Source organism: Doryrhamphus excisus, linkage group LG14 (assembly GCF_037039965.1).
Source record: "Doryrhamphus excisus strain RoL-2023G ecotype Guam linkage group LG14, RoL_Dexc_Guam_v1.1, whole genome shotgun sequence".
NCBI lineage: Eukaryota > Metazoa > Chordata > Actinopteri > Syngnathiformes > Syngnathidae > Doryrhamphus > Doryrhamphus excisus.
Window position 1 is genome coordinate 12,943,666 of NC_136370.1, and position 136,538 is coordinate 13,080,203.

Sequence of the window (136,538 nt, forward strand, 5' to 3'; positions counted from 1 at the left end):
CAATACATATGTGATTCTGCCTTCGATTGCTGATCACGATTATAATAATGTCAGGACAAATATTTTAGGAAAATAACTAAGAATATTTTCATCAAATACATACAATTATATGTAACAATCTAACAACTTCAAAAAATACTAAAAATATTCTGCTATAGTATGTCACAATGCTAAAAGCAAAACATTATTTAGCTCTCATTCCTGTCCCCATGTGTCCAATAAAAAAAACTTACAACTTACCTCATACGTTTCAAAATAATATACAAATACGTATAACAATATTAACACCGTAACAATATGAACAACAAAACAAAAACAAGGATATTTGCATAAATAAACTGATAGTTAGCTAGATACTAGCTAGTGCGCTTCTACTATTTGCATCCATTCTCCTCATTTATGCTAAGCTACAGAGCATGCGCGACAATCCTTCCAGTGGCAGCCCAGGCTCTTGTGTTGTTTAAGAGACTCACTGTCAACCAGTGGTGAGTCTTGCCATACACGGTGTATGTCTCTACAATCGATTAATCTAAGGATATATGGTCGACTGTTATCGATCCAGGAGGCTGCTACCATTGAAGGCACATCTCTCACTTGTGCAATCGGATCAGTTTAACGTTCACCGCCCTAATACAGTATATATGCAAAGCATTGTGTTATTATTAGTTATTGTTATCAACATTCCAGCCTTTTGCCTTAACATTGTGCCTTTTGTTTGAATTTTATTTCAATAAAAGCCAATAAAGCATGAAGTGCAAGCCACAAACGGTGACATCTACGGAAACAAACCATTACATTATTACAATTATTTTTGAGGGATTGTGTGGTAAGCCAATAACCTGGCATGACGTCTTAACACAGAAGATGCAGAATTTTATCACAAACGTTTTTTACGCGTTTACGTCAGTTATTTATTAACTCATGGATGCTTAAAAAGATCAACTGAACTCTATGAGTAAAAAAAATCCAAATTGCTACCTATCGAATTCAAGGGCAGATTATTCAGCATTGCCTTTTTTGCATCCCTGCAGCGTCTGTAATCAATACTTAAACAAACCATGGGATGGCGCTGTAAGACAGCAAAATTAACTTTTTTTTTTACTGCCACACTGTGACCTTGAGCTAAGCCGCCCTTTCCCTCCCACACATGCTTTACTGTTTAACAGCCATGTAATATTTAACATCATCAGTTTGTTTATGCACTCAGTATCACTTCCACAAACATTTTCAGTTGGAGGTCTTTCTGTATTTGTTTTAATCTGATCGGAAACAATGATTAATTGCTAAGAAATAAACAAGGACACCCAAATAAAATATAATAACAAAATTACTAAAAAAAATCCTTCTGTTCCTTGAGTAATTCCCATGACCTGTGAAAATTGTATTTGTGCAATTTAATGGACCAATCTGAAACAGGGGTGTGCGCTTCTCATTTATTTTTTTCATCATAAGCAATTCACTAACAAATATTGTAACAACACAAAAAAATGTTATTTTCCAAACTTTGGCCACATGTTCTGAACATGTTACAACCTCATAATAAAAATGATCATATTGTTGTTTTCTTCATTTGAATAATTACAAAAGCATTGCACTCTTTTACAGGCATTTCCCTTGAAATAAATTGCTGGAGTTACTTTTTTTTTGTTATTTGCAAATGCAAAACATGTCAACAATAAATAATATCATACAAAAAGATTGACAGTCCACCACAAGGTAAAACGTTGACAGGTCGGATATCGGGGAACAGAGACCGCATGAGGGTTGAGAGCAAAAGTGTGAATTCATACAAGGTACAGAAAAAGCTGATCATACATTGACACGAGGAAGAGAACAAAGTATTTCATTTTGTACAAAGAAGGGAGCGTGAGCATCATTGTCGTAACTGTACAGGTTATACAAGCAAGAGATAAGGCAACTTCTCTGTTGTTTTTGATGAAACTTGATTTCTAGCATCTTTAAGGGTTGGTTGTCATTGCAATACATATGGTGCTCCCAACTTGCAGGTGATCATCATAAAAGAACCCCGGAGATGTGTCTTTGTCTGTGGTACATCACAAATAATGATTCCTTGATGCAGGATTGCCGCTAACGATGATGCTTTTATGTCTTCAGCGTGTCATTTGTTTACAATACAGAAGATTAGCACCATGGCTAACTATAAATCACGTTTTGGAATGTGTTCAAGTGGAGAAACAACAGAATGTGTGACTTCAATGAGACATTCCATCACCAATAATGTGACTGTGAAATGAAATGACAATGGATGGTGGTGGTCCAAAAATATGTTGAGAAAGATTTGTTGTAAATGTGGAAATGTCATTAGACATTTTAATAACCTCATTTGCCTTAGAAGGAATTGAGCTGCCACTGCTTAGATCAGCATAAAGATTGCAGACTGTGCAATTTTTCAACATTTGGACACAGTCCTATTTTCCCATATTTTTAAGATCCAATATGCTACAGTAGAACCTCCAACATCACATGTCAATTTGGTTAAAAAATTATTTCAATGGTTGCATAATGACCTAGAACCTATGTTGTATGTCTGTGTGGAACAAGCAGGTCACACAACATCAGGTTTATTTTATCTTTTTACACTTGTATGACAAAGTTAAGTGTTCAAAAAGTGTTCAAATGCATGAAATTGTGGTATCTTTCCATTTCATTCTCTCCATACAGTACACGTTCATGACTCAACACCAAGGGTGATATTATTACAACTTCTTTACACAGCTATAGCTAATTTAATTTCCATGAGTTCCTTGAAACAGACTTTTACTATAAATTATAACGGAATAGAAGACTTGACCCATCAGTGCCTCTGCTGGTTGTAGCCATGTAGTGCACTCCATTTTGCCTAATTTTCATCATGACACAACCAACAGTCATTCATTCATTCATTTTCTACCGCTTATCCTCACAAGGGTCGCGGGGGTTACCTGGAGCCTATCCCAGCCGTCTTCGGGCGAGAGGCGGGGTACACCCTTGACTGGTGGCCAGCCAATCACAGGGCACATATAGACAAACAACCATTCACACTCACATTCATACCTATGGACAATTTGGAGTCGCCAATTAACCTAGCATGTTTTTGGAATGTGGGAGGAAACCGGAGTACCCGGTTTGTGTATCTTTAAAACACAAAGAAAAGAGAAAAACATGTGTATTCAATCTCACGTTTTGTAAAAGAATTGCAGTTTTCGTTTAATTTTCAGTGCCACACAGAGTGTCCATCCCTATTCCAGCCTATGCAGGGTGTTTTTGATGTTATCCATGTTTTTTAATCTTGTATATAGAGGTGACACTGACCTGAGTGTGTCTTTATTGCAAAGGTACAATTTGTGATTAAAGTAAATATCATTGCTTATCCCAACATTATCCTGGCAGGAACAATAATGATTGATGAACATACCTTGTAAGAAAACCTTTACTGTTTGTCTGTCAGCTATATCTTTTAGCTCAATACTGTATATACAGAATGTATACTTCAAACCTGCCAACGGAACTGATGATTTCCCTTGCTTGAACTGCAAGGTTTTAATGTTCTGAGTAGAGAAACAATGTAAAACAGGGTATTGTAATCTAATATGACTCTGCAAGTAGACATGTGTTTTTACTTTTAAGAAGGACAGTGGATATGATGGCATCCACTCAGGACACCATGTCTTTTTAAGAGGGGTATGCTGGAGCCTATCCCAGATGGCTTTGGGCGAGAGGTGGAGTACACCCTGGACTGATTGCCAGCCAATCACAGGGTACATTAGTATAAACAAACAACCATTCACGCTGACTTTCATACCTATGGACAATTTGGAAACACAAATTAACCTAACATGAATGTTTTTGGGGTGTGGGAGGAAACCGGAGTACCCGGAGAAAACCCACACACGCATACACCGTGCATTGTATAGCACATAGCACAGTTTAGAAAATGATTGTTTTCACTGTGATTGACACTGATTGGTATGTAGCCCCCTGGGGGACATGGGAGAAAATAATTTTGAGCTAACGTAATACTTTTGCAACTTATTATGACCCCAAATTTGTCCATGGACAGGAATTCATGCTCTAAGTTTCTACACTAATGACATCATTATCAGAGTCAGTGGCCATTATCAGCCGATAAACCTCAATGTTGACACAACCCTTTAACGCCTATTGTTACATACGTATATGTGACATACTGTTTGGCAAGCACTTCCACTGCTCAATGTGAAACATATATATTATTATTGCATTATCGGATAAACATTGGTGCAAAGATTCTTCAAAATAATTTCCCCCTATGTCCCCTAGGGGCACCGTAGATGGAGAGAAGTGAAATAGGGAATGAAAATGCTTTAAGTGTCAGCAAAACAAAGCGTCAGCAAGCAGGTAGGTGAGGCTTAAAGCATGACTAACAGGCAACAGACGAAGTTGAACTCTGCAATCTCCACTTATGCTTGCATCTACTGTAACTCGCCCACACATCCCACACACAAAAATACATTTAGTGCATTTTACTGGATGAAGACGAATACGACTGATGAGTGAATCTTGGGAGAGGTACGACTAAATGCTGAACAATGTTCGCCCTTGAACAACGTGTCACAAAACAATGACTTAACGATGTCACACACCATGGGCATTTATTTTAAATAAGTGCTTATTAGTTTGGCAACATAATTCTTATTTTTAACACTGGCATATGTTATATACGCATTCCCAGAGGAACAATGAACTTCAACAAAATGCCGCCAAGGTGACTGGTTTAAGTGCAACAAAATGCGATCAAAAAGGATCCATAGGAATTTATGTCACAGTCAAAAACATCTTGAAACCGAATCAAGGATGATGCTGGCTAGTGAGTTCGATTTAATTACTGGCAAATAAAGAAACAGCTTGGCAAGACCGGTGGCAACCATTTCCAAATCAATTTATCTTCAATGTGTTTATGTTTGGAGTGTGTGTTGTTTTAACAATTTCCCTTGTAGGCCCCCTGGGGATTATTTATAAAAGATGGCTTCTCTCAGCCCTGTCAGTCTCAAAGTGCCCTGTGACAGGAACATCACTGCTAATGTATTATAGAAAAAGTACTAGCCTGCAGTGGCATATTGCCATTATAAGCTGCCATGCCTTCACAGTTCTCAAACAGCAGGGGTCTGTATTACGTCTCCATATCCCACAAAGACAAAACAAATGAGAGCCACTGGCAGGGTGCACGATTCCATGGTGTATTATAGTTTGTTATCATCATAATATATTGATGATTATTCAATAGGTTAGTTATCAGAACTTCATGTGAGGTTTCCAAGTGCACTTTTTTCTGACTGAAGCGAGGGCAACATTTCTATGTTTGTGATTGGGTGAAGCGACAGTCACACCGCAGCATAGATGTCATAAGTGTTGGGCCGCAACTTCCAAACTTTGTACTATAGTGCATTCATTATACAAGAGACAATGGAGAGAGTATCTGCTTCAAATAGGAGTTACTGTACATGGGGGCAGTGTGTAGTGGGAAAAAATGGGGTTCCTGTTGTATGGGTTGACGATGAACTGGTTCATCAAATCCATCTTTCCATGAGGAAGAATGGACAGCTGGACATCTTTTCTATGATATTAATATAATTCAAAGGCGATTTGTGATGCTGGTAGATTGGACGATGGTGTGCGTGTATGCGGTGTGGGTTGTGGTGTGGATGGCACAGCGGTCCTTGGAGCATCCATCTGTGGAAGAGAGGAGAATGAGAACCAGTCAGTGGGCAACTGAAGAAAACCATCATTGCATTTTTTAAGGTTAGTCAATGATGAGATTCTGTATATGCTGTAGAACCCACTAAAAGTTGATTCCAGTCTTCTCATAGGTGGGCATTCATGACCTTGCATATTTGTGATTTAGTTTCTCTGCTTTAAAATATTAATTTCAATAGAGAGTGGCTTGACTGTGTACGCTATGCTTGTAATTGTTTCTCAAAGTGTAAAACTGAATGTAACAGTTTTTCCATTGAGGGCTTCATGCTGAAAATCAAAAGATGCCGGGGCCCACTGTGTTATTTTAAAATGTAACAAATAAAACGGCTAAAAAAAGTTTAGTGTCTAGTTTTAGACAAAGCTTTGTGTTATTATTAGTTATTTGTATCAACCTTCAGCTTCTTCTCTGTAGATTTTGCCATTTTTATTTTTTTTGGGGGGGGGTTCATTTTATTTCAACAATGTGCTGTGAACCAATAAAAAATAAACTGAGGGCCACAAATGGCACCCACGGCGCACTTTGGACATCCCTAGTATTTCTTATTATAGTATCAAAAATAGGTATTTTTAAGGGTTTTTTTCGACCCTTGCAAGGTGTCTTGGAATAACGTATGTATTTGTTACTTGTTACTTGTTACTTGTTACTTGTTACTTGTTACTTGTTACTTGTTACTTGTTACTTGTTACTTGTTACTTGTTACTTTTTACTTGTTACTTGTTACTGCGGAACCTGAAAAGGTCGCACAAAAGCTTGGATTCGGTTGCATATGATATTATGTGCGATATCAGCACATTTCAGGTGACTTGACCTTGAGCAGCTGCATGGTTCATTCATTTCTTGATGGGTAACATGTATCCAAAAATGTCTGAAATTATTGCAAAGTAGCATTAGAAAAGCTGAATAAAGGATGTGTTCAGTGCGCAGAACTCTAGTTGCGGTATATAGCACATGAAATACATTTAAGTAAACCCGCGCAATGAAATGAGTTCAAAGACTATAAAACACTCACGCAAAATATGAACACTGTCAGAGAGATAATAATTTCACAATATTGTTATTGTTGTAGTTTGAAAACAATTTTGTGGCTATTTAGCTACATGAAATTGAAACAGTACGATGCCATGTAGTCCACAATATGAACTAGTGGTGCGTGTGAAAATGAAAAATGAAGCTGCAAAGTTGCTGAAGCACAAAATTCAGGTCACTCATAAAAGTTTCGTCAATGTCTGTAGATGTAATGTCATTATGATCTGCCACCTTGTGCTGTTTTGTAGCATTAAAATAGCTGATATTAAGTAGCCCATAACAAGAGGTACAAAATGTCATAGAATAAATCTGTATGAATTAACATACACACAAATGGGTAAACACAGCTGTTTGTGGGACGAGACTGGTAAACCTACCTCATTTGTTCTGATTGCGAATTCGCAGACACCTTCTCTTCGGTGGAGGCCCAAGCTCAGGGCTGCCAGTGGCTGATAATGGTGTACTAATGGAACAGGACAGGATGGCTGTCTTCTCAGTGCCAGGCTTTGGCACAGGCTGGATAACCACGCAACCCCCTGTAGACAGTAGTGGCATGGTGTAGGGATGTTCACCCTCCTCTACATTGGAGTCAGGGTCTGGCTTACCCTCTGTTGCCTCTTCCATGTGGTCTTGCGTTGAGCCCCGCTTCACAGGTTCCCATTCTCTCACAGAACAATTGTTCTCTTTTAGAGCTTCCCGCTCCAGTTCTCCATTTGCGGGTTGCTCCTCTGGCTTTCCTTCTGTTGCGACCACATCTCTTGTTTTCTCAGAGTCAAAAGTATGAAGCGCATGCCAGCCTGTACCATTAACAATGACATTACACGGGGCAGCAGGGCTGGGTTGGATCCTTGGTGTTCTGGGACCAAGCTGCAGGGTGACGTCCTTTTCAAGACCATTCGCATTCAAAGAACAGCTTTTTTTGCAGGAAGTTGAGTCAGATATCTCCAGTGTGTCTGACTGTCTGGTTCCAAACATCTCAGTATGACTGAGAGGTCGCTGTAGTGCGGGACCTTCTCCTACATCGTGACAGCCGTTAACTTCCCTTTCCGGCCCAGCAAATGGTGATCTTGTCTCAACCTCTGCCTCTACTTTGACCTGAGCCTGAGGTGCCATCCTCTGAATGACATGCTGTTGGCATGGTTTCTGGTTCACAGTTAAATCAATGACGCCTTCCAGCAGTCCATTGTCATTGTTTGGACACATGTTTTTCATACTGTCCTCCACCTTCACAGTCATGTTCATCACCTCTAACCTGTTTCTGTCTGAGAATCCAGGAGAGAGGCACTCTACACCTCCAGGAGCTTGTCGCTGTTTGTCACGCTCTCCTACAGTAGGATTTGGAAACTGAGATGGCAGAGATGCTGAAACATCTGAAGACACAGGAACACTGTTTTCTGGTTGGTCTCGGGAAGATTTGGGTTTGAAGGGGATGGGAATCGGAATGGGAACTGGGACCGGAAGAGGTACGATGACAGGGTAAGGGACTAATAGGGTTGGTGGCGGTACTAATGGGGCTAAGGATGGAAGGCCATAATTAATCATTGGTGGCAGGGGGATGGGCCCATTGGGCATCATGTTGATAGGCGGAAAAGGGGGAAGTCCTGGCATGTGGAGACCAGGATGGGGCGGGATCATACCAGAATTTGGATTGGACGAGGGGTGCACATGAGGGGACATCATGGGTCTATGCATGGCGCCAGAAGTAGGACCAAGAGTTCGAGGTGGAGGTGGGGGACCAATCCCAGGGATGATAGGGTTTGACAGGGGACTGTTGGGTCCGCCTGGGTGGACAGACGGACGTAAAAATGGTGGGCGGATTTGCTGCATCATCTGATGTTCCATAAACAGAGGCAAAGGCATTGGTCCCCGGGGGGTCATCACCATTGGAGGGCTGCCAGGAGAAACCCCAACAGCTGGATGCAAAGAAGATATCGGAGGCGGTGGGAGTGTTGGGCTCTCATGGGATCGAGGTGTGGAGATCTTGGACGGTGAGCAAACAGCATCCGAGGACATGGTCTCAGAAGAAGTACAAGGAGCTGAGGAGTTGATGGGTCCTCCAGGTGAAGGAGCTTTATGCCGAAGGTCCGTTAAAGGCGTTCCCCAGGATTCAGGAGTGAGTAGCTGTACACCTCCACTGCATTCTGCCTTACCTTCCCCTTCAGGTCCGAGTCCTGGATTACAAAGCCCCACAGGCAGCGCTGCTTGGGTCTCCTTATAAAAGATGTCCATCTTATATTGGTTCAAGCATTTGGCACTGCAGAACTGCAGCCGTCGTTCACCAGCCCCAAAGTCCAGGTACTCCTTTGTGTGGCGGATATGCTTACACCAGTCACATACCTATATCAGAGCAAACATAGCACACAGTGGCTCAGTCGGTCTGCTTATAAAATTGGAAACAGAACACATTCTCCTTTGAGGTACCCTGAACCATCTGGAGATACACATTAAATAAAGTGTTGCTCCATTTTCATAGACAACAATTAACTTTGACTGAATGATACTCAAACCTACATATATTCATTGTGCGTATGTGTGTATTTACTACAATGTGACATGCACCGGGGTTGTACTCTTAACAATGCAAATTTACACTGTAAAACACCCAATTAAGATGATGACTGGAGAAATGTCCTCAACAAGGATAAAAACATGAGGCCCATTAGCAAGGCTTTTCACACTTTGCATCTAAGTGTGTGCTTAACTAAGTGACAATTGTCCATTGAAGCCATCCGTTTTCTTTGTCATGTGTCCTGTTCACAGACACAGTAGGAGTCTGAACCCCTCCCAGTTGACTACACTTTGGTCTACTCACTAGTCAGTCGCGGCAATGGGAATTCCCACAGTTTGAATCACTCAACTCAGCATTTAGTCTTATTCTAGTTGCCAGATGAATTGTTTCACATCCAATCGGAATCTTTTATAAATGCCAAAACTGGCCGGAAATTCAGAATGAACCAAATGTTCGCCTGACTCCACACAAGAGCTAAATTAAAAGTTATCTTTCTTGTACATAACCCCTAAAGAACCTGCTGCAGAGTGTCATCTCTGTAATACACCTTTGCGCAAACAAAACAGTGCACATTTTTCTTGTGGAAGAGAATGAATGTGACCCTGGTAGAGCAGATAGCAGTGGGCGAGCCCCAAACACAGTTTTACTTGTCAGGCCACACACAGCTCACTCTGTCAGCTCAGGGAGGAGTGGCGGGTCCTTGCTGGAGATAATTAAGGCATTAATCAGTTGTCAGACCCTTCAACGACATCCATCCATCACACACATCCTAAAGATCCCTGGGTACTGAATGTTAATAAGACGAAGGACTGGACTGGAAAAACTATTTTTTAAGCGATATATGTATAGCGACATTGTTTTAATTGGCACTATCGTCTTTGGCAGAAGCTGAAAGTGGACCTGCGTCTACTGAATAGCTTCAGTTGGTCACAATTTACAAGGCATTAAGAAGCAACTGCTTCAAAAAGGGATGCAAGTAAGGGCATAACTCTGATATATTAAGTGGTATTTTACTTAAATTTTTTTTAAGAAGCACAGACAGAGCTGGTGCCACTCAAATTCACTCTTTGCGATTTTACATTGGCTATTCAGAACTGCTTAATGCACTGATCATTACTAATTTAAAGTCAAAATAGCACCCTGATCAGTTGAATTTGATGGTAAGCCTTGGATATTTTGAATAATAAATGCGCTGAAATTTCTCTTCACTCAGAAAGACAGATGGAGAGCACTTAACAACTTTGTGCACTGTGAGTGAAATTCCACTGCAACATTACGTTAATGGAGCTGTGCTCTTCACATCCTGCACACAGATGTTTGCAGTTGAATTTAATTATGGTCATTTATTTCCACTGTGGCCGACATACAGACATCGGTGGTGCGGTTTAACCATTTGCAGTGCAGCAATTATCATGCTTTCCGCCAGTCTGTCATCACACACCAAGTCTTCATCTGTCCGCCATGTGACCTGATGTGCAGACCTACTGTAATGGAAGGCCTGTCACTTGATTTGATGATACCGACTTCAATAGATTGGATAAGAGGATTTATTTGACAACTGAAGGAGATTTCACTTGACAAATAGAACCAGAACCAACAGGTGATGAAGAGGATATTTGCACTATTTTGGGAATTTTGCCCATCATCGCAATCCTTATGTGAGACATTAACACATATGTCTTTCTCTTTTCTGTGCATTCTAAAGATATATAAGCAGCTAAAAAGATGCAGCCCAGAATGCACTTAATGAGAAACATTTCATCCAACAAGAGCCAGCAACATTCAATTATATATGTGACATTTATATTATTTATATATATTATTTATATATTAATATATATTATTTATATTTATTAATTGTTACGCTGCTTAAACTATGTTACTGGCTATTTTTTTGTTTTTGAGCTTGGAAAAGTGAGTGCTAGGTGTAGGTATTCGTTTCTATGTTGCTATGTAAAATCAATGCGCCAGAGGAAGGACGTTCGGTAATGCTTAAAAGGACAAAATACAGCAAAATACTGTATGTTATCATGGATGTACCTATTACTACACAGTTACAGCATGTATATAAAACCATAAAACCCTTTTGGAGGTTTTTGGAGGTGTTTTAATAGCGTTTTTGTGGGTGGCATAGACTACATTACTTCTTCATTTTCAATTTCATATTGTATTTAAATATTGTGTTGGACCACATTGAGTGAATTTGTGCTTGGAAAATTAAGTACAACTTTAAGCCTTTCAAGTTTATCTATCGAAGAAGATAATCAGTACATATATTCAGTATATGGAAGATACATTTATTTTCATATCTATCTGCAGACTAAATGTCATTTAAATTGAATTGGTATTCTAGTAGGGCTGCACGGCGGTCGAGTGGTTAGCGCGCAGACCTCACAGTTAGGAGACTAGGGTTCAATCCCACCCTCGGCCATCTCGGCCATCATGTTCTCCCCGTGCTTTTCTCCGGGTTCTCCGGTTTCCTCCCAAACATGCTAGGTTAATTGGCGACTCCAAATTGTCCATAGGTATGAATGTGAGTGTGAATGGTTGTTTGTCTATATGTGCCCTGTGATTGGCTGGCCACCAGTCCAGGGTGTACCCCGCCTCTCGCTCAAAGACAGCTGGGATAAGCTCCAGCAGGAAAAGCGGTAGAAAATGAATGAATGAATGAATGGTATTGTAGTACTTCTGGGCAAAAAAAACCCACAAAAATGGCCAATTCCTATTTATTTTATATATTTTTTATTTTATTTTATTTTATTTGTAGATAGATATTGATAGATATTGAAGTCAATGAATCTTCCATCTACTTCAATAGCTTCAGTCCATGAATTTGAATGGCTTTAAGTTGTACTTAATATTCCAAGCATGAACTATAATGGAGGCGGGACAGCGTCTGTTTCAAAGGGAAAATTGGAAAGACAAGACTGGTGTGTGCAGTTTATCACCCTTGCAGGGCCTTTGTGTCAGAGGTTATTCTTATTCTGATTATAGCTGTTGGTGTTGGTGTTAAGAGAGAGAAGAGTTTGCAGTTGAAAAGCCTGAAGAAACTGAGAAACTGAAAAAGCTATGCAGAGGTGATCCACACACATTCGTGATCCAGCATTCATGCACTCAAAATTTGATGCTTTTTTCGTCCAAAAAATTCTGAAAAATCACATAATTAATGTTAAGTTGGTAAAAAAAATGCATACATGTTATTCATTCATTCATTTTCTACCGCTTTTTCCTCATGAGGGTCGCGGGGGTGCTGGAGCCTATCCCAGCTGTCTTTGGGCGAGAGGCGGGGTACACCCTGGACTGGTCGCCAGCCAATCACAGGGCACATATAGACAAACAACCATTCACACTCACATTGATACCTATGGACAATTTGGAGTCATCAATTAACCTAGCATGTTTTTGGAATGTGGGAGGAAAACCCACGCATGCACGGGGAGAACATGCAAACTCCACACAGAGATGGCCGAGGGTGGAATTGAACCCTGGTCTCCTAGCTGTGAGGTCTGCGTGCTAACCACTGGACCGCCGTGCCGCCTGCATACATGTTAATGCAGGTAAAATGTGCATACATACATACTGCACATTTACCGCTGTTACGAATGTCACAATTTTTACACATTTATGTCTTCATTTATGCTTCACTGAGTGCCATCGAATAAAAAAAACAACTGTTCTTGTCACCAGAAGGATGCAAGGCAATGACTTTTCTGATATTGGCATCATCATGGAAGATGTTGTGGTACTTGAAAATTTGGATAATGTGGCCATTCTGACTTTTTTTTACACCTTGAACATCACGTCTTAAACTCCGCTTCACATTCAAGGGGATACAAAGGTTTGTAATGGAGTTGGATGCAACACAACTCTCAGGAAACAGCACAGAGTTTGAAGACAAGACTGATCCAATAAAGAGGGCTCCCTGCTGCTATGCACACAAGGCCCCAAAATAAATCATAGCCTTTAAGTTCATCAGGGAAAAACACTTGTCAGTAAATTTATGAATCTGTTTCAACAATTGTTCACTTAACATGTCATGTTGACAGGGCCAGTTTTTGTGTTCCCCTGCTCTAAATTTAAGTGAAAAACATTGAGCACTTTTAAGAATACTATTTGAAACAAGATGTCCCAATAAGGTCAGTTTTGGTATTGATTACACTATTGTATTGTTCATATCCCTCAATAAAGGTTTGGATGAAACTGTTCACTTTTATAATTGATTGGGCTAAAAACTGTTAGTGAATTGTTTCGTGATTAAGAGAGTTCATAGAAGCGTATAACACATTACAATTGCCGCTGGAATGGAATGCCAAAAAAAAAATTCTATAGTTGAATTGTTTAAAATTACATTAACTTTAATATTGAAAGAGGCATTGAACGTTTGTATTCTCGTAAGATGGTAGCTATGGAACAAGCGTGCCAAGGTTGTTGAAACCAATGCAAAGTATGAACCCTCTTCACATGGCAATGCATTAAGGCGGGGAAAAATTTCATTGACAGTATTGTGCAATTAACTAATGGATTTATTGTTGTCCTTGGACGAGGCATTTTTTTTCTGAATGAGAAATCGTGTCCCATTTTAATCATGCGGGATCTTGCGACACCCCCAGTAATAAGCGGTTCCTTGCCATTTTTCACAATGCCGGTTTACATGCTGTTTTGATCCATCGTTATTTCCTCTTAAATGTCAATATGGGATACAAATTGTACAGTTATGTGCATTTGTTTACATAATGCCACATCTTTTTAGGGACACAGGCGTTCGAAGAATGCACTGTTTTTTTTTTTACATGTCAATGCAGCAAAAACATGATGCCTAAATCACATTTAGATTTTGATGATTCATCAGTATCTCTTCCTTGGACACTTCCAAGAAACATGAGCACTGAGTAATGTTATCGATTCCGCACTTTTGCTCATGCTCGCAGTGAGAAAAATGTAAATGAATAACAATTTTAGCCTTGGAAAAAAAACAAAAAAACTTCTCAATTCACCTCGCCTCACACTGAATATGTTGCAGATGCAACAAAACAAAGTCACTTATAGTAATGAAAAATGAGAAAATGTGTGATTTACATATGAAAATCCATAAACTTGAATATGTAAATATTATGTAAACAACCATTTGGCTATAAATGTCTCTTGTGGCTCGAGTGGTTTGTGTTGAAATATTCTGTCCATGAAGATATATGGCTTCATCCTTTAAATGTAAAACATGTTGGCTTGCTTATAATTTAATATTTTGCAATATGTGCCTAAATTGCAGCGTTGCAAAATAAACCTGACTTGAGCTGACAGTATAAGTAATATCCCGAATATGACGGTGCCAGTCTTTGTTGAAGACCTGACAGAAAAGAAGAACATGAAAACATATTTGGGCAGTAAGCCGTCAAGCTTAAGCACTATCCTGGTGTTAAATGGTTTAGGGTCCTTACAAGCACATCGCTGTTTGTCTTGAAGACAAGCCTGGGCGTGTCCTGAGTAAAGCTGTGCTGGAGTAATTTCCCACCGAGGCCATCGTCGTCTCTTGCCTGGAGGGGGGGAAGAAATAATGGCTTCTTTTTATGGATGGACAAAATGAACAAGTGAACAGACGCAACAAGTAAACTCAAGAATGAAAAACAAAAGTGAGGAACAGAAATGGTGACTTTAACATGGCTAAACATTTATTGGTTTTGAAGGGAAACCAATAAAATAGCTTCTTTAAACTGCGGGAGTGAGTGTTCTTGATGTTTTTTAGCTGTCAAGTCTTCAATCCCATGCCAAATAAATAAAAATATAATGATAACAAAATGTAAATGATACCAACAAATGAAATATGAAACTCTCCTAATTTTAAATAATTTTTCATTTCATCCAGACTTCTGAGAGCAGTACACAAAGCAGAAGCTACCAGTTAAACGGACAAATTTCCATTCATATTTATTTCATTTTCACCAGAAATCCAATTCACAGTTGAGGCTAATACTTTATATCATACAGTGGTGTGAAAATGTGTTTGCTCCTTTCCTTATTTCTTATTTTTTTGCATGCATCACACTTAAATGTTTCAGATTAGCAAAAAAAAAATAAGCATTGGCAAACAACTGGAAAAAATCCTGATGATTCCCAGGAACTAAAAAAACAAAATACTCTGTGATCTGAACATCAGACCAACAGTAAAATACGGTGGTGGTAGTGTGATGGTCTGGAATTGTTTTGTTGTGATAAATGGAACCAAGAATTCTGCTGTCTACCAAAAATCCTGAAGGAGAATGTTCAGCTATCTGTTGGTGACCTCAAGCTAAAACCAACTTGGGTTCTGCAGCAGGACAATGATCCAAAACACACCAGCAAGTCCACACCTGAATCCTATTGAGATGTGGCATGACCTTAAAAAGGCGTTTCACGCTTGAAAACCCTCCAATGTGGCTGCATTACAACAATTCTGCAAAGATGAGTGGGCCAAAATTCCTCCACAGGGCTGCAAGAGACTCATTGCAATCAAAAATGCTTGATTGCAGTTGTTGCTGCTAAGGTTGTCCCAACCTTAGGGAGCAATCACTTTTTCACACAGAGCTATGTAGGTTTGGATTTTTAATAATAACAAGTTTTGTACAAAAACTCAGTTTTGTGTTGTCAGTGACTAATATTTAAATTTGTTTGATGATCTCAAACATTTAAGTGTGACAAACATGCAAAAAATAAGGAAAACACCTTTTCACACCAACGTACACATGTGGGTCCACTTGTGTAGTACTTGTGCTGAAAAATTAAAAATTCCATAATAGTTCAGAGGAAGACATGATCAGAAGTATCACAAGCCAATCCATAAAGTGTGATAACCTCATTATTTTCACATTTGACCACGCAAGAACATATTAACATGCATTACACAGAATATCATTAGTGCCGACATACCATGGCATGAAGTTGGTAATTTAAAGTTACATTTAATCTATCCATCCATGCACTTTCTGCAGTGTGTGTCCTCCTGAGGGTCACGGGTGAGCTGGAACACTGAATTTGCATTATCATTAGTGTATCATCATTTATCACTATTGTTGTACGTCGGAGGGACACTTCTGTGGGTTTTAATAAGATATAGTCCATCATCCAAGATATTGGGCTAGTCGAGAAGGTCAAATGTCACAAAGGTTTTTTTAAACCAATATTTTTCTGGAATTGGAAAGAAATATGTGTTCATGTTTCACAGTATTATTTCAAGGTATTGTGGATGATGGGCAAAATTCCCCCAAAAAGTGCAGTATTCCTGGAGTGTTTCATAGTGCTTACATGGGCAGATGCGAAGCAGGATGGAACACATACACAACAGTGGACGCCATGACAGGAGATAAAGTAACGCCGAATGATTTGTGACATCTGATTTTTTTGGCAGAGGCATTTTTATTATGCAAATATATTAACTCTTTTGAACAAATATTGTTTTGAGAAACCAAACTCTTTACTTAAGTGGCCCCACCAACTAACCGGAACTATGTTCCTCATCACCAAAATCCTCGGCTCAGGGATGAAGTGGAAGGTAAGTCACTGCTGATGCGCTACACTGCTTTTTGGGATGTCATAAACCTTATTATTCTTTCTCTTTGGGCTTTTCCCTTCAGGGGTCGCCACAGCAAATCAATCTCCTCCATCCAACCCTGTCTTCTGCATCTGTCTCTCTCACACCAACTACCCTCATGTCCTCCTTCACTACATCCATAAACCTCCTCTTTGGTCTTCCTACCTGGCAGCTCTAAATGCAGCATCCTTATACCAATATATTCACTATCTCTCCTCTGGACATGTCCGAACCATCTCAGTCTGGCCTCTCTGACTTTATCTCCAAGGTATCTCACATGTAATGTCACTCTGATGTACTCATTCCTGATCCTATCCATCCTGGTCACTCCCAATGAGAACCTCAGCATCCTCATCTCTGCTACCGCCAGTTCTGCCTCCAGTCTTTTCCTCAGTGGTACTGTCTCTAGGCCAAACAACATGGCTGGTCTCACAACAGTTTTGTATACCTTTCATTTCATTTTAGCTGGGATGTCATAAACCCTGGGAAAAAATCTAAAAAAAAAAAAAACTGTAAAAAATACGTTAATATTTTCTTTTTTATGAGCAATATTTTTGTAATAATTTTGTCATTCACAAATGTTGGGTTCCATGCATAATTCATATTTTGATCGTGTCTTTGCTTTAATTTTTTTCCACACCCAGCAATATAACCGATGCAAAATATTTACATTTGTAACATTTTCACCTTGAATGCATTCTACCTTTTGCATTCATGATGTCCCATGATACAGGTGTGACAAAGGAACAAAAATATTACATGTTATTATTGAGAGGACTTAGCCGTTTTGAGGCAAGATCATTAAGACAAATGTCCTTGTGTGTATCCTATTGTATATTGCCGCACTGCCGTAATGATACAAGCATCCTTTAATCTGTCAATCAAGCTTCATAAACAGATATTTTGCAATGTGTTAGTCAGACATAATGTGAAAAGTAATGTGGCTGGAACCATCGGCCAGGTGGGAGCTATTTTGTTACAGAGACATTACTCAAGAAGATTTTCCCAGGCATCCTTCCACATTAAATGAAAGGCATCTTCCGTGGGATAAAACAATGGTAAAAACAATTTTACAGTTGTTGGTCATTACATCTTTCAGCTGTGAGTATATTCACAGCTCATTCCTACAGCCACACCACGGTCTTTGTAGCCAAAAGGTTGACAATGCAATCACTGACATGCTTGTTTTGTTTTTATACTTTACAGTGTTCAGCTCTTTTTACAATATAACGAACGATTTGAGCTGAAGACAATAGATTTCAAGCAAAATCTGATAGTGTGGATAAAGTGAACGATGTTTCTCTGGTACACTCAGTCTTCACACACACACACATACACACACATACGCTCGTCTTATTACAAATGTTCACACAAATCTGGGCTGATTTTGGTTGTACTTGACAAGACACTCACACCATTATTCTGTCTCCAGTTTGTGCTCTGACCCTCTGGCCATGTGCCAGTTCATTTGCATATTGTACTAATGAGGTGCTGGCACTGTGAACGAGGTGTGAGGCATCCACTGGAAGCCACGCAGATATATAGTGAGATAGATAGATAGATAGACTCCACTGTCCTAAGGGGACACCACACCAGCTGTCAGTGTGCTATCTCCATCTGGGCCTGTATACATGTCCAGTGGTATGTGGCCGTCACCTGCCAACAAGCTGCATTGTCCGCTAAAAATGCTTATGGAAATCCAAAGACAAACACAGTCAAGGAAATTACTTCTTTTGTGGTCAGAAGTTTACGTACAACAAGGCTCTCACAGGGCTCATGTGTACCGTGCTGGACTTTAAGGCTACAGCAGGGGTCTCAAACATGCGGCCCGCGGGGCAAATGTGGCCCGCAGGACATTAGTTTGAGGCCGCCCCCGCCTATGAAAGTTTAATGTTAGTACGGCCCACGCAAGTTTGATATGGATGCTGTATGGTATCATGTACCCAGAAAAAATTATTACATTTGATTAATGTTCATGTTAAAGGTTAAATAACTGTTAATAGTTATCCTCCCTATCCGTGTGGAAGTGGTAAGTTTTGGGCTTTTTTAAGTTTAACGGAAATAACTTGGAGGCTACCGTTTAGGTCGCTAGCTCTCTAGTTTGCAAGTTAGCATGTGTCTCAAGACCCAGCAGTTGCGCAATATGTTGTCAATAAAAAGAGTATAAATGTGACTATAGTCGTGTTTTGTCATGTCTACAGGGCTCTAATAATGCTTTGTTCATTTTAATCTGAAAAAAATAATTTGTCTACCCACCAACTATATGTGGTTTCTTAATTTTTAATTATTTGCCGTTTTATTATTATTATATTTATTAATTACTGATTGATTGATTTTCTTTATTCTTGATTTGTTTATTTATTTTTCATCTTTGTGCAGAAAAAAAAATGAAGATATTTGAGAACAGTGAGATGTTTTATCAGAGCTTTTATTGTAGAAAATCTAAACCAAAGCAAAGTTTATTCATTTTACTGTTTTTAATAAATGCGTTTTTTGTTTTTCGCCCAGACCCTAGCTCCAGTGGCCCCCAAGTAAATTGAGTTTGAGACCCCTGGTCTACAGGTGTGTTTGTCCCATCGTGTTGACATTTCTACTTTTGTCCAGAAAGCCTTTGGCAAGTTCATGTGGGGAGTGTCAAATTTCAGTTATATAATATCAGGAATATAGTTATTCTCCTAGGCATTTTCTCAGTCCAGGGTGATATAAACCTGACTTCACTCAGCTTGTTTATATGCCAACTACAAAGTTGGTGTACCGGTGTGCACATTGTCACAACAGGTTATAGTTTTATAGATGACATTCTTTGCCTAGAAAACTTTTTGGCCCGTTGATGAGACTCCAGGTCTCAAGGAAAGAAGGATTCTGTCGTGATATATGATATCATATTACATACATCATTCATTCACACACCTTTGTTCCGTACATAACTTGTTAACATTGACAGGTAAGCTACTAAAACTGACTTTTAGGAGTTTGAGGGGAGTTACATCCTGCACTGAGCACCAGTCAGTCAGGACACTGACCAGGAATTGAGCCACAGCAAGAAAGTCAACACATGGAAGCCTATTCCACACGGCTGCCACCAAAAGACAGACGACAAACGTTCATGCACGAGCATAACGCGTAAGTGAAGATCTGACCATTTATTGAGTATATCAGTCTGCCAGTCTGTGATGTTAGCCACACAGGAGATCAGGAAGACTTGGGTTTCAATCTCCGTTTGAGCATCTCTGTGTGGACTTTGCATGTTCTCCCTGTACGTGAGTTTTCTCTGGGTACTCCGGTTTCCTCCCACATTCCAAAACCATGCTAGGTTAATTGGTGACGCCGAATTGTCCATAGGTATGAATGTGAGTGTGAATGGTTGTTTGTCTATATGTGCCCTGTGATTGGCTGGCGACCAGTCCAGTCCGAGACAACTGGGATAGGCTCCAGCATAGATTGCTAGATTGTTAGATTTCTCTAGGTAAGGATGTTATACTTCAGTAATGAGAAATCTAAGGTACATTTGCAGTACGGAAATAAACTTTTCCAATTCATTGCTCTAAAAGGAAACCGGTAGAATTCAAATGCCTAGTTAGTGAGGCTCATTTCTGTCTTCATTTGAAGAGAATAGCTGGCAGCTACAATATAATCACCTTCTTCTCTATATCCTGAAGCTGTGTAAGGCAGGCCTCAAGGTTTTCTCACCACCGCTGAGACACAACACACACACACACACACCTTGCTCATTCAGTTTGCATGCGTGCCAACCACAGGAAGCAGACGTGCGTGTTTGAGGTGATGTGACATTTCTGAGATGACATGAGGCAGCACTCTGCCCCCTGGCGCCTGGAGGAAGCTCATGGGGTATAATGTTGATGAGGGTCTGAGGTCTCCGGGGGACAAATTTTATGGTAAGAACAAAAAATGTGGTGCTGTGGCAGTAATAACTGAGAAACACAAAAAGTATTCTCCTTACTGTCGCCATACAGTCCAACTGTGAATGGTGCCAGAGAAATTACCCTTGTGCAGTACATGTATGGTCACCGTTTCTAATACTTTGGCTTTGTTGTGTTACTTATAGTAGGATTCAATGTAGTTCTACAACTACAATAGCAAATACTGTGGTATCTCTTTGTTTGGATGAAAACTGATATATATAACCGATATGTATAAAAAAACAGAGGCAATTTTGTTCTTCCTGCCAAGATCCAGGCAGTGGTCGATTGGCAACATCAAGGAATCACTTGCAGAGGTTCTTGAGGTGCGCTATTTTTTTTTTTTTTACAGTCATTTCGTTCACAATTATAGCAGCAAAGCAGAACCCCTGACAAGTCTTATATCTTACATCGAATTACCTTTAAAACGGACATCTGAGCCTGAGGCAGCTTTCATTCTACTGAAGAAATTATTTACTAGTACTTTTCAATTACTTTCCACCTATGAGCATTCTGCTTGAGTCGCCTCACTTCATCTGAGCAAAATGATGATGTCGGTGAGCACTATTGAGCACTATTTTGTTGCTTGATCTTTTTTGTTTCGTTTTTTTGCAGGAGGCAGCTGATTGGCCTCACCCTTTTTGGAGACTATAAATGGGTGCAGGTGTGCTCTGTCTCTGCCTCTCCCCGCCCTCCACCTTCCACTCTGCGGTCGTCTGCGGCAGACTCGATTCCACCTCGGCACGCTCCAGGGCCACTCAGGTGCTTCATCTTTGCTGCTGGCTTAACGCTGAGCAGCAGGCTGAGTTTTGGGTTTTTCTAGTTTTTCTAGTTAGTTCTTATTTGTCCTGGTGTGACCGGCTGTCTTGTTTTCCGTTTTGTTTAAGGGTGTTCACGGTTCACGGCGAGTTGGCAGGACAACAGCGCTGTGTAAGGTTGACCTGTTCACCTCACCATCCTTTTGTTAGTTTTCTCATTTCTATTCTTACATTTTTTATGGTGGTCTCTTTTGCAATGTCATTTTTTTTGTTGAATCCTCTATCTCAGTTCGCCTTTTGTTCAATAAACCTTATATTTATTTCTGTGTCTCCGCTTTGGGCTCCTACTTTCAGTGTAACTGCCTTGTAACAACAACATGTGGCGTCTGTGTCATGCTCTATCCGGTGGCTGATGGAGGACTCGGTCCGTATTGCCTCTGTCATCGCCTCTTTAGCTCCTGTTCCTCTGAATCAGTGGATTCACTTATCCCAGTGCCGACCACTTCCCCACCTTTAGTGCATGTTAGTTCGCCTCGTCCGAATTAGGCAAATCTGCTCCCAAAGGGAAGGCTGAATCTTCATGTACACAAACAAACAGTGGGAGGCTGAGGTGCTGCTCATTTACTTCCCAATATCGGGACTGTATTGGTGTTCCTAATTGAGTGGCTCATTAATTGTACACAGCCAATGAGTCTTCTCATCCACATTATTTTTAGCCAAGTAACAATGGATATTTCTGTTCACTTTGTACAGAGATTTTTTTGATACAGCTCATATATTGGCTCCTTGGTCCATGCTGTTTATTTTTGTGATTTAGTTAGCATTTCAACCACAACATACCAGTGTGCAACTCAATTCAAAATTCGATTGATGGAGCAACTGCAACAACCACAAGTGACATTTCATCTCCACTAACGTTGCAGCAATGCATTTATTGCATGCATCCTTCAATCCCACCCAGAGGCAGAGGGGAAGGCGCTCCCTTTGAAGTTGACTAATGCAACCAAAGGCGATGTGTCCTCTAACACTTTGTGCCTCCACTGGTGTCACTCTCGGCTAGTAATCCATCACTGTTAATTGCCTAAAGAAGTTGCTGCGCCCTATGAAAGTACTAGTGGCAGTGAAGAGGATAGAAACCGGCTTCTGAAGTGTTCTAAAAATTATGTTCAACAACTAAAATTAACGCTAACATTAACGCTTGTAGTCCTGCCAAGTGATTCATCAGGCAAGAACAAAGTTATGTATATTTATTGCTGCCCATCTATTCCAATTTTACCAGTGGAAGGAATGTGTATAGAAAATACAAAAGACTATTTTTTTCCCTCATGTGTCAGTATGTAAGACAGGAACACACATTTCTTTCTCTTTTCTGTGTATTTTAAATATTTAAAAACAAATAAAAGACAACTCATTACTGCTTGTAATGGGACATGAAGCCACAAATAGGTACAATGACCCGGTTAAAACACATCCAAAAACCAACAAAAAAGTTTTATGGTTTTATATAGATGCTGTATCCATGTGGTAACAGGTACATTCTTGATAACAAGTAATTTGGTCTTTTTAAGCACTATGCATTCATTTCAAATAGCGAGCGCCCACACCTAGCATGACCGTTTCCAAACTCAAAAACACAGCAGCAATGGCGGCCGCTCCACTCAGTAATATTGCCTTTTTGGTAGTTTTCTAAGGCATTGAGAGAGCAAGTGTGTAATGAAGCTAGTCACTAGCTGGTGTGGGAAGGTACCAATGCACCAATAACACAGTTATAATGTGAATAATAATAATAATGTTGCTGTAACTTGTTTAATGTGCATGTCACGTCATATGTAAATAAATGTGTTCATGTCTCACATAAAGAATATGGATGATGGGCACAATTCTTTTTAAATGTGCAGTTTACGATATGATTACGATACAATTGCTTTGTGTTGAGCTGCTTAAAAGAGGAGGAAAGAAGGAAGACGACGCTTCATAGTCCTGTTTTGGCTTTTTTTTTTTTGTCCGAATGTGATCAGAATGCTGTTGAAATACCGCTAAAAATATTTTGACTGTCAGAGTGCAGTTGGAATACCATAATCTTTGCACTTCGAATTCACCTCTAAAGTGTGCTGACAACATTCGGGCCGGCCCAAATATTTACAATGCACTTTGAATATCAAGGAATAAACCAGGAATTTTCACTCCAGCAGCATTCTGGCTGATTCCACCTATTTCCACGTTTGATTCCATGTTTGTACTTCGTTTTGTTTTCTGAGGTCATTGCACCTCAATAAATGGACAAAGATAAGTACCGTATTTTCTGGGCTATAAGTCGCTCTGGAGTATAAGTCGCACTTGGTCAAAAATGCATATTAGGTCGAAAAAAAATACATAAGTCGCACTGGAGTATAAGTCACATTTTTTGCGGGTAATTTATTTTACAAACTTGACCAAAACAGACATTACGTCCTCTTGGAAGGCAAGTTCTAACAATAAAAGAATAGAGAACAGATTGAATAGGTCTAAGATATACTAATAAAATGGGTTATTCATCTACACAAAAAATAAACATGAACATGAAAAGGTGTCCAGTGTTCATGTAACATACAACATACAACAGTTTTGTCATTTATAAGTCGCAGGAACAGCCAACCTATGAAAAAAAGTGCTACTTATAGTCCGGAAAATACGGTATATAAGTTGAAAGTAGCGTCTCGGGACAGATAAGAGCGGTTTTGCATGCTGCAACAATTAACGCTACACAACGGCCACTGTAATACAGTAATTAATCTAACATGATTAGATATTACACACATTTGTTTTGTCCATCTTTAATGTAAAAATCAATGTGGACTCCACATCAATTTTCGGCTACATGAATCTATGATTATTTGATTGTATTCCCTGCCAGTAGATTACAAAAGCGGCCCAGCTCCAAAACCGAGGGATGGACTATGCCATGGATTACCCGTAACACCCGTAACATTGCACCCAATTTTTTCCATTGCATCTAAATATTTTTTGTGTCCTGGTGGTTAGGAACAACTGATCTAGAGTAATCTTGTGTGAAATCAGGGGTGAAAAACCAACACAATAGCGCCACTGATAAATGCTGTCATACACTAAACAGCTTGTCCTCGCTGGGTTTTGTGGATGCATGCATTATGCACTTTTAGTATTCAAGACAAACCAGAAACATTTTAGAGTGTCAACATGTTAGATGCTAAAGTGTATGCTGCTGGTTGATGGACAATGGAAAAGGCTCCCTATTCATGTCTTTATAATAAAAAGCCAACAATATTAAAAAGCTGCATATTGGAAATAGTAAACTGTGTGAGATGCAAGAATGTTTCTGGAATTTAATGTATTAAAAATTACTCTAATGAAATAGAGTTATAAATATACTAAAATAAATAAGATTTCTTTTTAAATGTTTCACTTTGGAAGATGGCATATTTTATATTTTGTGTGCCTGAGCTGTATGCAAAGCTCTCCCTGCTTCATGTCTTTACTTCCAGATATTTTTTTCATAAATATAGAACACGTTCATCTAAATTCTGACCATTGAAATGAATGTCAGTGAATGATTACTAAAACAATGGTACCATACTCATCTCAAGGTCTTTTCACATTCCATTCATGACCAGTCACTAATTTGCCTTTGATTTTAAATTCATACATTTACAAATGTATCATTGGTAAACACTTACACATATTAAAGCCAACTAATCCGGTAGGTCTAATTTCATAATCAGATCTCCAAGATGACTATCACGCTTGTTGGAAACAGTTATTGTTATAATTTGTTGCAGAAAAAGAATTCTTTACCTTGTTTCTCTTGAAATAAGCTCTGCGGCAAGCAGCAAAGCACTTCTCGCTGCAGAAACTCTTCAGCTCACTTCCCATGCTCAGAGAGTAGCGTTTGACGCCGATCTTCTGGCACCAGGCACACACAATCTGAATATTGGTTGCGTCTTCATCTGTTGAAGAACAAGACAGAGGACAAATTCATGAAACAAAGCAAACTCTTTGTGTAGACACCATAGCAGATTCCATAGCACTATTCTTACTAAAAAAAAGCGACACAAGGTTGAGTGAAGGCTATGCACTTGTAGAGGCTGCTTCTCTACAGCTCCTTTTCGGGCGTGCCCACACTCCAATCGAACCGTGCCTGAGTCCCCACTTCACACTTTAAGTACAGTACATTTGGCTAATGTGAACGCACTGATCCGCACCCAGGTACGGCCCACTTTCCCTCCTTTAACGTTCTTTTAATGTTTTTTACAGCTTCCACTGTGCTGCTTGGCTAAATCTGACTTTTTAACAGATATACTGGACTCGAGTAATGGTGCATTCATTCTGGCCATTCTTCGTACATCTCAAACCCAACTTAGCTGTGCTACACCTCACTGCATCGTCTACTCCTTAATTGTATCCTCTTGTTGCAGAGACAGCGTAGGTGGAGCCTAAACCAGCTGACTTTGGCCACCTTGGATTGGTCCCCTATCTCCAACTAGTCTAACATATGTACATGGCATGAAACTGCAGTACCCAAACAGAACCGACCCATGCACAGGGAGAACCCCACGCAGAGAGGTCCGACCTGAGATTTGGATACGGATAAGCTCCAGCTCACCAGTGACTATGAGGACAAGCTGCATATAAAATGAATTAACGAATAATGAAATTCAACATTCAAATATATGTAATGGCAGTTTGCACAGCAAATAAAATCATACAGAAATGCTACTTGTACATGTTAATGAGCCGCAGGCTTTTAATGGTGTTGTGATAAGTAAAGAGATCCTATGAGAGTTCTTCCGCATCTACCGTTTTTTTTACATTATGATTGTGCAGGTGTGAAAAAAAGCCAAGCCATTAGTCGCTCAGCCCTGCTCACCTCCTCATCATATGCCGGCCAGGCTTTTCACCTCTTGTTGGGATTAATGCGTCTACAGGGACATCATTTTTGAAGTTAAAAGACTAACTCACAATTAATGGAATCACTCCTTGAGGCTCTTTTGACAGAACAATGAAGACCAAAATCAAAATTGAAATTCCCTTTCTCTTCTACATCTCAATCTTTGAGGCTTTGTTTGTCTTTTATAACTGTTTTATTTCTGGACTCATGCCCACTGCTCATGATGATAAAAAAAAACAAGATGAAAAATCAGACAGGAAAATAAATTGCTTGGAATAAAAGAATGTCCTACAGTGTAATGAACATGAGCAAAATCTTATGTGCATTCACAATATCTCTTCATTTTCATGAAAAGCCACATCTTGAGGAGAAATTGTTATTCACCTTTTTTTTACGGCTGCCTAGCACCTAATAACAAGTATGTAACTGTACTTCCAAAGGTAAGATTTTGCAGGGTACATGAATAATTCAGTGAGTGTGTGGTTGGAAGGGAGAGCACCTCGAAAGGGGGTGTTGGCCAGGTACTGGGCTTTAAGTGGCACTGCACCATCTGTTACCACCTGCCAAGAAAGGGCCAGTAGGGACTCCTCTTGGGCAATGCCAAGGCGGCTTGTCCCAACCTCCTGTGCGACAGCAGACGCAAGAGATAATGAAGCCTGTCTGGTCAGAGCGCAGCTATTTCCTTGGAGAGTTGATGGGTTAATATTGACACTTGAGCAGGTGGAGAAAAACAAAGTCTACAGCAGGTAAACTAGTTTATTGGGCACCTTGCAAATAAGTTTTTTTGTTGTATGTGCCTTTAGTGCATGTTATGTAGCGGAGGACCTGCAAACACTATAGGGCAAACTTTTTCAATCGCGGGACACATTGAGGTAAAAAAAAGGGGACAGAAGGGTCGTCCATGTATAAGTGGTCATCAAACAGAATGACATACTTCCTCACGGTGCAACAAAACAAAAACAAAACACATCCACAGCAAGTTAACATACAGAATCGCATAAAACTACTATTACTACTACTACTACATGTGTGATAAACCACAACTAAGCGCTAAACACATACAGTAACTTAAAACTGTTATTCCCAAATGCTCGCAACACATGCTAGGAAGTCCAGTGGCAATAAAACAGTAGATATCAGGATTATGTAAACTCCTCCTTGTTTACGTCTCTGACGTCCTCCTCAACATATTCTGCAATTAAGTAAAAATGCGACAAACCCTGCAAAATGTTGGGAGAAAGCTGCCCAGTATACATTGCGATGGGAATATAAGGGTTGTTTTTTTTTTTGCATGGGTATTATGATATTTTTTTGTTTGCCAACATAGTGCAGTTGCTAGGTTACTTTGTGTGTGTTGCTGTTTTATTATTGTACCTGTTGTGAGATCATTTAAATCTGCAATCAAAAACGGTTGTTCAAGTTGGGTGCTTTGGTGGTGGTCTCACCGAATAATTACTAACACCTGCTCTTTTTGTATTTTTTAGTTAATTTAGCAATTTTTATGCTTGAAATGCAAATGTTTGTAAAAATATAGTTTGCTTCAATATGCATATTTTCTGACGAATACTATATTCGGTATTACAGACACAGTGTCAGAGCATGAGCTGTATTGTGAACTATTTGTGCCTCCTGGTCCACTCGTCTAGCGTTGTGTCCTTTTCACCCTTTCATGCCCCCTGTTTGCCAATGCAGAAATGACCCAGACAACTCAAAGCCGGTGTCTAAGAGAAACTACAGCATTGCTTTGTGACCTGTAAACCCCAACACTCAAAGCAGCGGACAACAATTTTAACTCGCTCATTCATCATTTTCACTCCATTAGGTGTAGTAGAACCAACACAGTAGCACAGCAAGTAGGCTCATGTTTGAGTGTTCTCCTTCTTGCATGGAGTCTCGAAAATTATATGTACATTCTGTTAGGCTCCAACATTATTCATACCCTAGCCAGAAAAATAAATATAAACATCTGACACTGTATTGCCACTTTCAGTTAAAAGAAACCCACTCACAAAATTGAAAAAAAATATCTTTTATCTCTAAATTTGTGTATGATATGAGGATACTTTCGATATTGTCATACTGTGCATATGTGCACAACAAAAGGGTCTGAAAAGGTGCCAGTACCTGCAGAGGCCTTGATCAGTGGCAGAGATGCCACAGGGACAGTGATGGACTGGTTGCCATGTTCCTTTGTGCCGGTTGTGGAGGTGAATGGCATGGTGGAAGGCTCTGTGACTCCATTCCTGGTGTTTGGCAGAGACTGGGAGCTGTTGGCTCGATCCGGAGAAGCCTCGCTGCTCTCTCTTGGAGCTGGAATTTTTGGCAAGTTTTCTGTGTCAGAGCGATAGAAAGAGAACTGATGAGATGCGGTTTGCCAGTCATTGTAAGTGCATTCATCACAACGTGAGCCAAGATACCTAAAATGCAAATTATTGGGCTACTTCCTTCTTGGTGCATGTCAGAGTTCATAAATAAATCACATCTTTTTTTTTTAGAGTGAGCTTCGACCTTGAATACCATTCATTCTAATCACTATGGCAACACTAATGTACTAATGTACTGTATGACAGACAGAGAGGTGGAGCACGGTCCGACAGGTGATCTACCGACTAAAGTTACTATTTTTAAATTAGGGTTTATTATTATAGGGGTGTCTTAGACTATAGTCGACTATTCAACGATTTGATTCGGAAGACATCAAAACTGTCAAATGATCAAGATTGTACCATTCTGACAATATAAGGGTAAAGCTGTTTGGCCAACAAGTTATTGTTTTTCAAGCCATGTTCTTCCTGTTTTATGTGTACTTATTATTATTTACGTGTGCCGTCAGCTACCGTGTTCTGTGTTGTTTCTTTGTTGCTTTCAATGTTGCAATATATGATTATACTATTGTTGTACAACTACCATGTTTTTATTTGTTTATCTGAGTGACTTCAGCCTGTTTCTTTGATGTGGAAATAGTCAAAAAGTCGACCCTAGTGAGAACAAGCAGTATAGAAAACAGATGGATGGACGAAATATCGACTATGGACAAAATCTTACAAAGCAGATTTGAGTATGAAAAAGTGTAGTCAAAAACAGACCTCAATAATAGTATATATCAACAAAGCAATATTTGCTATATATTTACTATGGGCCAAGAGACCAGACTGTATTGATAAATGCCAACATTGTGCAGGATTTTGCCTTCTTTCAGCTCTTACTTTTCATTGTGCAGTACAGCTTGTATGTAACTACAAACACGCCTTTCCAACATGACAGTCCTACCCATTGGCAAAGCAGTGAATGTCTCAAAAGCTTTTGTGAAATGGCTTAGGAATGTCTACGTTTCATAAAAGGACAGAGAAAAAAGTGCAGGTATATTTTTGGAAATTATTTCTGTGTGTTTTGGCCTTAAAGTTCTCCAATTTGAAAAGTTTCTTTGTGGTTCAAAGTGCAAAGTGTGGACTGATACATTCATCCATCCATCATCCGCTGAAGCCTATCCCAGCTGTCTTCGGACGAGAGGCGGTGTACACCCTGGATCAGACGCCAGCCAATCACAGGGCACATATAGACAAACAACCATTCACACTCACATTCATACCAATGGACAATTTGGAGTCGCCAATTAACCTAGCATGTTTTGGGTGAATTTATAAACTGAGCTCATGTACGTCATGCATGAACAAAACATATTACAAGTATCAAAGAAACAAGCTGCAAATTGCATAGTTACAATACAAAGGCAAAACTTGAAAATGAAATTGAGCGGGACCTCAAATTGGGATACAGATGATCCAAAAGGTATTTTGAAAGACTAAATAGAAAGAAGTTGATGAAAAGGGATTCTTTAAAAATCAAGCAGAGATTTTACTTTTGATAATGTTACCTGCAATTCCAACCTGGTAATAACTGCACTGACCCATCTTTGTGAGTGTACAGTACGTGTTATGTTCATGGATGTGACTGTCGCACCTGTAAGGACAGAGATGTGCTGCCGTGGATCGCTTAACTCCAGATTGTCGGAATCTCTGAGCTGCACTTTGTCGTAGCCATACCAACCCAGCAGCTCGTTCATGGTGTTCTCTGCAAAATTCTGCAATACAACAAAAAGAATGAGAGATGACAGATTAATTTAAGACATTACAAACAAACATTGATATACTTTGGTGTCCCTCCCATGTCTATAAAATTAACTTCAGGCTGGAGCCAGCATATCATATAGGATACAAGTGTATCGAAATGAACAATCAAAGATAAAAAATCATTCATTTATTCTGTTCTTTTTCTTATTTTCCACGCCTTATCCTGTTCAGGGTCACGCATTAACTTGAGCGTAATCCACCTGACTTTGGGTAAAAGGCCGCCTTTGACGGTGACGTCAAAGCTGTAATTTGTCTGCTTTTAGTTCATCATTTCCTGTATCTATACGACGCGTTCAAAAGGCATACAGCTCACCTTTGTGAACACTTTCTCCTCTGATTTCAGAACAACATTTGCAATAAAAGTGACGGTTGTAACACAATGCTTAGTTCCAGCCCAGATAATTTTTCCACTATCAACTATTCCTTTGGAATTACAAAATTACAAGTGGCCACACTTGTAATCATTCATTTACATGAAAACTGAACTGGAAAAATATTTTTTTTTACAAGAATTGAGAAAGAATACTAAAAAATTTGTTTATTCGATGTAGTTACAAATTTAAGCTTCTGATAAAAACTACACAACACAGAATATACAGTAGGTAATTCATGACTAATCTTACACTTGGTGCTGAGCAGGCATTGTTAATGACCACTGACAGGACCTATTGATCTGTATTGATATGAAATACCGCTGTGGTGGTGAGGACAATGGGCGGACGCCACAGAGGTAAGCCACGCTGCAAATCAAGGAAGGATGAAATTCTTTAGAGGCACACTTGAGCCTACTTTAGTATAATGAGATAAATACTTAAGAAAATCATCTCGAACATTGCAACCTCTTTATTTGTACAATGTCTAAGCAGTCCTTCAAGCATGTTCTTTGTAAAAAATGGCCATGTAAAAAATGGCAAGCAGCAGTTTGACTGAGGGTTTGTTGCTTGAGCCCTCATGGGCTGTAACATAAACAACTGTTATGGCCCATAAAAAGACACCTATCAGGTGTTTTGACTGCAGAGTGACTCAACAGAGTTTGAAATGAACTTGTAATATATGTGTTCTTTTACAACAATGCAAAAGGGTGCATTCAGGGTTGTGCATGTTTGGGCTACAACTTGCATGTATTGTGCATTCAGGCCTGCAGCCCTAACTGTGGACAAAGTATCACTTAGATCAACTTTAATCGTGCCAAAGGAGGGGAAGTGTTATGAACTTGAGCATGGCTCAGAAGATGTGACGTTAGGTGTGGAGTTGGCCCAAGCATTTATTTTTACCGCTTATCCTCACTGGGGTCGCGGAGGTGTGCTGGAGCCTATCCCAGCTGATTTTGGGCGAGAGGCGGGGTATGTTATGTTATGATTCTATGCCTCATGGCCTCATTTATTAAGTCTTTCTGCCTGTGTCATCTTAAAGATGGGGACCTTGTGGGAACTGTAGGATGTAAATCCATTACAGCAACAACCATTAAGTGTGTTTTTCTGTGGTTGCAACTCCCTTGAGCTCATTAACAAGCTCTTTCGTCCATTTCTGAATTATTGTGCCGCTAGTTGTATTTTTCAAAAAGCTTCTTGCTGAAGGGACAGGACTGGTTTATGAGCTTTATGCAAACATAACTGAGGGTTAGACTTCTTGCTGGTTGCTTAGATCAAATACTTGTTTTATCAAATACAAAGTAAAAGGATCGTTTTCAGCTGTTACGCGGCTGCTCAGAGGGTGCTAACTGTCAAACATTACACACACATGCACATTAACTTCCAAGTGTGGAAAAACATACTTTTTTTTTGTTTAATTTGTTCTTTTAACCACTGTTTGTAACATGTGTTAGCCCATGTTAATGTTCTCATATCTTATTTTATGATGCTCTCATATGTCCTCTGTGTTTAATTTAAAATACATATTCGAAAAACAGGAAACAGTCACCACTCACCAGTATTTAACCCAAAGTATTGTGTGAGCGTCAAGAGCACCCGGCCAAATCCATAGAACCCAGAATTCCCCCCTGAGCAAAACAAGTTCCAGACAAAACTGAATGTCCTCTCAGAAAAACAAAAGCATCTCTCTCGCTCTCTGCCTCACTTTCCTTCCTAGCACCCTGTCCCCTGTGTCACCCCACTACTTGGAGAAAGTGGGAGGATTATTAAGAGTGGAATCTAATCCTGGTTGGCGGATCATCAGAGCAGCAGCATAAACTTTGGCTTTGGGCAAGCTGGGGAGGAAGCGACAGCAATGCACCGATCAGCCACTGATGGGTTTTATACTGTATAATGTGTTTTAGGCAATGGGAATAGAAATGTTTTTTAGATACACATGAACGATTCTTCATTGATTTATAAATACCAGTAATTAATTATTGAGTGACGTACTTATGACGGGAAACATAATTAAATTCAGTGACGTAGTGGCAAAACGACGGCACAATGTAAGATCAGTCATCCATGATAATACCATTACTACTTCAACACGACGGAGTCCAGGTTTTTTTAAAATCAAATCTATGAGGGTTTAGTCCACATTCACTTTCTGCCTGCATGGCTGAGTTCCAAGACAAAAACACTGCCCAACAATTAAACCCATTCAGTCATCCATCGCTACATCGTTATTCGAACGCTGCTCCCTTACGCTCATGGTTTCTCAAAAATGAATAAATAAATTACTGCTGTTCCGTGCTTGACCAAGGTATATTATTAATCAAAAAATATCAACAGACCAGTTATGTGTAGTATTCTGGTGGCTAGGCATCAGTAATGTGTCCTTCTTCCCTTACTTCCACTTAAGTTTAAAACCCGTAAATCGGAGAGGCTAACTAGTTAATCAGTATCTTGTTAGTGGCGGTTGTCTCTTATGGGCCCGAAGTGATTCCGTAGCCTGCACATTATGGTGTAAACAAAGAATATTCAGACTGTCAAGGTGACTATAGGGGTGTTATTTCATGTCTACAGGGCTCTAATAATGTTCAAAACTCTATTTAGAAAGTTTTTCTATGCTGTAACTACAAAAATATTAAATTTATGAATATTGAAATGGGGCGGCATGGCGGTCTAGTGGCTAGCACGCAGACCTCACAGCTAGGAGACCAGGGTTCAATTCCCACCCTCGGCCATCTCTGTGTGGAGTTTGCATGTTCTCCCCATGCACGCGTGGGTTTTCTCCGGGTACTCCGGTTTCCTCCCACATTCCAAAAACATGCTAGGTTAATTGGTGACTCCAAATTGTCCATAGGTATGAATGTGAGTGTGAATGGTTGTTTGTCTATATGTGTCCTGGACTGGCTGGCGACCAGTCCAGGGTGTCCAGGGTGTACCCCGCTTCTCGCCCGAAGACAGCTGGGATAGACTCCAGCACCCCCCGCGACCCTCGTGAGGAAAAAGCGGTAGAAAATTAATGAATGAATGAATATTGAAATGTACTTCATGAAAATTCACTTATTGCAGTTGGGTCTGGAACCGCTTAACAGCAATAAATGAGGGATGGCTGTATTCTACTTCCAAAACGTGCAGTTACGCAACATCACGACTTGTCAAAGCATCTTCATTCATTTTCTACTGCTTATCCTCACAAGGGCTGCGGGGGTGCTGGAGCCTATCCCAGCTGTCTTCAGGCAAGAGGCAGGGTACACCCTGGACTGGTCGCCAGCCAATCACAGGGCACATATAGACAAACAACCATTCACACTCACATTCATTCCTATGGACAATTTGGAGTCGCCAACTGGTTCTGTCCTCTTTGCTATTGTGCAATGCAAATTTCTCCACTGAGGGACGAATAAAGTCATATCTTATCTTATCTTATCTTACTCAATAACACTGCTGCACCTGTCAATCATGTCGTATTTTGGCCCACTCCTCATGAGCAAAGTGCTCCAGCTGTTTCAGGTTTCCCACAGAGGTGTGACGGGATTTACATCAGCGCTCCTAGAAGGCCACTTCACAATAGTAGAGTGCTTTGTTCTTAGCCAATTTTGTGTGTTTTGGGTCATTATCCTGTTGGGAGTGATCTAAGAGATCCAGCTGGTCAAGGTGAGAAAACTCTGCTCCAGAATACCTTGATAGTCTTGAAATGTCATTGTACCCTGGACAATGTCAAGAAACCCTGTACCAGATGCGGCAAAGCAGCCTCCTCCGTGTTTCATAGTGGCTACAGTGTTCTTTTATGAGTATGTTTCTTTTTTGCATGTGTAAACATTTAGCTGTTACCTCCAGTTTGTCTGTCACACAAATATTTCCTGCAGTGTGAGTTATAGTGACCATTGACATGTTTTCTTTCTAAGGGCACCAATAATTGGATCCAAGTCTGACTATACAGAATAGTGTCAATTCACGTCAGGCATGCTCTGAATGAAGCAAATCCATGACTATATTCTGACACAGGTACATGTACATGTTTCAGTTGTAAGACAAATACATTTTGAACATGATGCACCTTGCATGCTGGCCTTTTTAAAAGTTGTTGAGAAAAAATATATTTAAATCCTCTGGGTTTCTTAACTGTTTCCAAAAACAAAAGTAACCAATGTGCCTTGCAGTTACCATAATAGTGATAACTGGATACTTTGTGGGTAGAAACCAGAGCAGGTCACACAACACCATGATACAATTCCCAAATCCATACGCCAACATTCCCTTTTACAGATGTCCCCTCCTCTTTTCCCTTCTCTCCTTTTTCCACTCCCCTACTCCTTCCCTCTGCTTCTGCCTCTCTGCTTTCATTTCCCTGTCCTTTCCTTGATATCGGATCCAATGGAGACTCTCAGGTTACAGTTTTTACAGCTTAGCCTGCCCCATGTATGCTCCATACATTCCTTTCTCCCCTCCATGCCCACTCCTCTTCTTGCTCCTGATTACTCACCAGGGCTTACTTTGCCATGGCACACATTAATCTGCAGCCAGATGAAGCAAACGCTGTCAGACTGTTATGATTTCCTGTGGAGTAAGAACCCTCACAAGGGAACATTGTGTAGCTGTGTGTGCGTGTGTATTTTTTTCCTCTTGCTTTGGGGTAAAATATTGAAGATGAAACAACATCAAAATATAGACAGGTCTTTTTTGTAATTTCGAGTGGAACAGTGTTTTCAGAAAAGCAACACAACCTCAATGCATGCATTCATACTATCACTTACTGTACATAAATTAATAAGTTACATATCTGCAGGTAAAATAAGACTTTTCCATGAAGGTGTTTGTGTGAGCTTTGATTTGAATATTGAGCTACCATTACCAACATGTCTTTTATTTGAGAAGTGTTTTGACACCTTAACCGCATCTATTCTATCCATTGACCGTATACTTCTTCTCATATTGACGGAAATTCTACAGTGTGTTCCTTTCCCGACACATCACCGGTGCAACACTGTATCTGGGGTTAGCTATTCATGGAAATTTAAATTTAAATGTAATTATTTCCCAAATAATTGATTATCTGGTCATTTACATAATGAAGCACAGCAATTCATCATTTGAGGGTAAGGATTTAGTAAGGACTAGTGCAGTTACAGTACTACTGTACACATTCTCAAATGGGGGTCCTAGTCCGCATTTGTGGATACTTGAAGGCACTCCTTGGGTACTTGAGAAAATTTAAAAAATGTAAACCACAGTTCAAATTTCACAGCTTCGCTCTCATGGCTTGCATACATATTGAAGCAAATGTTACATATTTTTAATATAAATTAAGCACAAGAGTGAGTAAATGAAGTAAAACTAAAGGCATTCAGAAGCGCATTCAAACACAATATGAATGATGTTGTGTATTCCACACAAAAGAACAGGTTTTTATTGTTTTTATTAGTTTGAATAATCTCATATCAGACCCGATAATCCCTAATAAAAACACAGGCTACTGTTGCCGCAGTAACCCACGCCAAGCTAAAACTCAACCCTGAACTCCCCGCGTCAGTTCCTGTCTGCCCGCCACTCAGTTTGGGGATACTTTTACAGCAATACACAAGTACAAGTCTATGAGTACAGATTCATGTGTTAAATGACCTATTTACTTTTACTATAATGATTGCCCACTCTGTGTGGAGTTTGCATGTTCTCCCTGTGCATGTGTGGGTTTTCTCCGGGTACTCCGGTTTCCTCCCACATTCCAAAAACATGCTAGATTAACTGGCGACTCCAAATTGACTATAGGTATGAATGTGAGTGTGAATGGTTGTTTGTCTATATGTTGTCTGTAGCCCTGTAGACAGCTGGGATAAGCTCCAGTGTACCCGCGACCCTCGTGAGGATAAGCGATACAGAAAATGGATGGATGGGTGGATTTCCTGCTGATTTTGTAAGTTCAGCTGAACAATGAACAAGTTAATCTTAATAAATATGACATTACACAACACAACAAACACGATGTTGGGCAGATGTGACATACGGTAATGCACTTTGTATAGTGAATGACTTCAGGTGCACCTGCACTGTGTGATAAGACCAAACACAGGTTTGTCTTGGGAAAATTCTCATGCCGTTTCAAAACAAAATTAACTGATTTTTTTTTTTTTTACACTGTAGGCATCAAAAATGTATTTGAAAACATTATTGGTATGGTGTGGTTTATTTGTTCAGGACTTGTTTTAAAAGTTACATTGAGGAACATCACATTTACACTTGCACTATTCAACACACACAAAAAGGGAGTACAAAACAGATCTTATTTAATCCCAGTCTTCGCTGTACCTATGACTGATAATTCCTTCACACTATACATTTAACAATGACATGTGTGTTTAGATTTTTACCTTGAAAAGTTTGTTCTGCTCCAATGTCACTCAGCATTTTCTAATTGAATGGATATTGTTTATATGTGTTGTCTAATGAAAATGAGAAGGAAATAGTAATAATAATGTAACATTCCCTACATTGCATTTGAATTGCACCGGGAAATACAGTTTGAGGCTATGAGACGACTGCATTTTGGAAAACTCCAAACATCAAAAGGCTAGCAACACTGTGCTTATCATCCCAATTAAAAATCTCATTTCCACAATTATCCCTATAGTGCGATCCCTGTACATCCACACTCAGGAGTGTTTTGCATGTGACTGGCCAAAATGTGTACAAACAATACCCAGATGGAGACAAAGCAGACCGCTCCTCTCTCTCTCACACGCACACAAAATACCAGCATCACTTTCTTTCTCCTCAATTAACCACACGAGGCTCAAATATCATAATATGCACCGATTAAAAGCCTCTAATAGAAACAACGTGTATAGAGGGGACCGAATCTTAAAGGCCCAACACAGGCGACAATGTGCGTCCACAGCAGACGCACATCTGGATCACACGCATCTGGTCAGGGGGGCAGACATGCACCCCAATGCACCTTACTCAGGCAACATATGGACACGTAAACGCATCACGAGCAGTGTTCCCCTATTGATTTGTCCTAATTGTGCGCGTGTAGCGTTGATCGTTATAATAGTAGTAGAGGTGCCTTCATGGTGCACGGGATTTTCTACTAACCATGTGTATTATACGTCACAAAGCGATAGATTCAAACTTATTGTTGAAAACAAAAGAACTTGGATAATAAAGAACCAAAACACATTTTAAGTTTCATGCCAGATATTACATTTAAGTGTATGATTTACAATAAGGGCGGTAGGTGCTTTGACACATGCTCCTCACAAAAGCGTAATAGCATGCAGACTTCGTTACCTTCATTTCTTCATTTATCTCCCTTTTCACGGGGTGAGCTGGTTTTCGGCTTCTTTTATTTTCCGGAGGTCTGCCCTCTTTCTCCGTTTCTGCCATATTTTCTCGTTGATACTTCTGTCAATATTTGCGGTGAGGTGGAAAGGAAAGGGGGGGTTACGACAAGCAGCTCTTTACAGTCGCCAGACGGCGGATGTTTTGTGGCTTTTCAGCGGCCCGTTTGACGCTTTTGATGCCGCCGAGGGCTCGCCGTGCCCGGCTAAAAAGTCAGCCATCTTCCACCCGTCCCCTCCGTGGTCCCAGCAGCAGTAGGTGAGACGCCTCTCTGTCCAAGAGTCCAAGCGGAGGTTGAGTGAGGGGGGCGATGGAGACAGGGGGAGGAGCCTGTGCTGAAACATTATATGACGTGTTGATGATCACAGGAAAGCTGTGTCTTCTCGCTTTCCCATTGAGTACAATCAGTGTAGTCACATCTAGGGGTGGGGAGATGGTGCAAAGTTGGTAGCCATCCATCCCAAGTAAATCCAGTGCCAGTATTGTAAATATGCAAATACAGAAGGATGGAAAATGATAAAAAGAATCATGTTATATTTAAAATGATGTGGAAAATTGATGATCTGGAACAGAATACACTCATGAACAATGTGATTATGAATTCCATGGAGGCCTTATGCCACCGACAAAGGGCAACCGAGGCGGCCGCTAACACACACTGTGAACAGACTTAACATTTTAATCCAATGATGTGACCTCAAAACAACACATAAATGCATTCTGATAGAAAGTTGAGTGGGTTGGGGTGTCCATGCAGAACACCCCGAGCGTGTTTGATAGCAATGGTCAGAGCAGAGAAGCTCGCTTTCTATGACAAAGTTCTACAGTAAAGTTATATTTTATGGTTTTTATCTTTTTACAGAGAGTCCAAAAAGGTTGCCCATCCCTAAGGAAACAGTTTACATTACATTGTTTGTATTAATTGACAATTAACAAGTAAAACATCACATTGAATTGCATGCAAGTGTGGATAAATCTTAATACCAACCTGAAACCAACCAACCTGTCAAAAGGCAAAAAATAGCACTAGTTTGATATTGTGTTACTATCTCTTCATGTATGCACGCCAAAAGGGCTGCAAATGGTTAGCGTACAGGGCTCACAGCTAGGAGACCTGAGTTCAATTCCACCCTCAGCCATCTCTGTGTAGAGTTTGCATGTTCTCCCCATGCATGCGTGGGTTTTCTCCGGGTATTCCAGTTTCCTCCCACATTCCAAAAACATGCTAGGTTAATTAGTGACTCCAAATTGTCCATAGGTATGAATGTGAGTGTGAATGGTTGTTTGTCTATATGTGCCCTCTGATTGGCTGGCGACTAGTCCATGGTGTACCCTGCCTCTCGCCCGAAGACAGCTGGGATAGGCTGCAGCACCCCTGTGACCCTTGCCAAGCGGTAGAAAATGAATGAATGAATGAATGAATGCGGTTCAAGCACACAAAAAGATGTTAGGAGTGATCATCCTACTCTCGGGAAGATCTTTGTCTTTTCTTGTACTCAGCTTGGAGGGTCTTTTGGGGTCTTCTGTGAATGTGGATTGCATCCTCCATCTAACCCCTCATCTCCATCTTCCATCAGCCATCCAGGCTTCAGCTAAACTTCGCCAGTCATCACCTGGACTCATTCTACTGGACATTCCTTGTGAAAAATGCTGGTGGGACTTTTTATGATTGCACTAATTTTGTCACTTTTTTGTGGCCTTGTTTTCCAAGTTTGCATGGTTTAAATGAGGGTTATATCCAAAGTTCTTGGATTAAGTGAGATCCACTGACACCAACAATTGTTTTCTTCACATCTTCAAAGTTATCTGCCATCAGGTGCCATGTTAAACTTCAAGTTATGTCACTTATCCTCATTAGGATCCAGGGGGGTGTGCTGGAGCCTATTACAGCTGACTTCAGCAGAGAGGCAGGGTACACTCTGGACTGGTCGCCAACCAATTGCAGAGTATGAGAGAGTGTGAGAGCGATTGTACCAAATTGAACAGGCTTATTCGCCCATTCACACCTGAAAAGTGGCTAATTGGGCATAATTAGGAGTTGAACAGGGACCAAGGGTTTATACATTTATTGTCGAGTGTTGAGTTATTTTGAGGGGACAGCAAATTTACACTGTTCTTCAAGCTGCCCACAGACTACTTTAGTACTAAGTGTTGTCGCTTCATTGTTATCCCATGAAAAGATATAAGAAAATATTAGCAAAAATGTGAGGAGGCACATTATGAATTAATCAGCATGGTTCGAATGACATGTTTTAAAGCTAACTTAAATGTGTATATTACAGAAATGTACAAAAAAATGAGAACGGAAGTGAGTGTTTCTATGATGTACCTCCTCAATGTGTACTTGACTGGTAATTCACAGTCCAAACCTCATTATCTGTAATAATAAAAAAATATGTCCAAATGTCTCCTTAATGTCATTTTCCCCTCAAAATATTAGCTTCACTGTAACATTTTGCACGCAGTAATGACATTGCATTGCAAGGATTACAAATTGTAATTAGTTAAATAAGAATTTCCACATTGTTTTCTTACTATTGGCCTCTCTACTCTTGTAACTTAAAATATACAACTAAAAAAATAATGTTTACAGTCATGTTCTTATCAAACTATCTGGCTAAAGCAACAAAAATACGTTCTGACTTGCCCAATGCCCAGTAGGTTGGGAGTTCCGGAAGTGACGTATTCGATTCGTAGAATTATGTCACGTTCGACGTCAGTAAAGATGGCTGCGCCCTGTGACAGGTCGTGAGTTGAAAAGCGGCTAGTTAGGAGACAGTAAGTTGTGTCTGTCACATATTAACCCATGAAAAACAATTTAACAGCGTGTCGCGATGAAAGGACTAAGTCGTAAAATGTCGTTAAATACTTGCCCGCCAGTTTAGACGGTTGTCAAGAAATGGTGGTATAGTTGGAACTACAGGGATTAGAATGATTGCGCCTACATGGATGCGACTGCCCTGTCTTGTCTGGTCCATACCAGCACAGCGGACATTGAGCCTCTTCTCCAGCTCAGGGCCATCAAACTGGACTAAAGTGGTGTCTGACGCCGAGAAGATTGTGGGTTATCCAACGTCTTTTATGAGCCTGCGCTGTCTGCTCAGCGATGAGCTCAGTAACGTAGCCATGCATGTCAGGAAGCTGGTCGGAACTCAACACCCTCTACTCAACACAGCAAGGTAACACCAACGTTTCCTCTTACCTTTTATAATTCACCTAAAAATGTCAATCGGAATATTGAGACCCGATCAAACTTCTGATTGAGACAAGTGGGTTGTACTGATCGTTCTTCGGATCATTCAGTATGCATGTAAATGTTATTTCCGGGTGGAAATTAGAACGGGGGCCTTGTCTTCGGGTGGAGGAAATAAATGTAATAAGTTATCTGAAAGAATGTAACAATTCTGTAAAGAAATTCTGTGAAGTTGACTATCAATACTTCTAACTACACTTTAATGTTGCCATAAAAGCATTGCAAAATGCTCTTCAACTAAATAAGGTTTGGCAACAGTTCTTGGTTTCACCTATAATTACAAAAATGGGAACGTCCAGGAACTCAGCAAAGATGTAAGAATGATAATAGAAAATGTATACAGGTTAGGAAAGTCATTTGGGTCAATTCCTAAGTAACTGCAGATGTCAAGATCATTGGTTCAAATTATAGTTTTGAACATACAAATTATTTGGATGTGTCACCAGGTAGAAAATCCATACTGTCACCCTCATTTGAAAGGAAATCAGTAAGGATGCACAGATACAACCCAGGAACTACCAGGGCTCAAGCCTACCATGAAGTGGAAACTCCCAAAATACCAGTGTCATTTAATAATTGCCTATTTGGATCTTGGAATTGTTCAATTCAGTTCAAAAATTATTAGACCATCCGTATTTCTTTGATTTCTTGTTAATTAAATGGCACGTTGCTGTTCAAGCTCTGCTTACACAAGAAACAAGCATACGTTTTGATTAGACAGTTGACGCACGTGTTTGATCCTTTCCACATGGACAAATTAAATTTAGCGAAAATTATCATGATTACCCATAATGTGCAGGGAAGTTGTAAGCATTGGACAAAGTTGCAAGACTGTGCATCATTTTCAGGTATTTGTTAAATTTATGTATATTGACGTGATCGCAGCATTGCAAATTCTAAAAGAAGTCATCACAATTTATCAATTTTATTCACTGTAAACATGGGAGCAAAAAGCAGTCTTTGTGAGCAATTGATAGTGATAAAGACCTTCAGATGTCAGCGTAGTTTGACTGATATTCTGCAGGTATTGACTTGGAGAACATACCTGTGTCTTTTGAAATAGAACCTCAAGGGTGTAATAACCTATATGCCTAAATCTGATATCACAATCCTTGTGAGTGTTGTAAAACGATTGTGTGTGTGTGTGTGTGTGTGTGTGTGTGTGTGTGTGTGTGTGTGTGTGTATGTCAGGGGTTCAGACCGCTTCATAGTCTGACTCCTGTCATCATTGTAAGGCTGGTTCATGTTTCCCACTATGTCTCTGACTTAGACACGCAGCAGATAAAAATATCTTTAATAGCAGACAGATAGGTCCCCTTGGTGTGGGATTTCAGTTTTTCATTTCATTCTGTAGAATTGAGGCCAAGTTAACTGCCTTCTGAAGTTTGTGGATGTGTGCCGTGTGTTTGTACATCTAGGGAACAGTGAAGTTTTGAAGTTCCCGAAATCTGTATTATCTGTAATTCTTTACTTAGCAAGCAGAGTAACAACAGAGCTTACAAGAAACTCAACAGCTTAATTAAAGTTGCGTGCAGGCTAATATTCCACTTACTGTTGTTACTCACTGTGTTTTAAAGAAAGTGCTAAAACATCACACAGCAATGTAGTAGACAAATTATACAACACTTTATTAGATAACCTGAATGATAAGTTGAAGTTGAATGGCAAAAGGTTTGCTCAGGAAGTGATCAACTACGCCAAAACTGATTGCCACAAGCTGAAGCCATTGAGGTTTTACAAACTAGCGTAGTTTTGTGTTTGTTCTTTAATAATAATCTTGAATGGACAGTTATCAGTACTTGGGTGAATATTGACAGATTTCATTTCCTGCATGATAGCGCCTCTTAACATTTTAATGTCGACGCTTGTGAATGGTGAATGTGAGTGGCCGGTCAGTCGTCTCGACTTAACATCCTGAGTTTGGGATTTGGTTTAAAGGAGCAAATCAACTATACAAAACCAAAGACTGTGGAAGATTCTTCTAGATGTATTTTGAAATAAGGAGTTTCTTTAAAAAAAAAAATCCCACAGGATTACAATCTATTTGTGGCAATGGGTTTTGGCGGGGAGGCGAGATGATATGTCTGGCATTGGTTGGTGACCAGAGCAGTGTGTGCCCAGCCTCTCACCCAAAATCAGTTCTGATAGGCATAGAAAATTGATCGATGGCTAGATGACGTCATGCTCAAATTTGCATGTGTGTGTCATTTTCGTGGATGCTGTGGAAGACAAAAAGTGAGAAAAAAACAGGAAATGCTAAATTGTTCAGAATATAGCTTAATTTTTGTATTTTATATCATAAGCTAGATAAAGCCACCTGGATAGCAGCATCAGCTTCTCGTTCACAAAAGTGATACATGATTTAATGTCTCCAAAAGTATCCAATAAGAAAAAGTCTCTAGATTTCTCAGTAGTCGAAAAACAGAACCTAGAGGGGTTGGAATACTTTCTAAATATTTCATATATATTGTTGCTAAGTTGGTGGTCTCTCCTGCTATGTCTTCTTATTCTCTGTCAGACCAGGTGCATATTTGACGTGTTTCGAAGCGAAAATACGATGCCATCTACTGTACGGTTTTGGAAAAGCAAGCAATATTCAGTCCCATTATGATGTGTTTAGGGCGAACAGGTAGTGCCATATCTATTTGGGACCGGCTGCTACAAATAAATGAATACATTGTATGGGAACCACATCCCTATATAAAGAGGTGTACATTGTGTATTGCTAAAACGACATGTTTTTCCTTTCCACTTGCACAATACTGTAACTGTGTCACAACCTATGGACGAAAAATATGCAAACTAGACTGGTTGCTGAAAAGAGGGTGAGTAATGACTAAGAATATTGCAGAAGGAAGGGACTGAATCACCAAAAAGAGAGTTAGCGTAGCTTTGCACTCTGACACTTTTAATATATGAGCATAATACAGTCTTGTTCCTTGTGCATCTGTAAGTACCGTATATATGCCTTGTGAAAATGCACCAAATGTATATATTTTTTCTCTGATGGACAGGATTTTTGCAGGTGTTAATTCCTGTTCCTCATAGGCTGGTGAAAGTTCTTGTGTCACACTTTGAAGAAGAATACACGGTGACCTGCTGACAACCTTTTAAAGATGACAGCAGCCCATTTCTTTCTCCTCCATCTATGCCACTATCTCGCTCACTTTCTCATACCATCCATGTCACATTCCCTTCAAAAGACCAGTTTTGATTGATTGATGTATGCTGTTGTGGATAGTGACATAAATATTAATCATCTCCAACCCTTAGGTCACTGGCCCATACAGACTCTCAGAGGAGGACAGCTTCATATTATTCTCTCTCCAAATCTTTTCAGTTTTGCACGCAGCATGTTCCTTGTTTCATTGTTCTACAGGGTAAAAACATTAGAGTGACCATAATTTCACCCTTTTAGTAGGGTGGAGAATTGGTGCTCCACAAAGTCATCTCTGTTTTTGGAAAAAGCTTTAGGGAAAGGTGCATAACTTGCACCTTTTGCCTGTATATGTTGTGTGTTTTTCCATTACCACAACACTGAATCACTCATGTATTCATTCTGTCTTTTTTTTTTTGCATTCTCATTTCTGGCCAAGCTCTTTTCCCACTATGGCTCTCTGCGTTCCCTCCCTCTTTTCATGCTCCATCTCCCACATCCACTCTGTCCTCCACCTCCCCCTGTGGTGCAGGGGTGGGTCTTAGAGCAGTGGGGTGCTGGGTTGACGGCGGTGGGTGGGAGTTGTGAGCTTGATGTCTGGGAAATGTGGGCATTGAGCAGTGGGGGTGTGGCCGCTTGTCTGCCTCGGAGCCCCTAACGAGAGCTTGATTCATTGCACAAGGGGCTCCCATAGGGACAGGATTAGAGGTGCTCTCTCTAAGCGCTCCCCCGAGACATTAAAAGGATATTTAATCTAGCCACCGCACAGGCTGCATCCATTGCGCTGTGTGCGTGCCCGTCTTTGTTTATGTGCATGAATTTCTGTGTCCATAAAAAAAATACAGTTTAGAACCAAAATCTATTCTCTTCCAGTATGATCTGTCTTGTCATCATTTTAATTGCCATACAATATACTATGTGTATGTATCACTGTCAAAAATGCTGCATTTTTTTTGTCTGGTGAATAAATGTTTATGTAGAAAAGGACATTTGTATTGTTCACCTCACTAATGGAAATCCTTGAGGGATAAAAAAAAATGTTAAAGTAGGGCTGCAACCAAAAGAAATAAGCGCCACACAGAGCTGGTGTGAGCCTACTACAGACATTTCAATCTTACGGAATGCTTCCGGCGGCCGCGACCAAGCCGCGATGGATCTAGTGTGAGCCCATCGATTTATAGTTGCAGCTTTAAAATAAAGTTTTGAGAAAAAAACTAACCTGCTTAATAGTCAGGCTTGGTTTTGTTCATAAATAACCACATCACATTCAAACTCTTTAAATTATTAAGTATTCTGTACACAGCTGCCAGAGGCCAGTGTTCAATCCAATGGAAAATCTGTTGGATGACTGGACATGCTGTACACAGTCTCACAGCCTGACAGACATGGCGCACTTTTACAGGGAAGATCAGAGTGAGAATCGCTAGGCTTCTCTTGATTTCATTATGGCTCTGAGGGCTGCAATTCGATCAGATTACAGATTATCATTGCAGATCCATAACTTTGTAATTAAAGTAAGATATTTCCAAAAATGCCAATAGCACAAGCAATTCTAAATGTTTCACATTTTGGAAATGTGATATGTTGAAAGTTGAGTAAGTAATTTAATAGCAGTAAGTCAACCTAAGCACTGCACGTTGTTGTAGTAGTAGTAGTAGTAGTAGTAGTGGTTTGTTCAAGTGGTGGTGACTTTGACAGCAGATCAACATAGCGCACTTGTGTCCATCTCACATTTATTATTAAACCAACAGTATTGGTGTGTAGTCTTTATTAATCCTGTCTGAGTGTTGTTTTTCTTATTTTCATAAAAAGTAAAAGAAGTGATCGTGGTCTACTGCTACACTGTTGAGTTTTGTTTTATTTTTGGAGTACAGTACTCCACAGCATGATTATGAAACAAGTATGAAATTTAGTATTTTGTCCTTGATCTGTTACACTGCATGCTCACACGCTGCTCTTTCTCCAGTAACCAGTCATCTAAAAAAAAAAAAAAAAAAAAAAAATTTTTATTATTTTTTGTATGAAAGAGAAACTATGCTAATGGGAGGGTGACAGGAAAGAAGGGTGGAATTTTCCTGGGTAAAACGGGAGGTTCCAGGCAGGTATGTGCCTGTCGCTATACATGGTATTTTTGTATTATGTCACAAATTCTAGCAGTATTATCATGCGCAGCCCCAATTTATTTAGGTAGTGAACTTACATTGAGCTGGATATGACATTTTCTCACTAAGTGCTTGACCTGCAAGGACTGAATAAATGACTTAATGCTACAGTAGAATTCAAAATTTTTATTTTTTTAATTAATGATTTTCTGCTCTCGTGGGTATGTGGACATATACATTTATCAAAACGTACACATTCCATTGTAGTAGAATAAGACATTTGTTGATTGTCCAAATATATTTGTTTTCTTTTTCTCGCAGAGGTTTTGTCTATGACAGCAGGAACAACCTTCAAATGAGAGGACTGGTCGTCCTGCTTCTTTCAAAAGCTGCTGGACCGAGCCACACAGCTTCAGATCTCTTAGCCCAGGACATGGTCAGTGGCATCTATCCCAGGTAAATCCACTCATGTGACTAACACTGATTAAAGATACGTGTGGAAGTATTAAGTAAAAGTAAGTTAGTAACAAACTGGTCATGAATTCATTTGTAGGTAAGGATGATTGTTTTATTTATAAAATATTATATATATAAAGACATTTACTTTACTGTAAGGTCAAATGAGGGTCAAAGGTGGGTAGATTCAATCATGCCGCTTTTGCTCGTTGTCTCCATGCTAATGAGCCATAACCACTTGTGCAGGGAGAAGATGGTTGTTTTAGTTTTTTTGTTATGAACTCAGTAATTTTGTCATCCTCCATATATTGCCTTGGGCATGCACGCCTGTTTTCCTCATCTCCAACTCCAACGGAGTGAGACATCTCGTCAGTTATACAGGCACTTTGTCTCTATGAGGGAAGGTGGGGCCGATAACATCCTTGCAGCAAAAGAGGGAGCGTTGTGAGGAGCAATGCAAAGTAACTTAGTAAACATTTGCAAGTATTTTTTTTCTTTTTTGTGGGAATATGAATAATGATTAAGGTGAGCCCATCAGCATGAAAGTGGTAGTAACATAAAAAAAGAACAAAACTAACTTGTCCAGCTCCACAGAACCTTCAACACAAACTAAATACAAACAGAACAGCGCAAAATTTTTTACGTTAGTCATATTTTTTTATTGTACTTTTCTTAAAATGTATCTTGAAACCTTGTCTCGAGAGTAACTGCTGTCTTTTCACGCTGCTTAGCGTAACAAAAGGAAGTTGACTAAAGTACAACATACTGTATGTCAGCATAAATGGGTAGATTTTTCATACAAATTTTTACCCCCTTGAGTGCCCAATTTTATGTCGACAAAAGCAGTCAACATGGTTGTCGATGTTGTTGACTAAAACAGGCGCTTTTTAATAAGAACAATGTGGACCCTGACTTCAGGAGTTAGGCAACATGAGGGCTTATGCGCGTTCCAGTAACTTTTGATCATAGTAATAGGTAGTATGTGATGTAAAATCGCTTCCAATATCCAATTAGTTGTCCTTATGGTCATAATTTATTTATTCAATGAGTAAAATTTTCATGTTATAGAAGTCAAGTGTTAGTTTACATTTCCGGCTGTCAAAAGGCCTCCACTTTTGGGCTCAGGTTCTTTCTGCCTTTCTGACACACATCATCGGGTAGCAGAATGCGGCTCTGAACAGGCATGTGGGTGTGTGCCAAGTGGTTTTTCCAGAAGTGACTGCTGCTGAGGTTGGCTTGACGTGTAATATGGATGCCTGAAAAGGTTCTTTTCTTACTGCTGGCTGGCACAACGCTTGTATGTTTGTACTGGAGCAGTGTCTGTGTGCAAAGGTCCTAATATTAGAATTCATTCCCATAAACTACATACAGAACAGGTGCTCTATCTACCCTGGTCAACTCATTTTGGTAGCTTGATGTTCCACTCTCGCCTTGGTGCTGGCGTCACCTTGTCACACCGGATCACTGACTTATAACATGCATTCACTCACTGTAGTGTGATGGACAGCCTGACCCCACACGTAGACGTGCATGTAGGATGACTTGATCGCCTCATTTGTGCTTCCTGGCGCTCTTCCTCTAACCTCTCTCGGGCTCATTAGCACACCTCTGCTGATGGCGAGATGGAAGGTGGGGGATGATTGAAACCTCTGGGGGATGGTGTCCTCCCTCCTGACAGGCAGCATTTGTAAAAGATTCCCCACTCTGCTGCCTGACACTGATGATTCACCAAAATATAGCGATGATTGATAGATGGACGGCGAGGATGGATGGATATGTTGATAGGTATGGTAGATCGGACATACAGATGGAAACATAGAGATAAGATATAGCATGAGGGAGAGAGACAGTCGCATGAATAAATGACTGTATATTCATATGCATGCCACTGAACACATCACACTGTCCTGTCTGATGGACAGTCCTCCTTTTTTGAAGTCACACTCACATCTTCAAGGCTGTGGTGGTAAGGCAGACATTCGAGGGAGGAAATGGCTTAGAACACTCAGGACGAGAGGCGTGGCGAGGGGCGTTCCAACTCAGCAAGATGGCATCAGTTGCTATGCAACTGGGTACCAAAGCTATTTATACACAGGCCCCCTTGTCCCCCTTTTTCCTCCCAAAGCCCCAAGCCACAGATCTGGACTGAGAGATAAGGTGTGGGATGTAGTGGATGCAGAAAGAGTTGAGCTGCCATCCTGGAGGCTAAACTTTGTACTTTACTTCAAAATCAGTATATGTTTTATCAAATAATTTTTTTTCTGCTTTATCTTTTAATAATCATTATGAGACACTACAAGCGTTTACTGAAGATAAAATGTCAATTAAAATGTATGAACATTTCATGAACTCCATACGAGCTATCATTTTAATACCTTGAGTTTGATGAGGTTATTGTGGGCACTCTTGAAATTTAATATACCTATATTATGATGCTTGAAGCAATTTATTCATGAACTTGTTACTCAATAAGAGCTTAGACATAGCAGAGTAAAGAGATCTGTTTTACAAATCTGGCTTAAAAATGCCCCATATTGGAATTACCAGTAAATTAAGATGAACAACTAACGCATCGTGAATTCTTTGTTACAGGTTCAGACTTGTTATATAAGCAATGTTTTAATTTACATTTCAAAAAAACATTTTTAAAGCATTGCAACACACCCTTTTCCAAATTTGGTTAGGCATGCATGCTCATAAATTATGTTTGTTGGCAGCTAATGGTAGCGATTTGACAAAGTTTAGCTACTAATAATAATAATACAGCAACTATTGAATGGATAGCCTAACAAAATGTTTAATTGTAATTTTGTAATTGTAAAAATATGCATTTTTTTTTTTTACTGTTGGTAACATATGCTAGCCAGTGATGGTGTTCATATATTTTTGGATTATTTGTTCGCAAGCTTCTGCAGGCTAGCATGAAAATGCTAATGCAATAGTTTGAATTACGATTATGCAAAAAAATGTGAATAACTATTTTCTGTCTTTAGATTTACATGTTTTAAAGATATTGCACCTATTTTATAATTAGTATTATCAGTATTATTACATTATTAGGCTCCTCTTTTATCAGACTCTCAACTGTAAAGAGTAATTTTACAAAAAAAGTAACTTCCATTGTTCTTTGTCGTTGTCCATAGGAGGTCCCAGAAGGAAAGGACTTTCTTAATGGAAATTAATAGAAAGATAAATTGTAATGGTAATGGTTTAATTTCATTTGAACATGCATCAGATTAAAATTGAGTGCATCACATAATCAGTTCACAGTTCCACATGTCCAAAAGGAGTAGGAAGAAGCAAAGCTTATTAAATCCTACCCCTCCATCTGGTACTTTTACAATCAGTAACTGTTACATTTGTTCACTTCCTGCTTTCCATAATACAGTTTAAGGTTTTGTTTTTTTTCTTTTCTTTTTTTAAAGTAATCTCTCAAGTCAAAAATATGACCTGCTCGCTCACTGGACAGAACATTCATGCATGTATTAAAGACAAGTCAAAAGAAAAGTCAATGAATGAATGCAATTAATAGTCCTAGAAGCCAATGAATGATAGTTCTTTTGTTACATTGGTTATGGGATGCAGCTCCTCAAGTGAAATGTAGAATTTATCATCATTTAGAAGTTACATTACATTGCAAGAGCTCCAGTGTATTAGTGCAACAGTTTGCATCATGTTAATGCAAGATAACTGCTCCAGTTTGACTATTCAGTCCTCGTGGCTGTTTTATCTTTGGTTATGTTCTAGCTGTCTATTGAACTTGGCTACATTTTACAATGATATTTTAATGAGCCACAACTGTTTTCTCTCCTTAACAATGGTTGAAAGCTGTTACGATTTTGCCCCTTATGGCACCTTGATAACAAGCAACTGTCAAAACATCTTTTCCACACATTTGAAGCTTGAACATATTAACTTTCCTCAAGGGAGAGTATTGTGTTAAGTTGTAACACTCAGCATAGAAACCAGACAGACAATGTGTGTGATTGAGAAAAGCAAAAATAGATCACATTATTGCATGTTAATCCACATCTTTTTTTAAAAAAAAAAAAACATGGAAGACATGGAACACGGCAATTACCTGGCTACATCCAAGATTTGTGTGCGTGCGTTTGTGCATCTCTTTGTGTGTGGCTCATCAGTTTCTCACTGTGGCAGAAAAAGGTAAGTGGCTATCAGGGCACCCGACCCTGTCTGGATGAATCCCTTCTGTCGCAACACCGTGAGCACCTTCCATATGGAGAGGAGCCTAATTATCCCCCACCAATGACTGAATCAACATTTGATTATATCCTCCCCAAGGCTCCTCTGAAAGGCTCTATTCAGAGATGTGCACAATCAGAAATGGCTATTTTATGCTAATGATAAATGTATTTTAATTTTGGACACTGCTCACCAGAAAAGCAAATGTATTGTCTTTAATTTTAGTACAAGACGAAGCACTGTTCTAAAAGGGCATTGCTATTATAAATAGTGTGATAACTGATTCAAGGTAGATATTGAATATTATGTTTGGTGATCATACTTGCTGCATATTTTCCCGGTAGGACAACAATCAAGCTTTCATTGCAAAAGCTTTCTAAATGTCAGATCTCTGGAACGCTTCTCCTTAAATCTGTTTGACTTTTTGAATTTTTATTTTTTGTCTTTCCTAGCCAGCGAAATTTGGCAGAAATCACAGAGTTGATCCACACGGCTTTCCTGGTGCATCGTGGGATTGTCAATTTGAAAGAATTGACTGCTTGTGATGGCCCATTGAAGGACATGGAGTTTGGGAATAAAATGGCTGTCCTGAGCGGCGACTTCCTGCTTGCAAATGCTTGTACTGGACTAGCCCAGTTGAACAACACTAAGGTAATGTGTGTGTCATCAAAAACATTTAACTGTACCTGTGAGTAAAAAGTGCGGTAATACAGTACAGTGCCATTTACTCTTACTTTGAGTCTACGTTTTAGCATATTTCCACAGCATTTCAGTCTAGCTTCAGCTTTTGAATGGCCCCTGTGTTCATTCTAAATGTACATTTTTGTAACTTTTCAAAGCTTTTCAGTTTTGCTTCAGCTTTTCTGCATTCACGCTCTTAGCAATGTCTGCTAAGATCGCATCATCTAGTTAGAAAAGTTCCTTATAAATTCCTGTGGTGGCAGGATAATCCATTGTGAAAATATGTACAGTATGTAGTGTAATGAGGTATCTATATAGCTATCAATATATTTGATTTCAATGTTTCAAGTAAAGATATATTAAAAAGAAATTCACCCAGCTGGTGAAATGTTATAAATAATAGTTATGTGACATTTAAGTGATTCAGGTGTTCTGGGAAAAAAAAATGTAGCCGTGAGAGGACATTGAATAAAAGGGTTAATTGAAAGCTGTAAACTATCATCAGTGTACATTCTCTTGTTGATCAGTTGACCCCAACCTTTTCTTGCCTTCGTCACACATCTTCATCATCTTGCAAGCCTCTTCATCAGCTACACTTTCCATACAATAGGCTATTAAGCCGTGCTATTTAAGGGATGAACGTTATAATATGGATTCTGTCATGTGGATTATTAGTCTTATAAGTTCTAAGTCTTGCATATTTTGTTTGTGTTAAGTTTTATCTCATGTACGTTGAGTCATTTTGCCCTTCTTTTATATGTACATAATAATAATAATAACACATTTTATTTGTGTAGTGCTTTTCAAAATACTCAAAGACACTTTACAGAAGAATGGAGTTGAACAATACATTAAAATACAACATTCATTCGTTAATACACAGTTAAAACATGAGAAAAAGCGGGGCGGGGCACTTGTGGTTTTAATTGAAATAGCCGTGGATCACGTTATTGACATAATTTTCAAGAAGTGGCTTTACACGACTAATTTACTATGTTACTATGATCTGGAAACCTACAGGAAAACACAACTAAAATGACATTTTTTGTAGTCCGACCAGTAACATCTGTTCAACACAAAAACCTGCAAATTGGTTATCAGAGAGCATTTGAAGGCTTTGAGATAGCGTAAGGCTGTGATGGAGACCGGGTGTCATGGCCTTGAGAAGTAACCTATGCCGTTACTTGTGTAAACTGTAAAGTAATCTCGCCCGGCAGCTCTGGTTTCTTCCCTTTTGCAGGCCCTGTCGGCAAAACACGATCCGGCTGGATTTGGGAATGGAATAAGGCTGAGGCCGAGCGAGAGCTTATCTGATACTTTCCAAAAAAAGCCCACCTCACCGGGCCCCCACTTCCCAAGACAGGCAGAGACACCAGAGTAACACTGTAGGCACATTGTCCTTTCTGCTCAGTGGGTGAAGCTCGGGTTTCCTCAATATTTTCCCCCGATGGATTCTGTTACCCTAAGGGCACCGCAAGCATTAGCATCACCAGACTTTTCTGATCAACTAAGGATGTCTGGATTGAGCTCAATGACCGGTAAATGTGTCTTCAATTATTCCTATAGTTTCTGTTGTGAAAATTCAAATCAGCCTCTCATGTGACAAGCAAACAAAGAGCAGTGATTCTGGAAGCTAAAATGTAGTCATGCATGCCCCCTGTAAGAGGAAATTGGCAACTGCAGTCTCGAACAAAACAAAATAGGAAACCTTGAGAGTTGCAGTGAGGACTGTGATGCCTCTGCAAATAAATGCATGTCGAAATATTTTTTTTTTCAATAAAACATACATCCAAACATAGCCAATATGCAGGGATAATTGTGTATTACAGTGAAATGAATGTCTGCTTGTTCCATCTCATTATACTCCTTAAAGCTTCACTCCATCCTGTTATAAACTAAATGTGATCTGCCTCTGATGGAACAAAATACATGATGGAACACCACCATCGCCATCGTCATTATTAAACTTGCCTCTGATTAATTCCACAAACCTGTTGATTAAATTAGAGCACCGTATGCCTCTTAGTCAGACGAGGCAAATTGCATTATATCTTGGATTCACTGACTAACTTGTCAAAGTTGAAGAACCTTATTTACCTCCATGTTTCAGGTGTGATCAGCACTAATGTCTTGAATGGCACTTATCGATTCAGCGCACACTTCAAGCAGGATGTGATGATCATTGTGTAGGTCCTGTTTGCAATCTTAGTGATTAAAGATATGTTGTCACCTTGTCAGTTCCTCCACCTGTTGCCATGTCGTTTATGTTCTTGACCTTTGTTTTCTGTCGCTGAGGGGGTTGGACAGGGGGCATTTGAACCCAAATTGCTGCTTTGCTTTATGTTTTTGTTTTGTTCCACAGGTTGTCGAACTGATCTCCAGTGCCATTGGTGATTTAGTTCAAGGAATCTACTCTGAGAATTCCAACAACAATGAGGTAAATAGCTGTCTTTATTCTTAGTTAATGGAAGGAATGCAGTGATAACAGAAAATGATCTTTTTTGCAAGGTGAAATAGAACACTCACAATGATAATCTAACAATCTAACACGATACAGTGGAACCTACTTAAGTCAGTCCCACTTAGGTCGCCAACTTGTCTATGTTGAACAACTCATTAATTCCTCATCAGAGCCACGGTGTATATACATTGCATTGCAAGTCAAATCACTCTTGTACAGGGTACTTAGTCTTCATTCCATGTGACTACTTGAGGTATTGAGGTGGTACTCATACCACCCAGCGCACAGACTGTTTGCCCTCCTACCCTCAGGGAGGCGCTATAGGAGTTTACGGACAAGAACCACCAGGTTCAGGAACAGCTTTTTCCCAACAGCTGTCTCCTTGTTGAACTCTGCCCCCCTCATCACTTCATTGCACTACTTCATTGCACTATTGTACATATTGCACTATTGTACATGTTACTGTAATATCTTGTTGCATTCATAGATCATACTGTTTATAATTTATATAATCTGCAATAACCATACTCTAGTCACTTCATTGCAATACTGTACATATTACTGTTATTATATATTGTCACATCCATACTGTTTATAATCTGTATAATCTACAATAGCCATATTATAGTCATTTATATCCCTGTACATATCCTCACTGTATTATAGTCATAGCCTGTTATAGTTTTTTACATAGATCTGTCCATTTTTTTCTACATTTACTTGTTGCCCTGTACCAGTGACATGAGCAATAACAATAAATCTAATGGATCTAATCAATTAATCTAATCTATTATGTTGTCTGTACTGTTTCCCCTGTTCATTGAATGTTGTATATTATCAAATGGTTATGGCCTCAAATCCCCATCATTTGTGTGTCATGACTCTCAAAGTAACTGCACTGTCGCTGGTACTCCTTTGAGGAAATTCACCCATTTGCGTTTGCTTGCTTGCTACTCCACACAACGCTCATTTGCAGCACTCTTAGTGTACACTCACTAGTGCCTCGCCTCCCCCCACTGGGACAAAGACACTGAACGACTGGCAGGAGGGTTCGCTCATTCCATTCATTCCGCTTTCGAACCAATGCTCTTAGGTTTTGAGGCAGATGCACAGTGTGTCTTGTCATCTAGCCTGTTTCATAGAGCGAGCAGGAACACGACTACGTATGCACATGTCAATATATCGAGGCCGGCAAAAGTATCAAGTTTGTTTTTATTTATTGTCTGGTTAATTGATTTATTGATTATTGTGACATAACTAATAACAACATAATTCTAAGCCCAGTTCACATCAACTTTTCATCAATGCAGGAGGTCTATAAGTACAGTAGTTACTTGAAAACTAACATTTATAGTCATAGATTTTGGATGTTCTATGTTTAAATTGATGTCATTAGCATTTTGACAGGATGATTCATGTTTTTGTATAACAACTGATATATTTGCATGTCAGCTTTACATAGTAGTAGAATGACTTGTTCTAGGGTGTCACAGCCATGTTGCTGGCCAGTGAGAACTCGACATCCATGCCATCACATCCATGTTTTTTGCAGGAGAATAATCTCACCGATGGTGTGGACACAGCAGCATGGGAGGAGCAGACATTCCTGTCTCACGGGGCGCTGTTGGCTAAGAGCTGCCAAGCCGCCATGGAACTGGCGCAACACGACAAAAAGTCCCAAAGATTGGCCTACAAGTATGGAAAACACTTGTCCCTAGGTCACAAGGTTAGTTCAACATTTTACATCTGCTCTTGCTGTAGCCTGCTGCAGGCCTGTGTAACTACATAGGATTCCAGCATGGGTTGATATCGAAAATGAGCGTTTTTAAGAACCATGTTCATCTCGCTAGCTGTGTAGGGCCATCCGCCATGCTGCTCTTTAACAAGGCCACCTGGAGTATAACTTAGCATCATTCAAAATGTCATCACTGGGCTTGTTAAACTGCCTCGCTTTTCTCCCCCCCAGCTAAACTCTGACCTGCAGCCATTTGTGAAGAGCAACATGGGAGAGCAGATGGCCTTCAGCTTTAGCGCCGCCCCTGTGGTTTTTCACCGTCACATTGTTGGCCAGGAGCGATGGCAGCAGCAACTACATCAGGTACTATGAGGTTGGCCCGTGACACCAAATGCAGTAACTTGATAGAGTTTCAGATTGTTTGCTGCGACTACTATTACTATTATATAACTTTTTCTTTCCTTTTTCATCAGGCAAAAACAAGAAACCAACTTGATTACTCAAAAGTAAGGATCATTGTTTCCTTTTTCTCAAAATAAGACAACATATGCAAATCCCCAAAAGAGTTACTGGACAATTTTACTGTCATTATTGTGCACTTTCAATGTCAGTGCAATAGAAGAGGGGAACCATGGGTGGCAAGAAGAGTGGGATGTTCCAGAGGAGGGGTCCGATGGTGTTTGGGAGGGTTATCTAGTCCTGTCTGAAACCAGAGCAGGATAGATTAGTTACCAAAGCCTATTTGTGGAGGAGACACTGAGGCTCGAAGACGCATTGTGGGGCAATCTCCTTGAGCTGGAAAGGGCACATGGGCCAAAGTTTTCATGGAAGGAGAAATGATGCGACGGGGTTGATGACCTTGAACCTGTTATTTTGAATTTACCTTCTAAATCAGAAGTGCAACCCCTTGTTTGTTACTGGCTTGCACGTAGTAGATATCAAATTAAACAACAATAAAAATACACAGTGAAAATGAAGTTAGATAGTCACAATATCAAGACAAACAGCTTAAGTGGTCATACTAATAAGTCATAACGCAAGGCTTTGACTTTAAATGTAAATAATAAAAGACACCCCGTTAGCGTGTTTTGAAATTTACGCCATACTTTTTGCCCTGGTTTGCGTTCATGTTTTGGTTACAATACGCTGTGTGTCTTGTTGTGTTGTTAATACAGTTTGTGAGTCCAACCGTGTGTTTACAAAGTGCCTCTGGTAGCATCCTTTGCTAGCTAACATGGCCGAAATCGGTTGCCATTTTTGTGGTGGAAGCGGTTAATTAATTTGAAAATCCTGATTATTCATTCATTCAATTTCTACCGCTTTTTCCTCACGAGGGTCGCGGGGGGTGCTGGAGCCTATCCCAGCTGTCTTTGGGCGAGAGGCGGGGTACACCCTGCACATATAGACAAACAACCATTCACACTCACATTCATACCTATGGACAATTTGGAGTCGCCAATTAACCTAGCATGTTTTTGGAATGTGGGAGGAAACCGGAGTACCCGGAGAAAACCCACGCATGCACAGGAGAACATGCAAACTCCACACAGAGATGGCCGAGGGTGGAATTGAACCCTGGTCTCCTAGCTGTGAGGTTTGCACGCTAACCACACGACCACCGTGCCGCCCAAAATCCTGATTAATTTGATTAATTTAATGTTTAATCATTTGACAGCCCTAATTATTGTATATTCTGTCTCCTTATTGTATGCACTAAAAAAAAGCACTTTGGTCAACCCATGTGCTTGAGTACACTTGGATTGGATTGGAAAGGATATGAAAAGTTCTCCATTCATCCATTTTCTTATTCTTATCCGAGTGCGGTTTGTGAGGGCAGCAGTCTCGGTAGGAAAGTCTATACTTCCTGTTTCCTGATCACCTCTTTGGAAGAGGTGGACACAGAGGCGTTCCCAGGTCAGCTGCGAGACATAATCCCTCCAGCATATCCTAGGTTTGCCTCCTCCTGGTTGGGAATACCCCGAACACCTCACTAGGGTGGCATCCGGACTAGATGCCCGAGTCACCTCTACTAGCTTCTCTCACACACAGTGAAGGAAGAATGGGTGAAATGTACTTATTTTGCTAAGCAGCTGGTGTGAAGTGAGAGCACAAAGAGATCTTCTAAATGAAATATAGAGTCAGGGTGAAGCTGAGCTGAAAATCTGCTCTTTTTTCAGGAAAAAATGCCCACAGAGCTTACCATTTCTGGAATTTACATGCGAAAAGAAATGCAGCAACACAAGCAGCAGGCACAGAAAGACATCAAAATCACTATGTGAATTAAAGTGCTTAGTCGGGGCTGATTAAATGTATTTTTAGTATTTCTCATACTCTGGCTTTGCCCTTTTTTGTGTATGTAAATATTCATGTTGCCTCATTGAAATAGGAAACACGAAAACAGAACTGTACTGGAACAAGGTAAAGACAAATATAATTGTAAAAAGTATGTTTTGTGTCAGGTTCTTCTTTTCGAACATATCATTTTGACACTATAACGCCCACGATTGTTGTTTTTGTCGAGTGGTTCACAGTTACTATGCTACTGTAAGTTTTGTTCCTGTACTGTGCTGGTTTGTTTTCAAGATGCATAGCAAAACGAGCGACACAAACATGACAAGTTAATATGTGTTTTGATCTCTTAACAGCTTGTGGCAACGGTGAAATCGGAGAAAGGCGTGAGCTTGGCGGTCAACTTATGCTGTTACCATGGCAACAAGGCTGTGGAGGCCATCCAGGCTTTCCCCTCCTCCGAGGCTCGAGCCGCCTTGGAAAACATCGCCTCGGCTGTCACCAAATTCTGACCTGGATTCACTCAAATGCACACACACACACAAACACACACACACACAGACTCGTGACTGGTGCTACTCCAGTGCCAGCAAATGAGAGCCACAGAGGAGATGACATGAAGAAAACAAAATGTAATTTTAAAAGGAATTAATTAAGCCAGGTGCTCTCAGTTGGACTGGATAAACATCATGTGCTGCAACAGCATTTATTTTTTAAATTCCTGGAATAAAAATGAAACAGTGTCAAGCTGTGAGTTACCTCCCATCTTGGCCTGCATTTTAAACCAGTTTATTTTTGCCAAGCTTATGAGTGTAGAGCTTGGATATGGGAATACCCAAGAACAGTGGTTCTCAACCTGATGGTCGGGACCCAAAAGTGGATCACAGAGCTATTTTGAGTGGGTCGCGGTCTTTGCTTGGGGAAAAAAATTATGTAATGACCCAATGCCTGTGAATGCACCTCACATTCTTATCTGAACTGTTTGATTGCTACACCGCCATGAGGTGCATGCCATGCTTCTGGGCGACGATGGCAAGCTTGAGAACATAAGAGGAGACTGTCTGCCCAACACACAGCTGCAGATAACTGCTGGAGAATAGCATACCATAAGAGCATCTCAGCGTTGCATTTTGCTTGGTGCTCAAAACAGTTACTTAAGAGAAGTTAGCTAGCTAGCCCAAGAGCCTCTAAAGTTGAACGCCTTTTTAGCAATGTTACCGGTTGTACAATTACACCGCCTCTCAGCTCATCCGTGACCCTGAACAGTTTAAGTGTTGACGTCATTGCTGAATAATTTTGCAAAGTTGTTGTTTAGTTTATAAAATATAACTTCATTAATTGTAGGAAAGGTCTTAAATTATTTATTCTCAGGGAAATTAATCAATCCCAACTGAACTGTTCGGGTTGTTTTAGAAGACTTTTTACCTCTCATCTGAGCAGGCTTCTTCATGCTCATTCATGCTCAAAGACTAGATAGGACAGCTCGAGTTTGAGCGGATGGTGTAGGACCCAAATATTACTTCTCTAAGGTAGAAAGAGGCACGGCCCAACCAAGAATGTTAACAGTCTGTAAGATTCAGCCTCTGCACCACCTCTACTTTATCCCCTCAAGCTAGAGCTGTCCTATCTACAGTAGTCGTTGAGCATGAACTGATGAACCCTGCTCAGATTAGAGGTGAAATGTCTTCTAAGAACAGTCCCGGTGCGACCCATTCAATACCCAGAGAATACAATGACCTGGATGAATAAAATGTATAAAGAAATGATGCTTTCAGCGGCACACTTGTTGTGACATTGACAAAGGCAGAAAGTCAGGTAATGTTAGAAATGCGTTCCTCTATTTACAAACAAGTGTAAAATGTTTAGGTTTTCAAATGCAGTTTGGCATGATAGTCCATCCCTCGAGAAGGAAGGGCACACGTTACAGTATCAGGAGTAATGCCATCCACGCCGCCTTATTACGTCTGCCCCTGTGCCTGTGTATGTGATCCCAGTCAACTTAGGGGCAGGGAAAGGTCACACAGCCTCCTCTCTTGGCCCAGCCAGCCAGAACATTTAAGCTCCGCCAAGCAGTAATTATTAATGAAGAGACCTGAACAAATGGACAGGAAATGCAGAGCTATTGATTGGGCTTGACTGCCTTGCTCTGAGCCGTGCAAGCTGGCGCCAGCCTGGTGGCCTGTGGTTTCCTATGGCCGCTGTCTGCAGCGAAGGGCCAGCCAAGGTGTGAAACCAATGCAGGCCGCTGCTGGCAACTGTCAGTGACAGCCAGGCCGTACCTGAAGGAGAAAGATCAGGAATACACGTTAAATTTTAAAGTGTAAAAGGTGTAGGAACGCAAGACTAATGAATTATAAAGATAAACTATTTGAGTCACAGTCTAGCCTTTAGCCCTGTTGTCAGTCTACACTTCCATCCACTGTAGCACTGCATCCATCCTCTGAAGCAGTCAGCACTGGTACGCTGCTTAAAAGTAAAAGTGTGGTTGTAGATAATTATTTACCGAAACATCACCAGGTTTCAGATTATAACATTATCTCAAAAGTCCTCATTATTAAGGTGCAATTTATGACAATCCAGAATGTCAGGTAGTTTTTTTGCATCTTGCAATGCATTGATGTACCTTAGGAGGCAGTCATGTGTTACCAGCTCAATTCCAAGCTTCCTGTGAAACTGTTTGTTGTTTACATCCACCTGTTACTGTTTACATCCACTATGTGTTTTTCCCAACCTACTGGTAACTCACTGAAACCTTAATGTAGAGTACTAGTCTAGAGTATGCTTTCATTTGCTCACATTAAAACCAAAGCCCTTCAAGACAGGTGGATAAAGTACAAGATGAATTGGACTATTGCCGTAAAAGGTGTCTCTGATTAGGTTGTTCTGCATCTACATCCTCTCCTGTTTGGATTTCCTCTTCCATCATGTCTTCTTGGCTACAGCATGTGCCAGGGAAGGCCTCAGGCAATGCATGAAATATTTATTCTCGCCGGGAGGAGACATGAGGAAAGTTACCTGAAAAGTTAAAGGAACTAAAGAAGGAAGGTAGCTGGGGTACAGCTAGAATGGTAAATACTTACAAAACAAAACTTTTTTCCCCAAACAACTGGCCTGGACTTAGTTTCACTGCCACTCTGTGCTCATAGAGCCTGAGAGCCTTTGCGTGGTGCTGAAGCACCCTTAAATTTAATCTCAGCACATTTAAAAACTGATAGCATTACATTAATTACAATGCATGTGTTTGATCCTCAAGCAAAATGTAACTTGAGAAACAGCCAGCAGCGGTCATGTTTTGGAATTGGAATTCTCCACCCCTCCGAACTAGTAGATAATACCTCCTTTGTTTCTAACATCATTAGCACTCTGTAGACATGAAATAGCATGCCTTTCTTCAAAACTTAAGAAGCCAAAAACTTACCACTTCCACACTAGATGGGAGAGCCAGCATTCTATTATGTCATTCTACCATGCAAATATTCAATATTTGCATATTTACAAATAGTCTGTAGAAATATGGTAAATACAAGTAAATGTACACTTTATACAAAAGACCCCAGACAGTGCAATAATTTGGTGAATTATCTTTTTTACAGACAGTTGAGGTATTGCAGAGCTGCATGTGGCATGTGGAATGACTGAAGTCATGAAGCATTTACTGTGTGAATGGAACTACAGGAGTCTGTTAGAGAATGAGCTCCGCTTTGTTTGTTTGTCCAGTATCCAGTATTGATGTCACTTCCTGTCCGGAATACGTTTATTGCAACACACACAAGCATGAGTTTTATTTTGTTTAAATTGGCTTATATTCTCGAGTGTGTCTACTACAGTATGTTAATACAAGTGTAAAGGTGACTATAGGGGTGTTATTTCATGTCTCTAGGGCTGTAATGGTTGGTGCGTCGGCGTGAACACAAAGGAAAATCTAAATATTAAGGACAAGTCAGTATGTGTAATGAGCAGTTAAATATTCATGACATTCTCCATGGGTGCACTTGTGAATGCCCCACCAGTAAACACCCCTACAGAAATATGACCATGTATTTGACAGTGATGGATCGGAGTCGTCCTCATGTGATGGCAGCACAATGGCTGTGCGCCCAGCTTGGCCCAGACGAGCATATTGACTAAAAATTGACACTCTAACGAGCTCTTTCCTGAGTTAAGTGCCGCACGCCATCGCCTGGCTGACCCCGGGCCGCGCTTCCTCACGCACAGGCCGCACTCACACGGATGGCTGACACATCAGACTGCCATGGAGACAGCTCATTAGTTCACTAATGAGAAGCACATCAGCTACACGTTGTCTTGTTAGATCATCGCTCTATCGACATATTTGTAGTCGAGACAGAACATTGCCTGCTAGAGTGTGCATGAAATAGACAATGATGATTCTGTGTGGTTTTATACTCATGTCACTGAACACTTTGGTCATCAGAGGAAACCAGTTTTAATAATGGCTGCAGCCATTTCCTACAGTCTGGAGTATGGTTTCCTTTCTTCAACCTATTGTTCCTCCTGTTAAGAGTTTCTCCTGTCATTTCAAATATCCATCCATTTTCACATATAGACAAACCATTCACACTCACATTCATACCTATGGAAACCAATTAACCTAACATGCATGTTTTTGGAATGTGGGAAGAAACCTGAGTACCTGGAGAAAACCCACGCATGCACGGGGAGAACATGCAAAATCCACACAGAGATCCCCATGAAGCGGAGGTCATCTCAAATAGATATTGCTAAAATGGGCTTATTTTTCATGAGATTACATGTTTTCACATTGTTTATTACTCTGAACATTAAAAGTTAATATCTCCCTCCAAATAATAGACCTCACATGCATAGTTAGTACATGCTTTTGCCACTTGAGGGCGCTTTTTCCCATACACGATGCAAAACAGCTTTTTTGTTCAAGAACTATATAATCCACATAATTTAACACGTAAAATGGCATGAATCACAAATATACTTATCATTCGCAATGCATAACATTTGAAACAAGGCTCATGTCAGTCAGTGTGACGACCCAGAGAAACATTTGTGGACACAGGAGGCGGGAAAAGCAAGTCACCAAGGTTTATTGATGTACATTGGTATGAAAAATACTGGCACTGCATTTACTTGTTCTATATAACGGATACAAAAAAATGCCCGTATTTTTCTTCCCGCAGACATCCGGAAGTGACACATCGGGCGCGCTCACTGTGACGTCACGCGAGAACACACAGGAATCGCGCAAGAGAGTGAGTGGGGAAAAATTGTCAACAACGGTAGCAACCGTTATCTTCAAATAAAGCTTGGTGACATTCGGTAGACATGTCCAATACAATGCTAACAACCCGAATGGATGGCACGCACTCATGAAGGTGAGCTTTACCTAGCTGGCTCGTCGTCAAAACTAGCAACCGCTGTACAGTTAGGTGGGTTTGTTCAACTAAAATTCGTCGCCAATATGCCAGTTTAAAAAAAACAATAAATGCGTCACGTGGTTATGAAATACCCTTCCATCCGCGCTGCTGCTGCTTTAGCTAATGTTTTGGTTCAAGGGGTTACCAAGGCGAAAGAATGCGGAAGTGGTGTGGCTAATGAGCGGCGGCTAGCGCAGCTGACACTGATTGACGTATTTGCGTCATATCATCTGGGCTACAGTGACACGTGACGTGATGACACGCTACGTGCTGTGTCATGACGGTAGCGTTGTAACAACACGGACCAGTTTATGGCTATCTGATGACATGACTCTACCACGTTGTCATCGCTGTCAGTGTGAGCTAAATAATATACAGTACAGGTATAAGCAAACACCTCGTTCTTTCCCATTTCTTCCATCACCAACAGAATCTGAAATTGCTATAAAGACGACGACAGTTCATGAGAGATGTAGATTAGTTTAAAAATCACATCTGGAAACATTTTACAGGTGAGCCTAAACAGTGCTTGTCAGTCAAGAGTTAAAACTAAGTGATGCAATGAATACATTTTATTGACATCATACAATAGTATTTTTTCTGTTTAGGCTATGAATCCCTCTGAGTATGGGGAAGCTTCAGATGAAACAATGCTTGAAAAAGGTAAGTTGAACGTCTGTTCAAATTTATTTTTAATGTAAAAATAATTTATGACAGAAGTTCCTTAAGGGTGTCATATAGGACTGAGCATTTTTTCTGTTTAATATGAATTTATTAATTTATTTTATTGCTCAAAGTCAGGGTGTGTTCACACTTGTCATTTTTGTGATTAAAATGGAGTTGAGTACATTAACTCTGCTAGTACGGTTAACATGGTTAAATGTGAACGCAGTTCAGACCAGACATGTGGACTGAGCCCAACTAAGAGATGGGTCTTGGTTCTGCAAGCGGATTCTAGTCCTGAGTGAGGCAAGTGTGAACGCTGATGGCACCAACACTGCAAAGCACCGGATATGATGTCACCAAATGCGATCGTAACCATGCGATGCATAGCAACACCCAACCGAAACCTGAGTGATAATCATCATAACAAAATAAGAGTTAAATGTAAGTCAGGAAGCGTAAATATATAAGGTCTTAAAATGTCCCAATATAAACGCATATTGTTTTGATAAAGTTATGCAAAGTAAAGTAAGGTAGAACACTTTACTGTAGTGACCCCACCAACTAGACGGAACTGCTTTTTTTAACACCAAAAACTGACAACTCGAAGTGGGGGGACTTTTGATGCGGTACACTGCTGATGGGGATGTCATACAACTTCATGTAAAAACAAATCCAAGCTATCGCTTTCACGATTCACTTTTTTCCCCCAATATGACAGAACAAAGCATAAATGATTATGTGCTTTTTGGCAGAACACAAGCATGTTAAAAAATGTAAGGAGGAGACTGAGGACTTTGTCGTATGTGAGGCACCGGGAAAGTGTGGCGGCGGATCTCCTGGGGCCAATGAAGCCAGTAAACGGACCTCTGCAGAAATGGAGCATGACACTGAGCAATACTCATGCAGCAAGCGAGTCAGAATCGCAGGAGAGGTGAGCTTTTCATTCAACTGCTCAACTCAAAGTTGGTGAGGCCTATTATTTCAAAAAAGTAGGCTAATACGCCAATCTAATCTCTGCTAAAAACTAAAGAATTTGACTAACCATTACCCAGATTATTTTCCTGTTTCGAAAATATAAGCAAGCATGACTGCGCAGAAAAAAGGCAAGCTCTCAAGCTCTGAAGTTTACACTTTTTATTTGGTTTATTGTAATTTACTATCTAGATGAGGCGGCACTTGGCAGATGACAGCAGTAGACATGAGCCTCTATGTCTCAGCACGAATGGAGAGAAGAGGGACAACATCCATGGGAAATCCAGAGTTTCTTATAGAAAGCCTCTCTTCAGTATCTCCCACAGAATATCAGAGAAGAAGAACACACCAAGTTTAGATCATCGGGCTGGCTTCTTCTCATCCTCGCTCCTAAGTTCAGAAGGAAATGGCTTATTGGAGGCTTTGCCGAGCCTTGACTGTTCAGGCCAAGCGTGGTCAAAAGACTCTAACCTTTACCCTCTGATTGAGAAAATGTTTTTCATTCTCAATAGCCTCAGTTCCAGCATGACTCAGTTGCATAGCAAAGTGGACCTGTTAAGTCTGGAAGTCTTGAGGATAAAGAAGCAGATCAAACCAGTGGAGATGGTGGCAGACTTCCAGCCTCCTCCAGAGTATCTGCTAACAAGCGAGGAGTTGACTTCTTTAACCGAAAACATATCCAGCGCTGGGGAGCTTGGGTGTCGTTTACTGGTTCATCTATTCCCCGAGCTGTTCAAAGCCAGGGAGTGTTCCCATGACTGTGTGACAAGCAAGAGATCACTGGAGTCTCTACATCTGCAGCTGATCCGTAACTACGTGGAGGCATGCTATCCATCGGTCAGGAACCTCGATGTTTGGCAGGGAGAGTGTCTCCCTCAGATCAATGACTTTTTTAATCGTTTCTGGGCTCAGAGGGACATGGAGAGTGCTCGGCTCTTAAGGAAGCAAACAATGGTTGCAGAAGATATAATAGCAGAGCATCCTCAAACCTATCGTTTCATAAACGAACAAGGCCGTGAGGAGCACATCTCTCAAGTGAACCAGCAGAGCACCTTGGTTGGGCCTTTAAATGACCAAACAGAGGAGCTGGATGAGCTCGCATCTCCTGAAGACTTGGTCATTTTCCTTATGCATCGACTCTTCCCTGAGCTTTTTGAAGAGGGTACTAAAGTGCCAGAAGGCTCGAATTGTTTAAACAGTGTAGGCCAGCTGATTCTAGACTCAGACAGGATGGAAATCATTAAAAAGTATATGGAAACTAATTTTCCTGATGTGCCTGAGGAGAGCTGGCTTCAGGTGTGCATTCAGCATATGGAGGATGCACTCGATGGCCCTCACAGCAATGGCAATGGAAGTGAGCCCGACAACAACATTGACGAGAGCTATGACCTGGCCAGCATTCCTGAAGAAGGTTCTGTCTTGAAAGTTCGTGAGATGTGTGACAATGAAAGGACCTCACGAAAGGCCAAAAAGTCGCTGCTATCGCCTATTGATTTTGACAATATGGAGATTCCTTTACCAAACTTTACTGTTCCACAGGAGTTCCTCTTGTCCAAAGAGCAGCTGAAGTACAACTATGAATGTAGCTTGTCCATCGGGAACTTCGCCTCCCGCCTGCTGGTTCTCATGTTCCCTGAGCTCTTCACCCACGAGAACACTCGGAAGCAGTACAACTGCAGCGGTTCTCTTGGGAAAAAGCAGCTTGATCCTCTTCGCGTGAATTTGGTCCGTCACTATGTGCAGCTTGTCTACCCACGAGCAAGGAATGATCGAGTGTGGATGTTAGAGTTTGTAGGAAAACTTGATGAGAGGTGTCGTAGACGAGACACTGAACAAAGAAGATCCTACCTGCAGCATCGCAAAGTGTATGGTCAAGATGCGGAACAGGATTTTCTCCTGAACCAGCTCCAGGAGGATCCAGAAATTCCCTCATTGCCACCTGAGAAAAGCAGTAAAGACTTTTGCAAAATTCCTCTGGATGAACTGACTGTATCCAAACCCGACTTCCCAGTTCCGTCAGCTTACCTGCTCTCAGATGCAGAGGTTCGGGAAATAGTCCAGCAGAGTCTTTCTGTTGGAAACTTTGCTGCAAGACTGTTGGTGCGCCTCTTCCCAGAGCTCTTCACACAGGAGAACCTGCGGCTGCAGTACAACCATTCAGGGGCCTGCAACAAGAAGCAGCTGGACCCAATGCGCCTCAGACTCATCCGTCACTACGTGGAAACAGTTTATCCAGTGGAGAAGATGGAGGAGGTGTGGCACTACGAATGTGTGCCAAGCATCGATGAGCGCTGCCGGCGCCCCAATCGGAAAAAGTGTGACATTCTGAAGAAGGCCAAGAGGTCAAACACTGTGTTGTAGGCACAGCACTCCCCACCACCAGACAAATACTTTAGCATTGCACAGCAAATAAGCTCAAATTTTACAAAACTGTCCTTTTTAGGATGAAGCCAACCTGTCATGTGTTTCTTCAATTCTTATTCCCACTATGGCTACAGATGTATGACTTGTACTATTATTGTTGGATAAAGAGTTTCAAAAGCTATTTAAAAAGCCAAAAGTGTTGTAGATTGTCTAACATAATTGTTGTCGCCTTCAGCAATTAACAATATATATCAGTTCATGCCATAGTTTTCTATATGAACAGAAATTAATTGCAAATATGTGATGTAGTATTAACATTACAGTTGCTGATGCATTGTGTCACCTCTGTTTTAATAGCAATTTGCTTATATTAAGCCTTCTCATGGATGTTTATATTATAGAAAATTTAACATAGTAGATGAGCACTTATTCTAATAAAATGACATTTATGGGTTGTTACATGTTAATTGCTGCATACCATTTGGAAATCTTATTTGTTTTTTACATTGGGCGGCAGTACCAACTATTTCATTAAAACATGTCAGTTTTAATAGTTTAGCATTTCCATCAACAATTGCAAAAACACAAATCAGGTTCCTTAATCGAAGTAATGCAAAGTTCCAGAATATCCAAACACCTCTATTGGATAGCAGGGAAATGATATCTCTCACCTCCATTTTTCATGAGTAAAACACTTTGATGATACCATACCATGTCATTGTATTGTTGTGGTCACTGGTTGACAGTATTACAATCCAAATATTCCTTCTGTACTTCAAGGCGTAAAGGCCTTATCCTGAGGTAACTCTATAAACTTCCAGCGCCTTAAGGAAACTTTAATTTTTTCCGCATTGTTGGATTCACCCAGAACCTTTTTGAGGATGACTCTTTTTAAAGTAACAGTCTTGGCATCTTGGTTCTCAGACATCACCAGGTCCAAAGTGTCCCCGACTCTCACCTGAGAGTATATAACAACAGTCAGGGCAAAGAGAAAACATACATGAAGGGTATCAAATAACAGGTTGACTCATTATTTGGAATCGCACTCACTGTTTTACTTTTCTTGATGAGCTTTTGTCCGTTTAGTCTGAGATTGTTGCTGTAGAAGCTGTCTTCAATTTTGCTGTTGTAAAAAGGCACATATATATATATGAGACAATACATTTTGACACATGCAGCTAAATAAGGTACAAACACCTCACAGTATAATGTAGTGCAGTGCTACAACCCCAATTATAAACAACATCTGGCAGTGGGAATAAAAACTGAAATGTGAAATGGGTGCCACCATTGTAAAGGTGTATCTAGTGTTGTGGTCAGACATAGTTTGACTTACTTGCGTGCTATGTCCAGGCCAGCTCGCAAAATGACATCATAGCGGAAGGACTGTACATATTTCTCAATGTCTTTATAGTCTTTTGGTACATTTGGATCCTCATCCATTTCATCGTCATAATCACTACTCTCGGGGTCCCTCTCCTCCTCCTCCTCTTCTTCTTCTTCGTGTATTGGCTTAGCAGCGCTTTTCTTTTTGTTGCTTTTGAACCTCAGCTGATGGATAGACCACCTTCTGACAGCATCCCTGTTACAGAGAGTCGGCCTTGTGCAGCCCAATGTGGAATACGTGGAGCAGCCCCACAGTTGCCGAGTATGAATGGTTCTAGGACACCATTCAGTCTGTGCAGGTCCATAACCGGCAGCCAGAAGGTGGCGTGGGTTCAGCCTTCCTAGCTGTCTCATGGCGAGGACCTGGACCACCAAATTGTGCATGCTGGAACTCCGCACAGTGACTGCAACACAAAGTGGGGGGAAGCATGATCAACTGACTGTGACTGTCTCAGTTTGTGTACTTCCATATTTGACACAACATAATCACACTGAAACATACAGCAAAATGCAGTGCACCGTCAGTAGCTGGATGTTGCACTCAGCAAGCCTCAAATATTAAGTTTAGCAGAAGGACAAACTCAAGTGGTTGCAATTCACAACAAAAAGAGAGAAGAATGTGAAGTGGATAAATATTGCGATAGTCGTTTTGTCATGAATTTTAAGACAGCAATACACTGTCAGGAACCTATTACAGTGTATTTAGTATACATCAGGCCTATCAAAAAGTTTTCCCACTGAGGGCCGCATACTGAAAAATACACAGATGGATTTTTCAATGTCAGAAAAATATTAAAAACAACTGTGTTTAAAGACGATGCTTTGTTATTATTAGTATCAAATCCCTGCCTTTTCTCTTTACATTGTTTTTACTGGTTTGTTAGTCCCGCCTCTTCCGCTACGTAGCCAAGATGGCGTACTGCATTTTGCCATATTATTTCTCTCACTGAAGTATACCAACTGAGATGCAGCTAACGGCTGTGGCAGTAATGAATTGTTTTGTTGCTTTACAGTAGCCCTTTTAAATGCTCGCACGTTTAACGTAGACATTTTGTTGCCGTCACTACAGTAGTGTCGTATTAGAAAACAATTCAAAATTCAAACAAAAATCTACCACGAACATACGTATATGCGATGCGTACGGAGCGCATAGTATGCATTTATGTGTATATGTTTGGTAGTTGGTAGTTAATTTGGCTCTCAGCTAACTGTTAACGCGCAACTATTTTTACAGACTGGTCCTCCTTAACGCATCATTAAAAAAAACACCCTCACGCCATAAATATTTCTTTAATGGCGGTAAAATGAAATCTACGGTAAGACTCACCAATGACACAACTTCTCATATCCTGCTGCAGTCTTTCGTCGCCTCTTACTGTTACTTGTGTTTTAACAGCAGCTGCCCCCTATCGGTTAGGAGGCGAAATTTCCACATAACTACTAAATGCAATTATTTATATTTTTAAAGGGCTTTCTCTATAAAACTTGCAACTGGCATATCAAATTGTATTAGGATGAATGATATTAAATAATACTGTTACAATTTTCTAATTTATAGTAAGAGTAAATAAAGTAATATAAAGTAAATATAGTCCAAGTCCAATACCACAGAAGAACAGGTCTTGAGCCAGCTCCTGTTACACATTTAATTAAGATAAAGGACACATAGCCTTGCTCCCACATTTATTGCAGATATTATTTACCAGCATATGATTAAAATGGTTACATTTTTGGAGGGGATAATCATATTTTATTCAGTCAGTTCAATAATATGACAACAATCATTTTGTAACCTTGTAAAATAAGATTACATTTGTACTGTTTTATGGTTATTAGTTACATGTTGTACCATATATCAGCTTGAATAATGCATAACCTTCAATGAATTTACGTCAACATTCATCTTCAGTCCAATTCATAAAATCCAATGTAAATTCAAGTGCATGATACTGGTTTCACTACATTGTGGAAACTATACATGTATTATATTCTAGAATACACACAATTTTCACCTGTTAGATGTTGTAAAAAGGAACCAATATTACAAAATTTATATGGTGTATAAGTGTGTAAACATAGGTGGATTTTTGCATCAACTGTACTTGAAAGGGCTACCATATTACTGCATACGCTACATATTTGATATACTACATGATGACGCTGGTGGTGGTTCATATTCAGGTTTTATGCTTCTTAACACACAAATGTTCAGACAATCATGCAATCGTGAGCATTGGTCATTTTTTGCAGCTCAATGCACACTTGAGTTTGGTTTTTTGATGGTGATCACAGTTGTGACCTTTTCATGGTATGGTAAATTTAAATGTAAACATGTCCTTGTCTTGTCTGGCCTCAACATTCATGTAGGTGATCATATTACAGTTTTTAATCATGGCCCCCAATAACATTACTCTTCTTGTGTGTAAACCTTGTTCAAATTCAATGATTGTAATCAAATGAGACACATTCACGTGATTCCTAAATCTACTATAAGCAATTATGTGAGTGACAAAAATTACACAATTTCCTAAAACAGCAACTAAACCTATGTAAATCGAATCAGACACTATACATTGAGTAAGGGTGTCATGAGATCTTGTGGCGTGTGTTTTTTTTTGATATCCAAGGGGAAGCTGTAGTAATTCTACAGTTGATCAAATTTACTTAAAGATTTGCCAGATCAACCCTGATAGATCTTCGGACTTCTCTGCACCCTTAATAACCGAGCAATTCAAATGTCACTCATTGCATTTGGCTAAGCACCCACTTTGAAGTATTGGCGATCAGTGGTTCCGTTTAATAACACACCTCATACATAGAATAGGAAGAAGAAGGTAGAGCTTTGCTCGAGTCACCCCACTGCATCACACCAACGTTGTCCAAAGTGTAGCGCAAGGGCCATTTGTGGATTGTGGCTTAAATAAAATAAACAAAAAACCCAGCAAAAGTGGAAATTAGAGCAAAAAGGCACACTGTAACTAGGAAAAGCTAAAATGTTAATACTAATAAATAATAAAAATAAAGTCAAGATTTGTCGATCAATGTATGTATAATGTATGTATATGTATACAGCCCTGACATGAATACACAAAAACAGTGCGCTGTATTATTATTATTATTATGCAGTATATTATCATAACAGTGGTTATTTGGTCTCAAACATTTTTACAATAATATTTAGAACATTTGTGGGACAATAAACAATTCAGAACGCACCTGTATTGTTTTTAATAATAATAATAATAATAATAATAATAATAATAATAATAATAATAATAATAATAATAATAATAATAATAATAATAATAATAATAATAATAATAATAATTACCCCGCCTGCTTCCCACTGGGACTTGAACACAGAACGTTCCTGAAATGACACATTTTAAACTGACATAACAGACTATTTCATGTTTATTGTTTGGCATAAATAGTATTATATGATATGCATTCGTGTAACTAGCTGACTTGACATATTTGGTGTGATTATTGCTGTGGTTGAAATTCCTAACTTGACTCTTCCGATGTTTTTGTCACCGATATTTTTTAATGACAGATATTTAAATCTGTTCATCGCTTCAGTCCAGCTCCTGCCAGGCAACTGCACTGCCACTTTTACATGTAATCTCTCTAGAGTATTTTAAAAGCTATGGCAATGATATGCAGCGTTAACAGTCTCCGCCCACTAGCAGGTTTCACATGTCACTAAGTCACGCTTATTGCTTTGGTCATTCACACATTCATTTGCATTTGTTTGAGAAATGACAACACATAAATTAGTGTATCATGCTACAGATAAAGTTCCTGTCAGATGTTTACATGTGCTCATCATGGACATGAATGTCATATCAATTTTATTATTTTTTTGTTTTTGAATTGTTCTTTTTCCAAGGTGGTTAAATTATACAACATTCAACTTCAATTATTTTTGAAGACAAATGTGGATTAATTTCAGTCCAATTTACATAGGGTCGGAATTACATATGTATATAGTCATCAAAGTCTATATAAATTTTGACCCTGTGTAAATTTGTGAAAATTCAAAATACATTCAAACTTGGTTTTGTTTTTAAAAATGTTGTAGATTCATGTTGTATAATCATTCCACTAACAGCTCATAAAGATAATTAAGCTCCCAAAATGAATTTGACACGGTGTCCCATGATGAGATTGAGTAAATGTCTGACTAGAGCTGTACGCTCATGTGTTCTTTCAGTGCAGTCAAAGTGAAGTTTCCACACAGGAGCCGTTTCGGTGGAAAGACCTGTGATTGTGGCAATTCTCGCTGCAATGGACGATAAGCACCGGGTAGCACAATGCATCGTCATAGTCCGGGGGCTCTTCATCATCTGTGGTGAGGCGCTCCGACAGACATCGTGTGTTTTCACTGGGGCTCTCCTGGTCGTCCAAGCTACCGCTTCTCCAAAAGCAGCTTCGTTGTGATCCATACCGTCGGGCCAGGGAGAACCTGCTGCCGCTGAAGGGGATTCGGGAGCTGGCTCCTGTACAGATGCTGAGGGCGCTTCTGGAGAACACTGAAGAGCAACTGATGGCTCTGTGGCAGCGCTCACAATTCTGACGGATTCCGCTAAAGTTGGAGGGGCACTGGGCTAAGTCCATGAGGCCTGCCTCGGAGTAACTGGGCACCAACTGCTGGTTGGAGCGAATGTGCCACTCCAACTCTGTGCTATCGATGGTGTTTACACGAGGGATACGTCTCCAATATGGGCGATCATCACACGGCGTCACTGGGATGTAATCATGTCCAAAAAGTTTCTCAACACGATAGTGGACATATGCGGTGCGGTACTCCGTGAAGACTCGTAGAGGCCATGAGAAGGTGAGGAATGAAGCAAACCAGAAGACGTAATGAGACAGATACCAGGGGTGGTGCTCCGGGTCGGAGAGAGCCATGATGTATTCCTTGAGCTCAATGTTTTTCAGGTGCATGCCCTCCCGGGCTTCCATGTAGTCATCAAGTCCCTCGTTGTCAGTGAAAAACCTGGCGCGTTGAGTAAGGTAGGAATTCTCAGACTCAACGTTGGCAAAGCTAAAACACTTAGTGAAGCGCATCTTTGTGAGGGCGGACTTCTCCAAATTGAGGAGCTGTTTGGAGACGTCTTTGACTCCACAGTGACTGTAGTCGAATTCAGCTTCGGCGACATGAGTGTTGACTCGTTCGTGGTAAACCTGGGTGCTGGTGTACGCATCACCATTGCGATAGCGCGTGACCTGGCGGGTGCGACGCACATAGTGGTAGCTGATGGCCTTCCACCAGATGCACGGCTTGGCTTGCTGCATTCTCTGGATTCGCTCATAAATGCCCTCCACGTCTACTTTGTGCTGCAGCTCATTCTTAGCGTGGCAGTGCCAGCACTCCACCAGGTAGACCAAGTAGAGCATGCCCAGTAAGGCAAGAGGGATGTATATGTAGCCATCGGAGCAGGGACTGTCATGGTACATCATGGATTTCCCTTTGAATGCGCTGTCAAATGTGAGGCGGGTCACCTCTGTGACATGACACCAAACCATCGCCCCCATGCAGCCGTACATGAGAACGGACAGCAGAAGACATTTCCAGAAACTCTCCCGACACAACGACTTGCTCAGCGATTGCTTGAGAGGTCTTTGCTGAAGGACGAAAAATAGAGAAAGCGATCATTAAATACATCCTTGTTCCCACTCAATGATGTGGCTGTCTGGCGTAGTTTTACTCTGTGTTTTACTACTTTTATTTGACATTGTTTAACTTGTTTTTCTACTTCTATTACACTTCATGATGTTAAAATGTTACTTAAAACATTGTTTGTACAGAAACAAATGACTTCCTATGACAACTTTTGTGTTTGACTTTGGAGGTTTCACCGTGCAGGCAGTCATCTTTCTGTTTTGTGTTACGGCATTTTGTGTCACAATGTTGGGGACCACAAATGGACACTAAGCAGTTATAACACTACAATCTGCCACATTTACATCTGTATTATTAGCAGATGTTCATTAATATGCATTGTCCCTAATTAATAAATAAATGGCTGCACGGGAGACGTGGGTTCGATTCCCAGTTCGGGCGTCTGTGTGTGGAGTTTGCATGTTCTCCCTAAGCCATTTAAGACATAAATAAGATTTACGCTAGGCTGCATGGTGATCGAGTGTTAGCAGGAAGGCCTCACAGTTAGGAGACCTGAGTTCAATTCCACCCTCGGCCATCTCTGTGTAGAGTTTGCATGTTCTCCCCATGTATGCGTGGGTTTTCTCCGGGTACTCCGGTTTCCTCCCACATTCCAAAAACATGCTAGGTTAATTGGAGACTGTCCATAGGCCATAGGAGACTGTCCAATTGTCCATAGGTATAAATGTGAGTGTGAATGGTTGTTTGTCTATATGTGCTCTGTGATTGGCTGGCGACCAGTCCAGGGTGTACCCCGCCTCTCGCCCCAAAGACAGCTGGGATAGGCTCCAGCATGCCTGCAACCCTAGTGAGGATGGATAGATGGATAATAAATAAATACATGTTTTGTGTTAGGAGGTTTGCTGTTACGATGTTTCAAGTCTCAAAAATATTAACGTAAAACGTGTTTTTCTAGTTTGACGTACATAAAACAACCATCAAATGATGAATGAATGGAATAAATAAACATTTAAGGTTACTTTTACCTTCATTGAAAAAGTGATTGTCGACAAAGACACAATGTGGCAGTGAGATCAAGCGCTTTGAGAACCTTGGAGGTGGAAAAAGAACACCACCTCCAGGCTAGCAAATGTGACCGATAGTAGTTTCATATATTGGATATTTTTCTCAATTAGGAGTTAAACAGAATTGGCCCTAAAAGGGGGAAATGGCCGTGCACATGCATATGCTCATAATGTGCACGCACATACACACAATTAGCTGCTATGGCTGAGCAGGAAGAATGCTAGCACCCCCATTGCGGTGCCTAACCATTACAGACAGTATATTTTATTGTGGTATTATCTGGGTACAAGTAAACCTGTAGGACCTTCTGTATGTATGTATTTGGATTGGGAGTGGGAGTACCCACTCAAACATGGAGGGACATACGAACTCAACACAGAAATTTGTTTTTTTTTTAATAAAAATGTTGCTCTTTTTGTCTTGTTACTGTGTGCCATGAAATGTATTGCTTTTGTAACCCTAACATTTGACTTTCATAGCTTGGAAACCTGCAGCCTTCTGAGCTGCTACATTAAAGGAAATAGAAATAAGACTCCTAGTGTATGTATGGTATCTATGATATTATGTGCTTGGGTGAGGTGTTAAGTCGTCATACCTGTAGACGTTTTATTGTTCTGACAAAAAAAAACATTCCTATATGAGTACAGTATCTCATGCTGTGCACCAATGCACTGCAGCATGCATGTTTGGAAATGATACCTCCTCTCTGGTGTCCTCTTCAAACACAGTCGTGGTGCTGCTTTCACTGGCAGCCGACGCCGGAGGGGACATGATGCTGATTAGCTATTGACGATAATGACAGGGCGTGGAAATGCCTCGCTAAAGACCACCTAGACGCTTCAAGGAGGTGAAGAAAAAATCCAAAAACGTGTGGAAAAAACGCATTCTGGACACAAATAACAGGATGCGGTGTCTTGAAGATGGATACGCGAGTCTAGGAAAGCCCGCATCCCACCTCCCTCCCCGTTTCCGGTGTGCAGCAGTAAGACTGGATCAGAGAATATTTACACATACTTGTTATTCCAAAGACAGCATACACGTGACCTTGGTTCTGTTTGCAGAAACATGAGGCGTCGTGTGGGGTTTATGGAGACTTGTCACGGCGGCTGTCCGTGGCATTTGGAGGGGGTGCAGGAAGCAGGTACACGGTAAGGGTGAGCGAGTCCATCCTAATGTCGATAGTGTCGATACCAAAAGTCGAGACAGTAGCAACTGATACTACAGTGATGTGATTGTTGTTTTTCAGTTCTCTTCTGTACTTATTTTCACAAATATCATTGTTTTCAGTAATTGCTGTGACACAAGGTAGGATTAAATAATTAAAGGATTAAATGTGCGCAAACTAAACCATTATTGTCACTATTGTATTGTCTTATAGGTATAAAAAAATTTGTTAAATTGTTCATAATTAAGTGTGTGAATTTTCTTTTCTGATTCCCTCTGCATTGTATTGCCATGATAATAAATTGGACGCAAAATAGCAAAATCATTCAATGAGCTTGAAGGATTGGTATCTGTATCGTCATACCTGCCTTTTCATGCGCTTGGTATCGGATTGATACCAAACTTTTTAGTATCACCCAGCCATAGTACACAGAAGAGACTGTTGCTTAAATCACTTAAAGGGAAAGTCCACCCCAAAATAGTACCCCTAATTGAGGAGTATGTTATATTTGCGATAGTAAATGTGTTTTTAAAATGTGTATTGTTGTGAGCACCAATGCAGAGAACAATAGTAGATGCATGCATTTATTTTGTTAAGAATCATCTTAATTAGAAGCTGAATGTGTGACATGTTAATGGATCATTTGGTATCATTTCTTCATATTTGTCTGACCATTCAGGTAGAAATTAATTTCTTTTGGCTGCATGGTACATACTATTGATATAGTATGAAGTTGTATTAATGCTATTGTACAAACATTGCTATTGTACAATACATTTTAACCAAGTTTATTCAGGAAGTTGCATCTTTTTCTGCCATTGTGGTAAAAGCAGTACTGTATATATTCCTGTTGGTTTCATTTTCAATATTCAGATATTGTCTTCTGTCATCCTTGTGCAATCATAGGCCTATAACATAATTTTACCTTAAATGTGGACTGCAAGAATATTATTTACATCTGGGAACTCTGTTACAGAGATGAAAATCTATTGCAGCGATCCTACTGCAGTGTGTGTTAAGGGATAAGTGGTTGGCACGCAGGCTTCACAGCTAGGAGACCCGAGTTCAATTCCAACCTCGGCCATCTCTGTGTGGAGTTTGCATGTTCTCCCCGTGCATGCGTGGGTTTTCTCCGGGTACTCCGGTTTCCTCCCACATTCCAAAAACATGCTAGGTTAATTGGCGACTCCAAATTGTCCATAGGTATGAATGTGAGTGTGAATGGTTGTTTGTCTATAAAACAGCACACCCCCCCCCCGACCCACGCGAGGATAAGTGGTAGAAAATGAATGAATGAATGAATGGTCTGTGTTAACTGTGATTTTGGGATGCATTCTGTTACCTTTTTTCATTAAATTACAAAACCTCACAAAAAAAGACCACTGGTGTTTGACTCACATAGAAAGTGAAGACATTCTTCATCTTTTACATTTTATTTGCAGAATGTGCAATCAAACAGTCATAATGTGAATGTGAATTAATGTCAGACAGCATGTTATCAAACTGCAGCACAGAAACTAAAATGCATATCCTCCTTAATAAAGGAGGATCAACTATTATTTGGGGAACTACAAATGAAGAGATGAAAGCATCATCAAATATCATTACAATGTATACAAAACATGTCAGTTAGTCCAGCTAATATATTGCATGTACCATGCAGAGATATACATCCATCTATTTGCTATATCATTTGTCTGGAGATAGTGATGTCTGTGGAGTAGTGGACACCTTAAACTTAAAATGTTCTGCTTTGGCTTCAGGTAAATGGTTGTTTTGATAGCTGTAATGAAGTCCACTATTGGGAGTTGTTTCTTTTTCCTTCATCCAGTCACACCTGGCAACAAAGGACTTCTATTTACTGTATAATTTGTCTGGAGATAGTGACGTCTGTGGAGTAGTGGACACCTTAAACTTAAAATGTTCTACTTTGGCTTCAGGTAAATGGTTGTTTTGATAGCTGTAATGAAGTCCACTATTGGGAGTTGTTTCTTTTTCCATCATCCAGTCACACCCGGCAACAAAGGACTTCAATCTGACACCCCGCGATGGACACTCCCACCGGAGACATAAATATGGGAACTCTGCATCAAAGCATTGAGTACTGAAGTCATCTTTTGGATTAAAGCTAAACCATCTTGATCTAACAAGAATAAGTCCAGTTGCCTCCATTCAGCTTTTGAGGAGTGCCATGACCTGGATGACTCGACACAGACATCCCAACTGATTTCAGGTGAGAAGCAAGGTAAACCCTGGACGGGTTGCCAGTCAGTCCCATATAGACTTTATTCTCAGGACATTGAATTGATCTATTCAGTTTGTTTTAGACTGTTTCACCACCGCAATGTAGTTGGTCCCACGCCATTGCATCTTGACAACTGTGCGGAAGAAAATGAATGAATTTTGATGTTGATCTTGGGGCTGAACCCGAGTTCAATTCCACCCTCAGCCATCTATGTGTGGAGTTTGCACGTTCTCCCAGTGCATTTTCTCCGGGTACGCCGGTTTCCTCCCACATTCCAAAAACATGCTAGGTTAATTTGTGACTCCAAATTGTCCATAGGTATGAATGTGAGTATGAATGGTTGTTTGTCTATATGTGCCCAGTGATGCATCTATATTATAGTTTTCATACAGAATCCTTGACTCAATCAACTTTGAACGACAATGAATGAAATGCCATGTCAGGTTTATGTTTCCAGTCACTTCCAAACTAACTACTCCTTTTCCCAAGGTCTCCTTTTATGATGGCGTAGGGGTCCCTTAAAGAAAGAGGGAATATGTGTTATGGCTAAATGTCTTCACCTGAAAGACACATTGTTGTAAAGAACCATACATCATGATGAGGGTTTATTTATCAAACTCAATCATTTTATCGAGTTTCTACTTACGGAATACATTTTGGAGAGGTTGTTGAAAAGTACTTGGCCTGCGCTCACTTTGTTCCTCACCCCTCTTATGGTTCCATTTTTGCTGCAGATATTGATCCGTGTGTTGCTGAAAAGTATCTCTCTCTTGGCACTGGCGTACAAAAGCAGGTCATCGGGTTCACCACCATTCTCCTCCAGAGGAGATTCCACCACCAAGCCATTCAGGTGGCTATTAGCCTCACTGGGGTTAGACGAAACCCTCTGCTGTGCTTCTGGATTGTGCTTGCTTTCGAAGTCCACAGGTTCCGACACTGACCCACACCACCTTGTCTCATCCTTGAACACCTCGGCCAGCACGCGTCCGCTGTTGGCAGACGCTACTCGGAACCTTACTGTCCTCCCACTCTTTTCCTCTTTCATTTTTGACCCTTCCATTGGAACACAAAAAACTTTTCACATCCCATTAAAAAAAGACGACACATATTCTATCACCCGAAGCCATTCAGTGCAATTATCAAACAAAAGCAACCCCACGGACGTGCCAAAATGGAGTGAAAATACACAGAGTAGAAAAACCAGACACTAGACTGATAAATAATAAATGTATCTCTGCCATGGCAACAGTTAAAATGTGCAAACAGTAAATTGATATCACCATCTTCAATAATTGACCGTGGTTACTTGTCAAAGAGCAGATATGTGTGTCTTGTCTTTAAACACACAAGCTAAGCAGTGAGCAACAATTACAGTCGCTGATGAACTACAGATAACCTTGTGTTTGGACTCTGCATGACTTTTCTTTGACCCTGCAATCTTGGTCAATTATGATGGGGATTTCTCCATTCAGAAAAACAACAATTAAAACAAACAGCAAACTAAACAAAATAAACAACTGCAAGTCAAATGAACATTGTACAGTAGTATGTTGCATATTGAGTTACTTTTTATATTATATATCCAGTATAACTGCATCTAAATAAATTATAATATAGGTCTTGCGTAAACCTATATTAAATGATAAAGGTTAAATTATATTTAACAAAAATCCTTAACTTTAAATATGTACAGAGTGCGGTTATGTGAGTAACGGACCACACGGCGGACTTTCACGCAGCCGGCTAAGTAATTGGTTCTCTCTCAATGATTGCAGATGTGGATTTGAGTATAAATATTTGTTCCTATGATCAACTGGCAACAGTCCAGGCCCAATGTCAGCTGGGATAACCTCCAGCCTTCCTGACACCAAGATAAACAGTAGAATTTGTTTGTTTTTAGTTAAAAAAATATCTGATAAGAACGCAAATTGTGAGTTATGAAGTGTGGGGATCATGTGGTTCTACTTAAACATACAGTACTGTAATTTCCTCATGTTTTACATGTATTTCCACTCCGGTCCTGTAGATGGCAGCAGTGTGCCGATATTGGCACTGACTATCAAACGAGTTAGAAACACACGTGGTACACTGTATCATCATGGGGAAAAGAAGGAACAAAAAGCAACTTTTTAATAATCTGTCCAAAAAACAAAAGAAGCATTTAAAAGAATTCGGAGAGGAGCATCCATTGCATGATACGTAAGTTTATCATTTACGTCTAAAGGCTGTCTACAGCTTGTTGTAGCCGATAAGATATGTTTTCTATTCTGTCATTCTGTGTTTGAGACTTAATTTCGATATTTATCGACCAACACGACACTTAAATGTGTGCGAAGTGTTTAAAATAACACAATAACTGCATATTAGAATTGGAGTTGAACAATGAGTACTGTGTCAAGGCTTTCTTCGTTCATAACAAAACAGGACGTACCCTGTTTATTTTGTTTGTCTGGGTTTTAGCGGCTATTTATGGCCTGTCTTAACTTTTTGCTATGTTCACTTCACAGGGTCAGGGAAAGGTCCGAAAGGACACAAATAGTGGAACAGGTGAGTGATACGTCTACCAATGTGCACTGAAGAATGTTGAATGTCCGAAACTCATTATTTATTAGCCCTGGGCATATTGTAAAAACGGAATTCCTTCCAATTTAATGAGATGTATCATTAGACGGTCACAATCCTTGGTGGGAAAAGTTTGGACACCCCTGCCATAAGGAGTGCAGATGACATCACTGCACCTCCAAGTGCTTTTAATTGATTATACATGCATGCTAATATTTGTAAATCCAAGGCACAAAGCCCGGAACACTCTGATGCTGAGCTGGACCATTTGGAGGCGGGAGAGGATGAACCAGAGGAGAAAACCGCTTATCAGAAACTTCTGTCAACCCTCAGCCAACCTGGTGAACAAAGTGAAGAGGACAGCACTGATGAGGAAGACGATGAAGAAGAAGAGGAGCTTGTTAAAGAAGGTAAATGTTATACATGACATACATTTCTTAAGGACGACAGACATGGCCAATTAATTGTTTGGGTAATTGCAGAAAACAGCAATGATGTTCACCAAGAGAATGGTGGTGATTCGGATTTGGAGTCTGAGGAGGAGGAGGAATCAAAAGATTCAGGTGTAGTTCTACCTCAAGTCTTAGAAGGTGAGAAAGAGGAGCAGGGAGGAGGTGATGAGTTCACTGACAAGGAGTATGAGTCTCAATTCTGCCTGGAGACCAACTTTATTGGTGAAAGAGAACAAGAAGACACCGGGAATGCTGACCAGGACAAAGGTGAGAATTTCCTGATTTTTTTTTTTTGGTGTAGTACATGTGGTGTCATGTGTTTGAACCTGATGTGAAATTTACACTAGTACTCACAAGTCATGGAGCCTCATTGAACCTGTATAAAATGCACTATTTACAGGTGAACTGAATTTGACCTTGTCTAACTGTTCAGCGTTATATTAGTTTTTGCACAACTAGATGTTTTCCAGTGAGGAGTTGAACTGCAAAAATGATCCCTGACTGATTTTGTTTCGTGGTTGAATTAGAATTGGTAATTGAACAGTCAATGATCAACAGTACCTGGCCATTGTGAGGCTTCTAACAGGTTGTCCTCGGTGGGAAGTGTCTGCTTAACTTAGGGTGTCACAAAGTTACATCATCAAGTTGCAAAAGAGATATAAAGAGAAGGGAACGTAAAAACCAACATAAAAGCCCATTGTTGTACAACAAAAGTACGGAAACATTTACAGTTGGACATGTGCATTCCGAAGATAAGATCACATGAAGTTCACTTGTATTGCATTTGAGCTTCATCTTGAAAGTTCATTCTCAATATCTAATATTGCTTATTTTTTAGTGAGCAGTGTATTTTTGTAACTTTCAAAATGTCTATCCTCAAATTAACAACTAAAATGTATATCTTTTTTCCCAGACATGTTTTTCCAGCATTTGGGGATGGAGCTCAGTGACGATGATGTGCAAAAGATCACATTAGGCAATAAAACAAAGACTCAGATCACGGTACGAATTAACATAATCCCTTAAATATCTAACATGTATGCTGTAAGTATTTTCTCATCTTAACCACACATTGTGTTTTTCTTTTCATATTTAACATCACTGAATGTAGTGGCCAATTTTTGGCTCACTTTTTTGCACCAGTCCCTTGGAGAAGTTTGGTCCCGTCAGCTCACACAAAGACACCGACCTGCCAGCTTTCCATAAATTCTTGGAAGCCAGTTGGAAGAAACTAAACCGGACTGTAAATTCCCAGGAGGAAACCGAGGAAACCAGCGCTTTCCAGTTGGAGCTTTTGGCTATCATGGGTACATATAAAGACCTTTACTACCCAGAGAACTGCCCTTTGAAGGTGGGCCCGCAGGTTCGAAGAGCGTACTGCCTCCACGCTCTCAACCACGTGCTGAAAGCCAACTCCCGGGTCCTCACTCACAACGCACAGCTCAGAGAGCAGCAAGAGCAGGCTACGAAAGGAGGAGACCTACACCATGAACCAAGAGACCAAGGTTTGACTCGGCCCAAGGTAAACGACTGTTTACATCTGAGGTATACTGTGTCTTGCCTTAATTTAGGTTTAATTTAACACTTGTGCTTACAGGCCACTTTTTAGGTAAACCTATGAATTGGAATCAATGGAATCACTTCAATATTTAAATTCATTAAAACATCAGTTTAATCAAGACTTTACACTTACCTTGTACTTGTAACAATATGCTACTTTAACATAAGATATTGTTTCACAGGTCCTAATTCTGGTGCCATTTCGAGGTGCAGCGCTACATATCATCCAAACTTTCATCAACCTACTAGAGTGCAAAGGCAAGAAGGTGGTTGTCAGCAACAAGAAGAGGTTCAAGGAGGAGTTTGGAGAGGATTCGGATAAAAAGCCGCACAGACCAGATGATTACCATGCAATTTTCTCTGGCAACGTAGATGATCACTTCAGGATAGGTGCGACTGGACTGAGTTGACTGAGGTCTGCCCACCTATATGATTGTTGTCCTTTTCTGTCTAATGCCGAGCTTGCTGTGTTTTCAGGCATCTCCATCATCAGGGGCAACATGCGCCTCTATGCCCCTTTCTACTTGTCAGACATTATCATCGCGTCACCGCTGGGCCTCCGCACAGTCCTGGGAGCTGAAGGAGAATATAAGCGGGACTTTGATTTCCTCTCCTCCATCGAGATGCTAGTAGTAGACCAGGCTGATGTCTTCCTCATGCAGAACTGGGAACACGTCTTGGTAGGAATACACTCTCTTCCTGAATTTAATAGTCTTACATTTTATAATATATGTTCACTTCAAATTTCACCGATTATACAGTAAACTCTGTCACAAGTCAAATTGCAGCCTATTTATTTGTATTTATGTGACTGATTATGGTCGTGCAGGTGTTTTTTGAGATCGCAAACAAACTATGTTTTTGTATTATTGCGGTCAGAAATTTACAACACATCATGGGCTTAAACGTCGTTTGTTTTGGACCTTTAATTAATTAAAGGGGTCTTAAGTTGGAATGCATCACCTGCAAATCGCAGGGATCTTCTATACATTGTGGAACCATCAGCACCACTCAGTAAGAAGGTTCAGATGATTAATCACCTTAATAATCATGTTTTAGATAGCTATCCATTTTCTATGTCGCTTATGGTCATTTGGGTCAAGCCATCTAATTCAATTTCAGTGTTTTTGATCAATAATTGTTTTTTTCTGCCTCACCAGCATGTGATGAAACACATGAACCTGCAGCCGCTGGATTCTCACGGAGTGGACTTTTCACGGGTTCGAATGTGGAACCTTAACAACTGGGCTCGACATTACAGACAAACACTCGTGTTCAGTTCCATTCAGGACCCACAGATCAGTAACATCCTCACCAAACAGTGCGCCAACTACCGCGGACAGGTACCAGTACTTCATTTCATTACCTATACTACGTATGCCCTGGTTTTGGTAGCAAAGGGTTTTCGATGACAGTGATCGAAGTATGTCTCTGTTTTTGTACAGCCAAGTAGTATACCTAACAAACAAACTATGTCCATGGAATCAAATGGCCAGACAAAGCATCCACGCAATGGTGACTCAGTCTGGTGGTCAGAGCACCGTGTACTGTATGTCTGAGTGTTTTGTTCACATTAAATACTGCAAAGCACAAAGGATAGGTAGAGACACATTCCGGTGTGCATAATGATAATTGTACCAACTGCTGAAGTTCACAATGAAGTCCAAATGAGCAAGTATACAGCTCAAACCATCTACATTTTTACGTAGGGTTGGACTACAGCAAAACAGCATCTGTGTGGCTCGTTCGTCCCCTCCCAGCCGCCTCCTACTCATCACCGTGTTCATTAACAAGTCTATAATAAATGTAAAAGTGGTGTTAATTACAAATGTATCATTTTATTCATTATTTGTATGGATTTTGCTTTGTTTCTGGATGTAAAACTATAATTATTTTCTGAAAAATGGGTTTTCTGTTAATATTGGAGTGGAATTAATTGGATTTACATTGTTATGAGAAAACTTGATTGGATTTTCAAATGTTTCAGTTTAGTCTGGCTTTTTGGAACAGATTAGTGACAAAAAACAAGATTGCACTATACTTTATTGTAGTTGGGAAGCCGAAAAGAGAAACATATATGTACAATTGCATTGGCCCCATTGTAATTTTTATGTGACGTGCAAACTTTAATTCTATAAAAAGCTAAGACTATAATATTAGAATGTTGATTCATTATAAACTTTTTCCAGCAAATAGAGTTAGGGGTTGAATAATTTTGTGTGCAACCATATGTTCATAGTCCTTCACGGTATACTGTCACACCTCAATGCAGACTGCTTATTATCCCACTTAACCATGCATGTAGGTGTGATTACATGCGGTCTGTGTTTTTCTTCCTCAGATTTGTATTAAGAACATTCCCAAGTCTGGCTCCATCTGCCAGGTGCTGGTCCAGCTGCCACACGTGTTCCAGATGTTGTCTTCCGATAGCTTCATGGACCATGATGCACGGTAATGTAATTTATGGTGCTGAAGTTTGTTTTACCACTAACTCACAGATGATTGTGTCATCACGCTTCTCACACATTGCTCGGGATGAGCATTAAAAAACGGGAAAATGACTGTCTTGATATAGCTTGCTTCATAAATTTGATATGAATGCAGGAAACGCTAAAGAAAGCTTTTTATTGTGCTTTTTATTCACATAATATACAGTGTATAGTTCCTTTTCAACTCCTTGTTGTTTTCTTTGTTTCAAGATGGTTTTAATTGTTTTTTTATACATTGTATATTGATTTAATCAGTTAAATGAGACATTTTAAATTAACTTGCTTCCAAATATGATCACATTTCTTACTCTCTTGCAGGTTTCAGTACTTTGTAGATGAAGTGCTGCCTCAGTACAGGGATTCAATTATGTCGCACACGCTGATCTACATCCCCTCTTACTTCGACTACGTCCGACTGCGCAACTACATGAAGAAACAGGAGTTGAACTTTGCGAGTGTGTGCGAGTATTCCAGCAAATCAGAGGTGTCTCGAGCAAGGCACTTCTTCCTGAAAGGGGATAAACAGTTCATGCTCTTCACAGAACGCTTCCACTTCTATAAGCGGTCAGTCACAGTTACACACACAGAATTTTTTTTTTGTGATATGGTTATGGTTTCTTTGTTTCAGGCATGTTTAACAAGTTACAGAGAAATATATATTTTTTTTACCTTGCACAGTTCACCATGTTTGAAAAGAAGTAAGAAGAAGCAAAGCTTTAAAATTGATATGCAAACAAGCTAACCACTCGCCAGCGTGCGGCCCATCTTTAACTAATAGAATGACATACATACAATTAATACAGTGGAACCTTGGTTAGCGGCATTCATTCATCCCAGACTCGACTATAACTGAAATAAATTGATATTAACATGTCACTTGTTCAATTCACTACTTCCTGAATCTGCAGTCTCAGCATCATGGGAAATGTAGTTATTTTAAGCCATAAGTTATTTGCGTCTCTGTTTAAGCCACAAGGTTCAAAGCGCGTTATAAAAAGTAGTATCTTATAATCTGGAATATATGGTATTTATTTAGGTATATTAAAAAATGTCAGGTTTAATTGACAGCTGTGTTGCATTCTGTTCAAATTTCAGATACATCATCAAAGGAATTCAGAACTTGATATTTTACGGGCTGCCATCCTTCCCCCACTTCTACAGCGAGGTGTGTAACATGCTGGCAGCGGGGGGTCAGGCAGAAGAGGCCAGCTGGACGTGCACAGCACTCTACTCCCGCTTTGATGCCCATAAACTAGCTGCCATCACGGGGGCACAGCGAGCCAGACAGATGCTGCACTCGAACAAGAGCGTTCACCTCTTTATTACCGGAGGAGAAGATAAATCCAATTAAAAACGAGGACTGTTTGACTCTTCAAGGGGTCATGGGTGAGCTGGAACCAATGCCAGATGACTGACCACACCCTGGACCAGTGGCCACTTAGGTCATTACAGGACAATTGCAAATGTCAAATTCAGTTTCCGACTGTTTGTGGATGTCCCGGTTACTAAAACCGTCTTCTTAAAACAAAACAAAATTAGGCAGATTGGATGGATCAGGTTTGATTGCTGCCAGAATTGGGTTGCTCATACAGTGTAAATCCTGATAAGAGTCTTAACCTTCATATCAGTCACTGGAGTTGATCCATAAATATTGTGGAACAGCTGGCTCGATGTAGTATGTTTCAGGAATATGAAAATAAATGTTTGATTGGATTTATTTAGATACGGTGGGTTGTGTTTGGTGGTCCTAGTAGAGACTAAAGCACTTACTGCATGCCTGAATACCGTCAAACTCCAGATGCCTTTTTGCTAAGTAGCTTTTTTTTTTGTCCCACCCACGTAATTATTAACTCATGGCTTGCTGCTAGCGGGACCTTGGCCACAGAATTTTTTTTTTTCCTAGTTTAGACAAAGGTGCGAGGCAGCCGACATTGTGTTACAGCAGCCGTCATTATGGAGGCTCAGAAGCTCAGCCTGAAACGTGATGTGAGCCTGGTGGGAGCCGTGTCCCTCATTGGAGGGACAATGATCGGTTCTGGGATCTTCATGTCACCACAGACGGTGCTCGCCACCATCGGCAGCCCGGGAGCCAGTCTGGTGGTGTGGGCTTGCTGCGGTCTGCTGGTCATCCTCGCTTCTTTTTGCTATGCCGAGCTGGGGACTGTCATAACAGAATCGGGGGGAGAGTACATCTATATCTTGAGAACGTCAGGCCCGGTGGTCGCCTTCATGTTAATCTTCAGCTCAGTCTTATTTGCGAGGCCTGCTGGAGTTGCCGGCATCGCTCTTAGTTTCGCTCAGTATGTTGTAGCCCCCTTCTATTCGGGGTGTGCGCCTCCAGAGCTGCTAGTCAAGTGTGTGGCTGCTGCTGCAATTATAACACTGGCTACAGTCAACTGCCTTAATGTTCGATTCTCAATGTCTGTGCAAGTGTTTTTTATGGTGGCCAAGGTCCTGGCACTGGCAGTCATCATAGTAGGAGGTGTGGTGATGCTCTGGAAAGGACACACTCAAAACTTTACAGACTCTTTTGAGAACACCAACGTTGGCATCAGTTCAGTTGGAATTGCTTTCTACCAGGGGCTGTGGTCATTTGACGGCTGGAATAATCTCAACTATGTAACGGAGGAACTAAAACGTCCAGAGGTAAGCAAAAAAACAAAAATCAACACCAATAATGATATTTTCATCGTGGTAGTTGCTTTCATGGTTACAATAGCTTAATTTATTTAGAACATGTACTATACAAGCTTATAATGAAGTTTGTCCTGTATTTACACAATTCACCATGTCTGAAAAGGAGTATGAAGAAGCCGAGCTTGTTTAATTGTACTCTAGGGGTGTCCAAAGCAGAGCTTGGGGGCCATTTGTCGCTATTTTTGTATTGGTCATATTGTAGAAAAAAAATTAAAACCCCCAAAATTGCTAAATGGTAAAGAGAAAAAGCTGACATGTTAACTAATAAAATAGTTGTGCCTTTTAGATATGAATTTAACTTGGGGACTAATAAAACATCTCTTCAAATCATAACTTTTTTTAGGCTTGTAAAAAAAAAAAAAAATTTGCTGAACTTTCACGACCCACAGAACCCAAAATAATGACAAAATAACTACATTTATCATTCTACATTTACAACATCAAGGGCGTCATCAACGTCGATCGATCCAAATATCGATACCAACGTTGGTATTAGTATTGATCGATATCAATGTGAAAGGATTGATACTTGGGCTTCAGTTGTTTCATGCAGTATAATAAAAAACATTAATTTCATGTTTTATGTTAAAAGCAATTGACACTATTACACTGCAAATGTAATGATCTAAAATCAAGGTGAAATATACTTGATATTTTACTATAGAACTATTTGCGTATTTTGAGAATGCACTAAAATCTGAAATATGTTAAAACAAATGCTTGAAACAATTAAAATATCAAACGGATTTCAACAAAAAAAATAATATGTTTTTGCTGAACTTTCAGAACCCACAGAAAAATGTGATGACAAAATAACTATCATTTTACATTTACAACATCAAGGGTGTCATCAACGTCGATCAATCCAAATATCGATACCAACGTTAGTATCAGTATTGATTGATATCAGTGTGAAAGGATCGATACTTGGGCTTCAGTTGTTTCATGCAGTAATATAATACATTTATTTCATGTTTTACGTTAAAAGCAATTAACACTAATACACTGCAAATGTAATGATCTAAAATCAATGTGAAATATACTTGATATTTTACTATAGAACTATTTGCGTATTGAGAATACACTAAAATCTGAAATATGTTAAATGCTTGAAACAATCAAAATATCAAATGGATTTGAACTAAAACATTTCAGATGCAAGTCCATCCAGCATTACTACAGAGAAGTGTCTTGACAAAGAAAGTGATTTTTGCCCACCAAACAATCTCCATTCACTTTAAACCTCAAAATGTGGTTAAATATCTATTTTTATACTTAACTTTGTATTTTGTACTAGATTCTTATTTTGTGCTTTTATTGCCTTACTTTACTGCCCTGCCCAGCTTTTATTTTTACGAGCTTGTTATATTGTCCCAGCTTTAGTAAGCATTTTGGAAGACATTGTGTGGTCACATTCAGATAAGACTTTCGGTATTATGGATAAACATTTACAAGTTGAGCGGCGTTAACTTTTATCACTTTGTACCTTGATGTTGTTGCTCATCCTGCCCTGATTTTTGTCCTCGACTCAAAATTGACTCTACTTTGAAGCGTGAACAGCTACTTAATTTAGTCTGAGCTATTTTATGCACCATGGCCACCAAAGGGTTGGAAGGTGTGAAAATGAAGAGGGAAATCGGCCTGATTGGAGGAGTGGCATTTATCTCGGGGACCATGATTGGATCTGGCATATTCATGTCGCCACAGTTTGTGTTGGCCTACACAGGAAGTCCTGGAGCAAGTTTGTTGATCTGGGCCCTTTCTGGGGTTGTGGCCATGTTTGCAGCGCTGTCTTTTGCTGAATTGGGGACTCTTATTCCCGAATCTGGTGGCGAGTTCATTTACATACTTCGTATCTACGGGTCATTTCCTGCGTTCTTCGCCGCCATCACGTTCATCCTGATTGTCAAGCCTTGCAGCGGTGCAGCGGTAGCAATCAGTGTTGCAAAATATGCAATGGCGCCCTTTTACAGTGGATGTGATCCTCCACAGGTGGTGGTGAAGTACACTGCGGCGGTGGCCATTCTGATTGTGATCATAGGCAATATCATGAATGTGCGGCTTGCTGTGAGAATCCAAGTAGTCTTCCTGGTAACTAAGGTCTTGACATTGACCCTGATTGTAATAGGAGGACTGGTGGCACTCACACAGAGCCGTGATGTCATTGTGGACAACTTAAATGTTGAGAATTCATTCAAGGAAACTCAGTACTCCTTCAGCACTATTGGAATGGCTTTTTATCAAGGACTCTGGTCTTATGCTGGCTGGTCCAATTTGAACTATGTCACTGAGGAGGTGAAGAGACCACAGGTGAGGCAGATAAAAGTTTCACTTCCTGTTCCAACCATTGTTTTGTTGTCTGTTGACCACGCGGTCAAATGTGCCAAAGTTTTACTGATGTCTTATCTCTGTGACAAAGGTGGGTTGTCATCTGTAAGGATACTGCAATGTCTCAAACACGCGGCCCGCGGGCCAAATGTGGCTCGCAGGACATTAGTTTGAGGCCCCCGCCTTGATATGAAAGTTTAATGTTAGTACGGCCCACGCAAGTTTGATATGGATGCTGTATGGTATCATGTACCCAGAAAAAATTATTACGTTTGAATAATGTTCATGTTAAAGGTTAAATAACTGTTAATAGTTATCCTCCCTATCCGTGTGGAAGTGGTAAGTTTTTGGCTATTTAAGTTTAAAGGAAACAACTTGAAGGCTACCGTTTAGGTCGCTAGCTCTCTAGTTTGTGAGTTAGCATGTGTCTCAAGACCCTGCAGTTGCGCAATATGTTGTAAATAAAAAGAGTATAAATGTGACTATAGTCGGGTTTTGTCATGTCTACAGGGCTCTAATAATGCTTTGTTCATTTTAATCTGAAAAAAATAATTTGTCTACCCACCAACTATATGTGGTTTCTTAAGTTTTTATTGCCGTTTTATTATTATTATTATATTTATTGATTTATTACTGATTGATTGATTTTCTTTATTCTTGATTTGTTCATTTATTTTTCATCTTATTTTGTGTAGAAAAATAAAAAAGTAAGATATTTGAGAACAGTGGAATGTTTTATCAGAGCTTTTCTTGTAGAAAATTGGAACCAAAGCAAAGTTTTTAAATTTTTTTGTTTTTAATAAATGCGTTTTTTTTTTTTTTTTTTGAAAACCTGATGCGGCCCAGTCTCACCCAGACCCTAGCTCCAGTGGCCCCCAAGTAAATTGAGTTCGAGATTGAGAAGATATGTAGACCCCTGTAACGTGTCAATTGGAAGATTTATACTCTATACTCTTCCATTTATTCATTTTCTATACTGCTTATGCGTCATGTGCGAGATGGAGCCTCTATTTTAGATTGTGGGAGAAAACCTGAGTACACAGACGAATGTACTACTCGGAGTACTTTGCAGAATTGCCCAATGGTGCTCTTTAAAAGTACAATTTTTGAAGCTTTTTGTGAAGTCTGAGCTGATAGAAATGGCAGAATATAAAATAACATACTCAACCCAGCAGACAGCATTTTGGGAGGCCCATTTTCCACTTTGGAGGGAAAAAAGGTTCCTTTTAGTCCGATCATCCGTCAATCACAGGCTGTCACAATAACCTCTTTCTCACTGTCTGTAAACATTTTGGTTTATACAGAACAGCAATGGTCACGCCTTTTCTTTTTTTATTTCTTCCAGGTGAACCTTCCAAGGGCGGTTGTGATCGCCATTTCTCTGGTGACCGGCTTGTATCTGCTGGTGAATGTGAGCTACCTGACGGTAATGACACCCAAGGAGCTCATTTCCTCCAGTGCGGTGGCAGTGACATGGGGGTAAGACGCACGTGTCTGCACCAAAAAACGTCTATGATTTGCTTACTTTTCTTTTTGTTTAACAGTTTATACAGTAATTATCTCGGTTATTTGGTTCCAGACCTGACTGGGAATTTTTGGAAAGTCGGATTTTAGAGCGCAGAAAAACCTGTCAACCCAAAAATGTGGGTTTGAACATTATTAGATACATCTAGACATGCAAAAACACCCCTATAGTCACCTTTACCCTCATATTACCCAATATAGTAGATATAAACCATTTAAGACATAAATAAGATTTATGCTAGGCTGCATGGTGTTAGCACGAAGGCCTCACAGTTGGGAGACCTGAGTTCAATTCCACTCTCCATCTCTGTGTGGAGTTTGCATGTTCTCCCCGTGTATGTGTGGGTTTTCTCCGGGTACTCGGGTTTCCTCCCACATTCCAAAAACATGCTAGGTTAATTGGTGACTCCAAATTGTCCATAGGTATGAATGTGAGTGTGAATGGTTGTTTGTCTATATGTGCCCTGTGATTGGCTGGCCACCAGTCCAGGGTGTACCCCGCCTCTTGCCCGAAGACAGCTGAGATGAGGATGAGGATAAGCGGTAGAGAATGAATGAATGAATAAGATTCATGCTTGTGTGTGTTGCAATAAATGTTTCGAACGTGTGGAGGACATCTTGTGACGTCGAAGTTCGGAGATGAGATGAGTTGAGGACGCAGCAGTAGCCATGATTATTATTATTATTATTATGATTATATGCCTGTTGTGAGATAATTCAAACCTGCAATAAAAGCCAGTTGTTCCGGTGAGCCAGTCAAACGCTTGCGTGGCTCACCAAACATTACAGGAACATTACTGACCTCTAGTGACAAGTGTAGAATATGACATCAGTGGTTTGGAACATTTCTTTTGAATACTTTATATTTGCATTTTTGTTCATTTACACATTTTTTTTTATGTTTGAAGATACTTAATTTAATCACAAAATACATACAATTTGCTTCAATGTGCATGTTTCTTGACTCGTGACTGGCTTTGCAAAGGCAGCTGGATCGATTGGCGACCAGAATGGACAAAAGGAGTAGCCTGGTCTATTGGAATAACCCAAACATCTTCTCAAGTTGAATTCTGCTTTAGATTAATTTTATTCAATATTCATTTGAATGGAGAGGAAATTCCCACTTATACAGTATATGTTAGAAATATAACTAATAAGGCAATAATAACATCTGTGGTGATGGCTTATTTTTCCACAGGCACAAAGTCTTTGGTTCCTGGGGCTGGATCATGTCTATAGCTGCAGCTTTGTCAGCGTTTGGGTCATTGAACGGCACATTCTTCAGTGGTGGTCGGGTGTGCTTTGTCGCCGCACGAGAAGGACACATGGTGAGAGAATGTTTGTCTCCTGAGAGATGCTGTAAGTATCATTTATCAGCGTATCCCCACTGTGTGTTTTTTCTAGCCAGACATTCTAGCTATGGCTCACGTGCACAGGCTGACTCCTTCTCCGGCACTGATTTTCACCACCATCATCTCCCTGCTGGTGCTCATTCCTGGAGACTTTCAGAGTATTGTCAACTTCTTCAGGTGAACACAGGCTGTGCATTTCCTGGTCATTGTTAAAAGAGATGGGCTGCATGGCGGATGAGTGGTTAGCACACAGGCCACACAGCTAGGAGACCCGAGTTCAATTCCATCCTCAGCCATCTATGTGTGGAGTTTGTATGTTCTCTGGTTTCCTCCCACATTCCAAAAACATGCTAGGTTAATTGTCCAGGGTGTACCCCCCCCGCCTCTCGCCCTAAGACAGCTGGGATAGGCTCCAGCATCCCCCTGCGACCCTCATGAGGATAAGCGGTAGAAAATGAATAAATGAATGATTACAAATACAAATTAGGCTGCACGGTCGCCGAGTGGTTAGCGTGCAGGCCTCACAGCTAGGAGACCCGAGTTCAATTCCACCCTCAGCCATCTCTGTGTGGGGTTTGTATGTTCTCCCCGTGCATGCGTGGGTTTTCTCTGGGGACTCGGCTTCCTCCCACATTCCAAAAACATGCTAGGTTAATTAGGGACTCCAAATTGTCCATAGGTATGAATGTGAGTGTGAATGGTTGTTTGTCTATATGTGCCCTGTGATTGGCTGGCGACCAGTCCAGGGTGTACAGCCGGGATAGGCTCCAGCACCTCTGCGACCCTTGTGAGTATAAGCAGTAGAAAATGACTGAATGAATGTTAAAAGAGGTGTCGTATGTGTCTTTTTTTGTTTGTCCCAACTAAATCCTTTTTTTTTTTGCTTTTATAAGTTTCACTGCTTGGTTTTTCTACGCTATCACACTGTCTGGGCTCATCTATCTCAAGATTAAGAAGCCGGAACTCCCAAGGCCGTACAAGGTCAGTGTCATACACCTTGCCTGAGAAGTGGTACATATCAACCCAAAGTCATTTTAAAACATCAATAACAGCAGAGAACAAAAAGTGTGATGGTATTCATAGAATCGTAAATTGAGCTTATTTTGACAAAGTAGGTTCTAGCTGCTCAGTACGGTATAGTAGAAACCCGCTTACTTTGCCAACCTGTCAACTAATTCATCAAGTGGTGGCCTACGTGTTACTACTAAAAGGTGCCTGCTTAGGACCACTTTGACATGCAAGGTCCACCGCTTTTCTCAATACAAAATTTGATACCCAATGGGGTCATTTCCTTGAGAAAATCGGGCTTGTGGTGTTGGCTCAGTGTTGTGGACAAGCAATGGCGGTTGAGAAAGACCTTTCAGTGCACAAATATGACAAAATCCGACACAACTTAAGTGAAACCATAGTGATGATGATGTCGCTCAGCCAGTTCAATGGGACTCAAAATAAGTGGGTTCCACTTTATGTATCAATTTGCTTACACAAATTCATTTCCTCAAGTAAATAACATGCAGCTAAAAGCTTAATGATTTTCTTCCTTCAGGTCCCCATCATTCTGCCCATACTGGTCCTCATTGCAGCAGTGTTCCTTGTGGTGGCTCCCCTCATTGACGATCCTCAGATCGAATACCTCTATGTGACTTTATTCATCTTCAGTGGCGTTATCATATACATACCTTTCATTCATTACAAGCTGTGCCCAGGCGTGTTAAGCAGGTTAACGGTATTTCTGCAACTGTTTTTAGAGGTTGCTCCGACAGAAAAAAACCTGTAATGTAGTCATGTTGTTTTGTTATATTCAAGTTTTTTTTTTTTACATATATTAATGTGTTAGTGTTTTACCTTGACATGTTTTGACTGTCACTTGCAAGTGATAAAACACACTGGTAGATATGTTTTAACCCATATAGTCACATATAGTCGCTATATCAATGGTTCCTTTCACAACTGTCACTTAAAGTGTTTTGTTGGCTCCTACTCTGTGGCTGTTAAATCAATTTAAAAAAATCCACATTTTTACTTTACATTTTACACTGAATTTGAGTTTCGTAGTAATGATGACAAAATACAATATTGTCTGATAAGTTGAATTACCGTCCAGATCATCTTTGAGTCATGTTCACTTATGCCGCAAGATGGCGCCAGCGTAACATCAAATACCAGCCAAAGAAGGAAAGGTGAAGTAGTGCCGAGCCAAAAGGCAACAAAGAGTTAAAAACTAATTGTTTACAACATTTTTTAAAGATTTGCCGAAGGAGTGACTAATGGCGGCAGCCAAAACATGTTTTACAGACATCATACTAGCACAACACCCTTACTGTAGTGTATACTTCCGGCTGCCTGCTGTAGCGCTAAGCCTTTTGGGCAATGTAGTACATTTTGACATTTACCAAAACACCGGCCACTATTAATACGTGTTGTGTGACACATTCATTGTACTGCTTTGTATTGGTGGTTACCCCGCTACAGCAGGCAGCCGGAAGTATACACTACAGTAAGGGTGTTGTGCTAGTATGATGTCTGTAAATGATGTCGTGTTGTGTGACACATTCATTGTACTGCTTTGTATTGGTGGTTACCCTATGAGCAAGATTACATAATGAAAGTATATCTAAACTTATTACTATTGTTGTACTTTGGAGTGTCATGTTGACCAGGTTCAAATTTGTGGCTAATGACACATAACACATGGCCAATAAAACTGATTCTAAAGATGGACTTTAGTGGTACTAACAATGACATTTTCAATGTATCTTTTTGTGATTTGTTTGCTATGATAAATACAAAGCTCTATGTTAATTTTTTTCTTTTTTTGTGTGTTGTTTTGTCACTTATGTGGCCCACAAGACAAAATATTTGCCCACCCCTGGTATAAGATCAGCTGACTGCATCCATGCCTCAGTTGAAGAGCCATGACCCAGAAACACATTTCAAGGCTATGAAAAATCATTTTTTCTTCATGAAGTAGGGATTAGGACCATGTATTTATATTTTTTCTTCAAATTTTCTGAAGAAATCACATGTCTATCTGTTGTGACTGTGGATTGATGGATGTATGCCACAAAAGCACCGGTGAGAGTGGAACTAGGAAGTGCAAGATGAAGATAAAGATAGAACTTTAATGTAAATACAGTATAACCACGTGAGAGTCACTTGCTCTGATCGTGTAGCCTTTGTGGCTCAGTGGGTCTAATTTGCTGCAGGCTAGACCACATCTCCCATGTGTACGTCTCTGGCCTTTAAGGGAGCTAAAACAACACTTTAAAGGTTAGATAAAGAAAGATGAGCTCTCGAAGGAGTCATTCTGAAAATGACTAACAATGTGTCCTAGATGAACGAGGCTTGATATGACTTGACTTGAGTTTTTAAAGTGTTAAAATGAAACTTTTTTGATGCATAAGCTACATTTACATTATGCAATGACTATATCCAAAAACTACACTAAAAATGTAGGCAGAGTAGGTGTGTCCCATTATGTGCATTCATGAGCTGTCTCTTTTTATATGTTTGTTTTTATATCTTTAAGATGCACATTATTTTACATAAGCATTGTGGATGAGGTATTATCGTGGGCAAAATTAATAAGTTCTCGACAGTTGGGGAAGTGAGGCGGAATGTGGAGAAATCCCAAACATATGCTGAACTGTAAACAAAAGAATGTGACTGCGGGGATCAGGTTAATTGATTTGCAAAAATACTATTGTCTTTGTCGACAGCACAGGAAGTAATTCAACAAAATAAATGCACTGTAAATGTCATGGAATGGAAAGTTAAGATGGAAAGTTGTTATGTAAAGAGTGTGTTTATGTTGTAAATATTAAAAAATAATCATTTTGATGTTGATCTTGGGGCTGAACCCCAGATCAATTCCACCCTCGGCCATCTCTGTGTGGAGTTAGCATGTTCTCCAAGTGCATTTTCTGCGGGTACTCCGCTTTCCGGTCTTATAGGCTGTTTTTTATAAGCTCACAATTTTCCATTTGTATGTCTTTATGCTTCACTGATAATGTTGATTCATCATATGTACAGATTTGCCACTTAGTTTGGCAGTCCTTAAACGCACCATTGTACTTTGAGACGCAGTGAAATATACGCAGTGCCCTGCAGAGGTGAGGTCACTTTCTTTATTTTTGCTGTGGACTAAAAACATTTTGGCTGCACGGCGGCCGAGTCGAGCCAGGAGACACAAGTTCAATTCCACCCTCTGCCATCTCTGTGTGGACTTTGCATGTTCTCCCCGTTTCTCACTCCGGTTTCCTCCCACATTCCAAAAACATGCTAGGTTAATTGGCGTCTCCAAATTGTCCATAGGTATGAATGTGAGTGTGAATGGTTGTTTGTCTATATGTGCCCTGTGATTGGCTGGCGACTAGTCCAGGGTGTACCCCGCCTCTTGTCCGAAGACAGCTGGGATAGGCTCCAGCACTCCCCACGACCCTTGTGAGGATAAGCAGTAGAAAATGAATGAATGAATGAATTTTGATGTTGATCTTGGGGCTGAACCCGAGTTCAATTCCACCCTCGGCCATCTATGTGTGGAGTTTGCATGTTCTCCCAGTGCATTTTCTCCTGGTACTCCGGTTTCCTCCCACATTCCAAAAAAAAAAAAAGTTAATTGGCGACTCCAAATTGTCCATAGGTATGAATGTGAGTGTGAATGGTTGTTTGTCTATATGTGCCCTGTGATTGGCTGGCGACTAGTCCAGGGTGTACCCCGCCTCTCGCCCGAAGACAGCTGGGATAGGCTCCAGCACTCCCCACGACCCTTGTGAGGATAAGCAGTAGAAAATGAATGAATGAATGAATTTTGATGTTGATCTTGGGGCTGAACCCGAGTTCAATTCCACCCTCGGCCATCTATGTGTGGAGTTTGCATGTTCTCCCAGTGCATTTTCTCCTGGTACTCCGGTTTCCTCCCACATTCCAAAAAAAAAAAAAGTTAATTGGCGACTCCAAATTGTCCATAGGTATGAATGTGAGTGTGAATGGTTGTTTGTCTATATGTGCCCTGTGATTGGCTGGCGACCAGTCCAGGGTGTACCCCGCCTCTCACCCGAAGACAGCTGGGATAGGCTCCAGCACCCCCGTGACCCTCGTGAGGAAAAGCGGTAGAAAATGAATGAATGAATGAATTTTGTTGTTGATCTTGGGGCTGAACCCGAGTTCAATTCCACCCTCGGCCATCTATGTGTGGAGTTTGCATGTTCTCCCAGTGCATTTTCTCCTGGTACTCCGGTTTCCTCCCACATTCCAAAAAAAAAAAAAGTTAATTGGCGACTCCAAATTGTCCATAGAATGTGAGTGTGAATGGTTGTTTGTCTATATGTGCCCTGTTAGTGGCTGGCAACCAGTCCAGGGTGTACCCCGCCTCTCACCCGATTGGCTCCAGCACCCCCTGCGACCCTCGTCGCAAAAGGATCCAGAGCTTCATGAATGTGTTAGTTATTCAACTCCGTCAGAGCAGGACCTAATTAGCATTCAAAGAAATGTGAAGACGCTAAATGACTCCATTAGAGAAGGTGATAATGCCGTGCTAATGGCTGAATCGTGTTACTGATCAACGCCTGCTGGGAACAGTTTGATGGGTTTCCACAGTGATGAGAGAGAGAGCTGAGGTATCTGTGAGAGGTGGTGGGTGTGATGGGGTCTCCAGGGAGCGTTGTGGAGGAGGATAAAGAGTCTCCGCTGAGAGATTTAAAAAAAAAAAAAAAAAAACCCACGGGTGGAAAACAAAAGTGTCTCATCATACTCAACATTTTAATGACCAAAAAGTCCCCCAAAATGGCAGCCTTTCACATCCAAAGCCCAGATGATCAAAAATATCACCAGCTTTTATATGCACTATAAAAAGCATAATATGTAGTAACCTAACCTGCACCACATTAGCTGTTCACGGTTTTCCATTCTCGCCTTGAACCCGCTAACTCTCTTCTAATTTTGTGTGTCCCCATTGTGGGTTGGGTCTAATTAGCTGCGCTGTGTGTAATGGCCCACTCTCTCTAGAGCCCAGAGAGGTCAGCTAAGTCAGGATTCATTAGTGTTATGATGGAGGAGCCACCATGAGCCCTGAGGGACATGTATGGGTTCGTAATCTATACCTTTGTGTTTTACTTCAGATGCCACTCAGAATACAGGAATGGAAAGCAGCTATGTATACTAGCATGTTGCTGTCTATATATACATATATTTGTATTAAAAATACCCTAAACTATAACAATACAGTTTGTTGGACTAATAACTCCTTTATCCCGGGTAAATGGTTCCAGAGAAAAAATGCCATGACAATATCAACACAGCGTTCCCTCATTTATCGCGGGGGATAGGTTCCCAAAATAGCCCCCAGTAAGTTCATTAATTCATTCATTTTCTACCGCTTTTCCTCACGAGGGTTGCGGGGGGTGCTGGAGCCTATCCCAGCTGTCTTTAGGTTAGAGGCGGGGTACACCCTGGACTGGTCGCACATATAGACAAACAACCATTCACACTCACAGTCATACCTATGGACAATTTGGAGTCGCCAATTAACCTAGCATGTTTTTGGAATGTGGGAGGAAACCGGAGTACCCGGAGAAAACCCACGCATGCACGGGGAGAACATGCAAACTCCGCACAGAGATGGCCGAGGGTGGAATTGAACTGCGCGCTAACCACTCGACCGCCGTGACGCCCCCCAGTAAGTAAACTCTGCAAAGTAGCCAACTGAATTTATTTACAATTATTATATACTTTATGTTTCAAGGCTGTAAACCTCCATCACCATAGTACGTTGTATACACTTTTCTCAGACGGGCATACATATTTTCTCACATTTCTCTCTTGTTGAAACACTCAAAGTTCAAATTGTGTTTGAATTTAAATTATCAACATACATGGGCACAAAAAATTATTAAGTGACTCGTGCCTTTTTCACTCATCTAACTCATCAGCTGTAGCATTTTTGTATGCTTGTTAAAACATAATGCTCTTTTTATAGTATTGTTATAGCTGCGTAACTCCTGTCTTCTTCTACATGTCCAGAAGTCCAACTTTTTGCATCACGAGTGGATTCATCTACCTTCTGGGTGTGTCATTGTGGGTTTTATTGAAGAAAACGTAAAAAATATAGTGTTATAGAGTTCAGAATCACACTGATGTTCTATGATTGCTAGCAAACAACACAAAACATGGCAGTGCAGCATTGAAGGTCATTGATTGGCAATAGTCTACAGCCAATCATAACACAGAACACAATGGGCGGGTTCTCCCTGAGCCAATCAGGGCTGTTATGGCTCTATATTTAATCGGCTACGCATACTGAGATGAGGTGGAAGGACATCGTTATTCTAGCTGCACACTTCATCAACTCTCACATGAGTATACAATACCCTCTAGTGGTAGCAGTAGTAAATACAACTACATACATACAACACTAATACACCACAAGGATGTAGAACACAAGACACGTTCATACAATACAAAAGGGTTGGTCCACCCTTAGCAATAACAACTGTTCCAGTGAGGCTAAGAAGATGGATAAATGGGAAAAAAACATGATGGAACAAAGCCGCGACATGCCGAAGAATGACCAAACCTTGACCCTTTTATAAACTCACGCCTCACTCTTTGCACACACCTCACATGCACAGCCACATGCTATTATTCGGCTCCTGGTTTTCCAGGGTATGGTTGTCCCAGAGTCCCACAGGCTCCCTACTTGTACGGTGTTTCTTACTGATGGGCTTCAAGTGATGGATGAGGCGCTCCGAAAGCACAGAAAATGAACCTTTCATTAGACAAGGAAAGAAAGCAGTTGTAAGCCGTCACCAGAGTCCATCTCCCCCACACGGAGACACATTACTTGCACCTTGCACAAGAGCGTCTTTTCAATGGAATCAATGTGTTGTTTTCTGCACTCGGAGTGAGCAGAAGAGAAGGAGACTGTTAATGCATCAGCAGGTTCTCACTGCACTGCTTTCTTGTGTGAGTGGGGTTTTAATATCCGTCCCCTGGCTATTTTAGGCAGTAATGTAAAATGGATACAACGGTGGGAGTAGCTGAGGACATTGATCTTAACTAGATCAATGGCAAATTATTGATTTATAGAAAGACTTTGACCCTTAGGCTAGTGTATATACACAATTCAAAAGAGGGGAGGTGTTTACAGAGTATGTAAATACCAGCATCTGCAGAGTGGATGGATTGCTCAGCTTTACATGAGGCTAATATTCTTATGCAGGGCTCTGTATGCTATGGTTATTGTACAGTCAAAAGGACATGAACTGTATATTTTTTTAAACAAAGTTTCAGTTGGAGTAGTTTTTTTCATCTCAACACAATTTGTAATATCATTTTGTCTTGAAACTTTTGAGGAATACTTATGGATTGGACTGTCCAACTATGAAAACGTGTACAACAAGCCGAAGGTGAATTCAAGTTGGTTTGGTAATACAAGAAGACGAGAAAATTTGTGCTACTTTTTTTGAAACTTTGAACTCTGCTGCTTTTACAGTTGTGCAATGAATTTATGACCGTGTTGTAATCAGAGCTACTACTAATCGTTTAAACAGTGAGCCACTTCTGAATCAGTGTTTAACAGGAGCCAATCATAAGCTATGAATAATAATATAATAATACATTTTATTTGTATAGCGCTTTTCAGAATACTCAAAGACACTATACAGAAGAATGAAGTTGAATAAAGCAAGTAAACAGAATAGAAGACACACCAAAATACAATATTCAAAAATGAACTCACAACGGGTTTGTCAACCTATATTACTCAATATGACAGTCTTTTAGGTAGTAGGCTAAAATCATCACACAGTAACTTAACACCCAGACAATTACATTAAAATGATGGCATTTCAGTGCTCACTTCTTTGGCTGGCTTCGAGCATGCTTGATAGCACTTTTGCTGTCTTTTGGGATCTTTTGGAATACAGTAAAATGATCTCACCTTCCCATTTTCTCGATTGTCCTGGCATCCTGACAGCTATCTAACATTGCTGCATTGCTTTTGAAAAGACACAAAAAAATGAACTGCTGGTAGATGTTCAACTCTCGCTTGCTCCTGCCAAGATGGCTTTGTTTTGATGCGTGATGTGCAGAAAATGCTTGTGAAACTACAGAGTGCCGACCAAACTCATTGTTATGAGAAGTTTAAGATAATCTTTGTTTCAGCATATCATATCATATATCACTTTAAAGGTAAGAAATTAATTCTAGATGTAACAAATACCGAACAGTGTGGCTATGTGAAAGTCCAGGCTGTACCCCGCCTCTCACCCAAAGATAGCTGGGATAGGCTCCAGCATACCCCTGTGACCCTTGTGAGGATAAGCGGCATAGAAAATATATGGATGGATAGATGTTTATGACCAAAGGAAGAATGTTAATTCATTAATTCATTCCTTTTCTACCCGCTTATCCTCACAAGGGTCGCAGGGGGTGCTGGAGCCTATCCCAGCTGTCTTTGGGCGAGAGGCAAGGTACATACTGGACTGGTCGCCAGCCAATCACAGGGAAGAATGTTTAATGAATGTTAAGTTTTGAAACATAACCAATGTGTTCCGGAAAAATTTATCCTTTAAGTCACAAAAGAATTCAAACCTCCATCAATTTTAAGGTCAGAGGATGAACTGTTTTGGTTTTTTTTTGGCTTTTTGCTGCTTTTCGGCAACACTAATTCATAAAGCCGCCCACATGACACATGTAAGGTAGCAGAATGCTCACTAATGTTGCTCATTTTAATGGCCCAATGAAAAACCAGAATATTTTCATCACTTTCTAAAAAAAAAACCCAAGAACAAAAAACAGGACCAGTACAGGATGACCAAACAGCATCTTTGGTCACCCTGATTCGTGGATGATCTTGATATACCATAATGATTAAAGTGTCTAAATCATGTGTCAATAGTGCATACAGGATCAGGGGTCATTGGCTGCACTTTCATGCCAAATGCTAAAAATAATTTAAAAACGTAAAAATTGTATTTATAACTTCATCAAATTTTATGTAAATGCATATATATTTTAGAAATTAATGCTATTGTGTTGTTTAAAAAACTATAAAGAATGTGTCATTGTGTTTCAGCAAACGGTGACCCTTCCCACTTTGTTTAACGGTCCTTGAATGCACCGTAGTAGTGCAGTAGTGCATATTTATTTGTTGCATAACCTCAAAACCTCAAACTTCAGACTGTATTCATTTTCTGCTTTGAATTTGATGTTGGGCCTGTCTTAGATTTCTACACAATACCTATGAAATACATAAATAGCATCACTTTGCTACAATGTACAAAACACCCATACTGTACTTTCCTTGACTTGAAACTTTGGTCTTTAATAATCCAGAAGATTATAGAGAGAAAGACAATAAATCTCTATGGACACGTAGGCCGGATCCAAATGCTCAAATTCACCACTTTTATAGCAGCTTGACATAAACTGTTAATAAATGAGAAAAGCGACAAGGTTAAAAGTGCTTCTTGCTGTAACTGTAACGACAACCTGTAAACGTGGGGAACGGTCCAATCATAAAAGGTACCACCTCAAAAGGTAGCGAGGGAGACGTCTTAAGTGTGTAGGGCAGAGGTTTAAAATATGGTGATTGTGACAGAAGCAATAAGGCAGCCTGGCCCTGCTGGCTCTTTGCCGGTCAAGCTCATCGCTGGGGGACCCATTTCAATCAGACCCATTTAATCAGCACCGCATTCACAAGAAAAAACTTTATATGTCAGCGTGGGGGCTTTATGCATGGGCCTGTTTATAGTCCAGAGAGCTCTCATCGCAGTTGCATATATGCAACTCATATGAAGTCATAAAAAATGTCAAATAAACTTCAGAGTGTAATGAGGAAATTGTCATTATATTATCCTAATATACTGAATTCATGGAAGGTGTGACGCTCCTATATAAGCACAGTGTGCCGTGTTCATGGAATTGATGTGTTTTATAATGTAGCAGGTAGGTCACCTCTATGCACACACCTATAACTGCATCCATTTTAGTAATTGCATAAGGAAAGATAGAAGATAAATATATCGTTGAAGTCATAAAATGACAGTAAGTCAATAAACTGCTGCACTACCATAGTGCTTAAGGTAAAAGAACGACCTCTTTGTCCTCGTCATTAAGATGTCCCCGTCTATATTGTGGATTGCATTGCTTCATGAGTACCTTCAGTCAGTGTCATTTAGCAGGTATAGTTTCAGCCATCCTTTTTCTATATAGCCAATTCTCACTTGGTATGATAGAGCCTATCCCATCTGTCTGACGCGAGGTGGGATACACCCTGGGCATACTGTACAGCAGGGGTCTCAAACTCGATTTACTTGGGGGCCACTGGAGCTAGGGTCTGGGTGAGACTGGGCCACATCAGGTTTAAAAAAAAAAAAAAATGCATTTATTAAAAACAAAAAAATTAAAAAAACTTTGCTTTGGTTCCAATTTTGTACAAGAAAAGCTCTGATAAAACATTCCACTGTTCTCAAATATCTTACTTTTTATTTTTCTACACAAAATAAGATGAAAAATAAATAAACAAATCAAGAATAAAGAAAATCAATCAATCAGTAATAAATAAATATAATAATAATAAAAATGGCAAATAATAAAAACTTAAGAAACCACATATGTGGGTAGACAAATTATTTTTTTCAGATTAAAATGAACAAAGCATTATTAGAGCCCTGTAGACATGACAAAACACGACTATAGTCACATTTATACTCTTTTTATTTACAACATATTGCGCAACTGCAGGGTCTTGAGACACATGCTAACTCGCAAACTAGAGAGCTAGCGACCTAAACGGTACTTATTTCCTTTAAACTTAAAAAAGGCAAAAACTTACCACTTCCACACGGATAGGGAGGATAACTATTAACAGTTATTTAACCTTTAACATGAACATGAATCAAACGTAAAAATTTTTCTGTCCATATCAAACTTGCGCTGGCCGCACTAACATTAAACTTTCATATCAAGGCGGGGGCCTCAAAATAGTGTCCTGCGGGCCACATTTGGCCCGCGAGCCGCGTCTTTGAGACCCCTGCTATACAGTATATCCATAAAAAAACATTCACACTCGTGTTCAAACCCATCTGCAATTTAGTAATGTATGCATATTTTTGGCATGTAGAAAGAAGCCGGCCTACCCGAAAAGAAACCATGCACACACAAGGAGAATATGCACAACTCCACACAGAGATGTCAACATGATAACCACTCGTCCACCGTGCGGCTTGAACAGAAAGTTAATAAAGATTATTTATTGTGAAAATAATTGTATCTCGGCTGCACAGTTGACGAGTGGTTAGGAGATCTGGGTTCGATTCCACACTCGGGCATCTCTGGGGGGAGTTTGCATGTTATCCCCTTGCAACCATGTGGTTGTGGGTTTGAATCTCAACTTTTCGGAATGGTGTTAGTTTTTTTACTAAATCCACACATTTAGAGTTGACTCATGCCACTTCATGGTTTGAATTTCGTGCCTTCACTGTACCACTTTTGGTGGTACAAGTGGTTAGCATGCAGGCCACGCAGCTAGGAGACCCGAGTTTGATTCCACAGATTCCAGTTTGCATGTTCTCCCTGTGCATGCGTGGGTTTTCTTCGGGTACTACGGTTTCCTCCCACATTCCAAAAACATGCTAGGTTAATTAGCGACTCCAAATTGTCCATAGGTATGAATGTGAGTGTGAATGGTTGTTTGTCTATATGTGCCCTGTGATTGGCTGGCAACCAGTCCAGGGTGTACCCCGCCTCTCGCCCGAAGACAGTTGGGATAGGCTCCAGCATGTCTGCGACCCTCGTGAGGATAAGCTGCATAGAAAATGAATAAATGAATGAATGATTGTATCCCCCCCCAAAAAAGTTTGGGAACCACTGGCGGCTTTTGAATATCGTTTCCAATTTAAATGCCAGAAGAATAGTTTGTAACGGAGGAATCACTTAATTACAGCATTTGCCGTAAGCACTTTGTCTGATAAGGTCTGCAAGGCGGGCCAACTCGATGCTATTTTCCAAACAATTCCATGGGCGAGATCAAATTGCGAGATCAAATTCTCAGAATAAGGCAGATGAATATTATCAATGTATTTCCATCATATTAGTTTTGATACACAAGCATACTCAACATAGAAAATAAATCACTGACTTAGCCTGCAGTGCATGAGGCTTCTATCCTTTTTTGACCGTTTCTCTCTCTGGTTTTGGAGCTCTTTTGAGCAGGTGGTGGAGTGTTGACAGGAGGATGGAGGGATGTGAATTATAGAGAGGCTTGTATCAAATGCTTGTCTAATGAGCCATCTGTACCAGCAGCCCTGTGGAGACACTCTGACCCACTCACTTTGAAAATTTCCACACCACACGTGAGATGACACCCACACATCACTGCATGTTGCTGTTGGGATTACATGTAAATCATTCCATCTATCAAAACCTACTAGTGTCAGAATCTCAGAATGGGAATGTTTGGACAATGCAGCATGTTGGAAGTGTCATCCTTGCAACCACGTGGTTGGGGGTTTGAATCTCAACTTCTCGGAATGGTGTTAGTTTTTACTGAATACATACATTTAGAGTTGACTCATGCCACTTCATGGTTTGAATTCCGTGGCTTCACTGTACCACTTTTGGTGGTACCCTAGTTCGATTCCACAGATTGCAGTTTGCATGTTCTCCCCGTGCATGCGTGGGTTTCCTCCAGGTACTCCGGTTTCCTCCCACGTTCCAAAAACATGCTAGGTTAATTGGCAACTCCAAATTGTCCATAGGTATGAATGTGAGTGTGAATGGTTGTTTGTCTATATGTGCCCTTTGTTTGGCTGGCAACCAGTCCAGGGTGTACTGAGCCTCTCGCCCGAAGACAGCTGGGATAGGCTCCAGCACAATACATGCATTTTGAAACAAATTTTACATTTTTTTGCTTATATTATATTTGCATTTTTGATTATAAAAATGGCAAATTAAACTAAAATACATTTCCAGTATTTACAGCACAACCCTAGGCATTGGAAGACGCTGTGACAGTGTAGTATTCTACACTAGTCACTAGGCGTCGCTGTACATTCACTTTCGGTGAGACACAAAAATCAGACTTGATCAATAATAAGCAACAGGCACAATAATCCTTAAAAAACACTACTTTTGCTTCATAACCCATGTCAAGCTAAAACTCAACTCTGAAACCCAGACGTCACTTCCTGTTCACCTACCCTCAGCTTCCCTTAGTAGAACACATTTATAGTAACACATACAGGCATGAGTCTTTATATGTCTTAGGTGCCTCAGTTACTCCTATAATGTCTACTACATTGGGTAATACATATGTGAATGTGATTATAAGGGTGTTATTTAAGTAATTTTTTTTTTTTGGAACAGGGAGACAAAGTTCAATGCCGTGTATGGGTGACGCACACAGTCAGGTTGCAATTGATTTAATGCATTGAAACTAAAAAAGATGATAATATACGATAAATTAGGGGTTGGCAACCCATCCATCTATTTTTGGTCTATCCCGAAAAGGAATACCACATACGCCATACGCCTCACTGCTCACCAGCTATGCACCCAACCAGCCACAGCCCTGAACTCACTCTCCAAAGCCGTAGGTGGCAGTGAACGTTACATGGTCACACCATAAACAACCAGCATTGCATGATGTGCACCTTAAAAAAAAACAAAAAAACAGCTGCTCCAAAACTCTCCTTCTTCCCTCAGTCCCCATCGCTCCCCATGACAGGAAGCCATTCCTAGTTTCATGGCGGAGAAAGAAAATCTGAAGAAAAAAGGAACAGGAACAGGAAAGGAACTATCATCTTGTAGAAAAATAAATAGTCGTAAGATAAAGTTTGACAATCTTTTTGCAGCATGCATGCCTATTTTGTTCAACACCAACTGATGAATGACTTATTTCATCCTTGAGCAAGTTCATTACTTTACACAATTTCACAAAAAGGATCACATCACCATTTTTCACTATGTCCTGCGACACATCGAACAATGAACGCAAGCGTCCAACTCTCTGCCAACAAAATAATGGTGCCTGTAGTTAGTTCTAATAATTGCTCTCTGGAGAACTGACCTAAAATAGACCAGCATACATTTAGGTAGACCACAGGAATCTAACACAAGAGCTCATCAAAATGTATTATTTTTTATTGAAATTGATTATTTAATTTAACACTATATATATATATATATATATATATATATATATATATATATATTTTTTTTTTTTTTTAAATTGTTTGCTTGCTGTGTATTGCTGTAGTAGTAGTTAGCAGTGGCATATCACTGCACAACAAGAACATTTGATTTTTTTTAAAAGAACATTTGATTTGATACATGATGTAGTAAACTGCTACTGCACATACAGTACATGTACAGTACATTTACATACACTCTAAATACCATACTGTAATTACAGCTAGGGCTTTTATTTCCCTAAACGCCAAGGGGGGCATTAATAACTGGAGAGAAGCTAACGAAATTTTAATGTTTTTTTTTTTTTTTTTTTTTTTGACCATGTGGTCATTTATTCATTCATTCATTAATTCATTCATTCATTCATTCATTCATTCATTTTCTAGGTCAAATAACAGGCACCTGCATGATACTTCAAATGCAGCCTGCATGTTATCGCCGATGTTTTTTGACCTGGTGCTGATTAGCAATGCCGGCAGTTGTTTATAGACCACACACACACACCCAGCAACGGTACGAGACTTGGCACTAATTATAGGAATTAGTGCATTTATTGTAACCACATCATGATAATTATATGGCATTCTAAACATAATGATGAGCCATTCCTGATGTGCACATGCTCAGAATAAGAACAGGAAGCCTTGGCTTTTGTGCTCATGCAGAACAGAATTAAACTTTCAATTGCTTCCAAAAGCAACCAGCTGCCACTTTATCAATGCATGGCCCAAAACCAACACCCATGAATACACTAAATTTACCCAAAGGGGTGGATTACATTCAATGTGGCACTGAGAGAATCAGAGTTTCTTCTAGTTTCATCCCAGGCCAACAACAGAGGCAATGAAGGCGAGGGTGAGCCGGAGGTTAAGGAGTCGATGTGTGAATTGTAGCAGCGAATGGACGCCTCATCGATTGAGGAATTATGATGATTACAGGGTTTGCCTGCTGTGTGTTAAAGCAATAGGCAGAGCTGTCACAGCCTGTGCTATTATCACGGCTGGTGATTTAGATGCCTGCTGCCTTAATGACGGCCATCCGTTCCGCTCAAATAGCTGAGAATGTATCTAACATGAATGCGTCACACATGAACAAACCAAACAACAACACACACCCATGGAGAAGACGGACATAAGAGCCAAAGTGTGCTATGAGGCCTGACGATTTACAGCTAGTAAATGCAGTAAAGTAAATTGCAAGTAAATGTTTGTATTTATGTTAGAAGTCACAGTGGAACCGTTCCGTTACGGCAACATATCACCACAGGAAGCAGGGATGAGATGAACATGGACAATAATTTCAAAGTGTCCAAACCTGTCAGGCTTTAACAAAGACCTGGTGATTAAATCCGCATCTTTTTTTTTTTTTTTTTTTGAAGCAACCTCTGCACAAGTGAGGCAATCAGTCAAAAAAAAAAAATCACTTGTTCAAGAAAAATGAAGCACACTGTGCAAGCTGACGTGCGTACTGCTTTGCTATTCATGGCTTCGGTCCCTGTCCGTTTATTATGGAAGCCTGTGTTGAAAGCTTCTTGATGCTTGTTAAAAAAAAAAAAAAAAAAAGATAAGAGCGTTGAATCACCACGGTCCACAACGCAATTAAAGCTCAAACATTAATAACTTTGGCAGGAGGGAAAAATGAAACACAGACAGGATTTATTTCCTCATTTCGACAGCAATAGTGAATCTTATTTAAACTTTTCATGCTGCTATTCATTTTCAAAGTGATATTAAAGTCCCTTTTGGACATATTTTTAGTCCTTTGAACGCAAAAAACAGCTAAAATTCCACATGATTTATGTGTCGGTGAATTAGATCTTTCAGTTCAGTTGGCTGACTTGCAAAATTAATTTGTGTCAAATCATTTAATTTCCATTTGTATGTCATTTTTGCCTGATGTTGTCAAAGTCTTATTTATTTGAATAGTTCAGTTTAGTCAACAAATCTCGATGAGGACGTTATTCATCTCTCCTCCCTCCCTCGTGCTCGGTTACTCTTACTGGCCACAATATTGTGTATGAAAGAATCACAGAAGGATGAAAGAAAAATCATTCATTTTCGGGCAAAGAGGCGGGGTACACCGCCTGCCACAGCCAATCACAGGGCACATATAGACAAACAACCATTCACACTCACATTCATACCTATGGACAATTTGGAGTCGACGATTAACCTAGCATGTTTTTTGGGAAGAAACCGGAGTACCCGGAGAAAACCCACACATGCACGGGGAGAACATACAAACTCCACACAGAGATAGCCGAGGGTGGAATTGAACTCGGATCTCCTAGCTACCTATTCCCATATCAGGCTCCAATTGGACCACCTGTCCAGATGCTGCTAGTTCTTACATGAAGAGAAGGCTGGACAGGGTAATCGGGTGCTGAAGTACAGCCAATGATGAGGGAACATAAGCATTAGCTGACAGAAGGTTTGGGCCACCAGCCAGCTCTACATTTGGCTCTTCTATCAACACTGAGGTGATGAAGGTGAAGCTTTTATGATCCTCTGGAACGCAGACAGACTTTAAATAGTTTTGCGGAAATATTGACAATCTTCAAGGATGATCAGGCTGAACAAACTTTAGTCATACATATAGAAGTTGTGTTTTTAAATGTGACAAATATGCTATTAAAGTGCAATACAGTAAAGTCTCGTTATATCGATATTGTTGGGAGTCGGAAAAAATATCGATATAACCGGACTGTCGATATATCCGATCCTGCGCTGAACTGCATTAAAAGTGGGCAATAATGCACTATACTATAGAACAATGTCGAGCAGCTTAAATCAATCTTTGCTTAAGGATTTCAATACCAAAAAAGAACATGGCGAACGGCTGCTTCCAGTCAACTTTATTTTTCACACTTCCACCACCAGAGCACAGCACACACACCGATTCCCGCACTTCCTGGTTCACAGGTCATGCTCAACCCGCCCCACATAGCTGGCCAAACACATGCCTGCAACAGAAGAACCAACTGCGTTCGTGGTTTCTCTCGTGTGTATAGAATCTATACACACGAGAGAACCCACGAACGCCAGGATGTACATATGAAAAACAGTGATTATTGCAAGCGAAACCAAATTGGCTGGCGGGAGATGAAAAGGGCATCGTAGTAACCGGATTATCATAATAACCGGGTATCGTACTAACAGAACTAATTATATCATAAAAGACTAGAAATTTGCCGGGAAATGAAAATAGTATCGTAATAAGCAGTACTTCGATATAACCGATATCGATATAACGAGACTTTACTGTATCTTTCTGAAAGAGCATTTTTTTCACATTAATTTAGCCAAAAATGTAAATATTGAAAATATTATGGACTACATAATGACATTACTGTGTATTTATTCTCTCTTTTTATTATGTGCATTTTTCTTTACAAGTAAACTTCTGGGGCAAAGCACAACATTTTCTATGATGTTGGATGACCTCTGATTTTTTTTTTTTTTTAGGATTTTGAAAAAAATTTGAAAATGAAGTGAAAATGAAAAACATGCTAGGTTAATTGGCGACTCCAAATTGTCCATAGGTATGAATGTGAGTGTGAATGGTTGTTTGTCTATATGTGCCCTGTGATTGGCTGGCGACCAGTCCAGGGTGTATCCTGTCTCTCGCCCGAAGACAGCTGGGATAGGCTCCAGCACCTCCATGACCCTTGTGAGGATAAGCAGTAGAAAATGAATGAATGAATAAAAACAAAATTAAAACTAGGAAATTAGCCTTTAAGTATTTTTTTGTATGCGGCCCTCGATGGAAAACAAATGCCAGCTGGTTGAGCTGTAGGAAAGTATATTAGTAAACCTTTTTGAGAGGTTTCAGAGGCAAACAGTATAATTATTACAGAAAAGTTTTAGTAGCATTCAACTTCAGAGGTACCAATTGAGATGTAATGTTATGATGTAATACCGTACTTCTGTTTCTGATCAAATACCAAAAAGCGTACAGGAGCAAAGCATACAGCACCTCAATTAAATGAAACATTTTAGATCAACTGGAACATGCGTGAATTCCATTAAAGGCAAGTGAAAATATTCCCTTCAAGCAATGGCTTACTGGAACTGTGTCACCAAGTTCCAACCTTCCCCTGGACTCCAATTAAATAAAAGCGGGCCTCGTCTGGTGAAATCATTGAACCTTTTATAGTCATTTGCTCATATTGTCAGTTAAATTCTTCAAGCATTGCATCAAGGAAAGAAGTGCAGGGACATGATGCTGCAGGTTTGCTTGCTGATACAGCATCACTCACCTTAACATAAATGCTGCTATTGATTTATATGATGAACATAACGCAAAATGATATCTGTGTGTGCCACTAGTTCTGACATTCACTTCAAAAAGGAAACAGCCATCAGGTCTGCATCTGGCCACATGGCCTTTTTGGGCCTTTTTGACAACAGATGGAGCCCATTCATCCATCATTACATGACAACATCCGGACTTACATTTGCTGCTCGTCAGCTTTGGAAGCATGCATCACTACGTAGTTTTATCTTAGTTTTGTACTTGTATCTTTAATCCACAGCCACAATACACCTAAAGCAACATTAGGGACACTAAAGTGTAAACTTGTTGATATAGTTATGTAATCTTCAAACAGCTAAAATAATGCATAAGGCTAAAAAACAACCAATTACCTAAAAATGTCATCCAATACTTCTCTACAAGAGAGAAGAAATATGATCTCAGGGAAGAACTACATTTGAAACACTTATATGCTAGGACTACGTTAAAAAGCCATAGCATTTCAGTATATTTTTGTTCAGATTTTGTTAATACTTGTGTTGTTTATATTGTTTATTTTTCTATATTGTGTATTTTGTACTGCTTAACTGTTTCTGTACACTTGCTGCTGTGCAATACAAATTTCCCCACTGAGGGACGAATAAAGGCATATCTTATCTTATCTTATGTGGAATCAAACTATGGAATGGATTGAGTAAGGACCTCAAACAATGCACAACGATGAGCCAATTCAAGAAACAAGACAAGCAGTTGATGTTTGCTAAATACAAGGATGAAGAGTCTTGAACCAGTCATGATGTGCTATATATATCACTATATTGACACTTACTATGGTACCCATTATGTTATTGTATGGTCATATCACCTCGTACTTTGGTACGAGGTGCGTTATTTAAAAAAAAAAATTTAAACTATATTATGGAAAGCAGGAAGTGAACAAATGTAACATTTACTGATTGTAAAAGTACCAGATGGAGGGGTAGGATTTAATAAGCTTTGCTTCTTCCTACTCCTTTTGGACATGTGGAACTGTGAACTGATTATGGGATGCACTCAATTGTAATCTGATGCATGTTCAAATGAAATAAACTTTGGTAATTACCATAACCAAAGTGTTTCAATACAATAATTCTTTCAAAACCTTGACAGGTGATATTGCTATTTTGATTGATTATGAGATTTTAACAGGTTTATTGTTCAGTTTAGAACTGCTAGCAGGATGAGGCAATCAGAGATTACAAAGAAGAACATAGCAGGGATTTGTAATCTCGTCAGAAAGATGTGTCGGCATTGAATAATTATCACTGGCTTAAGTTTAGTAGAATATTCTCGCTTAACTAGTGGCTGGCTAGCTTCTGCAGCAAACAGGGAGTGCAGTTTGTCAATAATAGGCCTTCCTTCTGGAGGAATCCATGACTGTTTGATAGAGACGGCCTCCACCCTAATTGGGAAGGCGCTCGTACCCTTTCTAGAAATATAGATCACCGTTTGAGCCTCACATGACAAATCGGGGCACATGTGATTAGCGAGCCTGTTAGAATGGGTGCGTATTATGCATATTGATCCACAACAATAAATCGACAATTAGCTATCAGACTGCTATGGTATTAACTTCTTATTGTGCATACAGCAAACGGAAATATAACATGGGTTCTAGACAAAGCAATCTTATTAATATCACGACTATGAATTCTCTGTGGGTGAACAGCTTCACCCGGCCCACTTTAATGAAAATTGGCCTTATGAATATTAAATCGCTCTCCTCAAAGGCTGTGGCCTTTAATGATCTCATACGAGACCACCATCTTAATATAATCTGTCTTTGCGAGACCTGGTTGAAACCAAATGATTTTATATCACTTAATGAGGCATCTCCCCGCAATTGTATGAGTTTTCAGGTTGTGTGTCCTAATGGGAAAGGCAGGGGTCCTTCATCCATGAATCCGTTCTTAACCTTAGTACTCGTACTTCCTTTTACGATCAACAGCATCACCGCCATTTTATCTGGCACTTCCCTACCATCCCCCTGGTCCCTACTTGGGCTTCTTGGATGATTTCTCTGAATTTATTGCAGACTTGGTAACTCACACAGATAATATTGTACTCATGGGTGACTTTAATATTCATGTAAATTCTCCAGAGTAGTCCCTCAGTGTGGCTTTTCAGAGAATAATTGATACATTCGGTTTTGTTCAATTAACACATGAGCTGACCCACATTAACGGAAATAACTTAGATTTAGTCTTAACTCAGGGCATTATGACCTCCAATATAGTGTACTTTCTTATACAAACATTATGTCTGACAATTATTTCATAAACTCTTAAAGTCTTAATCCACCGCCGCCGCTCAATATGCCAATATTAGTTCTTCAACCGTTACTGCACTTGCTGAGCTACTGCCCTCAGCAACCATTTCCTCTTATGCGGGTCCTATTGATAATTTCACACATGACTTTAACAAGGTTTTATGTAATGCTCTTGATATCGATATCGTAGCACCGTGGTATCCGGATGAAACTTGACGTCTTCCATCATGGCATAGGAGGGATAGTCTGACAAAATACAAACAGGCTCTCGTTGCGGCAAAAAAAATATTATTTTTCTTAATTAATCAACCATAATACTTACATTGGATCCTGCAACAGCTCCCCCTTCTCAGGTGATTATTTTATGCATTTTTTTTACAAATAAAATTGAGCTCATTCGCCACCCTGCCTCCAGGTTGGTTAAACGTGTTGGCCGCCAAAACTACTGTTGGTGGAGAACATCATGTTTATTCTCCTGGCCCCCTATCACTCTCATGTACCTCCACAGGTGAGCCAAGGTCTGTGCTTGGTAGTCACAAGTGGCTTGGCGGTGGACATGTTATAGTTCTTGGGAAGTTTCCTTTTTCACACTTTATTTGAAGGTCCTTGAACACACAGCCACAAGTGAAAACATTCATTCATTTTTTACTGCTTATATTCACAATATATGGGGTGCTGGAGCCTATCCCAGCTGTTTTCAGGTGATAAGCAGGGTACACCCTGGACTGGTCTCCAGACAATCACAGAGCACATATAGACAAACAACCATTCACACTCACATTCATACCTATGGACAATTTGGAGTCGCTAATTAACCTAGCATGTTTTTGGAATGTGGGAGGAAACCGGAGTACCCGGAGAAAACCCACGCATGCACAGGAAGAACATGCAAACTCCACAAAGAGATGGAACTCGGGTCTGCTAGCTGTGTGGCCTACCACTCAAACACCGTGCAGCCCGTGAAAACATCTATTCTTAAAAAATACATACAGAGGAAACTCCACAGCTTTTTGTTGGAGAGTAAAAAAAAAGGTTTTGACTATTTAATTAAAGTACTTTGACAAGTCACAAGAATGAGGAAATTACAACAATTTGGGCGCAGGCAGAGGAGATCGATCTCAGACGGAGCTTATATAAGTCCAATACTCACCCTCTGTTTTAGTGTCTGCTTTATGCTGCATTGAGTTCACCAGGAAGTCATTAACTTGGTCTGCTATGTGGTGTTGGACAAGCAGGAAGCAGCGCTAATGAATGAAGTTTGTTCAACTGTGGCTTTAAATTGAGAACACTTACCAGCCACAACATTAGGTACAACATTAGGTAGTTCTATTTAATCTAGAGCTGTCAAATTATTAAATTCATTCATTCATTCATTTTCTACCAATTTTTCCTCACAGGGGGGGTGCTGGATCCTATCCCAGCTGTCTTTAGGCGAGAGGCGGGGTACACCCAGGACTGGTCGCCAGCCAATCACAGGGCACATATAGACAAACAACCATTCACACTCACATTCATACCTATGGACAATTTGGAGTCACCAATTAACCTAGCATGTTTTTGGAATGTGGGAGGAAACCGGAATACCCAACGCATGCACGGGGGAGAACATGCAAACTCCACATAGGGTGGAATTGAACCCTGGTCTCCTAGCTGTGAGGTCTGCAAAGTATTAAATAATTTATCAAATTACTCACAGTTTTCACACAATTTAATCCGATTCATCATCATTTGGCAGTACTGTCCTGCCAGTGTGAAACATATGCCAAATTTTACCAAAGCGAAAGATAAATGCCAGGACAGTATTATTATAGGACAGAATTATACAGCATACTGTATGTATTAACAGCGCTAAATGAACTGAAAGTTTAAATCAAGCTAAAAGATAGCATTCGGAAAACTTTAGTGATGTTATTATGAGCCATAAAGAGTTGCATTCAAAGTATTCTGTAACTTTGAATTCACATGTGTAGATGTATTTTCTTGGATTTCCAAGCATACTTACAATACATGCAGCAAATTATAGTTAAGAGTTATGTTTGTGAGAGATAAGAACATATGTACATTCTGTTTTTCTTTGTGTTTTTTGTTCATTTAGACCAAACATACACACATAATAAAGATGTTGTTGTGATCTTCGGAGTATCTGTGATTGCATCTACAGTAAATTGTGGTGTGTGTCTATAAAAATGGTGACTAAATAAACAATACATTACACATTCACACTACGCCATACGGCTATTTACAACTTGTCTGATATTCTGATTACATACAGTCCCTTTTCACCACACCTTCTTTTCCTAGCTAGATTTCTATTTTCTTTTTTTTTTTTTTTTTTTTTACCCCTGACAAATCCTTTTAGTTGTGTTGTTAAGTCTCATCTGCACCACGGGCAGATAAAGTTTTTGCCGCCCCCTCCTTGTAATCCCTCAGAGAACGAAGGCCGCTGTAATCCTGCTATTGTGCTGATGCCTGAAGAGCACAGACAATCGTCCGCACTGCCACATATTCAGCCCTGTGCTTTTTTTTTTTAATACAGGGTAGCATCGGGCTCTTTATGCTAACTATGCTGCCTGGTAAAAGCAACATTCATTTTGATCTTTATCAGATCATTGTTTAGATTCCGCTTAGAGAAAAAAAGCTTGTCTGCAGCATATTCATTATTATTCAAGATATGTTGATCAGGATATGCTTGCAAAGTAATCATTGGTTCCCCAGTGGTAAAACTAATAATATCCATCTTCCATGTTGCTTATCCTTACTAGGGGTGGGCTGGAACCATAAATTGGTGCGGTTTCTGGAAGATCTAGAAAGCTTTTTGTGCAGGTTATTGTGTGTAGCTGCTCTATGGAAGTCTATAAATGAGCAAAATAGATCCCCTTTAACACAACAAAGTACACCATTCAAGTAAGAACATTATACTCTGCCCAGAAGGTATTTTGGAAAAGAGATACTGTACACTGTATTCTTCAAACAATTATTGTCATTCCTGCTGAGAATGAAATGAGAAGCCTAGCGCTCCCCTCATGTTTGTAGAAATAAAAGTGCTGCCTGTTAATTTAGCTTTAGTGATGGAAACAGTGGGAAAGAACGATTGGTACCAGGCCATGTGGTTTGTTATTATTGTTGGACACATACAGTTGTGTCTGTAGGCTGTGTGAGTCTGCATACTTTGTGTGCATGTAGTTACAGACGATGGTGTCTTTCGTATGAATTGTTGCTGTGATGATGCAGCTTTGGGCTACCAGATGGAGAAACTCTTATACCAGTCTGCTTTCTAATGAGTGCAAAGTTGCCAGGAGATATTGGCAGATGCTGTAAAAGGAAAGCCATTCCAAAAAGTGCTTTTCAGGATATGCTTTTTTGTTTCAATTGTTGCCAGATTTACAAAGAATTGCAAAGATTTGTCAACTTAATGACTCACTCTTATTTTGGCACCATATTCAAATTTGTTAGGCCGATGCGCCAGATGGATTAGTGGAACAGAGTCGATAGAAAGTGTTTGGAAATTGGCAGACACTTTCAGAAAGAGTGGAAGGTGATTGGAGGTCTGTCACATCCAGGAATACTTATGGGAATGTGAAAACTTCCAAGAGTAAAGTCGGGAAAGTCATGTTTCTGTCAGCGATAGTGTTCACTTGATTGACTGTCGATTTCAGTCAAAGACTCTAAGGCGGGGGTCCAAATGTGGCCCGCAGGACACTAGTTTGAGATGTTAGTGCGGCCCGGGCAGGTTTGATATGGATGCTGTATGGTATCATGTACCCAGAAAAAATTATTACGTTTGATTAATGTTCATATTAAAGGTTAAATAACTATTAAGTTATCCTCCCTATCTGTGTGGAAGTGGTAAGTTTTTGGAGTGTAAGTTTTTGGCTATTTAAGTTTAAAGGAAATAACTTGAAGGCTACCGTTTAGGTCGCTAGCTCTCTAGTTTGCGAGTTAGCATGTGTCTCAAGACCCTGCAGTTGCGCAATATGTTGTAAATAAAAAGAGTATAAATGTGACTATAGTCGTGTTTTGTCATGTCTACAGGGCTCTAATAATGCTTTGTTCATTTTAATCTAAAAAAATAATTTGTCTACACACCAACTATATGTGGTTTCTTAAGTTTTTATTATTTGCTGTTTTAATATAATCATTATATTTATTTATTTATTACTGATTGGTTGAATGCAATCCCATTTTTGCTGAATTTGGTTTTGCCCAGCATGTCACTACGGCTCAGAAATAATTGCTTCTAATAATAAAAAAGTTTTCCGACCTTAATAAAAACCCATGAACCATCATTATCAATGACAATAGAACTGAGGATTGTTAAGAATGTCATAACAAAGCTTGGGTCGATTTTTTTTTGTAAGTAATCTCCCGAGAAATTGCTCAAAAAGAGTCCACGGCAAAGTGACAATGTTACATTGTATGCGAGGGTGTCTGCTGAAGGAGAGGGAACGAGCACGAGGGTTATATTTAGAGCTACAATCTGGCATGAGATGGGGCAGGATGTGTGGGCGATGGGGGTCATATGAATGATTAATACGCTCTGCTATAACATTGAACCTGCGCTTTAAGTGACGCTCCTCAAGGCCACTTAGGATACTGAAGACTCAGCTAATCACTGTTTCTCCTCAGTTAATTCTATTAATTTAATGATGCTATTAGGATAAATTCAAGTTGAATAAAAATGATGAATTATTCTGCAAAGACCTCTCTCGTCCAAGAGTTTAGAAGAATCTCGTCTTTTGTAGTGAATGACTTTCCCAGCTGGCGCAGCACCAACACATAAAAGTATATTTAGCACGCAAGATTGAGAGTTTGGAGCCGTAGCGCTCGGCCTCAAATCAGGAAGAAGCCAATCAATTAAAATAAGAGTGAAAGTGCTGCTATATTAAAGGCAACATGTCCCCAAAAAAGGCAGAAATAATTCTCAGCTGCAGGATTAACCGCCAAGCTAAAGCTAAAGTGGTTGCTTCATCTTTGCTGTCTTGTTCTATATGAGTGGACTCAATGTGAACAAAAGCAGAACGCTTCTAATGAAGAGGGCCTCTTCATTAGTGCCACCTCGGGCTTCCTTTTCTCGCTTTCATCTCCATGACCACAAGTTCATTAAGTGCTGAATGTCGATGAAATGGCTGACTCGGGCTGTCTACAATGACGGGTACAGCACGGAACCTAATGGACTTTGGGGTCTTCTTCTGGTTTCCAAGTCTTATTCGGATGAGCATTAAAGATAACGAACCAAAATACTTCACTCCTCTCATCTGCAGTACTTAACTTTATTCACTGGAATGTTGTCTTTTATTCATTCATTCATTCATTTTCTACCGCTTTTTCCTCACGGGGGGTGCTGGAGCCTATCCCAGCTGTCTTCAGGCCTGGAGTGGTCGCCAGCCAATCACAGGGCACATATAGACAAACAACCATTCACACTCACATTCATACCTATGGACAATTTGGAGTCACCAATTAACCTAGCATGTTTTTGGAATGTGGGAGGAAACTGGAGAACATGCAAACTCCACACAGAGATGGCCGAGGGTGGATTTGAACCCTGGTCTCCTAGTTGTGAGGTCTGCGTGCTAACCACTCAACCACCGTGTTGCCTTTTATTGTTGTTGTTACAAAGGCTTCACACTGACAGGCCTAACAGTGGCCTATTTCAGCTCCTGAGTCAGGAAAGTAAAAAGGCTCAGCAAGGAATAACCCCCACCCGACCCCCCCCCACCGCCCCGCACCCCCATGCGACTGCCAAATTCCATTTGGCGATTGTGTTCCACATCATTCATACAGAAGTCAGCATGCAGCGTAGTATATTTTAACAGTGATGCTGACAGGTTGATGTAAGCTGCTGCACCAGTTCAGCATTCTACCTTTTAGGCCCCTTGAGTAGGTTAAAATATACCAAAGATTGATTGCCTGCCAGATGTAAATTATATTTCCACTGGGAAGAAATTTATAACCGCAGGTACTAAAAACACCTGTTTATTCATATGCAGTATTGAAAATGAGTATTCTATTTAATTGAGAGCTAAATATTTCAGGTTGAAAAAATTCATAATAATCTGTAAAATAGAGACGAGGTGCAGACCTCCATGAAAGTTAAAGGAAACTGCAGTTTTTTGAAATTTCAAAATGGGTTTTTTGTTAACATTTTTGGCTTTCTGTAACAAATGTTTTAAAAACTGATTCAGTTAGAGTACGCTTTGGTTAGAGTTAGACATTTTTTTCATTCATTTTCTACCGCTAGTCCTCACGAGGGTTTCGTGGGGGGTGCTGGAGCCAATGTTTTAAAAACGGATTCAGTTAGAGTACGTTTTGGTTAGAGTCAGACATTTTTTTCATTCATTTTCTACCTCTAGTCCTCACGAGGGTTTCGGGGGGGGGGGGGGGGGGGGGGGGTGCTGGAGCCAATGTTTTAAAAACTGATTCAGTTAGAGTATGTTTTGGTTAGAGTCAGACCTTTTTTTCATTAATTTTCTACCGCTAGTACTCACAAGGGTTTTGGGGGGGGGGGGTTGGCTGGAGCCAATGTTTTAAAAACTGATTCAGTTAGAGTACGTTTTGGTTAGAGTCAGACCTTTTTTTCATTCATGTTCTACCGCTAGTCCTCACGAGGGTTTCGGTGGGCTGTCTTCGGGTGAGAGGCGGGGTACACCCTGGACTGGTCGCCAGCCAATCACAGGGCACATATAGACAAACAACCATTCACACTCACATTCATACCTATGGACAATTTGGAGTCGCGAATTAACTTAGCATGTTTTTGGAATGTGGGAGGAAACCGGAGTACCCGGAGAAAACCCACGCATGCACGGGGAGAACATGCAAACTACACACAGACATGACAGAGGGTGGAATTGAACTCGGGTCTCCTAGCTGTGAGGCCGGTTACCATTCAACATTAACCACTGTACCTTCTTGATGTCGACAACTATCCCAGTTCTTCTGGGAAGCTTGACTTTTCTAAGCCTATGAATGAATCGACATAATGGGGCAAAATCTGACCTCTAACTAATTTGATTCCATCAGATTATTATTCTATTATCCTGCATGTACTTATATGGAGGCGCAGTGTACAAAGTAAATATCTGTGCAAATGTATGCATTACATATACATGTACATGTTAAAATATTCATGCAGGTCTCATATGGGAGTTCAGGCATAACATTTCTGTGAAAATAGCTTTTTCCCCCTCTATGTCCTGAATATTTTTTCAGACGCACATTTATACACGCAAGTTTCTTTGATGATTCATCAAAAAGAAAGATGCTCAACTTGTTCTGCACCTCACTCCCTAAATCCTTCTTTTCTTTCATCCCTTTTCTCTACGGCTGCCATCATCAGTATATGTCACCTCTGGAACAATTTCCATCCTCTCATTTTTCACTGTCGCCCGCCGTCTGTGTGCATCCATCACTGTCCATGAGTCTGTCACTGAATGTACTGCTATCCTCCTTCGGAAAAATCAGAAAGTGAGCCCCATTTCCATAGAATTACTTCCATTTTTTTTTTGTGGTTTTCTGGACATTATAATTATACTATATCTAATATCTAATTGCTTATCTAATTGCTTTCTCATTCAGTCATCATAAAGCTTTAAAGGAGAACTGCACTTTTGGGAATGTGAAAGTGTGCATTCCCTTTTTTGTGCATTCTGAAGAGTTAGCATGAGGGAGCTAAGAATGCACATCATTTCCACTATAACGCCCTCTAAAAAAACCTCCAAACTTTTATCGTTTTATAGTATTAGTACAGTATTTTGCCCGAATTTGATCATTTTAAAATCATTTAAAACATTCATTCATTCATTCATTTTCTACCGCTTTTCCTCACGAGGGTCGCGGGGGTGCTGGAGCCTATCCCAGCTGTCTTCGGGCGAGAGGCGGGGTACACCCCTGGACTGGTGGCCAGCCAATCACAGAGCACATATAGACAAACAACCATTCACACTCACATTCATACCTATGGACAATTTGGAGTCACCAATTAACCTAGCATGTTTTTGGAATGTGGGAGGAAACCGGAGTACCCGGAGAAAACCCACGCATGCACGGGGAGAACATGCAAACTCCAGACAGAGATGGCCGAGGGTGGAATTGAACCCTGGTCTCCTAGCTGTGAGGTCTGCGCCCTAACCACTCGACCGCCGTGCCGCCCACAAATAAAATTTATTAATTAAATTAATTAATTGTTAAAATTAATAAAATAAAATTGTTCATATGCTTGTTCTTGTTTTGTAGTCAGTCCAGATTGGTTTGTTTTGAACAGTGCATAAGGCACTGTGACACTACACCAGAAAAATAGTTCTTTGTGGTAATGCTAGAATAATGTAGTAATGTCGTGATGTTCTTTGGACGTTTTCTTCAGGTGTGTCCTGTTCTGTGCATTGTTAGCTCCCACATGATAGCGGCATTTTTAGAACATGCAAAAAAGAGAAAGACTTATTGGTCATGTTTCATATCAGGATTGTAGATGATTGGCAAAATTCCAAAAGCAGTTTTCCTTTCAATGTAAAGAGAATTAATCAGTCAGATTGCATGCGTGTGGGTGTTCAGTGCCTGGTGGCTGTATCAGCGTGCAGCAGGCTTCACATGCTGAATCATGTCCAGTTGGAATAACCTGGCAAACAAAAGAGCCATTTTTGTTTTATAAAGCAGCACAAGGAAACGTTTGGCCTCGTGGTGAACTAGCACAGCAATTATTATATTCATTTTTGTTCTTGAAAATTAAGAGCCATAGTCTTTTTTTGAGAAAATCACATAACAGATGCAAATGAACAAGAATAACTTCATGAAAATCAGATGAACATGACATGTTTTTATCAACCGAATACATTTATGACTAACGACATGGTCCATTCTTCTTTATTTCACAGTTCATTTTATTGCCATTTTATAGCTACGCACGTCCTTCATTGAAATGCGGCTTTTCACCTATTCATCTATTCATTGGTGGACTGACAATGTTGGCAATCTTAATGATCATTTTAATGGAACACAAAACAAGTTTTATAGTGACATCATAAATTAGCAAGTCAACATATAAACACAATAAGAAAACATAAAAGCGTTTTAGTAGATGTGCAGGCGATAAATGTAATTATTTTGTTCATAAATGAATATTTTAGCGATATGAATAATGTTGTGATAAGTGTTTTGTATTATTGTAGAGCAGGGGTCTCAAGCACGCGGCCCGTGGGCCAAATGTGGCCCACAGGACACTAGTTTGAGGCCCCCGCCTTGATATGAAAGCTTAATGTTAGTGCATATGGATGCAGTATGGTATCATGTAACCAGAAAAAATTATTACGTTTGATTAATGTTCATGTTAAAGGTTAAATAACTGTTAATAGTTATCCTCCCTATCCGTGTGGAAGTGGTAAGTTTTTGGCTATTTAAGTTTAAAGGTGTTTTTTTTTTTTGGAAAACTTGATGCGGCCCAGTCTCACCCAGACGCTAGCTCCAGTGGCCCCCAAGTAAATTGAGTTTGAGACCCCTGCCGTAGAGTCACTGGTATTTTCATGGTGTTTTCATCTATTAGCTTTTATGTGATCCTCTTGGGAAGGATTCTTTTACTTGGATTCACATTCTAACCCTAATCCTCTGAAATATCCAAAATGCTTATATAAATATTAGGATATGTTTTGTATTACATTACATTACATAGTTCTGCTAACCCTTAACGCTAACCTCTAGCCCCCTAATGTCTAACTTTAACCCACTGACCTCTAACCCTAACTCTCTAACGTCTAACCCTAACCTTAAATGATCATGAACAGAAATGATTATATCTATGTCTTGTGTTTTATGATATATCCTTATATATATTAATATGTCTGCAATAAAAGTATCTTTTTACACAGAAACATGTGCTGTTGCCACAACATGACACCTACTCTATCTTGCAAGTCCACCAGTTGTATTAGTGGTTTGGTAGTCACAGTGAATTGGTGTTGCCATGGCAATTACAGAGACCCAGTTGTTACAAGTCAGTGTACCATGGAAATAATTGCAACGTTGTTATCCTAAAATCCAATTTGTATGCATTGATACTTAAAGTTGTCAAAACACGTCTGCTAGTACTACAACAAGTAAACATTTCCAGTCAATTCATTCAGAAGGGAGAATATTAAGAAGTGACGTGTTACAATAGAGAGAAGCGTTGCACTCGCACACTGATGTGAGCATCGATACACTGCGGGTTACATGTCCCCAGAGGCCTCGCTTCCTTGAATACCTTCATGCATGCGTCAACAAACACGTGCATGCCATGTGGTTTATGCAATTTAAAGCAACATGGAGGAACAGAACAGGAGAGGAGTGACTTTAAAAAGTCAGTTGTTTGCTTGACTTCACATAAACTCAAAATGTTTTTGTGCCCGTAGCGCATAAACTAAGATAAGCTGAGTCTGAAAAAAAAAATATTACCACCAGACTACCAAAAACATACAGTCAATGTTTCTCCATTTTGATAGTCATACAAAATCTGTCTTTGGACATGGACAGTGGTGCTTAGTCATCCATTTAATTGAGAGAGACATTGATTGACAGGTGAAAAGGATGACAGGGAGGCGGATGCCAGACTGAGGTGGAGGTGTGGGAAATCCGCTAAGCTTTGATGCACTCAATTTAGTGGCCTGCCTCAGTCTCGGAAAGGAGGAAGACGGCCCAGAGCTAATGTAGCCCTGTCTATCCAGTGGCAATAATTGACTTTAAGAATCTTTTTAAGAATCTTTTCCTTGTTAGGGGTTGTCGGAGTCAATCAATCATTTTTGGCTTAGATTTCAATTTTTATATTCAACAATAACATGAACATGGCACTTACTTTTTTGCTCTACAAAAGCAAAAGCAATAGCAAAAACAATAGTATTATTATATAAGCAATCCTATTATGGTAATGGTAATGGTTTTATTTCATTTGAACATGCATCAGATTACAATTGAGTGCATCCCATAATCAGTTCACAGTTCCACATGTCCAAAAGGAGTAGGAAGAAGCAAAGCTTATTAAATCCTACCCCTCCATCTGGTACTTTTACAATCAGTAACTGTTACATTTGTTCACTTCCTGCTTTCCGAATATGGTGTAAGGTTGTTTTTTTTGTTTTTTTTGTTTTAATTTTTACATTTTTTAGTTCCGTACCAAAGTACGAGGTGATATTAAGATTAAGATATCTAAAATGACATAACATAATGGGTACCATAGTAAGTGTCAATATAGTGATATATATAGCACATCATGACTGGTTCAAGACTCTTCATCCTTGTATTTAGCAAACATCAACTGCGTGTATTGCTCACTGAGCATTCATTTCAATGTAGACCTACCAACATGTACAAATTTATAGTACTCAACATGCAATATGACTCTTCAATATGCTTGTATTCTCTCTATTTTGTTGCATTTTCCTGGTTTCCTGATTTTAGAAATAAGGAGTTAGTATGTTCTCTGTAGGCGGCATTATGAATTATCCTTACTGACCTTTTTTGCAGTACATTTAGCGAGTGGAGATTGCTTTTATAATTATTACTCCATATTTCCACACAATAAGTAAGATATGGTAGAACCAGAGAGCAATAAAGAGTGTAGAATTATTTCTGAATTAGAACAAATTTTGCTTTGTTCAATATTGAAATATATCTGGCTACCTTATGTTGTATATTTGTAATATGAGGTTTCCAGTTCATATGATTATTATTATTATAATACCTCAACAGCTTATTGTTTTATTTCAAATTCATTGTGTTGGTGTAGTTAAATAAAAAGGCAAAAACATGTTTAAAAAATATTTTGATAAACCAAACTGGAAATACCTGCTATTGGCTAGCTCCACTACATCTGACGTTCCATCAGAGCCAAAGAGGTTCACGTGACCTCTCCACTGTCACTTGTCAAATGTGTAATTTCATCATGTCTTTTTTTTTTTTTTTAAACACACCCACACACATATAACACCCTCATGCCTGTATGACAGCCCTCTCTGGCCTTCCTCTCCTTCCAAGTGTGTGACAGTACAGTCACTCCCATCAGCCTCATGAATATGCAACACTCCAGTGCTAAGGTGTCTTCTTTTATTCCCAAATAGGCCCATTTTCTTCTGAGAGATTTCCACATAGAGATAGCAGAAAAAGTGCTGAGTTGAATAAAAAGTGCAAAAAAAATCTACTTTTTACATCCCAATTTCTTGATGAGTTTGGTGTATGAGCGCCTCAGCAACTCATCTATTGACCCATTAGGAACAATTAAAGAATAATGCTACCCCACACCTGGGATTATACTTCAGACCTCACCTATTATATATCACATAATAAGAGGCTGCTTGCCTTTAGCAGCAAGTAGGTCATTCCCTCCACTTTACATCGTAAGCATTAACTCTCTCCATTAAACAAAGGATGATAGTCTTAGTTAAAAGAAACTGCAGCAACAATCAGAAAATGTGAGAAAGGCCAAACGACAGAAAAAGCCAGCAAGCCTGTTGTGCTCTGTGATGCAAAACATGACCAATTAATTTGGCTTCTTCACCAAAGGGGAAAAGCTATTCCCCCTGCAAGTGTAACTATTCCACCAAATCCAATCATTTGACTGTGGCCGACATGAGAGCAAGGCGCCTGTGGCACTCATTTGAACACAAACAGCCCCCCACTATAGTTTTATCGCCCTCTTAGCACAGGGACTCACACCAGCAAGGTTAGTTAAAGGCAGAAGTGCTGACCGTGGTGCTGAATCCAGTGGCTGTCTCATTCACGCATTGATTCATGGCGCTCATTATTTGGCTGGACTGGCCGTTGGCCGTCTGCCTGCAAAGAACGGGCTGAGCAGCCGTGACCTGAAAACCTGCTCTAAATCTCATTGTCTCATAAAGGCGAGAGCTTAAAGACTGGAAGATCACGTCACGGAGACGTTCTCCACAGAGTGGAATGGCAGGAAGGAAATGATGTTGATGTTGAAAGAGATAACAGAGGGAGGAAAACAATACAGAGAGACCTCTAAAATAAAGTCAAGATGATGATGATGTGTTGCAGTCAATAAGAGGACAGGAAGAAACTGAAGCCAATCTGTGAGATTATAATTCTTCAGGTTCGATAAACGTGGAGCTTCAGAGTGGGAGCGTGGAAAATGACACATTAGTAAGGATGGGGAGGAGGCAGAGAAGATTAGGTTGATGGTTCCCCTGACCCAGGATGCTCTTCATAAGGTCTCTGCTCGAGAAGAGAGTCAGGGCAAGAACGATTTACTGCCTTGTGGCCTTCACTTCCCGCTAGTGATGTGTTCATGGTCATCTTGGCCAATGTCAGCGGGGATTGGCTGCAGCTTTCTGTGACCCTGCACAACGTAGGTGTATATTATAATGGTAGAATGGATTGAGGGATTTGTGTGCAGCTGACAGGAGATCAATTCCTACTCAACTTAGCGGTGACTAGTCCAAGTTGGAGCCAGACCGCAGAAATAAACATCCATACATTTTCTATACCACTTGGTTTCATTAAGGTCAGGGGTAAAAGAGAGCCTATCCCAGCTGACTTTGGGTAAGAGTCATAGTACATTTTGGTCTCCAGCCAATCACAGGGCTCGTATTGGCAAACGACTATTGACACACATTTTGACTTTGGATTCTCCAATTAACCTAACATTTACTTTTGGCGGGCTGCACAGTGGATGAGTGGTTAGCACGCAGACCTCACAGCTCAATTCCACCCTTGGCCATCTCTGTGTTGTACTCCGGTTTCCTCCCACATTTCAAATTAATTGGCGACTGCAAATTGTCCATAGGTATGAATGTGAGTGTGAATGGTTGTTTGTCTATATGTGCCCTGTGATTGGCTGGCGACCAGTCCAGGGTGTACCCCGAAGACAGCTGGGATAGGCTCCATCACCATCTATCTATCCATACATATTATGTACTGCTTGTCCTCACAAGGGTTGCGGGTATGCTGGAGCCTATCCCAGCTGTCTTTGCAGGAGAGAGGCAGGGTACAGTCTGGACTGGTTGCCAATTTCAGAGTACATTCACATGGACAATTTAGAGCAGGGGTCTCAAACTCAATTTACCTGGGGGCCACTGGAGCTAGGGTCTGGGCAAGGCTGGGCCTCATCAGGTTTTCCCAAAAAAAAAAAAAAAACGCATTTGTTAAAAACAGAAAAATACACAAACTTTTTCAGTGCTTTGGTTCCGATTTTCTACAAGAAAAGCTCTGATAAAACATTCCACTGTTCTCAAATATCTTCATTTTTATTTTTCTGCACAAAAAAAGATGAAAAATAAATAAACAAATCAAGAATAAAGAAAATTAATCAATCAGTAATAAATAAATATAATAGTAATAATAAAACGGCAAATAATAAAAACTTAAGAAACCACATATAGTTGGTGGGTAGACAAATTATTTTCTTCAGATTAAAATGAACAAAGCATTATTAGAGCCCTGTAGACATGACAAAACACGACTATAGTCACATTTATACTCTTTTTATTTACAACATATTGCGCAACTGCAGGGTCTTGAGACACATGCTAACTCGCAAACTAGATCACTAGCGACCTAAACGGTAGCCTTCAAGTTATTTCCTTTAAACTTAAATAGCCAAAAACTTACCACTTCCACACGGATAGGGAGGATAACTATTAACAGTTATTTAACCTTTAACATGAACATTAATCAAACGTAATAATTTTTTCTGGGTACATGATACCATACAGCATCCATATCAAACTTGCGCGAGCCGCACTAACGTTAAACTTTCATATCAAGGCGGGGGGCCTCAAATTAGTGTCCTGCGGGCCACATTTGGCCCACGGGCCGTGTGTTTGAGACCCCTGATTTAGAGTCTCCAATGTGGGAGAAAGCCGGAGTACCCGAAGAGCGTGTGTACATAGTATTTTTTGAGATGGTAAAAGTCAATAAATGGGAACTGACTGTATGTTGAAATATTTCAATCAATTCAGCAATAATACACTCTAATTGTGCATAGTTTTCATATAAATGATATTGTTGGCTGGTTATAGAAGGCTCGGTTCAGATGGTCTTGAGATGCCGCTGGGCAGAGTGACAGCTAAAATTCATTTCATGTAATCATCAGTCAGTTACTAGCTTCATCTTTTCCAAGATGCTTTGAGTCAGAGAGCGGCTGCCATTTCAGATTTGGCTCATTTTCAGACAGGAGCGTGTCATTGCACAAAATATACAAATGAACTCTGAACGTGTGGCACCGTAATGGGATTATGAATATGAACTCTATCATCCAATAGCTACATACGGTGCACATGGAGAAAGATATCCAATTGAGGCTTCTAAAGTGTCAGCTGTGTGTGCCAATCAAACTAGAATGAAAGTCCGTTTTTCACATCTCCAAGATCTAAGTTTCTAGTACTTTGAATTTCTACTCGCCATGTATGCAAGCCTTCCCCCCGCTGCCACAGATCAGCGTGTATTCATTTCTTCAGTGCCAATCCTATCCAACTGAAACTGAAACATAGATGACTGTCCTCGCTTCGCCCCTTCCACTCAACACCAGAGGAAAACAGTCTGTCTTAGATCTAGTCTTCACCTCCACATGACCTACCAGAAACCATTTAAGCTCACTCGGAAAAGTAAGTCCCAATGCTTCTATAAATATGAGCATGAGTGTAACATTTGTACCTCAATGTTTCGCTTCACAGTTTGAAGCAGCTGTCTTTTGCAGGATTACAACCTTACTTGGCAAAGCTCCAAGTTTGTGGCCAATCAAAAAGGACTTGATCGGATGTAGACGCATCAGGTAGGTGTTCAAAAACCTCAAAATATTAACTTGTATAAAATGCATGTATTTTAGATGAGTATAAATGCAGTATGCATTCATTGCTCTATTTTTTTGCCAGCTTTGCATTTGTGGAACAGTTGTGCTATTATGGTTTGCTCCTGCAGCAAATGTTTATTATGTACACTTCTGTATATTACCATGTATTGATCCACTTTAACAGGTTATCGCCTCTCCAAAAAGGTGCCGTTTTTAGGTCGACGTCACCTTTACTAGAGCAGTTCAATTTGGTACACCTCATGCAAATTTGTATTTCATTCATTTTCTACTGCTTATGTATCCTCATTGGGTACACCCTGGACTGGTTGCCAGCCAATCACAGGGCACATATAGACAAACAACCATTCACACTCACATTCATACCTATGGACAATTTGGAGTCAACAATTAACCTAGCATGTTTTTGGAATGTGGGAGGAAACCGGAGCATGCAAACTCCACACAGAGATGGCCGAGGGTGGAATTGAACTCGGGTCTCCTCGTTGTGAGGCCTCCACGCTAACCACTCGGTGAATAATAAATACAATTTTTTAAAAAATTTAACTATATTAGGAAAGCAGGAAGTGAACAAATGTAACAGTTACTGATTGTAAAAGTACCAGATGGAGGGGTAGGATTTAATAAGCTTTGCTTCTTCCTACTCCTTTTGGACATGTGGAACTGTGAACTGATTATGGGATGCACTCAATTGTAATCTGATGCATGTTCAAATGTAATAAAACCATTACCATTACATTGTGACAATAACGTGATCGACCACTTCATTATAACTGTAGGATAAATACAACATAATGTTTTTTTTATTTTTGTCCTTCAGTTCATTTAAAGTTCATTTAAAGGTATCCTGGCCAAGTTCCCAAGGAGGATGGAACTCTTATAACCTCACTTGGGACTTTTCCCGTAGTCAGCCGAAAAGTGACTACTTTGGCATTTTCAGTTTCAGTTTCACATCACAATACTAAGTCTTGCTGGAGCTACATGACACCATTGATAAAGTGTGGCTTTCTCAATGTTTCTGTGCAAGATTTATAATCATATATGATAAGAGCATATGTTGATTTGGTTATTGGTAGAAATACAAATCATGTATGCATAAGATGGGACAGATTTCCATGAATGTTTGCTGTTTCATTGTTGTGCATTGTTTATATTCATTGTAAATATTGTTTTATTTATATAGGTTTGATTTGCTAGGTGCAAAAATATATGTGTGGCATTTGGCATCTATAAACCGCAAAATTGTCTGTTTCCGTCACACAAATACAAGTGAAAATACTAAACCAAGAAATGGCTTGGTTTCCTATACATTTGCTTGCAGTGCTGTGGTTCAGCATATCTTTCCACATGGGGGACATCATAGGGCTGCGTAAGCTGAGTGTAACCTATATACGGTTCCACGTCATGGTTCCTCTGCTTCCAGCTTTGAAAAATTTCTGCAGGGACCAGTCCAATCCTTCTCCCTTGCCGAAGTCAAACACCACCACACACACCGACACACACTCCCACACACTCCCACACACATGCAGTAAGATAAAAAACACCAGGAACATAACATCATCATCATCAAGGATGTCAATGAATGCATCAGATTCAGTGTTTCCATTTGATATGATAAAATACTTTACTTTCATCTTTGACATGTACTTTCTTTCATAATTGACATTATATAGTATTTTAATGTCACCACATTTAGTCAACTAAAAAAATCCTGGCCTATTGTTCTACAATAGCTACGAATAATATAGCCTTCCATAATTATGCAGACGCCACACAAATGTACATCACTTGCAGCAGGTGTTCACGGATCCGCTGAATGACTTTGTCAACGAATCAAACGAATGAATGCGGCAACGTTGTCTCTAATTAAGCGGAAATAAAACTGTCTTTAGAGAACAGAAGGACAAACATAATGTTTGGCCTCACCTTCACTCCGTAGCTATCATTATCCATTGCCGAGCCACAAATAAAGACGCTATTTAAACTTCAACAGCCACATCCAATAAATACTTTTAGTATTTTACTACATGTCGGTAGTAATATTTAAGCAGAGTTTAATTATATCAAAGTAGTTGTTTGCACAAAACCTTTTAAGGAGGCCGTGGACGACTGGGCTATAATAAACAAACACTTTCTACTTGCCACAGCTCTGGTACATGTGGAGATGTTGTGTGTGTGTGGGGGGGGGGGGTATCCCTCATGAGTGAAGGCCCTCGTCTGGGTGGTAATGACTGGCTTTTTCAACAGGATAATTAAATAAACCTCACTCTTTTGGACCATCCTGAGTGGCCCACAGATCTAAATCCACCTGAGAACATTAGAGGATGGATGATAAAGGGACGTTTATAAAAATGGAGGCCCACCGTGAAGCCATCATCCCATCTGGAGAAATGTTCACAAGCCTATGGAAACACCGGAATCAAGCATTCTGAGAGTCATTTTTGAGGTGATGAACAAAAATGCCGCAGCTACACATTGTCTTTTTGGAACATTCATTCATTTTTTACCGCCTGAGGGTCGTGGGTGTGCTGGAACCTATCCCAGCTGTCTTCGGCGCGAGAGGCGGTCTACACCCTGGAGGAAACCAGAGTACCCGGAGAAAACCCACTCACTCACACACGGGGAAACTCCACACAGAGATGCCCGAGGGGGGAATTGAACCTGTGTCTCCTAGCTGTGTGGCCCGCGCGCTAACCACGTTCTACCGTGCAGGCCTTTTTGGAACATTTTATTTCCGTTTTAGGGGGGGTTTCTTATCAATGGTCCTAAAACTTTGATCAGCTATTTCAGCCTAATGTTTGTTTACAATAAACTGCTTAGTAAAAAATGTTTTTGTCTTCTTTGTGCATTTTGAAGCTCTCCTTAGAGCCTCCATAACAGGGGTCTCAAACTCAATTTACCTGGGGGCCACTGGAGCTAGGGTCTGGGCAAGGCTGGGCCGCATCAGGTTTTCCAAAAAAAAACAAAAAAACGCATTTATTAAAAACAGAAAAATATACAAACTTTTTCAGTGCTTTGGTTCCGATTTTCTACAAGAAAAGCTCTGATAAAACATTCCACTGTTCTCAAATATCTTAATTTTTATTTTTCTGCACAAAATAAGATGAAAAATAAATAAACAAATCAAGAATAAAGAAAATCAATCAATCAGTAATAATAATTATAATAATAATAATAAAACGGCAAATAATAAAAACTTAAGAAACCACATATAGTTGGTGGGTAGACAAATTTTTTTTTTCAGATTAAAATTAACAAAGCATTATTAGAGCCCTGTAGACATGACAAAACACGACTATAGTCACTTTTTATTTACAACATATTGCGCAACTGCAGGGTCTTGAGACACATGCTAACTCGCAAACTAGAGAGCTAGCGACCTACACGGTAGCCTTCAAGTTATTTCCTTTAAACTTAAATAGCCAAAAACTTACCACTTCCACACAGTTAGGGAGGATAACTATTAACAGTTATTTAACCTTTAACATGAACATTAATCAAACGTAATCATTTCTTCTGGGTACATGATACCATACAGCATCCATATCAAACTTGCGCGGGCCGCACTAACATTAAACTTTCATATCAAAGCGGGGGCCTCAAACTAGTGTCCTGCGGGCCACATTTGGCCCGCGGGCCGCGTGTTTGAGACCCCTGCTCCATAACATCTAAGAGTGCAAAATGTAAACGCATTTCAGGCCAACCAGCATCTCAGAAAAAAACAGTTTTCAACCTTAGAGGTTTCACTATTTTCTTTTTAAGTGTTTTTGTTTTTAATTCAAACTAGCGCTTATTCAGTGCAGGGTCACGGGAGGTGGAGTCTAGGCTTTCTGACCCTGGACAGAAGGTGGCATTCATAAAAAAAAAACATGCTGGTGATTGAAATGTTGCCGTAAATCTATTTCACACACTAGTCATGGGTCGGTTGCCGGTTTCAAGGTACACCACAGTATGAAAAAGTCACGGTTTCAAAACCGTCCTACAGTATGTAAGCATACTTGGCCAATAAAGCTGATTCTGATATAATAAATGACAAAATACATGGATATTCTATAGCATTATTTAGTGTAAACATATGAAAGATTCCCTCAAAGGGATGCATAGTTCAAATATTTACAACATGTTTCCTTGTTATACGCATGTGCAGCACTTCTATACCCAGCAGACTGGATGGAATCGCACGTGTCATCATGCCGTTGTCATCGTTGTCGGTCAACATATTAATCAAGTCATGGGTCACCAAATATGGAGGTGTGTTTCAGAACGACACACAAGCCCAGGATAAGTGGTATAAAACGAATAAAATGAATAAAAACTCAAACAATTACACATTCACCATGTTATGAAACAATAATTTTTTTTAAAAGATTTTTTTTTTGAGCCAGTGATCGCATTTATTTGCATCTTGATTTGTGTTTTTTTATCGAATTAGCCACCATAGACTGTATTAAGAACTGTATTTTATGGATTTAGAAATATTTTTTCTGTTATTTTAAATATGTTCCACTTCCATCATGGTCTATAATATTGTTTATAAATGACTGTCCAACAG

At 40.1% G+C, this 136,538-nt stretch overlaps 8 protein-coding genes and 1 pseudogene across 15 annotated transcripts; 5 read left to right on the forward strand and 4 right to left on the reverse strand.

Annotated features, from left to right (window-relative positions):
- Positions 1-3,903: 3,903 nt before the first annotated feature.
- Positions 3,904-38,617, reverse strand: sobpa (sine oculis binding protein homolog (Drosophila) a). 3 transcript variants are annotated; one of them, XM_078796053.1, is made up of 8 exons: positions 38,191-38,617; positions 30,372-30,492; positions 28,536-28,742; positions 25,319-25,470; positions 14,705-14,800; positions 7,366-9,097; positions 7,138-7,296; positions 3,904-5,709 (listed from the first exon to the last, which is right to left on the reverse strand). In XM_078796053.1, exons 1-7 carry the CDS (start codon positions 38,284-38,286, stop codon positions 7,139-7,141), a joined length of 2,562 nt encoding a protein of 853 aa, XP_078652179.1. In that variant the 5' UTR covers positions 38,287-38,617; the 3' UTR covers positions 3,904-5,709; position 7,138. The 3 variants fall into 3 exon arrangements, with proteins under 3 accessions (XP_078652179.1, XP_078652178.1, XP_078652180.1); XM_078796052.1 differs by having other exon boundaries at positions 7,138-9,097; positions 38,191-38,616; XM_078796054.1 differs by lacking the exon at positions 14,705-14,800 and having other exon boundaries at positions 7,138-9,097; positions 38,191-38,616.
- A 2,294-nt stretch (positions 38,618-40,911) lies between these two features.
- Positions 40,912-59,325, forward strand: pdss2 (prenyl (decaprenyl) diphosphate synthase, subunit 2). The gene is made up of 8 exons (XM_058090425.2): positions 40,912-41,420; positions 47,075-47,209; positions 51,865-52,063; positions 54,456-54,530; positions 56,107-56,280; positions 56,521-56,652; positions 56,763-56,795; positions 58,935-59,325. Exons 1-8 carry the CDS (start codon positions 41,173-41,175, stop codon positions 59,088-59,090), a joined length of 1,152 nt encoding a protein of 383 aa, XP_057946408.2. The 5' UTR covers positions 40,912-41,172; the 3' UTR covers positions 59,091-59,325.
- A 4,402-nt stretch (positions 59,326-63,727) lies between these two features.
- On the forward strand, positions 63,728-69,223 carry bend3 (BEN domain containing 3). 4 transcript variants are annotated; one of them, XM_058090558.2, is made up of 5 exons: positions 63,772-63,947; positions 64,420-64,501; positions 64,598-64,652; positions 65,408-65,586; positions 65,820-69,222. In XM_058090558.2, the coding sequence occupies exons 3-5, from the start codon at positions 64,601-64,603 to the stop codon at positions 67,986-67,988; spliced, it is 2,400 nt and encodes a 799-aa protein (XP_057946541.2). In that variant the 5' UTR covers positions 63,772-63,947; positions 64,420-64,501; positions 64,598-64,600; the 3' UTR covers positions 67,989-69,222. The 4 variants fall into 4 exon arrangements, with proteins under 4 accessions (XP_078652220.1, XP_057946541.2, XP_057946540.2 ...); XM_078796095.1 differs by lacking the exon at positions 63,772-63,947 and adding an exon at positions 63,976-64,341; XM_078796094.1 differs by lacking the exon at positions 64,420-64,501 and having other exon boundaries at positions 63,728-63,824; positions 65,820-69,223.
- mtres1 (mitochondrial transcription rescue factor 1) lies at positions 68,605-70,809 on the reverse strand. Of its 2 annotated transcripts, none has more exons than XM_058090567.2 (4): positions 70,705-70,809; positions 69,328-69,781; positions 69,042-69,114; positions 68,605-68,949 (listed from the first exon to the last, which is right to left on the reverse strand). In XM_058090567.2, exons 1-4 carry the CDS (start codon positions 70,721-70,723, stop codon positions 68,767-68,769), a joined length of 729 nt encoding a protein of 242 aa, XP_057946550.2. In that variant the 5' UTR covers positions 70,724-70,809; the 3' UTR covers positions 68,605-68,766. The 2 variants fall into 2 exon arrangements, with proteins under 2 accessions (XP_057946550.2, XP_078652222.1); XM_078796096.1 differs by lacking the exon at positions 70,705-70,809 and adding an exon at positions 69,880-70,447.
- A 1,835-nt stretch (positions 70,810-72,644) lies between these two features.
- On the reverse strand, positions 72,645-77,189 carry LOC131140288 (transmembrane protein 151B). Of its 2 annotated transcripts, none has more exons than XM_058090563.2 (2): positions 76,771-77,189; positions 72,645-75,008 (listed from the first exon to the last, which is right to left on the reverse strand). In XM_058090563.2, the coding sequence occupies exons 1-2, from the start codon at positions 76,840-76,842 to the stop codon at positions 73,599-73,601; spliced, it is 1,482 nt and encodes a 493-aa protein (XP_057946546.1). In that variant the 5' UTR covers positions 76,843-77,189; the 3' UTR covers positions 72,645-73,598. The 2 variants fall into 2 exon arrangements, with proteins under 2 accessions (XP_057946546.1, XP_057946547.1); XM_058090564.2 differs by having other exon boundaries at positions 77,086-77,186.
- Positions 77,190-79,854: 2,665 nt separating this feature from the next.
- On the reverse strand, positions 79,855-80,578 carry grxcr1b (glutaredoxin and cysteine rich domain containing 1 b). Its single transcript, XM_058091372.2, has 2 exons — positions 80,128-80,578; positions 79,855-79,998 (listed from the first exon to the last, which is right to left on the reverse strand). The coding sequence occupies exons 1-2, from the start codon at positions 80,539-80,541 to the stop codon at positions 79,954-79,956; spliced, it is 459 nt and encodes a 152-aa protein (XP_057947355.2). The 5' UTR covers positions 80,542-80,578; the 3' UTR covers positions 79,855-79,953.
- Positions 80,579-81,505: 927 nt separating this feature from the next.
- Positions 81,506-88,231, forward strand: utp25 (UTP25 small subunit processor component). Its single transcript, XM_058090562.2, has 12 exons — positions 81,506-81,680; positions 81,989-82,028; positions 82,273-82,453; positions 82,526-82,762; positions 83,409-83,497; positions 83,607-84,017; positions 84,238-84,445; positions 84,533-84,735; positions 85,216-85,398; positions 86,397-86,506; positions 86,863-87,108; positions 87,640-88,231. Exons 1-12 carry the CDS (start codon positions 81,580-81,582, stop codon positions 87,893-87,895), a joined length of 2,265 nt encoding a protein of 754 aa, XP_057946545.2. The 5' UTR covers positions 81,506-81,579; the 3' UTR covers positions 87,896-88,231.
- Positions 88,232-88,432: 201 nt separating this feature from the next.
- Positions 88,433-96,222, forward strand: LOC131140289 (b(0,+)-type amino acid transporter 1-like). Its single transcript, XM_058090565.2, has 6 exons — positions 88,433-89,190; positions 92,915-93,048; positions 94,292-94,421; positions 94,498-94,622; positions 95,339-95,426; positions 95,992-96,222. The coding sequence occupies exons 1-6, from the start codon at positions 88,498-88,500 to the stop codon at positions 96,220-96,222; spliced, it is 1,401 nt and encodes a 466-aa protein (XP_057946548.2). The 5' UTR covers positions 88,433-88,497.
- Positions 90,495-92,001, forward strand: LOC131140290 (b(0,+)-type amino acid transporter 1 pseudogene; annotated as a pseudogene).
- Positions 96,223-136,538: the final 40,316 nt, after the last annotated feature.

Coding starts and splice junctions, on each gene's coding strand:
- sobpa (XM_078796052.1), bottom strand. CDS start 38,286: ATGGCAGAAACGGAGAAAGAGGGCAGACCTCCGGAAAATAAAAGAAGC. Junction 30,493..38,190: donor AGATAAATGAAGAAATGAAG/GTAACGAAGTCT, acceptor GTTGTATTGCAG/AATTTTGCAGAGAACACCAT. Junction 25,471..28,535: donor ACTGATCAAGGCCTCTGCAG/GTACTGGCACCT, acceptor GTTCTTCAACAG/ATGAAGACGCAACCAATATT.
- pdss2 (XM_058090425.2), top strand. CDS start 41,173: ATGATTGCGCCTACATGGATGCGACTGCCCTGTCTTGTCTGGTCCATA. Junction 52,064..54,455: donor CCCAGTTGAACAACACTAAG/GTAATGTGTGTG, acceptor TTTGTTCCACAG/GTTGTCGAACTGATCTCCAG. Junction 54,531..56,106: donor AGAATTCCAACAACAATGAG/GTAAATAGCTGT, acceptor TGTTTTTTGCAG/GAGAATAATCTCACCGATGG.
- bend3 (XM_078796094.1), top strand. CDS start 63,729: ATGCCCGTATTTTTCTTCCCGCAGACATCCGGAAGTGACACATCGGGC. Junction 64,653..65,407: donor TGAAACAATGCTTGAAAAAG/GTAAGTTGAACG, acceptor GCTTTTTGGCAG/AACACAAGCATGTTAAAAAA. Junction 65,587..65,819: donor GAGTCAGAATCGCAGGAGAG/GTGAGCTTTTCA, acceptor TTTACTATCTAG/ATGAGGCGGCACTTGGCAGA.
- mtres1 (XM_058090567.2), bottom strand. Junction 69,115..69,327: donor GGCCTGGACATAGCACGCAA/GTAAGTCAAACT, acceptor TTTTTACAACAG/CAAAATTGAAGACAGCTTCT. Junction 68,950..69,041: donor TCATCAAGAAAAGTAAAACA/GTGAGTGCGATT, acceptor ATATACTCTCAG/GTGAGAGTCGGGGACACTTT.
- LOC131140288 (XM_058090563.2), bottom strand. CDS start 76,842: ATGTCCCCTCCGGCGTCGGCTGCCAGTGAAAGCAGCACCACGACTGTG. Junction 75,009..76,770: donor AAGAGGACACCAGAGAGGAG/GTATCATTTCCA, acceptor TTCGTCCTTCAG/CAAAGACCTCTCAAGCAATC.
- grxcr1b (XM_058091372.2), bottom strand. CDS start 80,541: ATGGAAGGGTCAAAAATGAAAGAGGAAAAGAGTGGGAGGACAGTAAGG. Junction 79,999..80,127: donor ACCTCTCCAAAATGTATTCC/GTAAGTAGAAAC, acceptor TCTTTCTTTAAG/GGACCCCTACGCCATCATAA.
- utp25 (XM_058090562.2), top strand. CDS start 81,580: ATGGGGAAAAGAAGGAACAAAAAGCAACTTTTTAATAATCTGTCCAAA. Junction 81,681..81,988: donor GAGCATCCATTGCATGATAC/GTAAGTTTATCA, acceptor TTCACTTCACAG/GGTCAGGGAAAGGTCCGAAA. Junction 84,018..84,237: donor AAGGTTTGACTCGGCCCAAG/GTAAACGACTGT, acceptor ATTGTTTCACAG/GTCCTAATTCTGGTGCCATT.
- LOC131140289 (XM_058090565.2), top strand. CDS start 88,498: ATGGAGGCTCAGAAGCTCAGCCTGAAACGTGATGTGAGCCTGGTGGGA. Junction 94,623..95,338: donor AGTATTGTCAACTTCTTCAG/GTGAACACAGGC, acceptor TGCTTTTATAAG/TTTCACTGCTTGGTTTTTCT. Junction 95,427..95,991: donor AACTCCCAAGGCCGTACAAG/GTCAGTGTCATA, acceptor TTCTTCCTTCAG/GTCCCCATCATTCTGCCCAT.